The sequence below is a fragment of the Prionailurus viverrinus genome, chromosome C1 (genome assembly GCF_022837055.1).
Source record: "Prionailurus viverrinus isolate Anna chromosome C1, UM_Priviv_1.0, whole genome shotgun sequence".
Classification (NCBI taxonomy): Eukaryota; Metazoa; Chordata; class Mammalia; order Carnivora; family Felidae; genus Prionailurus; species Prionailurus viverrinus.
In genome coordinates, this window is record NC_062568.1 from 80353897 (window position 1) to 80498075 (window position 144179).

A 144179-nucleotide genomic window follows, 5' to 3' on the forward strand; every position below is an offset into this window, starting at 1 on the left:
AATTTATATTTAAAGGATCTGTCACAGCATTGTAATCACATGGGGCAGTCAGATGGCACATTCCAGGTTCCCTGAACACAGTAGCACACTGCCAGGGGAAACCGGAGAGGCTTGACCAGATTCCACCCAACTATACATTATTCACTCATCTTCTAATCACAGTAATGTCTGGTAGTAAAAGTAGTTGTGTTCAAATATTGAAAGTCAAGAAAAGTACTAGACGGGGAAAATTACATTCACTTCTGTTTGTTAATTTTTATTAATTTTGAATATGGTTTTTATTATTAAATCTCTTCTCTTTTAAAAAAAATATGTGATTTCTACATCAAAACACTTCTGCTTCCCAATGGTCAGCATTTTTTTCCTCATCAAAATAACAATTTCTGGAATAGAAAATAGCATGTACTTTCTTCTCAAAGCTTACCTATTTTCCCTTTCCTATACTATAAAGCTGTGAATTGATGTCTTATTATATATATAATGCATACTTTGTTGTTTCTTTTAAACTTGAACTTAGACCAAATATATTTATATATAAAAATATATGTATAATGTCACAAAGTGATCCAATAATATAAAACTTACATGGGTGATTCTTTTTTTACTGTAAATTCAGGAGGAAGGTTTTTTTTTTCCTAAATATTATTCAATGTATTAATTTGAATATTTTGTTGCTTAGAATGTAGAGCAAAACAAACAAAAAAAATCCATATTGTATAATTGTTTCAAAATAAAGTGAATTCAGAGATTCTGGAAGAAGCAAGGTCTTTATTTGTCAAAGTAGAGATGACTTTGCTTAACTTATTCTACAAATGCTGATCATTGTCACTATTTTTTTTGATGAAGAATATAAGTAATTATAATCATAATTGAATAATACTGAGTTACTTTGTAAAGAATGTTTCAACTTCTATTAAAACTTCTTAATGAATGTGTCTACAGATACTCAGGTGACATAAATGGAATGCAGGGATATGGAAGTTTGGGCCCCATCCCCTAGGGAAGCTGTGTGGGACTTGGGTAGGGCCAGATGTCTTGAGCCGCAGGCAGCCTTCGCTTTTACCCTAATCTGCCACACAGATACCATTTTCCATTTTGTTTGGTTTTGTTTATGCTGTGAAAGGGGTTTGAAAATTGTACTTTTTTATTACAAAAAATATCTTCCAGACCAAATCTACCTTAGTGGGAGGAAATTATTACACCTATAAGTATTTAAATGTCTTCATTATCCTAGGTTAGCCATGAGATTGAAACAACTGTGTCTTTAAAACTTCTGAACTTACTTCTCTACTGACTTAACCTCTTTGACAAACTTGCATGATATATCAAATGGTCTCCGGAAATTTTCATGTAGGCACCATCCTACCTGCCGATGTCTTGATCCCTGTTGTTTTTCACACGCACTTACCTACATCAAGTTTTATTCCATCAAATCAGAGTCCTCTGGGTGACTGACTAGTAATTTGACAAACCATTTGTGGTTAAGTGGTTTGATGTGTTAGCTTATTTAGATAACATTTGCATTTTAACAGGGACTATCAATTCTGCTGGATGGTAAGTCTGATGCTTGTTTGTATACCACTGGACAAAATGCCTAGTGCATAGCTAGGACACAATTTTGTTTGTTTGTCTGCTTTTTAATGAATTAGTCAATGCACTCTAGCAGATAAAGATAATTGCAACAAAATTGTAAGACCCTTAGATTCATAATAACTGGTTATGTACCTGTCCCATCCACAGGGTCCTCAGTGTTGGTTTATAATAAGAACATTTTCATGGCGGAAGGAAAGAGAATTTACACATGTTTGGGAAATAAAGATAAGTAGTTCTTAAGCTATCATGTCTAGACTGGACGATGTGAGTGAAATGTTTCTTAGACATTATCCCTAAGTGATTCAGATTCACAAGAATAAAAATTGTGTTGATCTTTTTATTAAGAGTAGCTTTGAAGAGTTTGTACTGTGCATAGAACCAGTAAAAGTAAGACATGTCTATTGGTGATGACATAAGAAATCTTTCCCCTTTTGTTTCTTTGCTATTGTGACACATTTTATTTTGAAATTAAACTTTTCACATTTGGATGGGAACAGAGTTTGTTCTTTAAATTCTGGTAAGGAAAACACGCAGAATGGCTTTGGATTAGAGGACATAAGGTATTTCTCTCAGTAGCAAGCCAGTTTTCGCGAGGGGGCGGTGTGCTCCCAGAGCCCATCTGCATGTCTGTGAACAGACCTTCCACCAGGTGTCCACCCCAAGCACACACAGATGTAGAACAAGGAGAAGGTGTCCCCAGTGGAGAAGAGGAATGGCCCTATGATAAATTACAGAGACATGGTGTTCTAGCTAGAAATTTCCCCAAATTAACAAGAGAGGGAAAGCAAATAACACTATGAGTCATTATACACAAAGCATCTCTTAAGTATAGGTAGAATTTCAAATAAAAATGGATTTATCAAGATTGTAACTATTACGTATCATAGTCATTGTCTTTAGCAAGATGTGATACATCAAGAAGTATATGGTATAATTTCTGCCTTCGAAGACTGAGCAATCTATTTAGGTATAAATATGCTATATCGTGGAAAGAGAGGAAAAAAATTCACTTTAGTAAGCACTTAAGATAGAGTTCAGTAGGTGGTGCCATAGAATTGTGTATAAACATTTCTCCTTAGGTGGCAGGAATTACTAAATGCTCTTGGGAAGTAAAGCAATACATGCATAATAGCAGAATGGACAACTGGGTGATGGTAGGTAGTGGTTAGGAACATAGGACCTGAATTTAGACCTCAGGTACAAGTTCTGATGTCGCCACTTATAGAAGAAGAGAGCATTATAGAGAGATGAAAATTATCAAGGGAAATTAATGCAGGATCTAGGAGTCGTAATAAATGGCCCCAGAGAACTAGGCAATATTTGGGTCATGGCCTTCAATTTGAAGTTAGCCAAATATTTTTTTTCAGAAGACAGTGGGGAGCCAACAATGAGAGAGGTTTTTTGAGGGGGATGGAGTACATAAAGACGAGAGCAGGTGATATCGTTAGACCTGAACATAGGAGGTCCACACTTTAGATGACCTCATATATCAAAAACAGAGAACAAATAGATGCATCAAATTATAGATGAATGCTTCTGATCCTCAGCAGTAGCACAGTAAGACTCATATCCTGAAGGTCCACTGTGTAGCTCAACTGTTCTGGTCTCTTCCATAATTTGGCCTTATGTCCTTGAAATCAAAGCCAATTGCAACTAAATTTCCTAAAAATGCAAGGAGGTTACTCCTGCTGATACCAGAGGACGGTGCTTCAGAGAGTAGAAAGCATGAACAATGGACACTTGGAGAGAGGAAAGACAAACTAATTAACTTGTCAAATTCTTCCTCTCAGAGAGCATATATGTGATAATTTTTTTGTACAAAGTATTGTTTCCCAGGGATGTCATGTCCATTTTTGTGTGTTTCTTCATGTTTTAATTTGAAGTTCTGGAGAGATTCATGAATTACCACAGTATTTGAGACAGTTAGCTCTATAGCTGAGGAATGTTTTTTGATGTTAAACAAATGAAAGTTCACGTTTTTATATGTAGGTCCGGAGGTAATATGGTGATGTATGGTACCACTTCTTTAGGTTGGGGTTAGGTAAGCACAGAATGGAAGAACTGTGATAGTTTAATTTTTATAAATTTTTGTAATTAAACTTTCAAAATTGAAATAAACCATTTTTGCTTTATTTAAATAAGTGAGCTTATATTTAGTAATTACAACCTATATTTGACTTTTAATTTTAATAGAGGACTTTGACTGTTTAAGAATAAAAATATTCTTGGGATGTCTGAGTGGTTCAGTTGGTTGAACGGACAGCTCTTGATCTTGGCTCAGGTCACGATCTCACAGTTTGTGGGTTCGAACCCCATGTCGGGCTTTTGCTCTGACAGCTCTGACAGACTGCTTGGGATTCTCTGTCTCCCTCTCTCTCTGCCTCTTCCCCGCTCCACTTGTGCTCTCTCTCTCAAAATAAATAAACCAACATTTTCAAAAATAGAATAAAAGTATTTTCGAAAAAATAGAAATCTAACTATTTATTTTTGCATTTCCTTTTTAAGAATTTTGTAAAATGATATACAAATTCAGTATACAGTGAATTGATGGCATTTTATTTCTTATCTTTTACATCAATGTTGCCATTAGAATTAAAATTATATAAAAATCATGACTATAATAACTTAGTAATTTAGCTGAAATTAAGAAATAAAAATAAATAATGTTGAATGAATACTTTATTAATTCATATGTCTTTCTTTTATTAACCATATAAAGTTTACCAGTCTATCACGAAACAACCAGAAATTCAATAATTAAATTTTATCTTTGATCTTTTACTTATTTTCAGTCATTAAAAAAATAGAACTTTATAATATTTTAATTTCGTCTTGATGAATGCATGTTTGACAAAGATGGAGACAAATTTTATTTAGCAACTTTTAGCTTGACTTAAATCTTTTAAAGATTTAGACACTGTGAGCCCTCATATACATTTCTGCCTTAGGCTTTGTGAATGTAGACATGAGCTGATAAGAGTAGAAGTAGTTAAGAAATATTTCAATTAAGTACATTTTAGTACCAGTAGTACTACTAATGATAATTCATAATAAATAATCCAAGAGTACCTAATCAAAAATGTAAATGTATTGGTCCTTTTAACTGAAGAATTTAAAGTTATCAAGACACAGTTTCTTCTTTTAGTCTTTCCTTCTCTATGTTGGTCTTGTACTTAGGTTCTTAGTGGCACAGTGGCCTCTATCTTCCAGTCCTATATCATCCTCTTAGATCTAAGTCCAGTAAGAAGAGGAAAACTCATTTTGGGTTGTTTCTGTACGAGTCCAGACATTTCTCTTATTAGACTCTCTTAGTGAAGATATGTCTATTGGCTCAGAACCAAATTTCTAGCTTCATCCCTGAAACCCAGTTGGAACACTAGGCAGGCAACACTGACTAGGGTGGGAAGTGGTAAATCCTTAAATAAAAGTAAAGGACAGCTGTTAGCAAAAGGGAACAGGACTACAGGGGAGGCAAGCAATTATTGCCCACCGATTGCATTGGTTACAGACTGATAAGCAATTATGACAGAAAGAGCAAAGTTGATAAGGGGGAGGTGAGGGGAGAGATTTAAGAAATATTAAGTAAATCTAATGTATTATAATCAATGCAGATATTTTCTAATATTGTAAGGAAAGTCCTCCAAGACCTTCAGATTTCTCTTTTCAGTAATAGTACAGTTTCAGATAGGAAATAAAGAAGTAGTGAGTTTGAAGGGAAAATGATGGGGTCAGCTTTAGATACCTAGAGTGTGGAGCAGTTCCTAAGATTTCCAAGAAGAGATGGGAGATGGACATATTCCTGGGATCAGTTGAAAAGTTTCCCCTGGAGTTATACAAGGCAACTATGCGAATAGATTGTCTAAACAGAGTGTGAAGAGTAGAAAGAAAAAGACCTGCAGGTGGAACACAAAGGACAATCGAGGTCGGAGCAAAGAACGAAAGGAGCCAAAAAAGTATTTTAGGAGAGAATGGAGATGTTAACACGAAGAGTGAGTGTTTTCATAACAGCAGTGGCTGATGTATTCAAAAAGTCCAGGAAGATAAAGAAAGGAATTTTTTGACATTGGCTTTGATGATGCCTACTGTAATGGAGTGGTTTGTATGGAATCATAAGACAGTGGATTGAGGAAAGAAAGGACAGGGAAAGGGGAGCCTGGGTGGCTCAGTCGGTTGAGCATCTGACTTTGGCTCAGGTCATGATCTCATGAGTTCGAGCCCTACATCAGCCTCTGTGCTGACAGCTCTGAGCCTGGAGCCTGCTTCGGATTCTGCGTCTCCCTCTCTCTCTGCAGCCTCCCTGCTTGCCTTCCATCTTGCTCTCTCAAAAATAAAAATAAAAACATTAAAAACATTTTTATTTAAAAAAGTTTTTTTAATGTTTATTTATTTTGGAGACAGAGAGAGACAGAGCATGAGTCCGGGAGGGGCAGAGAGAGAGAGGGAGACACAGAATCAGAAGTAGGCTCCAGGCTCTGAGCTGTCAGCACAGAACCTGACTTGGGGCTTGAACTCACAAACCGTGAGATCATGACTTGAGTCGAAGTTGGTCGCTCAACCGACTGAGCTACCCAGGCACCCCAAAACTTTGAAAAAATTTTAAAAAGAAAGGACAGGGAAATAGTGGAGGAATACAAGAAACTGCTGTTACAAAGCTTAACTGTGAATGAAAATAGAGGTTTATTGATTATGACTTTTGACATCTGAATTATTTAGAGGTACAGGCCCCTGGGTGGCTTAGTTTGTTAAGTGAATTGTTTCGAGGGCTAATGGGCAGCACGAAGAAGAGGAACATGGAGAGAGGAACACACGGTACTCTTATAAACAGGAGACAGCAAACATTTGTTACAGAGGAGAAAGAGAGGGGGATTTCAATAACATTCATGAGACAACAAAGATTGGACCTTGAATGGGAACCCCTGATTTTAACAGCAATCTTCAAAACAGATTTATCCTGCCTTGCATTGTCTTCAAAGCATGTTTGGGAGGGAGAGTGCACAAGAGAAGGTGAGGTGGATCTGGTGACGTTTGAGTGGATCTGGAAAAGGGATATAACAGTTGTAGATAACCTGCTATGTGTCGGGTATTTTACTAGCCACCGTATGTGTACGATCTTGTTAAGCCTACACAAAAACATTCACTGGTACCTCTATGATCTGTATTGAAAAAGAAAGTGAATAATTTAACATAGCTCATGGTAAAAGCAAAAATCAAACTCTAGATCCTGTATGACTATTCCTCTAGTTCTCTGATATGCTTATCAAAGAACTAAATCACTAGTATACTGTTCAAATAGGAACAATAGTTTAACTTCTACTTTATATTGCTTTCACCAAGAGAAACATGAAAGGCAATAATGGAAGAAAATTTTAGCCTGGTGGTAGCCTAGTGGAGAAACCTCTTTAAGTTAATATATAATGACTGAGTTCAGATACTCACCAAGGACATATTAAAAGACAAGTTGTTCACTCAAGTTAAAAGCAATAAAGTCAGCTTCCATGTGTATTCAGGGATCAACAATGAAAAAAATATATTGCTACCTAATTGCTATAGACTGAATGTTTATATTTCCCTAAAATGTATATCTTAAAACCTAATCCCTACTGTGTTGGTATTTAGAGGTGGAGACTTTGGGATGTGATTAGGTCTCAAGAGTGAAGCCCTCTGAATGGGATTAGTGTCCTTATAAAAGAGGCCCCAGATAACTTCTTGCCCTCCCCTTCCACCACGTGCATACACAGCCAGAAGCTGTCTGTGAGCCACAGAATTGGTTATCAGCAGATACCCAGTCTACTGTAGCCCTTATCTTGTGTTCCTTAGCCTCTAGAAAGAAATATCTGTTGTTTATTAGCCATGGTACCCTGCTATAGCAGCCCAAAGGGGTGAAGACAGTAATCAATATTATTATCTGTATTTTATTAATTCTAAGAATAACTTCAAATTTTCTGAATGTCTGAAATTGAGATTTTTACAATTAATGCTAGGTTACAGTCATGGTGTTATTTAGAATTGATAGGTTAAACGGAATGGGAAAAGATATCTGCAAATGACATATCGGACAAAGGGCTAGTATCCAAAATCTATAAAGAGCTCACCAAACTCCACACCCGAGAAACAAATAACCCAGTGAAGAAATGGGCAGAAAACATGAATAGACACTTCTCTAAAGAAGACATCCGGATGGCCAACAGGCACATGAAAAGATGCTCAACGTCGCTCCTCATCAGGGAAATACAAATCAAAACCACACTCAGATATCACCTCACGCCAGTCAGAGTGGCCAAAATGAACAAATCAGGAGACTATAGATGCTGGAGAGGATGTGGAGAAACGGGAACCCTCTTGCACTGTTGGTGGGAATGCAAAGTGGTGCAGCCACTCTGGAAAACAGTGTGGAGGTTCCTCAAAACATTAAAAATAGACCTACCCTATGACCCAGCAATAGCACTGCTAGGAATTGACCCAAGGGATACAGGAGTACTGATGCATAGGGGCACTTGTACCCCAATGTTTATAGCAGCACTCTCAACAATAGCCAAATTATGGAAAGAGCCTAAATGTCCATCAACTGATGAGTGGATAAAGAAATTGTGGTTTATATCCACAATGGAGTACTACGTGGCAATGAGAAAGAATGAAATACGGCCTTTTGTAGCAACATGGATGGAACTGGAGAGTGTGATGCTAAGTGAAATAAGCCATACAGAGAAAGACAGATACCATATGGTTTCACTCTTATGTGGATCCTGAGAAACTTAACAGGAACCCATGGGGGAGGGGAAGGAAAAAAAAAAGAGGTTAGAGTGGGAGAGAGCCAAAGCATAAGAGACTGTTAAAACCTGAGAACAAACTGAGGGTTGATGGGGGGTGGGAGGGAGGGGAGGGTGAGTGATGGGTATTGAGGAGGGCACCTTTTAGGATGAGCACTGGGTGTTGTATGGAAACCAATGTGACAATAAACTTCATATATTGAAAAAAAATAGAATTGATAGGTTAGATTTGGTAATCTTGAAAAAATTAATGTGGTAGGCTACATTTAATGTTTAATTTAAAAACATATATAAAGAGAGATAAGAATATAAAAACTAAGTTTCGGTGGGTCCCTTTTATTCAGTCCCACAAAAGAGAATGTTTTTGGATCTGGGACACATCTTCCAAGTTCACGATTCCTGCCCTTCTGATGCTGCTTTTTCCATGCTCAAGAATAACTTACTGGTAATTAATTTGGTTTCGTGATTACGCTCATAAAGGGACTGTTCCTGGAAGTAAACAACAGTGTTGTAGCCCCAGGAAGGGAACTAGTTCATGTGGTAAATGAATAAATTTGGGGACCGATTTACATACTAGTTAGATAAGGTTAGTTAACCAGCCCAATAAAGTGAATTACATCATTTCTAAGCCTGGCACACCAAGCACGTTGATCCTACCTCTAAGAATTTACCCCAAACTGAGGCACTAGTTATTGGATAGCTCCCTAATGTCTTCCTCAAAGTGTACCCACAGAAGGGTCGAGCAAGTAAGATTCTAAGCTGCCCTCGGACAGCAGCACTTTTATACTATTTCCCATTTTCTTTTTTTCTCTTACAATCAGATAATTCAAAATGTCTTTTGTAACTGAGTCATTTCTAAATAAAACACCAAAAATATATTTTTTAGAAAATCCTCTTAAAAAGAGTCTAAAACACAACTCTCCACAATTCAGAAAAGAATAGTTCTCTGTATGTGGAAAGAAAAGATACATAATTTGTAGACAGTGATTCTTTTGAATTACCAAAATTAGTCAAGGCCAAATTTTCTCAAGAAAATGGCTTTGGGAAGAAAAGAAGAATACCCAATTTGACAATTTGTGGTTCAGAACCTGTTGTAGATTAACAGCCACTTTCAGATTATTTTCTACTTAACTCTTATATAAATAGTACCTAAGAGCTATGAACTGTGGCTCATTAAATAGCTGATAAATCTCAATAAATGTGATTGAAGATTTAATTAACTAATTTCATTTTAGAGAGAAAAAGAGAGAGCACAAACGGGGGAGAACTGCAGAGGAAGAGAGAAGAGAATCTTAAGACGAGAGAGACTGAGCATGGAACCTGACGCAGGGCTCGGTCCCACAACTCTGGGATCATGACTGAGCCGTAATCAAGAGTCGGATGCTCAATCCACTGAACCAACCCAAGAGCTTGAGACTTTACTTTTAATTGAAAAAACAATAAATACATGTTAAAAACAAGGAATCTTCACTTGTGTAAATAATATGAAAATCTTTATCCCTTTTTCGCAGATAAAGAATCAATGCAGAAGCATCAGAAATGCATACACACACATAATTAAAGGTTAATTAGTTACAGATACAATATAATAGAATACTATAGAAAGGTGAGTTAAGGTAGAATTGTCTGTATATAGGAAAAACAGTGCCTTTTTCTCTAAATATATTATTTATTAGATAATTTTGGATAAGTAGATTGTTTTTTCCTTGAGAACATCTAGTTTTAGAAAATGGCATTTCAGATTTTCTCATTGGTTGTGTAAAAGTACGTCTGTTGGCAGTTCTTAGCCTTTTGAGAATAAAATGGACTCGTGTTGAAAGCTTAAATCATAGATCCGTTATCAAAGATAACGAATTGCATTACAACCAAAATTAAATACCAGTTTCCAAATGGTTAAACTATTTGAATATTAAGGAGAAGGAAAATAAGAACTTAAAGTGGAAGCAGAGGTTGGACACGGCACAAAATTTACCATCCAAAATGAACTCAAAATCGCTAACCGATAAATTGTAAAGGAATTGAAGTCAACAATGTGAACAAAAAAAGTGTCACCTCTTTGTGATGTTGTTTTATAGAGATCGATACCAGTCAAGGCCAGGATAGAATTAACCAAACCCTAATAGAATGTTGGACGCACAAAATGAAAGTGAGAATAGAATCAACTGTAAATATTTCCACTTCCCTAAATATCGCTGTCAAAAACTCAAGAAAACTGAAGCCAAATTATTCTAGTTTGCACCCGGAATATCCTTTATGGCACATTCTGTCTGAATCTACATTTCAAGGGACCATGTTTTACATCTGCTTCGATAATCCTAAAACAATGGGAGCAGCATTAATCCAACTCTTCCTACGTGCAGAACACTGTGGTAAACATTGTAGCTGTACCATATTGGCTATTTTCAGGACCACAGTGGAGAAACAGAGGCAAAAAAGAGAGCAAGTGATTTAGTCACCAGTTAGAGAACTTAGTAGGTGGCAGAGCAGCCAATGCCACCACGTCTGGCTGACTCACAGGAGCAACAGCAACGACACACTTCACTACACTAGACACACGTGAAAAGCTGATCCTAAGAAAGATTCTTAAGGAGTAACAGTATGTCGTCTTCCAATCTGCAAGAAAGATTCTTAAGGAGTAACAGTATGTCGTCTTCCAATCTGCAACATTTAGAATTTCCAATGAAAGTAACACATTGAGTTGAAGAGGGCTGAAACTAACATGGGAAATATTAGAGTCCAGCATAAGACATTAAGATAGTTCAGTAATCTTTCATGGTTACCAGAGTTAAGGGCAGCTGAGATATCTAATAAGATGAGTACAGTCAAAGACCCTATTTCAGAGTTAATAGGCAGATCATTACAAGCTTTGACCAAAGCAGTCACCATACTGACCTAATCAAAATCCAGAATGAAAATTATCATAAAGTGCATGATGAACCAATTAGCCTGGAGCTGGGTTGCTTCTATCTGCTCAAGTATCTCAGCTGGGAATGGTAAATTAAAAACTAAAAGGAAATGAAGAGGAAAAGGCACTGGGATACAGGAGTATTAGGTTAAATTCTGGGCCCCTATGCAAAAGTCTCAGAGAGACATCCCTTATGCTTTGTCTCTAGCAAAGCAAATAAACACATACAGAGATCTCTGGCCAAGAGCAGGTACCCCTGTGTGGTCCTCCACCAACATCAGGGGAGCACAGATGGTATATGGACCCCACGTAGACAAGTAATAAAGAAGTGCCTTTATCCACTATCTTAATATACAGTACCACTTATGGAAAATAGTTTTAAAAAATAATGTAGAGATGCCGTTTTAGAGCTTCAAGCTGATGGAAATTGTTAACAGGAGCAACCAGTTCATTTGAACCGAAGATAACAGAAATTTAGCTAGAACCCTGTCCAGAAATGATAGCTTCCCTAACTTCCGGAGTTTTCTGTGTATTCCCAATTTGGTCGCTTTTTATCTATGTCAAATCTGAAGGAAAAACTTAAAAGTAGATTTTGGATGAAAACCAAAAGAATAAAAAAAAATTACAAGGTTGACATGTCACTTTTCTCTGAAGACTTTCTTAGATTGGGAGACATCAAATCTAAGATCTGTTATTAACATTAGAACAATGTTTCCATTTCTCTAAAATTTTTTAAATTGCCTTCATGCAAATTTGGACAGCAGAAAAAAGCAATATTACTTAGAAGTGACAAGTCATTTTCAAAAATACGACTCAATTTGGTCATATTTAATCTCGAATTACATTAGGTTCTTTTAGAAAAATAAAAAGTTAAGTTTCAATGTTGAAAATGGGCTAAAACTATTTAACAGAAAGTACCCAGGCTTAAAATTAAGAGAGAGAAAGAGGGGGGAGAGAGAAAGAGAGGAAGAGAGGGAGAGAGGGAGAGAGGGGGGAGGAGGAGGAGACAAAGAAGGGAGGGAGAGAGAGAGTGTGAGAGAGTGAAAGAGAAGTGGAGGGGGAAGGGAAAGAGGAAGAGGGTGGAGGAAGAGGGCTGGGGGGAGAAAGAGAGAGAGAAAGAGAGGCTCTAAATGATTTGTGACAAACAGTTCTTCCTCCTGAAACATTACTGGCCAGGAAAGAATTGTCCTGCTGCATGAATATTTTAGTTTGTTGAGGACATGCACACACGTGTCTCTGAACCTGGGACTGTTAATCAATATCCCCAGTTTCCCATAGCTGGGTCCTTTAATTTATCTCCAGATGGTAAATTCCAGTTAAAGTTAGTATAATAAAATGGCATGAGCATTAGAGTCAGACACACTTAAGCTGAAAACATAGCTTCACTGCTTGCTAATTATGTGATTTCAGGCCAGTTACTGAGTCTCGGTTTGTCAACTTATAATTATGGGAATATTATCTAATCATGTGGCTATTTTAAGATTCCAAAGGAACTAGTAAAAACTCTTAGCATAATGCTGGAACCCAGTGGCTGATGGAGCGTGGCAAGGAGCTGCATCATGTTTCCTTATCTCCTTCATATGCAGCATAGGGAACTGGTCACATGCATCTCAGTGGAAAGACTCCAGACACTGGAGAGATGGTGACGATTTTCAGTAAACAGATAAAGCTGCAATGTTCAACAGTGAAATAGAAGGACTGATCAGAGAGAAGCCAGGTTAAAAATGGGCAGCTTTGTACCTGATTGGATGGGAAAATGGTAACTCCAAAGAGGCCGGAGTTCTTGCAGATTGGCAGACAGCCCGGAACCAGGACTCCTACAGGAGAGTGAGAAAGGTTTTAATTTAACATTTGATTTAAAGGAGAGACTCCCCACAGCCACTTTTTTTTTATCAGAGTGGCAGCTCATTTGGGACCCATTGGCAGGAATTACAGTACATCTGGCAACTATATACTTCATTTGGGACTGGTGGGTGAGGGCATTCGGGCACTTAAGCTTCACAAACCCAGGGAGCATTACCTTTGCAGACACTGCACCAAAATTGAAGCCAGGGAGGGGATTCTGGTCATGGCATTTCAAGGCATATGACAATACAGCTTTCTTTTGAACATCTTCGTGGATCTGGTTACTCTCAAATAATTCATGTGCACACACACACAGGCTCAAAGATGAAGCCATTCTGGAAGCAAAGTAATTGGCAGATAAATATTATTGATTGCATTTCACCAAGTACCTTGAGAACATGGAGAGTGCTGGTCAGACTGAGAGCACCGATTGCATTGCACGCCTGGCTCTGTGGATGTTGCTGTTCTCCCCTGCTTTGCAGAGTTCTGCATCAAGTTATTTCTCCCTCCCTTCCTCCCTCCCTTCCTTCCTTCCTTCCTTCCTTCCTTCTTTCCTTCCTTCTTTCCTTCCTTCTTTCCTTCCTTCCTTCTTTCTTTTTTTTTTTTTGTCAGGAAAAATTATGAAAGTGTCACTTTCCCTTTGCAGTTAATTCAGGAGAGATCCTCAATTCGAGCAGGGCACATTTTCATGCAAATACAGCAGCACAGTTTTCCAGCCCCCTAATAGCTTCTTACAAATGATGTGCCATTACAACGAGGTTTATTTAAACAAATTTAATACATCTTTAATCAAGCTGGAGAGCATTTTCAAAGGTCACGCTCCAAATCAGGATCACTGTACTGAGCTTATCAAAGTATTAGCTTAAGGGGGAGGGAGAATTATTTCTTGGACAAGTAATTTTAGGCAAATCTTTATTTACATTTTTATTCAGTTATTAAATTTTATTCCTTTCCCTCCTCCTTCTAGTCTCCATTTATGAACCTATAAGAAAGTCTGCAAATGGAGCTATAAGCATATCACTGCAGTCAGTCCTTCTAGAGGCGAGGCCTTTGAAGACAGAGGGTCTAAAAGGCAAGGACAAGAGACCAGGCATTTTCAATGTCAGAGATAATCTTTTAGTGCCTCTAAAGCATCCTTCCCAAAGGTCTCACATTAGGCTCTGTATATATCGCTGAAATTCTAATGCACTGTTTCTTCAGTGGATAAATGAAATAGACTTTGAGAGTTGCCTTAACCTAGACCTTCATTCTTTCCCCTTCTTTGTCTCTCTGTCACTGTCTCTATCTCTCTTTCTTTCACTGTATGTGTGTGTGTGTGTGTGTGTGTGTGTATAAAACATACATGGGAACACATATTTACTGTCCTCCATTAATTATTCCCATAAGAACTAATATGAGTATCCAAAATTCTTCCTGACTCTTGAATCTTTAACATGAATATTTATGGAACAAAAGAGATTTGCGTGGTGCACCTACAAAAAATAAGTTTATCTTTGATACTAAATCTTTGGACAAATGTCAGTAACAGCAACCACCATATGCAGTCATGATGACAGAGGAAATGTCAGTGTTTTCAGAGTGTGAGCTTCCATTCTATAAAATTCAACTCTTTATCCCAGTATAAAAGGAACTAATGAGGCCCCAAGATTAAAGAGGAAGTGAACTCTGCAAAACACACACACACATGCGCGCGTGCATGCATGCATGCACACACACACACACACACACACACACACACACACACAGAAACAGATGATGGGAAGAGAAGAGTTACTCCTGAGGATTTTAATGCTCATTAGACTTGGGAGCTTTCAAACTTCTCAACAACATAGAAATGAAACAGAGCATCTGAAAAGACAACCCTGAGATAATGAAAAGATCATGCAGCACTGCTATTGAATCTATTTTGGGGTCTTAGCTCACCACCATCAGTTGCCTCCAGGGTAAAGAAAACTGGGCACCAGAGCAAAATAAGAAAATCACAGAGATGATTGTTTTTGCAGACCAGCAGGAGACAAAGCACCGCCCCTCTGCATAAATGACACGCAGGTAACACCACACAGAATGTGGCACCTCGTAGCTCAGGGCAAAGGGAACAGTACGTAGGTAGAAAATAAAAAAAAGAAAATAAAATTGTATATGGCTTAGGATACTAGGGAATTCATATATAATCAATACCAGCAGAAGAAGGATCAATAAACAGTGATTTGGGGATTTGGGTTGATTCACAAAGAAATTATTGAATGTCTTATTATTAAGTCTTTGGTGGCTTAAAACACACAAATAAACAAAAACCACACACACACACACACACACACACACACACACACACACAAGCAATAAAATAAATTAAAATAAAATAAACCAGCTAATGCATACAGTGAAAAGTAAGTGTATATTTGGAGATATAATTTCCAACTACAGATCAGTGCCCCCCCTTTATTTTTAAATCTGATTCTCCCACAATTCCAAATGCACAAAAAGTCATTTTCAAGGAATGTGTGGCAAAAGGTAAAACAAAACAAAGATGAGTTTTAGATGATTTTATATCTCTGGTCCATTCACATTGTGTGCCCTTTCAAAAACAGTGATGAATTAGGAGAGTAGGAGAAGTTACCTCAGCTTGAATAAGTGATAGCCACTCTTTTCTGTAATTTCCGGGCAAATTTGTACCTGACTTGGTGATTCTATACCTTACATTAGCAACTTTGCAATAGCCCTATTCACAGTATCCCTAACTTACCTGCAAAGGGTGAGTGACCACACACTGCCTCCCCCAGGAAGCATGGTTTCAGAGTAGCCCTTCTCTTCCTGAACCAGAGTCTGGAATTGTAGGAATATTGGCACAAGACTTCCAGTGTCTGTGGTGCCAGCCAGCAACCCTACCTTTGCACATGGGTGTGGGTGTGATGTGGTGCAATTAAGAGTCGTTCTCAATTTTCCCTGCAGATGCTATTCACCTGCACAGCCTTAGAAATCTGTACATCCTGGTGTCCGAACCCAGAGACTTTGACACATTGGATCTGGTCTAATAAATGGCATCTATAATTTGGAAGTTTCCCAGGTAATCTCTGTAGGAGAAAAATAGTGGAATCCTGCAACTCCCAGCCATCTTCATCATTCATTTTCTACTATGTTATTTAGTCTCTAAGCTTCAGTGTGAAAGATGGAGAACCATTCATTTGTTCCTTCATTCTTCCAGATTTATCATGTATCTACTCTATGCTTTGCATAAATGAACAATTCCTCTAGAAAATTTCAGTCTGGTGAAATAGACTGACTTAAATTTGGTAGATATGTGTAAAGGCCTAGGAAAGCTGCAGCTACTAGTGCTCTCCAGGGATGGCAAAGTTGATAGCATTTCACAGATCAAATAATAGTAGCTAGAATTTAGATCATGAATATACTTTAGCCAGGAGGAAGAAGGGATGTTTTAGCAAGAAGAAAGAGTGTATTTAAGACATGGAAGCATGAAACACATGGTTTTTTAAGACTGGGGTCTGGAAAATAAAGTTTATGGATTAAGAAATGGGGTAGTAGTGGCAAACGTGACTGGAAAGACAGTGAAAACTAAATTTTGAAGATTCTGGAAAATCATGCTGAGGAAATGGATTTTTTTTCTTGTGGAAAATGGGTTACTAGCTTTTTCTTGGTCTATTTTCAACATGGAAATCACACCCACACACACACCCACACACATATACACACACCCTCCCCCTGCCCACCGCCACATACACACACACACACACACACACACACACACACACACAAAACAGGCTTATAATTCCAGAGGTAAATTTGGTATCAGGGTGGAGGAGGTGACAGGGACAGGAAAAGTGATTAAGAAAAGGGTACAAGAAGGAAAATGTTTGGGACTCACTTCTCAGGAAAAATCAGCTGATCATGCTGACTAGGTCTAGGTGATAAGAAAACATCAACGGCTGTTTCTTCGTGACCAGGGTGAAGACAGAATAAAATTATATACAAAAATATTTTGTAAATAGTAAAACACTTTCAGTGAAGAAAGTCATGGTAGACATATCTAAAGAGACAAACATTGATCCAATTACTCAACTTAATAGTTTGAAAGATGGTATCACTGGACGGTAAACAGCATCCATGTCATTTAATAAAATTAAAAGAAGGATGAGTTGGTTCTGTGAAACAGGTTTTTTTTCCCACATTTTTGGGAAGAGGTAGAATTTCAAGGACTCATTTTTTTTTCCAGCTCTAATTTTCCACTTTAGTCTTTACAGGCTTAATTTCTTTTTCTTTTTGTTGCCATAGCTTCTTTAACAGTAAAACAATGGTAAAATTATTTTTCAAGTTCCTATAGACTATGGCCCAATGAATTACTGGATGAAATGTTAATTATGTTACATTATTAATAGAAATAACAAACCCATGATGTTCAACTCTTGAATAAGGGAGTGATGTGGTGGGGGGCAGGGTTTCACTGTGCAAAACAGAAGATACTTTCTCTATAGTGTCTCCATGTATTTGTTATATTTAGGTGTGGATAAGGGTGCAAACAGAACCAAAAATATTGACTACAAATATACCTTATTTTTGTTGTTTACATAGACTTTACCTTTCATGGCAATTTTAGGTTCAGAGCAAAACTGACCAGAATGTGTGTGTGTGTGTATATATATATGTGTGTGTGTGTGTGTGTGTGTGTATGTATTTATATACACATATACATATATATGTGTACATATATACACACACACACACACATATATATATATATATATATATATATATATGTACACCTTTAGCCCACACACACACACACACATGCATAGCCTCCCCTACTATCAATATCATTTTTTACAATGATAAATTAAATTTGTCACAATGACTCCACATTGACACATCATTATTACCCCAAATACACAAATTACATTAGGGTTCACATTCTATGTTGTATATTCTATTGCTTTTGACAACTGTATAATGATCTGTATCCAGAAATGCAGTGTCATAAAAATAGTTCCACTGCTCTAAAAAGATTTTGTACTCCACCTAGTCACCCCTCCCTTCCCTCTAAGCCATGGCAATCACTGATCTTTGTACTGTCTTCATAGTTTCACCTTTTGTAGTATGTTATATAGTAGGAATCATACAGTATGTAGCTTTTTCAGATTGGCTTCTTTCCTTTAAATATGCATTTAAGCCTTTTCCATATCTTTCCAGGGTTCAATAGCTCATTACTTCTTAGCACTGAATAATATTCCATCATTTGGATGGACCACAGATTATCCATTTACCTACTGGACGACATCTTGGCTGCTTCCAATTTTTGACAATTATAAGTAGAGCAGGTATAAAACATCTGTATGCAGGTATTTAAGTCAGTAGAAGTTTTCAGCTCATTTGAGTAAATACCACGGAGAGCACTTGCTGGATTGCAAAGTGAGAGTATGCTGCTTCCCAAGAAACAGCCAAACAGGCTTCTGAAGTGACTGTATCATTTTGTGTTCCCACCAGCCATTAATGTGTTTCTGTTGTTCCATATTTTTCTCAGCATTTGGTGTTATCAGTGATTTGGATTTGGAGCAGTCTAATAGGTGTGTAGTGTAGTTCATTGTTATTTTAATCTGCAATTCCCTAATGACGTATGAGGTTGAGCATTTTTTCATATGCTTACTTGCCATCTGTTTGTCCTCTTTGGTGGGGCGTCTGCCCAGGTTCTTTTGTTCACTTTTAATCAGGCTGTTTGTTTTCTTATTGTTGAATTTTAAGAATTCTTTGTATATTTTGGACAATAGTCCTTTATCAGATGCATCTTTTGCAAATATTTTCTATCAGTCTGTGGCTTTTCTTTTCATTCTCTTGCCAAGGTCTGTTGCAGAGCATGTGTTTTTAATTTTAGTAAAGTACAGCTTATCAATCATTTCTTTCATGGATAGTGCTTTGGTGTTGTGTCTAAAAAGTCATCCTCATACCCAAGTTCATATAGATTTTCTCCTACATTATCTTCCAGGAGTTGTATAGTTTTGCATTTTTTTTGAGCAATTCTGTGAAAGTTGTAATGTCTGTGTCTAGATTCATTTTTTACACATGGATGTCCAGTTGCTCTAATCTACTTTTGCTCAAGGAAATAAAAATAATTTAATCAAGGGTGGGTATTATGTTATTTAAGAAAGCATTATTATGAACCCCGTTTTATGTGTGGAAGGCCCTTGGGCCCAGTCTGGAAACTGGAAGATCAGAAAAGGAAAATTAACAGCATTCTGGGAAAGAGTATAGAGCCATATCTATGAAAGACAAGTAGCCTTGTCAATATCTTGCCTTCAGGAAATTGTTGATCTGTTATAGAGATTTTTATCTTATTATCTGGGAGAATCATTGTTTGCCCTTGGGAAATGTGTGTGTTCTGTTCAAAAAATTACCCATGAGAGTCTAGAAGTTAGCAAATACAAAGAGGGAGCATACTCTGGACTAAATAAATCGGTCACTCAAAAAAATATTGCTGAGAAATGCCATGTACTACATGTCACCCTGGCATAGGAGGGAACAAGTTTCTTTTGGTACACCATCCTTGAGAACAGAGTTGTATTTACCTAAAGAAAATTGAAAAAGGTGCTTTTTAGGAGATATTGAAAGAAGGTAAGGCTCCAGAAGGAAAACAAGGTCAGGAACAAGGATCTGCTAATGAAGAGACTACTCAGTCAGGTTTCTGGTTTATAATTGATGCAGATTTAACAAAACAGTTATTTTTAAGTAGTGGGTGAGTCTAAGGGAACAACAAAAACCTAGAAAAACCTGGGAGGGCAGAACATATGCAGCAGAGCAACCGCCTGTGTTTGAGTGTGAGTGTGTGTGTGTTTGTGAGTGTATGTTCTGTGTGTGTGAGACAGACAGAGAAAGAGTGTTTGAATCTACCAGCAAGTTTTCAATGTTGTCATTTCCTCTATTTTCTCCTAATTTTTCATTAAAGTATATTTCCAGTCCAGTACTTTGGCCAAAATTGAAAGAAGAATTCTGTATGAAAGGGATGGCCTAACCATGAGAAGCTTCTGCTCAGGCAAACCATGAACCAAAATATACTATGAATCCTGAAATTCCAGAGGATGACCTTCCATGAAGTCAATGATGACTTAAGACCAAGGCATGGTAGGTAGGAATAGCCAACGTTGGAAGCAGTGCAAGATAAGTGGACTCAGAAGTGGAGGTGAGACTACCCTCTTCAGCATGTTTTTTCAAAACATAGAGAAAAGATGACTCTTAGGATAAACTTTATGAATATTTTATTATAACAAAATCTTTTGAAAGTATCTATAATCACTAGCTAGTAAAAATAGCCCCTTTTACTTATTTCCAGATTGCCTTGTATGAATCCTTGAGGAAGAAGTTCCAAATTTATTTTGACCTTTTGATTACTTAAGAAACATTCACCAAGAACATTTTGCAGCTTTCAACATTTCTACAAAAACATTCACTTGAATCAGAGGGAATATTCTGCAAATTGACTCCCAGGCTGATTTCCCACTATCATTTAGAATGGATTTGGGCCAACTCCTTCAGCCATTAGCTATGTGATACAAATCGATTTTAATAATGCATTACAAATACAAATAGAAATGATTATTGTGTGGGTATATGTTTTGAACTGTTTGCCATTTTTAAGCCAGGTAAGGGAAAATTCATCCCATTTCTAATTTCTGCTATTTAGTAATTACATCCCTCTGACTTGTTTGGTTCCAGTTAGATAGCAATTAATAAAAAAACGGACTCTTTTTTCTTGGAAGAAAAGTATAGCAAATACCTCTTGAGAAAAATATATCATGCACAGAAAGTCACGAGTTTGTCAGGAAGAGGTAATTTATTTCATATATAATGGGGCATAATATAAAAATGAGTGGAAGCATCTTTTACAAAAATCTTTTGACTTCCTGTGAATATTAAATGGATATACATTTATTTCTAAGACAGTGTTTCCTTTTCCTTTTTTTGTGCATGCTGACACTAAATTTCATTGCAGCCCTAGTAGTCTGTGTAATTGCATTCTAATTCAAAGTTTTTACTACTATTAGTCAAAATTAGCTATATATTCTCCCTATATCATAGGTATATAGGATAATTTCTAGGTCTTATGCTTTAATCATAACTGTTTATATTGGCTGTTTTAGTGGTACCTTTAAGAAAACATCTTATACAAACGCATATGCACACACGCACACACGATATACTTACACTTTCAAATCCATTGTATTGGCAATTAAAAGTCCCAGATTCATATTATAGGTCCTCTAATGTATGGGATTTTGTCTCAGATATCAAGGAGTCTTCACTAACACAGGATCTACATGCTAATATAATTGTACTACAATTTTAAGAATAAACATAACTCTTTCATATAGTCATTCATACTGTTCAAACAGAAAATTGCTAAGGAATTTTCTTAAATAGTTTTTTGATATTAGTTTACAAATATCTTCAAAGCTCAAAATTTTATTTGAATGTACTTACATTAAACCACAGAGAGATGTGTGTATATTAGTTTTTGTTTTAAAATAAAGATATTTTCAATTAGTCAAATATAATACTGTATGATTACTAATTATTGCACTGGTTATTCATATGTAAAATGTAATCAAAACTTTACTGGGAGAACTAATCTGAGTTAAATCACTTTGATGTAGAACATTTAAATAAACAACATTTATTATTCAGTATTATTTATGTTTTATGCAGCAGTCTAAATTTTTCTTAGTTTTTGACTTCGAATATATAATATATTACACACACACACCCCAAAATGATAGTTCTTGCTTGTAGCCATTAGCTATGGTCAATTTTTATTTTGTTAAAATATTCTACTCTCTTTCCAAATTAAATGTACTCTCCTTTGAATGGATATTGTTAGAAGAAATGTTTTCCATTCTCCTACACATGGATGTGAAAAATAAAACTAATTTAGCGAGAACAATTCCACAGCCCAAATCTGAAATAAGCAAGGCAAATGCAAGATCTTAAAGTAAACTGATTTATTTCGTTCAAATCGCTATTTAGTTCAAATCGCTCAGAAATAGTGTATGTGAAGGGACACTGCCATAAATGGGAATGTTGTGAAGACTGTGACAGTTTGTGGCCCAGAGCTCCTGAGCAAAATGATCCACTTTTCAAAATAGAGGAGAATCAGGCCTTTTGGCTTACTTTTCCCTTGAGATAAGTGTTCTATCCTCCTGCTAAAAGATCCTGTGTAAAGAAATATCACAACTTCCTTCAATGTTCTTTTCTTTGCTTAAAAAGTCTCCAAATCAAGAAGGGAAAAGTGACTATTTTTTTTTCTTTATAGCATATTCAATTTCAAAAATTTTGGAACAGGACCCACTATGGAAAATGTTCAAACTTTATCCTCTTGATAGATACTAGATAGATACTTCAGAGTGAGATCAATATGTCCTCACATTTAAATAGAACATCCCATTACATAGAGCCAGGCTGTCAAGATTGGATTGCATGTATAATCTTCTTTAAAAGAACTAATGCTTCCAAATGAATACGATGAAATAGAGTAGAAAATAATATTCTCATTGCCAATCTATCATTTTCAAGTAATACCTAGGCAGTCCATCAGCACCAAGAAGATAGGGACATCTGCTACATTTCTGAGACATTTCTGAGACAGCCTCATTTACATATTTGTAAATATTAAATATAAATTTAGAAATTGATATTTCCTTTCTCTTCATAAATGGTCATAATTCTTTGATGAAATCTGAATATACTTGAGATAAACGGATTCCTCCTCTGGTTCTCTTACACGCATAGCTCCTTTTCGTGTCCATATTGTAACATTCTGTGCTATGACAGAGTATACATGAAAAATAAAGATGTAAATGTTTTTCTTTTATTTTGCCTCCTCTATTTAGTTACTGAATACGTCCACTCTAATGTTTTGTCCAGTGTTTTGCCTAAGTACATTAGTGAGACATTGATTTAGTTTCAGGTACCTAATAGATAGCTATTGGTTATTCCATTTTACTGTATTTTCCCAGCTTCAGGTTTATAGGAGATGTGAACAATGCAATAGAACATATTCATAAATTTAGTTAATTTTCTAAATTCTAAGCTAGGGCTGGCTCTCTCCCCCCAAAAAACATAAACTTTTTTCTGGCCATTGCTCATTGAGAACATTCGTTAACCAATAATTAATCTATCTGAGAAATTATGGTTATAGCACATTCTCTGGTTCCTGTTTTCTTACTTCTTACTGATTCTCTAGCCTATAGATCAATATATATCAATGCTATTTTAAAATTCATTTGTTAAGTAAATACAAAAGGATGTAATTAAATAAGATATAAAATATGAAGGTAATATATATAAAATAAGATATAATAAAATATGAAAGTCAATTTGTAAATGAGTATATTCCACATGTTCACTTGTAGATTGGCTGTTTGTCACTAGCTACATGTTTTTCTATAGAATATAGTTGTTAGGTTCCCAGGCTAGCCCACGTATAAATCATGTTATTTAATCAATGCTAATCATACCAACCTTAGTTCTTGACAGCAGGGGTCCTGCTATTTCAGGGAAGAGGAGAATGAGGAGGATAATGAAGATAATTCCTCCCCCTTCCTCCCTTCTTTCTTGGATTCAAAGCTGTCTTGATTCTTTTTCTGGAATATTTAATTTAAAAAACTATACCTTTACACCTCCCTTTCTGCATCTATCTCTGATTTAAAATAACCCTATCTACTTATTCCTAAACACTTAAATATACTTTCCATAGCTAACATTTTTAAAGCTCTTACTATTTGCCAAGAAGAGTTAAAAATGCTTTATGGATATTGTATTATTTCATTGTAATCACAACTCTGTGAGGTGGGTACTGAACTTACCACCATTTTACAGATGAGAATATGCAAGTAGAGTGGGATTTAACTATTTTTCGCATGATGAGAAAGTGACAGTGTCTGCTCCCAAGCACATTTATTTCATGCCAAACCCCATCCCAGTGTGGCCCCACATCCAGATCTACCCATCACAGTGCTTGCCCCCCACCATCATACTTCCTATTTGTTCACACAACTGATCTAAGCTAGGACTTAGTAAGGAAGCAATATTCATATTTGATAATCATGGTCTCTTCTAAATCTTCTCCGAGGAATTAAAAAAAATACCATTTCTAAATTTAGATAAATATCTCATGGGAATAATTTCCACTGAAAAGAAAAGTGAAGGAAAAGACAGCATCCTCTTTGGGTGAGTGAGGTGTTATTTGTTCTGAACTCAGTTGGCTGCCCTCCTCCTTCTCACTCGAATTCTCTCATTTCTCTTAAAAAATATTTTTTGTTATGGAAATGTAATCTAGCATCTAGTCATCGCACGAAATTTAGAAAATAAAAAACATCAAACGATTTTTTAAAAAGTCATCTTGAATCCTATATAACAGAAATCAAATAAAAATTTCGTGTACATTTTTTCAACACTCATCTCCTATATTCAGTCAATAGATACACAACTGAGAAGTTAATAACAAATTTCTTTCTTTTTAAAACATAACATATAACATTGGTATTTTCCCAAGCCTCGACCATATTTTGTTGCTATAATATAAAATGTAGAATGAATGGGTCATCACTCCTCATATACTCTGAGAGGAGAGCATGGAGCTCAAGCCGACATCTATTGGTCATTTGTACACAGGAATTGGTAATGGAGGGAGTAGCTTGCAAACGGAACATAAGTTGGATTTGTAATGCAATTATATGTATAAAAATGTGTAAGTGACAAAGTTTATGTCTCAAGCTAAACAAAATTTACTCAGTTGTGGTGGGGTTACTGACAGGCAGTGTAAATGGCTTGAATAACTGAAACTCAATTGGATTTCATTCGAACTTGAAAAGTTTAAGCTTTGTGAGTTTTTTCCCTCTTGAACATTTTGAGATCTAAGAGCAGGTTTTGTTGTTGTTGTTTTGTTTTGAAAGCACAATACCTGTATTTTTTAAAATTTATATGTCTGGCAGAAAACCTTTTAGTCCTCGGCATCTTTTATAATTGCCAGTGGGAAGGCAAACCAACGGTGGGTGGATCGTACAAGGAAAGATATGAGAAAAGAACAACTTATTTCCTAGCACTTACCAACCAATTAATTTTCTTTCTTATCAGACTGGAGCTAACGATGTTCATTCAACAATAAAAATTTTTAATGATTATTTTTCCAGAATGATTCAGACTCTGATAATTCAGATGGTTGTGCTCTTTCTATACTTTGATATCTCAACATGTAAGGCTTTGATATCAGAACGAAAACTACTCTGTGTGCACACTGTCACAGATACAACATTTGAGAAGGTTAAGTACAACTCGGGTAACTGAGGTTGACCAAATGTTTTGGTTTCACGTCTGATTCGGTTACAGTAGCCTGTTCAATTACCAGTCCTTGTCTTGATCTGTATGAGCAATGGCAGTATTGAATCCACTATTCAGATGCAGCTTCAGGACTATGACATCTTGACTCTATGGAAAATTACTCTCAGCTTTTAAAAGATAATAGAACTATCAAATTAGCTAGTTCTCAGATCTGCCCATTATCCAGTGTTAGAAATTCTATCCCCAAACATAGGACACGGATCCTTAAAAACCAACTGTAATATAAAAAATGTACAGATAGAAAAGTCCAGAATTAATATTTACTATGTATATACAAGAAAGTCCATAGCAAAGATGAAGAAGACTCCAAATGCTCTCACTCTCTATTCATTTATTTCATAATATTAAAAAGTGGACAGTCACTTTTACAAGACTTTAGCTATAATTTGAACTGACATCCTTATAGGCAAGTGCATTAAAATTTAGAAGAAATTCCCAAGAGGAATACTCACAAGAGGTAATATATATGTATATTTCTGTGTATACATATATGTATAAAGGAAAATGGGTAGGTCAGCAAATACAGGGAAATATATTCATAATAATTAAATGCTCTCTTCTCTCACTAACCATTTTCTTTTACAGCTGAAGTATTTGCTTAAGAAAGCTGATTCAAAAAAGGGGTAAATGAACCCCTTTTGGTAGCTGGACTAGTTTAGCTTATCTCAATTAGAACTAGTAAATAATTCTCCTCAGCAGTATGAAGAAAATCCAGCTCAGTCTCCTGCATTGTAAATCAATCTCAGGTTTAAGAGAAGGTGCAGGCTTAAAAGTTATTACAACTCCACTGTTTTCTCTGATAAATTACATGAATAACATTTGAGACAATGCATTGTTAAATATTTATGTCTAGTACTATAGAACCAAGAAAAGCACAAGAACCCCTAGAAGAATAAATATATTTACCTAAATAAATTACTAAGACAAATATACTCCTATGTGCTCTGTACCAATAAACAGTAGGTATTCACTAAATTGTAGAATATAAATGGTTCATTTCCTCTAAATGTACACTGAAAGATCTATAACATGTTACACATTTCCTGTGCTTTGCATATATATTTCAATATTCATCATGAAAAGCCTTGCTTATGTGTCAATATACATTACTTTGCATACATTAAGAAAGGCTTTTTTTTTTTTAATTTTAACATTACGGATGCTTTTTATATGGGGGAAAGCTTAGGTCTTATTTCATGATTAACCCTTTCACGGCTCATCCTTTTTTCTCTACATGACATTTGCACAAAATGAATTGCTTGCTTAGACACAGCTAACTAAATAAAAGCAGGCCAGAGCTGATAGTATGAAAAATGGATTTTCATTACTGTTTCATTGATTCTTGTAAATAAGGGCCTGAGGCCTGCTCCGAAAAGGCTGCAAACAGTAATAATTTAATCTGAGGTGACATAGACCAAAATGTATGTGGACAAAAATCATCCTTGAATATTAAACAACAGCCTCAAGACAGAGAAAAGTGTTGCAGGCGAATTTAAATGTATGCAGATCGGTGGGTAACATATTTAAAAACAGAAATTAAAGATTCCTGTCATAAATCACATTTGCTGCCATGGATATGCCTTGTTATGCTGGCGTTTAAGAAAACCTGAAAGGTTAAGGCAGTTGGTGCATTAAATCGTACAAGGATAATTAATACTTTTCTTGTGGCTATTTATAAGAAATGGAAAATATAGTCAGATCAGCTGTGGCACTGTAGTAATTTGAGGGGGAAGCAATGAAAGCATGAGTCAATAGTTTTAACTGGACAAATGTCAAATGCTTAATGATGCAGGATCCCAATTTGGAAGCTGTTTGAAAGTTGTATATTTTTAAAAATGAGATAAAATAGTTCATTCTCATGCTACAAATATAATTTGTTTGCCTCTCATCCTCTTCATACTGACCAAGAAAAAAAATAAAGCAATTTTTCAAATGGAATTCTTTTGGGGGTAGTTATTATGCCTTAGTCACCTGTACTGTAGATGCTATATGAAAACAAATACCATTTCTGGCATCAAGCATCATAAATTCAGCCTTTCGCCATGTCTTAAAAAATAGCAATGACATGAGTTTTCAAATGACTAATTTACTTGTCTCATCAGGAATTAGATTAGTAATAGCAGAGGACCTGCCCACTACTTTCTCAGAGAAAAATGTACCTTTGTCACTCAATGAACTTGTGTGTATGATCACTCTATTATTTAAAAATCTTCCTATCATTATCTTGTAGGTTTTCTATACTCTAAACTAAAATCAGTGCTTTCTATTACTATCAGTGCATTATGAAAATGTCCCCTCACAGAAAGAAGGCATATCGCACCAAATTCTCAGGATGTGAAAGGGCCATTGATCTTTCAGTGCGCTGCTACCTGTATAATATTCCTTTGAGCTAAGAGAAAGTACAGGCTGGCCTTTAGAAATGAAACTATTCTCATTATGGATAAAATAGTTTTATAATTATAGGTGCATTATTTGTGCATAATATAATCGAATTTATAGGGTGTTTTATACTTTAGTTGGTTTTAAATTAACAGTGGGGTTTGGATATATCGCAAGGATAGGCCCATCATATTTTAGTACAAAATTAGTATGAGATAAATAAGGATAATTCTTAGAAATCACTGATATTAATTATATGCAGATTCTTCTCTAAAAAAATCTATTAGTTTTTTTTTTGTTTGTGTTTTAATGATTGAATTCAGTCTAGGTATCCTTAACTGCAAAAGATCAAATAAGCATTTAATACAATGGCCTTTTAAATATCTTTTATATAAACAAGTAGCATGAAGTTAGTTCTGGGGTTTTGCTAGACTGTGCCATCACTGAATGTTCTCTGTTGGCCTGGAAAACCAAACAATCGGTCAAGACCTTTATTATTCTTTAAATAGGGGGAGTTAGGAAATGTTCATTCACCATTGTTAGTTAACACTGAAGCAAGGTGACAAAACCATTTTCACATTAACACTTTGACTCAGTATTGAGGTCACTGCATAGGGCAATAGTTATGTACACCATCTTTCAATACACTTACACAAGGCAGGACTCACCCATCCTTTTATTCTTATTGATATTCAGCCTCGGAACAAAACACTCTATGATGATTTTGAGTGAATGAGACCTCTCTTGCTAACATCTGCAGGTCTGTAATTCCTTGAGTCGTTTACTCCTCCCGGTGACTCAGTATCCAGAGACATTGCCTCATAGGTAGAGGGTGAACATCAATACATCTGGCCTGACAAGTATCTGTGAGTAATGTCCCCATTGGCCAATAGTCCTCCCAATTTGAGCAAAAATGGTGTGGCTTCTGGGGAAAGAGACTGGTTTAATATCACGACAGCCTTCCTGACTAATCATGTGAATTCAGAGCACGTGATCTGGCAGCCTCTGGAAGGGATCCAAAGCCCTTCCAGCAGACTGAAACTGACAACGTCATAAGAAGAATGACCTCACACACTGGCCTCAGAAACCATGAAATAAATACAATTTCTTTTTTCTTTTTTTTTTTAAGATTTATCTATTTATTTTTGAGAGAGAACGAGCATATGCCAGCTTCAGTGGGGAAGGGGCAGATAGATGGAGAGAAAGAGAATCCCAAGCAGACTCAGTGCCATCAGCTCAGAGCCCAACTTGGGGCTCGAGCTCAAGAACCATGAGATCACGACCTGAGCCAAAATCAAGAGTCAGATGCTTAAGAGACTGAGCCACCCAGGCACCCTTAAATATAATTTCTACTTATAGCCAGTTGGTGCTGGGCCAGATTCTTATTGATGCAAAGAAAAGAATGCTATGGGTTAAGTTATGATTGAAATAAAAATGATTATCTTTGGTCATCTTTTCTGTATTTCTATAGCCTGGGCCTTAGTCATTAATAATCTTTGTTAATAATTAAAATCATGATCACCACTTTGGTGATCAATTTAAAAATTATTTGGCAGATTGCTTTAAACCTAAATGTAAGGCTATTTTCAGTTTGCAAAGTTCTTTTTAGCTATTGGTATTAAACATACATAACACATTTCCCTGGAAGCAGATACATCCCAGCTGTTAGGGATAAGATAGGAAAAACAGACTAAACATGAATTGCAAGTGAGAATTTTCCTTGAAGAGAAAGCTTCTGTAAGTTATGCTGCAGGGTGTTGGATCTAGGGAATAACATTTTATGCCTTGCTATCACTATTGCAGAACAACCAAAACCTTTGCAAGATGTGAAACATTTCCTATGTAATAGTAGACTATTATCTAGATTATTATCAAGGGTGGATTGGCAGGATAGGAACACAACTTCAAAGTCAAAGAACAAGCACTTGCAGTTCTAGAAATAGTTTTGATTTATATGCCAATAAAATATTCTAAAGTCTACAGGTACAATACTTATGTTACCATTATAATCTACCAAAATAGTTTCAGTATGAGCAGAGAATTAAAAAAAATAAAACAAGCTCACCCGCTAAATAAAGTAAGAAGAAGAGAGAATAAAATGGGAGTGATCATAGACACTAATCTCTTAAGAGCTGTAATGGCTCCTGTGGGTCTGTTATTGCCTGCGTAATAAATATATCTACTGTGCAGGAGCATTAACCTCTGCAAAAATACCATGAGGATATGTGTAGCACATGGACTTGTAAACATTAGTGGCAGCTGCAGTGATATATAAGTGTACAATGAAATGACTCCAAAGTAGCTATAATGTCCTATCATGGCAGGCTTGGTGAACGCCAGTGCATTTACATGATCAAAGAGACAAATGAATTGGCTTTAAATGTATCATTAGTTGTGAGCTTCACAATTCGTCATAATTGACACTGCCTTTCAATGTCATGCAGAAAAGCACATTAAAGCTATGGAGAAAGCTATGGCTTTAAGGTTTCCATGTTGATCTGAGCATTGGGTAGGAATAAATAGTGCCATTTTAGAAAATTACAAACATGCTTTACAACTGCACTCAATGCAAACTTTAGGGGAAATGTATCATTTAACCAACATAAAAAAAAACCCATTATATCTATCTTAAACAATCATTGGTTATAAGGCACACTTAATAAACAGAAAATGACACTACGAGAGAGGGAGGTAGTAGAAATGTTCCATTTTGCTTAGGTTCTGGAATGTGATTTCCCATAGTGACCCTAATAAATAACCAAGTGATCTTAAACATCCCTTAGGCATGCTTTTTAATCAAGTAATTCCACTACTAAGAACACATGATTCCTATATCTCGTGTAAAGATCATCTGAGTTATATGTAATGAAAAAAACTTAGAACACATATTATGTCCATTTAAATACTTTAATGTTTAAAGTATTATCAGCTCTAATACTTTGAATTTTCAAAGAATATTTAATGACTTAGGGGTGTACTTTAAAATAACAAATAAATAAGGACAAGATACAAGGACAGAGTTGTATTGCTAATTTTGTAGAAAATATATGTATCTGTATTAAAAATGTTATAAGGAAATACAAAAATATATTAACAATGGCTTCATTTATGTATTTGGGATTTTTTTCTATTAAATTTTCCTTATTTTAAAATTTTATCAAAAAATTCCTTGCATAATAAGGACAAAATTTTAATTTATCATATTTTCTAAATAAAAAAAAGTTGAAGGACTCATTCAATAAAGTAGTGATCAAAAGCCATTTCAAGGTAACTAGGATCTCTTTTCAATCTATCTTCAGATCAGTTACATTGATTTTCTTTCTTTTAAAGCAGGGTTTCATTAAGGAGTCCTCTTGGAGCTTCCTATTTCTATGCGGTGAAAATGAGAGGTAAGGAGAGATTTTCCAATATAGAATTATCACTAAAATGCATTTTAGAATGCAGGAATATTTCTTTTATTAAATCATCCCAGTAAATATTCATTCAAGTCTCAGTTACTTCACATCACTCTGTCAGCTAGATAAACATATAAACATTACATTAGTCATATTTCTTGACTTTAAATTTGCCTCAGGTCAACTCAAGACTATTGAGTTAGACCAAGAACAGGCTCCTTTTTCCTTTTTACACCATTCTTCCACGCATATTGGTGGATAATAAATGCAGACTCGACTTCTGAACATTAGTACTCAAGTGTCTACTCATCAGCCACATTTTGAAATCCACTACATGCTGCAAAGTTAAAATCGACCAAACTCTCTTTAGGAGTCCCTCCAAAAGCTGCCAGCAATTCAGTAGCCTAACTATAAACTGGAATATTATTTGTGACTCCTCCTCTTTATCCTCACAAATGACAATCTCTCAGTCCTGTAGGTTTACCACCTACTAGGTCTTTCATACATTCGCTGCTCCCCATCATTTCTACGGCTGTCCTAGCTCTGGCCACCACCATCTGTCCCCAGCCTTGTAATCGTTCTCTCAGCACTCAGGGTGAAGAGACTTGTTTCTGTCAATCCATTTTCCCATTGCAGACAGAGTCACATTTCTAAAACTCTAATCTTGTCATGTCATCCTCCCACCACATCAAACCCACAGTCTTTAAGATAAACCCAAAGGTCTTAGCACAGCATCGAAGTTGCTTTGTGACCTTTTTCCACTCCTCTCTCTCAGCTTATCCTTCTTCATACCCCTTTGTTCCTTCTTGGGCTCACATTGATTCCTAATGTATGGAGAACTAATATAACATAGTATGTCAAATATACTTGAATGAAACTTTAAAAAAAACTGAAGAAGAAGAAGAAGAAGAAGAAGAAGAAGAAGAAGAAGAAGGAGAAAAGAAGAAAGAGAAGGAAAAGAAGAAAAAGAAAAAAGGGAAGGAGAAGGAAGGAAAAGCAGGGAGAAGGAGGGAGAAGGAGAAGAAGGGATGAGGAGGGAAAGGAGGAGGAGAGGAAGAGGGAGGAGGAGGGGGAGGAGATGGAGGAGGAGGAGGAAGAGTGGGAAAAGGAGAAAATTCTACCATGCTTTTTCTTACTTCCTAGCTTTGGCACATGCTTTTCCTTTGGTAGGAACTCTCTTCTCTCTGTCCAATCCCCAAATTCATTCCTTCAATTAGGTAAGCCCCAGGTAAAATCTAGATTTCTTTAGATTTTGTTAGATCCCTCATTTACTTGCTGCTATTACATCGTTTTCCACCTCGAATATGAGACTTAACCCATGTATTGAAATTGTGGAATAATTTGTTTTCTCCATTAAACAATATGCTCTGTGAGGGTTGTAAAGGCATCTGCCATAATCAATGTTATGTCTGCAGTTCTTAGCCACATTTCATAAACATAAGCATTTCATCTTTTCAACAACTCCATAAGGAGGTGTTAATATGGCCATTTTACACACGAGGATGCTGAGGCACTGAATGTTTAGTTTTTCTCAAGGTCAGATAGCTAGTACGTGCTTATATTAGGGTTCAGTAGCTACAGTAATATACAAACCCAACATTTTGAAAGGCTTTCTATACAAGACATGTATTTTAAATTTTGAAATATCTCACCGCAGTTCCAGGTCAGTGGTGAGTTGAGGATGGAAGAACTGTCTTCATGAAATGAGGCTGATCAAAGTTCTGCTAAACTTAAACATGTTTTCCATGATGATTTTAAAAGATGACATCCAGACAATGAAAGGATAAACCTGTATCGGATAGATGTAGATGTCAAGAACTCAGGTATGTGGTCATCCTAATAGCAAAGGACACTGAGAAATATGCTCAAGATAAAAAACAAAAAAGCACATGGTGCTTGGTGAGTGGTTTGCACTCTCTGCAATGGGTGCTGAGGCTAGGTTTGAACCCAGACAGCCTGACTCCAGAGTCCAACCCTTAAGACTCTATCAAACATTTTCTGGAATGTGTGATGCCTACTTAATTCATATTCTAATTAGATGTATTTAGTATGTCTTTTTTTTTTAAGTTTATTTATTTTTTTTGAGAGAGAGAGAGCATAAGCAGGGGAAGGGGCAGAAAGAGAGGGAGAGAGAATCCCAAGTAGGCTCTGTACTAACTAATGTGGGGGTTGAATTCACAAAACCCATGAGATCATGACCTCAGCCGAAATCAAGAATCAGGTTCTTGATTGACTGAACTACCTAGGCCCCCACTTTCAGTATGCTATATACTGCTATATGTTTGCTGCTAAAATAAATACACATTGTATTTTTTAATGTTTGGATTCAATTTGACCAGCTTTTTGTTCCTCATGTATTTACACAGCAAATATCTGGCATAAATTGTTCTGAATGTCTAATGGAAAGAATTGGTGATGCCTTTGTCAAAACTCTATCTGCACCCTGAATAACTATTTGTGACTGTATAATAATAATTATATATTTAACTACGGACAAGGTATTTTTTCCAGTCTTCCAAGGATATTTGACTAAATCCATGAAGAAAACCAGTTGACCAGATTTAATAACAGTATTTAACACCCATAGATGGTGGTTTAAGGGACAAACCCATGGGAAAATTTTGTTAGTGACATAAATTTAATCATTATTAGTTAAATAAAATCTGAGGGAGATTTTCCCTGGGATACCACAAGTACCAAAGATTATCAAAAAGACAGGGGAAGGGAAAGCAAAAATGACAGATATTTGACCTATAAAGTAGAATATCAAAGAGCTTATCTGAAAATGAGAATTTACCTAACTTCAAGGCAATTACAAGCAACTTAAAAATTAAAAAAAAAAGTCAGGTTAAAATGTTCCTCTGAGAACAATAAATATTTGCTGGTGGGTATAAAAAGACAATTTAGGGGGCGCCTGGGTGGCGCAGTCGGTTAAGCGTCCGACTTCAGCCGGGTCACGATCTCGCGGTCCGTGAGTTCGAGCCCCGCGTCAGGCTCTGGGCTGATGGCTCAGAGCCTGGAGCCTGTTTCCGATTCTGTGTCTCCCTCTCTCTCTGCCCCTCCCCCGTTCATGCTCTGTCTCTCTCTGTCCCAAAAATAAATAAAAAACGTTGAAAAAAAATTAAAAAAAAAATAAAAAGACAATTTAGGAAATGAATTGTTCATGGTATAGTTTTTGATCAGATAGTTTTGATCATATAGAGATATGGCTTCTAATCTGTACTAGTTAATATACCTGTGAAATTAATGATGTCAATTCTTAGTTGCTTAAAAAATGATTTTACTTTTGGTCATAATTTCATAGATGGTGGTCAGACAATTCAGATGTACTCACCGGACAGTTCTTGCATGGGTCACTTGTATAATTATTGGGAATGCAGTTATTTGAAGGCTCAGCTGGGTGGAACATCTAAGATGGCTCACTCATGTGGCTGGCATTTGGTGCTGACATCGGCTGGGAGCTCAGCTGAGGTATAATTTGGAGCACTTATATGGGGCTTCTTTAGCATGGCAGTGATAGAGTGGTCAGGTTTCTTATATAAAGGCTGGCCTTCCCCGATCAAACATCTCAAGACAGAGTCACATAGGATCTCATCTGTTGTGTTTTATTTGTCACAAGTAAGTCACTAAGGTGGATCCTTATTAAAGAGAAGGGGGCATAAAACCTCCCTCTCAATGGGAGGTCAAACAAGTTGTGGACATCGTTTAAAACTACCACAAATTTTGATTCTAACACTAAATCTCTCATCTTCCACCACCTTCTCCTCCTCCTCCTCCTCCTCTTCCCCAACTTTTCCTCCTCCTCCTTCTTCTCCTTCTTCTTCTTCTCCTTATTATTATTATAGCAGTAATTTTAGGGAAGGTGGTAGATGACTGAGTAGATAAAGATAGATCTTTTGACAATAACTCTATAATTAGGAAATTTTTCCTTAATTCTGAAGATCCACATACTTGGCAGTTTTCTTTGATAAAAAATTTCCTATTTTTTGATCCATATCATGTAAAATATGGGTAAATATGATACACTGATCAAATTAAATATTTTTTCTCATGGTGAGCCCCATTCTTTGCCAAATTAACTTACACTATTTCCTCAGAGATGGCTCCCTCTGTATGGATTCAAAGCGGAGCTTATACAATTTTTTTTTTAGATTTTTTTTACTGTCTCAAGATTTCCCATCACTTTGCAGTCTTTTTTATTACAATGAAGTGTAAACCATTATTTGTTCTTAATAAGTTATAGATTTGGGTCTCTGGGTTCAATATTTTACAGAAGAAACTAGTAAATTTGAGGTTTTCCTATTGAATATGATTCTATGACATTTACATAAAATGGACACTTGCAGCTTACCGTAGTCAGAGATTTACTTAGACTCCTTAGGAGGGTAGGAACCAACTTTAGCAGCACAAGCTATGGCACATACATTTGACTGTGTATTTATCAGTATAACTGGAACCATAGGACATTAAATTGGCTCAGAAACCTGATCTACCACTGGTGCTAGACGTCTTGATGCCAAGACCCTCTGGCTTCAGGGAATAAGTGACTTGTGCAGAACACCTGAACCCTGTCCTTGTTCTGACCAGTTCCCCCATGCTTGAGAGGGTGACGGCACCACACACAATGTTCAGTTAAAATCTCAGACCCCTAGCAAAAATGACTCACTCTTCTTTCTGAGTCTCCCAGATATTCTGTCTGTACCTGCACTCTGTCTATACTTTTAGTAAACTTTGCTCTCACTTCAAAAGAAAATCAATAAATGATCATATCATTTGATTATCAAGAACTTTGAGTAGTTTTGAGATAATGGTTCTGATAACTACTAACCAATAAAAAGAAGCAGAGCTTATTATAAAACCCAGCAATAACATTCTTTGTCCTTCAGAGTGTGTTTTGTATGGCGACAGATAATTTTCAACAGATATTTGATCGAGACAAAATTTTTTCATCCAATTTGTTCATTTTTAAATATTTAATAAATATTAGCTACAAAATTAACCATGAAGATTCTTATGAATATAGTTAAGTCAACCGGAGGTTTGGGTGGAAGTCTATTAGCAGATGGAAGTCTATTAGGAGAAGATGATGAAGCATTAAATGAAAATGTTCTTTGGGGCGCCTGGGTGGCTCATTCTGTTGAGCGTCTGACTTTGGCTCAGGTCATGATCTAATGGTTCCTGAGTTCTAGCACCTCATGGGGCTCACTGCTGTCAGCGTGGAGGCTGCTTTGGATCCTCTGTCTCCCTCTCTCTGCCCCTCCCCGTTTTCACTCTCTCTTGCAAAAAGATATAAAACATTTAAAAGTAATAAATAAATGGAAATGTTCTTTAGAAACATTACCGTGGCACCTGGGTGGCTCAGTCAGTTAAGCGTCTGACTTGGGTTCAGGTCATGATCTCATGGTTCATGGGTTTGAGCCCGGTATTGGGCTCTGCTGTCGTCATGGAATCGCTTCTGATCCTCTGTCCCCTCTCTCTATGCCCCTCCCCCACTCGTGTGAAGCCTGTTTTGGATTCTGTATCTCCCTCTCTCTTTGTCTCTCCCCTGCTCACATTCTGTCTCTGCCCTTCCCCCACTAGCACAAGTGTGCTCGCTCTCTCTCAAAAAAGAAACTTTTTTGTTTTGTGTGCTTAACCCCTCCACTGCCCCCCCAGTTTAGCAAGCTCTAGTGAGGGTTTGAAATGCCTAGGACATACTTATCCTAAAAACTATTCATTATCTATCTGAAATTCACATTTAACTCAGTATCCTGCATTTACTAAACCTGACAACTCTAGCTGGGAGGGAAGAGAGAAGAAATTGAAGAGAGAACTCTAAAATATGAAAAATAATAATATTAGGCCCGCCCTTGCTTGTCAAAAGTTTATATCTATCTAATTGGTGGTTAAATTTTTTGTTGTTGTTAGATTTGGTTAATTACATTCATCTCATAACATTACTGATGGTCTAATCATTTATTAACACCTTCTCTATTAATAACATTTAGGTTAAATGCTATGAAGATTTTCTATAGACTAAGAAGTAGCTTTTCAATGGAAAAGTAGATCAGTTCTTGGAGTAGATTTAAATTTATTCTTTGTGAGAACTCCAGCTTTGTAACACTGTCAATGAGTGTTAATTGACTGCATTCTATAAACCAGAAACTGTCGTAGAATGGAGCTACATCAGTGCACACACACACACACACACAATTACATGTGTAATGAGTCAAGTGGTCCTGTGAAGAAAAATAAAAGAACACAAAGTACAGGGGAGTGGACAGAAGGGATGAAGTATATAGATAGAATGATCAGGGAGTGCCTCTCTGGTAAGAGATACTTTTAGTAGAGATGAAAAACAGTGAAAAAGACATAAGGGTCATCTCAAAGAGAACTCAAGGCCAAGGGTCTTGTCCTGTTGTGGCAGAATTTTCAGTTTCCTGCAAAGCTTGCTAGTTTCAGAATCCCACCTGTTCTTCTTGTCCCCTTCTCCCAGAGTAAATAAATGCTCCATCCTTCACATGAAGCATCTTTTCTTATCTACTGTATGAAAAGATGTTGGGCCCTGTCATTGGTATGAACAGAAGGAATTATCTCAAGACAGCTGTCTTCTTCGACACAAAAGACTCATTTGAAGGACCAGACTATTTTGTAAAATATCTTAATGTTTCAGGCTTCTATTTTTTATTGACAGATGTTTCCCCCCTCCCGGCCCCGATAGCAAATGAACTAGGTTTGTGTTTTACTGTAATTCAACTTTGCACCAATACACAATGTTTTTACATAAATATACTTTCTTTATGTCCAATAAATTAATTTCATCCCATGGTTCTCTACCTTACAGCTTCTAAAATTTTGATGGCCAGGCCTTATTTTAAAACCATTTATATTAGAATCTGGGGATAAGAAACAGGCCTTGGTGTTAAAACACAATAGGGCGAAACAAAACACAACGAAACTAAAATTTGCCGCATTACTCCAGTATTAGTCGAGGTTGAGAGTCACTGCTATATTACATAAACCACCTGCAAGTTAGAAATACAGAGAATACTATGTGGCAATGAGAAAGAATGAAATACGACCTTCTGTAACAATGTGGATGGAACTGGAGAGTGTGATGCTAAGTGAAATAAGCCATACAGAGAAAGACAGATACCATATGTTTTCACTCTTATGTGGATCCTGAGAAACTTAACAGAGAACCATGGGGGAGGGTAAGGGGAAAAAAAAAGTTAGAGAGGGAGGGAGCCAAACCATAAGAGACTCTTAAAAACTGAGAACAGGGGTTGCGGCAAGATGGCGGCTTAGGAGGACGCTGGGCTCACCGCACGTCCTGCTGATCACTTAGATTCCATCTACACCTGCCTAAATAACCCAGAAAACCGCCAGAGGATTAGCAGAACAGAGTCGCCGGAGCCAAACGCAGACGAGAGGCCCACGGAAGAGGGTAGGAAGGGCGGCGAGGCGGTGCCCGCTCCACGGACTGGCGGGAGGGAGCCGGGGCGGAGGGGCGGCTCGCCGGCCAAGCAGAGCCCCCGAGTCGGGCTTGCAAAAGCGGAGGGGCCGGGCGGACTGTGTTCTGACAGCAAGCGCGACTTAGCGTCTGGGAGGTCAGAAATTAACAGCTCTGCTCGGAAAGCGGGAAGGCTGGAGGACAAAGGGAGGGAGAGCTGCTGAGCCCCCTGACAACAGAGCTCAGTTTGGTGGGGAACAAAGGCGCTCGCCAGCGCCATTTCCCCCGCCCATCCCCCAGCCGAAATCCCAAAGGGAACCGGTTCCTGCCAGGGAACTTGCTCGCTCCGCGCAAACACCCAACTCTGCGCTTCTGCGGAGCCAAACCTCCGGCAGCGGATCTGACTCCCTCCCGCTGCCACAGGGCCCCTCCTGAAGTGGATCACCTAAGGAGAAGCGATCTAAGCCTGCCCCTCCTGCCCCCGAGCACCTTGCCTACCCACCCCAGCTAATACGCCAGATCCCCAGCATCACAAGCCTGGCAGGGTGCAAGTAGCCCAGACGAGCCACACCACCCCACAGTGAATCCCGCCCCTAGGAGAGGGGAAGAGAAGGCACACACCAGTCTGACTGTGGCCCCAGCGGTGGGCTGGGGGCAGACATCAGGTCTGACTGCGGCCCCGCCCACCAACTCCAGGTATACACCACAGCACAGGGGAAGTGCCCTGCAGGTCCTCACCACGCCAGGGACTATCCAAAATGACCAAGCGGAAGAACTCCCCTCAGAAGAATCTCCAGGAAATAACAACAGCTAATGAGCTGATCAAAAAGGATTTAAATAAGATAACAGAAAGTGAATTTAGAATAATAGTCATAAAATTAATCGCTGGGCTTGAAAACAGTATACAGGACAGCAGAGAATCTCTTGCTACAGAGATCAAGGGACTAAGGAACAGTCACGAGGAGCTGAAAAACGCTTTAAACGAAATGCATAACAAAATGGAAACCACCACAGCTCGGCTTGAAGAGGCAGAAGAGAGAATAGGTGAACTAGAAGATAAAGTTATGGAAAAAGAGGAAGCTGAGAAAAAGAGAGATAAAAAAATCCAGGAGTATGAGGGGAAAATTAGAGAATTAAGTGATACACTAAAAAGAAATAATATACGCATAATTGGTATCCCAGAGGAGGAAGAGAGAGGGAAAGGTGCTGAAGGGGTACTTGAAGAAATCATAGCTGAGAACTTCCCTGAACTGGGGAAGGAAAAAGGCATTGAAATCCAAGAGGCACAGAGAACTCCCTTCAGACGTAACTTGAATCGATCTTCTGCACGACATATCATAGTGAAACTGGCAAAATACAAGGATAAAGAGAAAATTCTGAAAGCAGCAAGGGGTAAACGTGCCCTCACATATAAAGGGAGACCTATAAGACTCGTGACTGATCTCTCTTTTGAAACTTGGCAGGCCAGAAAGAATTGGCAAGAGATTTTCAGGGTGCTAGACAGAAAAAATATGCAGCCAAGAATCCTTTATCCAGCAAGTCTGTCATTTAGAATAGAAGGAGAGATAAAGGTCTTCCCAAACAAACAAAAACTGAAGGGATTTGTCACCACTAAACCAGCCCTACAAGAGATCCTAAGGGGGACCCTGTGAGACAAAGTCCCAGAGACATCACTATAAGCATAAAACATACAGACATCACAATGACTCTAAACCCGTATCTTTCTATAATAACACTGAATGTAAATGGATTAAATGCGCCAACCAAAAGACATAGGGTATCAGAATGGATAAAAAAACAAGACCCATCTATTTGCTGTCTACAAGAGACTCATTTTAGACCTGAGGACACCTTTAGATTGAGAGTGAGGGGATGGAGAACTATTTATCATGCGACTGGAAGCCAAAAGAAAGCTGGAGTAGCCATACTTATATCAGACAAACTAGACTTTAAATTAAAGGCTGTAACAAGAGATGAAGAAGGACATTATATAATAGTTACAGGGTCTATCCATCAGGAAGAGCTAACAATTATCAATGTCTATGCACCGAATACCGGAGCCCCCAAATATATAAAACAATTACTCATAAACATAAGCAACCTTATTGATAAGAATGTGGTAATTGCAGGGGACTTTAATACACCACTTACAGAAATGGATAGATCAACTAGACACACGGTCAATAAAGAAACAAGGGCCCTGAATGAGACATTGGATGAGATGGACTTGACAGATATATTTAGAACTCTGCATCCCAAAGCAACAGAATATACTTTCTTCTCGAGTGCACATGGAACATTCTCCAAGATAGATCATATACTGGGTCACAAAACAGCCCTTCATAAGTTTACAAGAATTGAAATTATACCATGCTTACTTTCAGACCACAATGCCATGAAGCTTGAAATCAACCACAGGAAAAAGTCTGGAAAACCTCCAAAAGCATGGAGGTTAAAGAACACCCTACTAACGAATGAGTGGGTCAACCAGGCAATTAGAGAAGAAATTAAAAAATATATGGAAACAAACGAAAATGAAAATACAACAATCCAAACGCTTTGGGACGCAGCAAAGGCAGTCCTGAGAGGAAAATACATTGCAATCCAGGCCTATCTCAAGAAACAAGAAAAATCCCAAATACAAAATCTAACAGCACACCTAAAGGAACTAGAAGCAGAACAGCAAAGGCAGCCTAAGCCCAGCAGAAGAAGAGAAATAATAAAGATCAGAGCAGAAATAAACAATATAGAATCTAAAAAAACTGTAGAGCAGATCAACGAAACCAAGAGTTGGTTTTTTGAAAAAATAAACAAAATTGACAAACCTCTAGCCAGGCTTCTCAAAAAGAAAAGGGAGATGACCCAAATAGATAAAATCATGAATGAAAATGGAACTATTACAACCAATCCCTCAGAGATACAAACAATTATCAGGGAATACTATGAAAACTTATATGCCAACAAATTGGACAACCTGGAAGAAATGGACGAATTCCTGAACACCCACACGCTTCCAAAACTCAATCAGGAGGAAATAGAAAGCTTGAACAGACCCATAACCAGCGAAGAAATTGAATCGGTTATCAAAAATCTCCCAACAAATAAGAGTCCAGGACCAGATGGCTTCCCAGGGGAGTTCTACCAGACGTTTAAAGCAGAGATAATACCTATCCTTCTCAAGCTATTCCAAGAAATAGAAAGGGAAGGAAAACTTCCAGACTCATTCTATGAAGCCAGTATTACTTTGATTCCTAAACCAGACAGAGACCCAGTAAAAAAAGAGAACTACAGGCCAATATCCCTGATGAATATGGATGCAAAAATTCTCAATAAGCTACTAGCAAATCGAATTCAACGGCATATAAAAAGAATTATTCACCATGATCAAGTGGGATTCATTCCTGGGATGCAGGGCTGGTTCAACATTCGCAAATCAATCAACGTGATACATCACATTAACAAAAAAAGAGAGAAGAACCATATGATCCTGTCAATCGATGCAGAAAAGGCCTTCGACAAAATCCAGCACCCTTTCTTAATAAAAACCCTTGAGAAAGTCGGGATAGAAGGAACATACTTAAAGATCATAAAAGCCATTTATGAAAAGCCCACAGCTAACATCATCCTCAACGGGGAAAAACTGAAAGCTTTTTCCCTGAGATCAGGAACACGACAAGGATGCCCACTCTCACCGCTGCTGTTTAACATAGTGCTGGAAGTTCTAGCATCAGCAATCAGACAACAAAAGGAAATCAAAGGCATCCAAATTGGCAAAGATGAAGTCAAGCTTTCGCTTTTTGCAGATGACATGATATTATACATGGAAAATCCGATAGACTCCACCAAAAGTCTGCTAGAACTGATACAGGAATTCAGCAAAGTTGCAGGCTACAAAATCAATGTACAGAAATCAGTTGCATTCTTATACACTAACAATGAAGCAACAGAAAGACAAATAAAGAAACTGATCCCATTCACAATTGCACCAAGAAGCATAAAATATCTAGGAATAAATCTAACCAAAGATGCAAAGGATCTGTATGCTGAAAACTATAGAAAGCTTCTGAAGGAAATTGAAGAAGATTTAAAGAAATGGAAAGACATTCCCTGCTCATGGATTGGAAAAATAAATATTGTCAAAATGTCAATACTACCCAAAGCTATCTACACATTCAATGCAATCCCAATCAAAATTGCACCAGCATTCTTCTCGAAACTAGAACAAGGAATCCTAAAATTCATATGGAACCACAAAAGGCCCCGAATAGCCAAAGGAATTTTGAAGAAGAAGACCAAAGCAGGAGGCATCACAATCCCAGACTTTAGCCTCTACTACAAAGCTGTCATCATCAAGACAGCATGGTATTGGCACCAAAACAGACACATAGACCAATGGAATAGAATAGAAACCCCAGAACTAGACCCACAAACGTATGGCCAACTCATCTTTGACAAAGCAGGAAAGAACATCCAATGGAAAAAAGACAGCCTCTTTAACAAATGGTGCTGGGAGAACTGGACAGCAACATGCAGAAGGTTGAAACTAGACCACTTTCTCACACCATTCACAAAAATAAACTCAAAATGGATAAAGGACCTAAATGTGAGACAGGAAACCATCAAAACCTTAGAGGAGAAAGCAGGAAAAGACCTCTCTGACCTCAGCCGTAGCAATCTCTTACTCGACACATCCCCAAAGGCAAGGGAATTAAAAGCAAAAGTGAATTACTGGGACCTTATGAAGATAAAAAGCTTCTGCACAGCAAAGGAAATAACCAACAAAACTAAAAGGCAACCAACGGAATGGGAAAAGATATTTGCAAATGACATATCGGACAAAGGGCTAGTATCCAAAATCTATAAAGAGCTCACCAAACTCCACACCCGAAAAACAAATAACCCAGTGAAGAAATGGGCAGAAAACATGAATAGACACTTCTCTAAAGAAGACATCCGGATGGCCAACAGACACATGAAAAGATGTTCAGCGTCGCTCCTTATCAGGGAAATACAAATCAAAACCACACTCAGGTATCACCTCACGCCAGTCAGAGTGGCCAAAATGAACAAATCAGGAGACTATAGATGCTGGAGAGGATGTGGAGAAACGGGAACCCTCTTGCACTGTTGGTGGGAATGCAAATTGGTGCAGCCGCTCTGGAAAGCAGTGTGGAGGTTCCTCAGAAAATTAAAAATAGACCTACCCTATGACCCAGCAATAGCACTGCTAGGAATTTATCCAAGGGATACAGGAGCACTGATACATAGGGCCACTTGTACCCCAATGTTCATAGCAGCACTCTCAACAATAGCCAAATTATGGAAAGAGCCTAAATGTCCATCAACTGATGAATGGATAAAGAAATTGTGGTTTATATACACAATGGAATATTACATGGCAATGAGAAAAAATGAAATATGGCCTTTTGTAGCAACGTGGATGGAACTGGAGAGTGTGATGCTAAGTGAAATAAGCCATACCGAGAAAGACAGATACCATATGGTCTCACTCTTATGTGGATCCTGAGAAACTTAACAGGAACCCATGGGGGAGGGGAAGGGAAAAAAAAAAAAAAAAGAGGTTAGAAAGGGAGAGAGCCAAAGCATAAGAGACTGTTAAAAACTGAGAACAAACTGAGGGTTGATGGGGGGTGGGAGGGAGGAGAGGGTGGGTGATGTGTATTGAGGAGGGCACCTTTTGGGACGAGCACTGGGTGTTGTATGGAAACCAATTTGTCAATAAATTTCAGAAAAAAAAAAAAAAAAATAAAAAAATAAAAAAATAAAAAAAAAAATAAAAACTGAGAACAAACTGAAGGTTGAAGGGGGGTGGGAGGGAGGGGAGGGTGGGTGATGGGTATTGAGAAGGGCAGCTGTTGGGATGAGCACTGGGTGTTGTATGGAAACCAATATGACAATAAATTTCATATTAAAAAAAAAGAAATACAGAGAATATTATCGCACCTTCTCCAGTTCCAACTATTGCTCAGGGGAGAAAACTGGAGCCCAGAGGAAGGAAATGGTTTGCCCAAGGATACAGAGTAAACAACCACAGCAGACTTTTCTGAGAGGAAGTAAGAGCTGATGAGTACCCATGCGCTCTTCAGAATGGTGGTGGTGTGAAAAAGTGGTACAGAGCGGGAAGAGACTATGTGAGGAGGTTTCAAAGGTTTTGAATGGTATCATTGCTGTGAGCCCTTTCCCCTGGTCTCCATGCCCTTGTGAGATGGCTGGTGAAGATGAGAAAGTCTTGCCTTTGGAATTCATATGATCTAGCTCCATAAAGAGAGGAGCTTAACTCATAGGAATATGAGCGAAGTTCTTAAATTGCCCTTGTCTTGTCTCTCCTTCTCTCCCTTTACTTTCTTCGGCATTTTCTTTTCACTTTTATTTTCTTCTTGTAAAATTTTTATGTGAAGGTTTGGGAAATATTGTAAAATTTGTAAGAAGCAAATTACTAATAAATCCATCTCAGTACATAATGCTTGCCATTTATGTTCAACATTCAACCTATAATGGCTGAATGAAAAAATAATGCAACCATCTTGAGTAACAAGAGAAATTCACCATAAATTCCCCCCCCCATCTCTTGGCTCAAATGATGCCAATATTTGATGATAAAATCTGTTTTTGATCCATGTGACAATTATTACATTATTATTTCCAGCATTTGTTTAATTTGCTATAACTAAACTACTGCTGGCTGCTTATACACTTTTTTTACCTTTAGGATTAAACATTTCTTCAAAACAGAGTTTCTTTGATTTTCTTGATCTTAATATTTGTTGAGATGTATCAGTCTGTAACCCTGAATTTTTTATCATTCCAATAAAGTTTGTTCTTAAAAAATAATTTGGTCATTGCTCCTGATTTTTGTTCATATCTGGGCTTTTGTTTTATATTTTATTACCTCTATCGGTATTTGATTTTTCTATTTTTTTTTCTCTTTCTGTTTTGGTTTTCCTCTGAGTCTTGGTCAAATTCCTTGAATTTGACTTCTATACATCAGTTTTCTGTCATATCTTTTGAAACCCATTATAGTTTCAATTAAGCTATCATATTTCTCTTTCTCATGCAATGTTTTTTGATTTTAAATTGTTTCTTTCACATTTCCCTCCTCCATGTAAATAAATAAAATATTCTCTCAAATCTTAATGAGGTCATAAATCAGAAAGCTCCTAATATAGTGCTTTTTAAAACATTCTATTGTGTGGTTTTTAGATTGCTTTGTTGTGTTTTTACAGTATATCTATTTCGTTGAATCGATTCCTCTAAGTATTCAGGAATGTCCTCTTGTTTTGACATAATGCGTCTTTTTATAGAACTGGTAGTATTTTTTCTCTGATACTCAGTTAGAAACTTTCTGTTTGTTCTGGCTGCTAGAGAAGGAAGAAATCCTGCCATATTGGGTTTCTAAAATGTTCATTGAGACCACATCCTGTCCTTTTCCCTCACTGAGACTGTGAACGGAGTTCTCTCAGCATTTTCTCCACTCAGATCCTGGCCGCATTGCTCTTTTGGGAAAACTTTGTTGGTGGGAGAGGGTCAGAATCTGACCTCTATTCCCTGATGTGTAATGAGGGTGAGGAAGGTGGGGCAGATGAGTTTGCTAAGTAACACTTTTTTGATAGCTTACCATAGACGAAGGACCAGGCTGATCATTTCTTTGTCATTTCAATCTCACAAGTCTGTGAGGCAGATGTAAATATAATCCCTTCCGATTTTGTATATGAAAAAATGAGGGATAGGGATTTTTAATATTTCCTCCTAAACCATGAAGCTATTGAGCGAAGAGTCTGGATGGAACTGACATTCTTACTCAATTCGTAATTTCCTCATTAATTATTTAATTAAAGTCCTTTGAACTTGAAGGTATGAGACTATTATCCTTTCTATTTTGTCACCACTGAACAGTTCCCTCCATTTTATGTTCTACTAACCATTCTCACTGATCTCTTTGAAGTGTAAAGGTAGAGGACCAAGTACACAAAAATCATCTTTCCCAGAATGTACAAAAGAATAGGCACTCAATTACCAGTTTCTCTGACGTCATATATCTCTTTCCTTTTTAACAGTGTAGGAAAACTTGAAACCATTACATTCTAAAAGGCATGACCTCCAAATTGTTTGATATCCAAGTCCTTTCAAAAACCTTGATGAGAAAAAGAATATTAGAGAGATACAACTTAAAGACTGATTTTATAAAATCTCAAGGCTTCTTAGCTCTTTATTTCAATGGCTTCAAAAACTTGGCTACGAAGCATTATTTCACAGGATTAACTGTCATTAGGTGACATTAATACCATTTTCAAAGGATTTTGAGCACTTGCTTATTGACCACCATGTAACGAATATGGCCTCAACCCGTCTCAGGAGAATTGGATCATTGTAAAATTTACAAAGCAGCAGATCATAAAAGCTTTTGTTACTCAGCATACTAAAGCACAGTGGCTTCATCAAGGTTTTTAAAATTGTTAAAAACAGCTAATTCATAACAAAGTGAACATAACACAAATACATTAAAAAGCTGGAAATTGTAATGATATGGAATGTAGCAGGCAAGTATAGTAGTAAGTTTATTTGAGAAAAGAGTGATTCTGGGATGTTGGAGCCAGAATACTCATTTTATATGGCCATCAACACCTACCTGAGTGCTTTGCCCATAGGAAATGCTCAGTAAACACTTTCCCAACAGGTGATGAAGTAGTACTATAATCAGTGTCCGGAGGAAGATAATTAAAACGGAATGCTGCATTGATTTTTCAGTTCCTGTCTGGGGAAATGCAAGTCAGAATGTCACCAAAATTGTATGCTGGCATTTGAACTTCCCATGACACCTAGAGATTTTGCTTAAGTAAAACCTAAGCACCCTTTTCATATGTATTAAGTTCATGTCCTTCAAAAAATTAGAGTTGAAAGAGTTTTGGGAATAAAAATGGTAAACAAGTATAATGGATTACTATTATTCACAGACACATCGTAATTTGGGTACTTGAGTGTGAATTTTTAGGTGTTTATTTTAAACTCTGCACTTAATTTTTTTTAATTTAGCATTGTCATTATAACATTTTATTTTTTAAAGTGTTTCTACATCTTTCGTCCTACAAAGACATGCACATTTCATTCAGGTCACATATTTTCAGCAGTCCATGTGTAAGAAACAGTAATTATCATGGAGCAAAATCAGGGCTTTTTGATATAAGTCTAGTGGGATATTTTTTGTGAAATAAGAAATATGCATTAGAGGAACAATAAACCCTTGGGCAGGGGCAGGAAATATTGCACGTATGGGTGAGTGGATGTAGGTGTGCATGTATTGATGAGATAACATATTTTCAGTTGACAACTTTTAAATATTTCTGTACAGCTTCCTGGTTTATTTTCACCATATCTAGCGAGTGAGTGACCAAATGGCAGTTTTACTATGGCTGTGTCTCTGTCATCAGTCATTTCTTTTCAAGGCTTTCTTTCCTTTTTGTGTATGTACACACACACACACACACGCATATACACAAATATATTTTATATACATATATATTTTATCATACATATATGCATATATATATGTAAAATAACCTCCTATTGGGGAGTTTTATACTATTAACCTTTCTTAATCTCATAATAATATCAAAAATATTTAACAAGTCAGAAGTACCAATTTCATTTTCTGACTTTATTCCATCTACAAAATAACTTCTGAACTTCTTTTCCAAAATTCACAACTTCTTCAAATATGACCTCAACCTTTTTCAATTGCAGAACCATCAAAATTCAAGTGAAAACATAAGAATGAAAACATATAATTTTGAGCTTTAAGTAATATATTTTTACTAAAAAATTTATACCTGAAAGTATATAGAAAACCCAATATTATAGTTACATTGAAGATGTCCATTGAATTTTCCATATGCTATATATCAATATATGTTCCATTGATTAAATGGTAGAAGTGAAATTAGTGAATAATTATTAAGTACCTTTTATTGAACATATATATCTTGTTAGAAAATAATTTCATAGATACAGTAGTCTCCCCTTAACTGTGGGTGATATGTTCCAAGAACCCTGGTGGATTCCTGAAACTGCAGATAGTACCAAACCCTGTATGTATTATGTTTTTCCTATACATACATATCTATGATAAAATTTAATTTATAAATGTATATATTTTGATATTTGTATAGTTTTATATAAACAATAATAATAAACAAATAGAACAGTTATAACAATAAATGATACAAAAAGTTATGTGACTGTGGTATCTTTCTCTCTCTCTCTCTCTCTCTCTCTCTCTCTCTAAATGTCTTATTGTACTGTACTCATAGTTCTTCTTGAGATGATGCAAGATAATAAAATGCCCACATGAGGAAATAGAGTGAGGTGAATGATGCAGGCACTGTGATGTAGCCTTAGGCTTTACTGATCTTCTGACCATATGTCAGAAGGAGGGTCATCTGCTTCTGGACCACATTGACTGTGGGTAACCGAAATCACAGAGAACAAAACTGTGGATAAGGGGGACTACTGTATATTAATTCCAAAATTAGGGCTTTCTTCTCTCACACAAGGGACAAACACATATTGTGACTGTCCCCTCCCCAATGAAATACCTCAATTACCACCAGCGGAGTGTCACTGATGCTGCAGGAGGATTCAGTGAATGCATTTTTTTTCTTTTGCTATTTTTTAATAACCTTAATGTTTAATATTAGACAAAGGGTTTTAGAGTTTGATGGCCTGGTTTCAGTTCTCTGGCTTCCATCTGGCAGTGTGATCTTAGGGAAGTCATCCAAGTTCTCTAACTCTGAATTTTCTCTTCTCTAATCTGGGGATAATAGTAATGTCTACCTCCCACTTTCATTGTGAGGATCAAATGAAATAATGTGTAGAACAGGCAAAACAAAAAGAGCCACTCAAGTGTCTGATGAAAGTGCATCTTTAGCAGTTACTTTCAGAATTGTTAGATATTAAAAATCTCTCATATTATATTTGTTATGGCAAAGTACAGAAGTAAAATTGAATGAGATTATAGGCCTCTTGTCCATCTCTATCTCCTCCTACACCCAAAAATTCATCCCAGTTCAACACATTCAGTTGTTGAATGCATTTTATATGCCAAGCATAATAATAATAATAATAATAAGCAGTGTTTTCCTTCGGATGCATATAGTCTAGTAGAAGAGGGGCACATGAGAAGTTAATCAAAATAAAATAAGGGCAAAAATAGTTTGATGCACAGTGTGTTAGATGTGTAGAGCAGGGCAGGGTCGCATTTCACTTATCTTATGATTAGAGGAGTTTCCTAAAAATGACAACTGTGTTGAATTGTTGACTAATAGAGTTATGATGGAGATTAGTAGGAAGTATTTTCCAGGCAGCAGGTGCATAAGAGCACAGGCAGAGAAGTGTGGCTAAGTACAGAGTGTAAGTGAATCTACAAGCAATCCTTTATTATGTGAAAACAAATGAGAAATGGACACTAGCCAAAAATAAGTATGCAAAAGAGGAAGTGTACTAAGCTACGGAGGCCCTATGAGCTTACCTTTTGTCCTCTGCAAGTAAGAGCATAATCTGTTGGTACTAGTGGTGGTTAGATCCTTGAAGAAGCTGGTGAGGAACACACATGAATAGAGCTTATAGTGAAGAATTGGGCTGTCATGACTGTAAGTGTGGTTTCTGTGTTGATCACCTGAGTTCAAACTCTGACTCCCACTCTTTCTAGCCAGGAAATTTGAAAAGCAATTTAGTTAATCCCTAGGGGCACTAGTTCTATTATTTGGAAACTGTAAGTAATAGTTAATATTATCTATCTCTAACTGGGATCCTGCAAAGAGTTAATAAGCTGATATACTAAAGCATCCCATAGTAAGCACTCAGTAAATGCTATTATTATTGATATTGTCTTTAAACCAAAAGAGTTCACTTAGGAGATGATGCCACAAGTTCATATGAGAGATGAAGGCCTAAATTAGTGCAAGGATGGAGAGAAATGTCTGGCATTTGGGTCAGGCAAACAATCGGATTTCAATGCATGTTACATAATGCATAATATAGATATAATATTAGATATGTGGTAATCATATAACATACTTATATAATTAAAGTGCTTCTTTTTTAATAAAAGTAAGTACACAATTAGCCCATAGCTAGACAAAAAGAAAAAAAAAAAAGATCAACTTTGATTTTTTTGCTTTCTCCATGAGATTGATTGGTATGTTAGCATCTGAAAGCTTTGGTACAACTATGTTTATTGCAATTAGCCTAAGATTTAAGAGGTGCAGAAAGTAGAGGTTGATTCGAAAGGGCACATGCACCCAAATATTTATAGCAGCGTTATCAACAATAGCCAAATTAAGGGAAGAGGCCAAATGTCCATCTACTGATGAAAGGATAGAGAAGAATGAAGAAGATGTGGTATATGTACATAGGAATATTATTCAGCAATCAAAAAAGAATGAAATCGTGCTATTTGCAGCTATGTAGATAGAGCTAGAGAGTATAGTGCTGAGCAAAAGAAGTCAGCCAGAGAAAGATAAATATCTATGACTTCATGTGTATATGTGGAATTTAAGAAACAAAACAGATGAACGGGGGAGGGAAGAAAACAAGAGAGGAAAGCAAACCATGAGAGACTCTTAACTATAGAGAACAAACAGGGCTGATGGAGGGAGGTGGGTGGGGGAAGGGTTAAATGGATGATGGGTACTGAGGAGGCCCTTGGGATGAGCACCGGGTGTTTTATGTAAGTGATGAATCACTAAATCTTACTCCTGAAACAATGTTACACTGTATGTTAACTAACTAGAATTTAAGTAAAAATTTGAAAAAGAAAAAGAATAGAGTTTAAAAAGATATTTAAACTTTATACAGTACATTTAAGATGTGCTGTGAATCAATAGGAGTAGAAAATGTATAAATAAGTGGTCAAATCCTTTCATCTCCTCTGTAAACGACAAAGTAAGTCGGGATAGGAAACTATTGCTGAAGCACTGACAAGGTGAGGGAGAAGTTCCCCAAACACACCAGCAGGGTATTTTACTCTGTAAATTCACTGTACTTTCAGTTGGGAAGCAGATAATTGTGCTTTTAAAAACTACATCGGTATGAATAATTCTCATAATCTGGGTTCTTTATGCCCTCACTTTTCCATAAGTCAAATTTGAAACAAATTGCCTGTGTGTATTCCTCCCATAGTGACACATTGCAATTCACTGAAAAAATATCGTAAGGATTTGCCATTTTAAAGCACTTGGAAATGATAAAGAAATATTCTGCCCTGTAAGTTGTTTATATACCTGGACTGGGACAATGTTCCACGTGGTGAACTCTTAAAAATCAAGAACTATGTTTAATAACCTTTTTATTTATCAGACGTTGGCAATAAGAGATACTTAATGAAATTTGACAAATTTTAAATGATTATGAGGTATTGAGGAAAGTAGTTGTCTTTGGGGTAGAGGTACAAAGATAGGAAAGAGTTCCAAATAAGGACACTGTGAAAGTTTTAGGGAAGAAGGGGCATATAAGCTGCCTTGACTGGGGAGGAATCCAGCAGGGAAACTGCATGAGGAGAGGACGTGTCAGACTAGCACATGCAAAGACACCTATGTGGGATTACACATGTCGTAATGTTCAGGTGTTGGTACCCTAAAAAACAGATGGAAGAGAGATATGAAAATGGACTTGGTAATGTAGTCAGAGATCAAAATGCAGTTGAAAGGATACTGAATTTAAAAGCTGAATCAGAACACCTGGGTTTAGTATTCTTGCCCGCTGGGTGTATTTGGATTACTCCCTAAAGTAATCAGTTACTCCCTAAAGACTTACTGCTCTGCCCACTTTGTAGAGCAATTTAAAGATTCTAGACAAATGTTAAAGGAGCATAGCTTTTAGAAACAGACTGCTTCAAATCCTGGCTTCATGCTTAACTAACTTGGGCAGACTTTCCTCTCTTATTTGCAAAGTGGGAGCAATGGCAGTAGCCGCTTCACCGAAGTGTTATGAGGATTAAATAATATTATCTAAGTAAAGCACTCAGGACAGTGCATGGAACATGGTGAGTAGTGCAGTAAGTATTGGCTGCTACTACTACCAAATGAGACAATACAGGCAAAAACTCTCTCTGATCTATCAAGTAAGGCATTCTTAGTTCCAACCAAATACTTAGAGGAATGGTAAGTTGCATTAACAGAAGATTTCTTACTTAAAAATTGACTTTTTTTTTACATAGAAAGCCTTTTGGTATGTTTAGGGTTTGACATCTGAAATATTGATCCACACATAACTGAATAACAAGTTGTAAAATGTGAGACATTCCTACATTAGGTAAGAAGGTAACTATAAATCAGACAGGTTGCTGCAGTTTAGTGCTTTCTGTTTGATATTTTCAACTTCTGACACCAAAATAAAAACATTAAGAATCTTGAAAACAAAACAAAAAAACCCCAAACAAACAAACAAAAAAAACAAGCAAAAGAGATTGGACTTTTGAAGAAAAGTTTTTTTTTTTTTGAAGAAAAACAGGACCTAATCTGTTCTGTACTTTAAGATGACTTTCCTCAAAATAGCTTACAGATCCTGTATAGAAGCCAGGATTCAAGCAGATGGATGTGCAATGGAAAGTTCTCCATCATAAAACACACACACACACACGCACACACCCCACAACACATACCTACATTACTGGATAAAATAAAGTGTTTCACAGTAAATCAACTGAATAACATAGAAGAGGATTTGTAAGTTTGAAAACTCACACCAGCATTGGTTAAATGACCTGCTTTCTCTCTATAACATGAAGGCAATGCTCAACCTTTCTTTGTGTTTTTGTTTTTGTTTTGTTTTGTTTTGTTTTGACCATAGGGCAAAAGGCTGTGACTGGTGTCCTAAGAAAGATTCTCTCCTGAGTGGGTTATGCACAATTTTTCAATGCACTTATTGTCATAATGGTACAACTGTCATTCCCATTCCATAGACTATATTAGAATGTTGTGTTGTTTTTGTTGTTAATGTAAACAAATGCTTGTGTCAATATTATTAAAAAAGATATTCTCTGCACTTCATAGCTGATTGGGAAACACCGATGTCCCTTGCCTGTGGATCATTGCCTTACAGTACTAAAATGAAAAAAAGTCTTTTAAGGGAAACTCAACCTCTGTTTTTATTTGACTACTGGGAAAAATGTTATTTCCTTAAAGTACTAGACAACATCATTTTAGGAACAATCCCTCTGATCAGAATGGAATTGGGAATCCCATTAACATTAACAGGCCACAATAAGAGTTTAGTGCCATTTTCAGGGTCCCTGTATAAACTCATGGATTCTTGGAAGCAAGTACAGTCATGTTGAATGAATATTTTTCATCTAAGTGGGTAGATATCAAAATTAAATACCTAGAATAAGTATGATATTATCAGAAATTTTGCCTCATGTGTTTGTCTGGTTTTCTGAAAATAGGGAGAGTGATTTTTTTCCAAGGGGGGAGAAGACAAAAAAATGTGTATTGGAGCCCAAAGCCTTATTTGCTGTGAAAATTGCAAATGTTTGCCTGGAGCAAATATGTGAAAATTTGCAATTTGTTGTAGGTGTGGAATTTTGCTATTTTTCACAGTGGAAGAACTGTTCTGTGTAGTTTGCTTTTTTTTTTCCTCCTAGATGTGTGAATTCTTGGAGAAATTCTGAGATCTACGCATTTCGATGCCAAAGATGGCAAGGTGAACAATTACTCTCAATAATAACTCAAAATTTTGCCATGTGATTCAATGAAATTTTTTTTCAAAGTTGAATGGTAGCACTTCTTAAGAGAAAGAGCACTCAATCATGTATTGAGCTTCCATATAGCACGAAATTCTCTATTATTACCCTTACATAGGAGTACATTAATGTGTAAAATAAGAGATGGAGTGTCAGTGGATTAAAAGTCAGTCAGGCTTTTATGACTTATAAATGAGGGGCCTCCAATTCTAATGCCAATCTTATGTATACAAAATTGGGTTCAGATACCACGTAGATATGAATCAATTTGCTAAACACAGATATTTAACAATTCCAAACTTATGTAATAAATAAAACTCCTAGTTATATAAATATATAATGTATGTTTCACTTAGAATTGAAGATACATGAGAGAAAATTGTGAAATATCTGCATTGTCTTTGCAGCCAGTTCCTAGATATTGCCTGCCCAGACTAGCCACTGGGAAGGCATGTTGAAGGGCCCATCCGTCCCATCCTTCACACATGAAATGTTCTGTCCCGTTTCTCTTGCCATCAGGGACACCTGTTCCTTTCACATTCTAAAATTATAATTAGCTTCTTTCATTAGGTAGCCTGTGTTTTAACAGATTTCCCAGAGCTCTCTTTTTCTTCCTAGGTAACATGTGCCTTTTAGAGTTCTTCCAAAGGAAATGGAGGACATTATATTTCTCTGGGTTAATGGAATTCTCTAATACGTAGGAAGCAAGGCTAGATGGTTTGCTTTACAGTTACCTGATTAATCTACTCAATCAAAGCATGTCTTAATTAACAATATAGTATGTGCATAAGATTCTGAAAGGCTAGCTTACCATTTGAATTAGGGCTTAGGTTGCTTTTCATTTTTCAAGTAGCAAAATCACTAGGAGCTGAAAACCTTTGCAGACTATTTCCCTAATCTTCCCTGGACTGCTGCAGGAAGTTATTTTTGCTTTGTTTGTTTCCTTTGGTTTGAGTAAGATTCAGTACTTTCAAAGCTTTTCTTAATATCTTGTAACTTTAACACAGGCACCTTGTTTCCTTCATGAATTTCTGAAACTTGCAATATGTATTTCTATTTCCATGGGACTAAAGAGAAAACTCGCCATAAAATAATTCTCAGCATATGTGCATAGGGTAAAAATGGTGGAGAAGTAGAGGAATCATCTATTTAGAGACATGCTACAGTTTTCTTTCCTTTAAAATAGTAGCCTAATTGAACATACTACTTAAAAATAAATTCAGTCAAACTGAACTATAAAAAGATTACAAAAGTAAATATCAATTACGATGTAAGTTAATGCTAATGAAATTAAAAGAATTCAAAATTAACATATACTAAAAATAAAATAATTAAAAATTAATATACACTAAAAATAATCTCCCCATTAAAATGAAACAAAAATCAAAATTGCAAGGCTTATTGCCATGTATTTCACTGTGGAGAATGCTTCCGAAAGTTTAATTCTTTAGTGAATTTCATTTATAGATGACCATTCTAGCGAAGTTTTCTACTTGCCAATAAACACCAAGGAATGTCTCCTCTCTATGTCCAGAACAGATTGCTACCCCTTTCTTATCTGCCCAATTAGCTTTATAGGCCTCAGCTATCAGCAGCCTAACTACCTTGGAGCTCCTAGATGAAAGTTTCTTATCCTAGGCAGTTCTATTCATCAGGAATCTAGCAAAATGTAGGTTTGAATAGTTTCCTATGAAACACCTCCCACTCAACTGATTTGTGGTCCCTAATGAACCATAAGCTGATGGACAATTATTCATTTGGCTGAGGCCCATGGAACATTTAAAGGGTACTCGGGATCTCATAAGGCTGCATATGTGACTTCCATTTAAGTTTAGATACAACATTTTTGACACAAGCAAGAAATATAACAAGACTTTGACTGGAATCACTGTGAGAGAACAACTTTGACTTGAAATCCAACTTCTCTGTGATTGGTGTCTAGATAAACCAAAAAAATAATAAGGGTAAATATTTCCTACATTTAGAAAAGCAACACTGAGTTACATTAAATAGAAATTCTTCAGCTCTAAACCATAACCACAGTGTATTATCACTAGGAGGGCACTGCATTTTGTAAGACCTTAACATATTTTTTAATTTTTGCAAACCTTTGAACTATTTTTATAATTTATTTAAAATCAAAATACGGGGGCGCCTGGGCGGCGCAGTCGGTTAAGCGTCCGACTTCAGCCAGGTCACGATCTCGCGGTCCGTGAGTTCGAGCCCCGCGTCAGGCTCTGGGCTGATGGCTCAGAGCCTGGAGCCTGTTTCCGATTCTGTGTCTCCCTCTCTCTCTGCCCCTCCCCCGTTCATGCTCTGTCTCTCTCTGTCCCAAAAATAAATAAACGTTGAAAAAAAAAAAAAAAATAAATAAATAAAATCAAAATACGTAGAAAGAAAAAGTAACAGTGAAAATTTCTTTCTCAACACAAAATAGAACAAGAATATAGTTTGCTAAATCTTGCGATTAAAAAATATGCTATTTAGGGTTAATAAAGTCATCGAAGCACACTTTCTGGTGATCACAAGTATCTCTGGCACAATCCATTTTCAGGCAACTAAATGACCAGAAATCTTTCTAAGGACACCTGGGTGGCTCAGTTGGTTAACTGTCCGACTCTTGATTTTGGCTCAGGTCATAACCTCACGGTCCATGAGATCTAGCCCCGCGTCAGGCTCTGTGCTGATTCTCTGTCTCCCTCTCTCTCTGCCCCTCCGTCGCTCATGCTCTCCCTCTTTCTCAAAATAAATAAACTTTAAGAAAGTCTTCCTAAAATGGGAGGATGCATGTTTAGTAATGGAAGACATCACTTAAAATTTGTATTGCATGGGGTTACTTTTAGTTTCATCTGATGCAGCATCCCTGGTTAAAGCGTGAAGCACAAAGATGAACAACAGAGCAGAATGAGAACATCATCTCTTAAAAAGTTAGGGGATTTCTTCCAAAGCATCCCTTCTATGGGAGCAGGCCACGGACCTGAAGAGTTTCCCGGTGCAGCTCTACACTTGGGTCTAAACACAGATGCTTGATCGTATCAGTTGAGAAAAAGGATTGTTGTTGTTGTTGTTGTTGTTGTTGTTTTCTTTTCTGTAGTTTGCGAGTGAAGACACTTTGTTTTAAGGCTATGTGGCCGGGTCACTATCATAAATTTAGTCTTGCTGCCAGTGAAACTTACTTACTAAAATAACATTTGTTATTGATTGATAAATTGAAAAATATAAGGCTTACTTCAGTAAGATCTCCCTCTCCCTCACCCCCACAGGCTACCAACATTAAATGACAGAAATAATAGTGTGTGTCCCAGGGAACATCAACTTTGTAAAAGCTGAAGAACAGAAGGAAGAAAGAAAGTGGGAAGCAAGAGAATGAAAAGGGCTATAATTTTTTTATTCTTATTCAGACATGTATTTTGACATGCTTTAGGGCTTAATTTGTGAAATAAAATCTACCTTTACATGGAAATGTTATGTAGGCAGATATTCTGCTTTAAGATGATTCACGCAATGAAACAGTTTCACTAGTAAGGAGGTTTAAAGAATGAAAATATCTGGATCATCTCTAAAACCTAAAAGCTTGACTACCCATTTCCTCCCACCCAATTTTTGAATTACTAACTGATAGATAGGCTGCTTCAGAGAATGATTATAACATCCATAATATTAACTTGACTATCTGCTGTTACATCCAGCAATATTAACTTGACTATCTGCTGTTACATAACTGGCTTAATGTTTAATGAGATCATAATAAATTGCCATTTTTGCAGATGAAACACGATAAGGTATTGTCAGTTTCATATAGATCAACATATGTGGGTTGTGTGGTTTTCTGTTAACAGGGAAACACACGGATACTGAGCAAAATGGAATCTGGCTGATAATTTTCTTGAGTTGTTATAGGACCTTCGTTTTTTCAATGTTTGTTTGTTTGATTTTACTTTTGAGAGAGCACAAGAGGGAAAGGGACCGAGAGAGAGGGAGACAGAGGATCCAAAGCGGGCTCTGTGCAGACAGCAGTGAGCACAGCCTGAGGTGGGGCTTGAGCTCACCAACAGTGAGATCATGACCTGAGCCAAAGTCAGGTGCTCAACCAACTGAGCCACTCAGGAACCCTGTTATAGTACCTTCTAATATGATTTCCAGGTTTTTTTCAGAGGTAATTGTTAACATGGTTTGGTTAAAGGTAATTCTTTTATTTTCTTTTAGCACACATATTTCATTTAACATAGTAGAAATGCATAAAAAGTGAAATAAAATAGAAGTTATAAAAATCATTCTCTTTGGTTTACCTTCTAATAACAAAGTTGTGATTTCAACGAGTCTATTTAGATACAAGTTAAAATTGTTTCTGCCATTGGACAAAATAGAGAAAATAATTTTGGTTTTAAAATATTATAGTGATTTAGGTTTTTTCATTTTATGTGAAAAAATTGCACTTTGATGAATTCTTACACTATTATATGAAACAGAGATTTGGCACTTAGAAATTGGAAAATATTTAAAACACAAAGAGAAAGTTATCTTCTTTTTAAAATTTTTTAAATGCTTATTTTTGAGAGAAAGGGAGACAGAGTGTGAGTAGGGATGGGGCACAGAGAGAGGGAGACACATTATCTGAAATAGGTTCCAGGCTCCTAGCTGTCAGCACAGAGCCTGATGCGGTGCTTGAACTTCCGGACCATGAAGTTATGACCTGAGCTGAAGTCGGATGCTTAACCTACTAAGCTACCCAGGCACACCAAATGATATCTTCTAAAATAGATCAATGAATGTGAGTCATCATAAGCTAGCCACTTAATGGGATATAAATGATTTCGGGTTTCTAGGTTTGAATCAAGTCAACAGGCCCAGGAAATCAACCAATCAAAACAAAATTAAGAGGGGTCCCTGGGTGTCACAGTCGGTTAAGTACCTGACTCTTGATCTCAGCTCAGGCCACGATCTCACAGTTCCTGAGTTTGAGACTCGCATGGAGCTCTGTGATGAAGGCACAGAGCTTGCTTGGGATTCTGTCTCTCCTCATCTCTGCCCCTCTCCCGCTTGTGCTCTCTTTCTCTCCCTATTTCTCAAAATAAATAAATAAATTCAAAACAATTAAAAAAACAAGTCCAGTCTTTATATTACATTATACTGTAATCCAGTCTATACTACATTATGCTCATTCAATTAATAATCAGTCAATTAAAAAAATCGCTACTTGTATATTCAAATATGGTTATTCACTTTTGAGACATTTTTAGTATTAAAAAGAATTTGCCTTAAGAAAGTCTTTCTTATGACCACTCTCTAAATATTTGAAATAGTTCATATGAACCCCTTTCTTTTTCAAACTCACATTCTGCAGTGAATATACTCAAATATCAGGTATAACCAAGAATGTAGATGCACCATTGAGCGTGGTCTGGTTGGCTTTGCAGACTCAGCCTTATTTTAAGTGGCACTGGCTACCGATAGGAAATGCTCAAAAGCTGAATCTGATCCAGAATCTGTCATGAAGAGAAAAACACCTGGAGCTAAAATGTTTCTCTAGTCCTGTTCTGATGGAAAACAACCAGAGAATTCCAAATATGGAAATGGCAAAGGACAAAGTCCAAGAGGCTCCTGTTACTAGCTTTGCCTCTTTCCCCTTTGTATCTGCCCGTCCCCTTGCGCACTCCTCCTACCGTGGAACCAACTAGTGTCTTAACACCTCCATGTGCCACCATGCATGGAATTGTACTCTCGAGAAAGAAGCTGAAACAAGTATACAGCCTGCAGATAGCTCTCTGTATCGCCTGTATATTTTAATAATAGTAATGGCATTTTGAGGAATATTAATATCCCCATCACCAAATGAGGATGTTGAAGTCAAGAGTGATGATTTACTTCATCCAAAGTCTCATAGAGATTAAGTGATGAGACTTAGATCTCAGTTCAAGTCTTGTGGCTCCAAATTTATCATTTTTCTATTCAATAGTCATGTCTCTCTAAGTAATCCATTTATACCGAGAGGGGAACAGATTGATAAAGATTTAAACAGTGATTACTAAAATTACCTAGAGAACTTAAAAAAAATTAATAAAGATTCCTGAACTCTGGTTTTAGATGCTGTATTTTAAAAGGTCTACGGGTTTGTAAAGTGTCTGGGTTTTTTTTTTTTTTACATTTATTCATTTATGAGAGACAGAGTGTGAGCAGGGTAGGGGCAGAGAGAGAGGCACACAGAATTCGAAGCAGGGTCCAGGCTCTGAGCTGTCAGCATAGAGCCTGATGCGGGGCTCGAGCTCACTAGTGGTAAGATCATGACCTGAGCTGAATTCGAACGCTTAACTGACTGAGCCACCCAGGAGCCCCTGTCTTTGTTTTTAGTTGTCTCTAGGTTCTTCTGTTGAGTCAGATCTGGGAACACCTTGAAGGTATTAAGACATCTTTAAAGGATATGCAAGAATATTTTTAATTTTCAAGGGAGAAAATAAATCTAAGCAAAGTGTTTGTATTCAGAATTTTTGTATTATCTAGATATCTTGACAAGGAATTTGAAGAAAGGGAACTTCCCGGCATCTCTGAAATTATGACATGAAGGGAGGTACTTACTCTGCTTTCTAAAAATTGTGTTCTTGCTTTCACATAGCATGCCTGGACCCTCATTAAATCTTGGATTCAAAAAATGTCAGTGAGCTGCTTATCATCTCTGGTAGAGCATAGGCTATAAGAAAAACAAAGCTGTTTGAAATGTTAACTGCATCTCTTCTGTTAGCTGCATGAACTGGGGAAAAGTTTTACACCCCTCTGGATCTTTGTTTAGCCACTAAATGTGGCATCCCATGACATTGTCCCAAGAACAAAACAAGCTGTTGTAGAATGCTTGGCTTGGTAGGTATACCAAAGATGTAACCAGTACTCATTTTTAAAGCTTGTAGTCTTTGAGCAGTAATCTTTTGAATCAGAGTATCTTCCTCTTTGTTAGTGTTCCCCATCTTGTATTACATTACTCTTCAAAGATTCTGTGAAAAATAAGATTTTATGGACAACGTTGTTTGTCAAATACTGAAGAGCTCATTCTCATTTAAAGATTCATAATAAACAGGTTACAAATCTTGAGAAGAACATTTTTCATGAAAAAAGACTTTATTTAACCTATCATTTCTTAAACATATGGGGGCCTTCATCCACATGGGGATATTATTCTTTTAATATTCTGAAAATAATTTCCCTAAAAATAGAGAAAAGATCTTCCTTTCATTACTAATGTCTCAACAAAACATATGATTTTGCTTTTAGGTTAATTGAGATAGAGTAGGATGAAACTTCAGAGTGTAAAATGTAATTTTACATTCTATATAATTGGAATTATATGTAGATATTATTTGTACCCACATTGTGATATTTCTAGGATGCAGATCGCATGTATGGCTGTGGTACAGCCTCTTTTTTGCCTGTTTGCATGTAAGAGTGAATAAATATGTATGTGTGTTTGCATGAGAATGTGTTTATATGTGTGTGTGAGTTCGTATGTGTGTAAGTATAAAATTAGGTATTTCTTTGTGTAACTACTATACCAAATTGCGAATGATATATGAAGTATAATTTCCTCTTCAATATAAAAGGTGTTATAATTACTGCTAGGTGTTTTAATCTTTATCCCATGTGATAAATATAGACCTAGGCAATCTTAGGGAGCCTATTAATTTAAACATCAGATCCAAGTAAACATCGAAAATAAAGTCTTTTAAATTCTATTCTTTTAAATTCATTTTCCCACATTCACTTCTGCTCCTCAGAGTTTACCTCCATTGGCTGGTATTTTCTCAGATAACCAGTTTATTTATAAAACCCAAAGAACTGAAAATTATGTTGCTCACAAAGCAATATTTAGGTTCTTTCAACATTTCAGGCAAAGCAACAAGAGGTTTGACTTCCTCCAAGACCAACTTAGGGTCACTGCTTGTTTGTTTTCCTTTACAAGGGCACTCTAGCCTTCCTTAACGTCCAATTTGCCTTCAATCAGTAGGTATTTAAACTACAGGGAGAGTCCAGCCAAAATAAGCCATCCTCTTGCCAGCTTCAAAGTCTCCTTTCCTCCTACCCTCTCTGGGTTTCCTCTTATAACTTTACCCTTCACTTAGTCCATGGAACTTGCCTGGGCTCTCTGAGGGACATTTAACTTTAGCAAGTTATTACTCATTTTAAAAAAAGTGGCAGAATCACTGTTCCTAGAGAAGGCAGTTGTTGGAAGCAAAGCAAGAAACAAACTGAAGAAGAACAAGCCTTCTTACCTTGTCCTTGCTCATAATGGCTTTCTACCGATTCTGAAAACCTGAATTTCTAGGGAAAGGAGAATCCCTTACCCACTTCCCTTTTGATATAAAGATATATAGATAGATAGATAGATAGATAGACAGATAAGTGTGTATGTGTGTATTTTATTTTATTTTTATTACTTTATATTTTTGAGTGTGTATTTTAAAGTATGAATACATACAATACAGAGAAGGTCAAATTCATAGTCTCAAAAAATTATTTGGCATCGTTGTTCCTGTCTAAAGCTGTAGAAAGTGCGTCTACCATTTTAGGAAGCACTGCTTCATGCCCTTGCCTTTCATTCCCCTTGCTAAGCAATATGTCCAGATTTATCCATACTCCAATCTGTCTCCAAAACTCAGGTCTTGCACATTTACTTGTCGGAAAGCAAACTTTAATAAAAAGGATTGTTACACACACTATCTATTGAGTCAGACCAATGACACTGAAACTCACTTGAATTTAAGAACCTAACTGAAGGTAGGTACCTTGGTTTTCCTTTTTGATTTCTGCCCCCTGACATCCCTTTCGTTTACCAACTCACCCATAGCAATCATGAACTACAGCATTTAGGAGTGAGAAACTTCCCTAAAGACACATCCAAAAATGATTTTTTCTCATATCAAGAGCCCTTTAAAATTCTTTTTTAAAATAACACTTTGAAAAAAATAACATCTGTTTAAATCCTTTTATCATGATTTAAACACATTTTCAGTTATCACATTTTTCCTTTTTTTTTCCTTTTTTTTTTAAAGTTCTTTTTATACCTGTTACCATGGACACAATGTTGCTTGCCTCAGATTCTAATTAAAATGGTTACTTGTTCAGCCAGGGAATTAGAGAATTGTCACGTGGTGGGGGAGTGGTTTCAAAATCTGAGGAAACTATTGTTTAGCTTCTCTTGGTAGAAATGCTTCTCCTCTACCAAAATCGTTGCATTTTACAAGGAGTGTTTTGACTTATAAATCCCTAAACAGATCCAACATATGCTATTTAGAAGCTGAAGGCTAGATTTTAATCTTATATACCTCTGGCCTTTGGGCAGATTCCCATGGGTTACAAAGCAAGGATCTGGTATTTGTGTACATTAGTGTGTGTGGGGGAGGGGGGAGAAGGGAAAACCCTTATCTTGCTAAATTATTGAATACATAATATCTGATCTACTGTAAAATTCAGAAAAAAATTTTGATGGATAAATTTCCTAGGTTTCAATCCATCTTCCAATAAAACCACTCTTCTCCTTTGATATAGTGATTTCCTCATACCGGACTACATGCCTTTATTGTTGTTGTTAAGAGAAAAATCAAATACTTGTAAATAGCCAAAACCTTTGCTTAAATTTAATTATGATAATGGGTTTTTCTAATACATCATCAGGCAAGTATGCATTTAAAACTGAGTGAGAAAGAATTTCTTTTTCTTCAATAACAGCACTTCTAAGAGCACAGCTTTGACAGTGCTGACTAGCAGGTATGTAGAATAGACAGTAATAATGCAGAAGAAATTTGCCATGGCTTTCCAACAGGGATATAAATCCAGTATTGAAAATTTCCAGAGGTGGAGAGACTTTCCTATTTTTTATTTATTTTCCACAGTCCACTCACTTTTGCAAATTTTATCACGTACCATCTCAGTGTAGCCTCTATATTGCTTAGCATCTTCTTAGAGATAGTTGAAAGGTGTTCAGAGGATTATGTAGTATGTACTCCCATCTTTTAAATCAGTCACGAACTTCACCCACTAAAATGCTTTGATTTATATATTATGATGTTATTAAATGAAGTGCATAAAAATATGAGATTCTGTTGAACAACAATGCAGTAACGGTAGTGGCAAAGCAGCGTCGGGCTAAGTGGGAAGTTGACCAGATGGCGTGACAGGAAGTTAGAATTCAAGGGTGATCTCTGATTCCCATAAATGATTAGGCCATGTGCTGAAATATCATTTACCCTCCCTAAAACAAAAGGGGTGGATCCATAGTCTCCAAGTTTCCTTCTATGTCCAACATTCTGTGATAATTCAAGTTTTCCATCAACATTTAAATCATACCTCTTAAACTGCCAATGCTGTAGACTGGCATTGAAGTATCACATTTTCCTGAAATGTAGTCTTACTCATAGATTTTGGAAATTAGCTACTGAGAATCCAGAAGGGAATTTTCTGTTTGACAAAGCAGAATCTCCATTAATTTTATGATAAACTATGAGATTTCATAAGACTTGTGTGATTATGGTAGGTGGTTTGGGGTTCTAACCCCCAAATCTTTGAATGTCTAATTCCTTCGTCATTAAGATAATTTAGGCAGAAAATGTTAAGATTTTTCTGGAACTAAGTCTGTTTCTTAAGAAAAAAAAAAACATTCTAATCACCCATGGTTGTCAGTTATATTCTACAAAATTTTAGTTGATAAATATTTTTTGGTTAGCTTTATTTAAGTTGTTTAACTCATTTCAATTTCCCACAAAATTACTGGCTTTCCATTAAAACCCAGAGCCTATGTTTTTAGAGAGATTCTTACTGCTAATGAAAAGAAGAAACTTGTTAATTTAATGTTTTCCTCAATCGGTCAAAACCACAGTTTTTGCACTGAGCCCATAGGAAGAAAGAGGGGACTAAAGAATGAAATTCATCTGTCATTTAACCACAAGTTGTTTTTCTTTGACCATTCTGCTAATCATTTCATCAAACAATATACCAATGCCTGAATGCAAAGTTTCTGGTCTCTTCCGCCACATGCTAGAACTGACCATCAGAAAAAGGTCTTATAAGGATGCTCAATGACTCTGGCTTGATCAAGGGACAAAAAAAAAAAAAAAAAACACAAATATTTCCAGAAAATTAAGTTTGACCTTAACCTTGGTACACTGAGAATCAGTTTTAAGATATGAACAGAAATTCAATTCAGTTTTTTAAAAAATCTATTCTTTTATGATTGAGAGGAACACAAGAATGAGGAAAAGTAACACATGGCCTATATTGTCTTAGTTATATTAAATATATGTGGTCTTCTTATTTGGTTAATCATTTTGGAATGTTTCAGCTTCAAATTTAAATTAAGATGAATTTTAATTTTTTAAAATTAAATTTGGTATAATTCCCAAGCAAAGGCCACACCAAATTTAAAAGATACTATAATGCACATATGGATTCATTGTGCATTCATTGAAGGAGTATTTAGCAAGCTCTTTCTATGTGTTGGGTCCTGTTGTAGGTAGTTTAGATACAGTGAGAAACAAAATAAACGATTATATTCTTTCATGGAGTTTGTATTCTTTTTGAGAGAGACAGATGGTAAACAACAACAACAAAAAAGTAATTTCAGAAAACAATATTTGTAAAAACAAATGAAAATAAGTTGGAAAAAGCTCTATTTCTTTAACTTTTAACTTTGTGAAGGTGATATTTAAGTCAGTAATGGAATGACAAAGGGAAACAAAGCTTGTAAAAAGGTGAGAGGGAGAGTTCCCAGAAAGGAGCCTTGAAGGCTGCAATCAGAAGTTTAGATTTCTGTTTGTGAGGTGGGAAGCTGCTGGAGGAATTTAGGCAGAAGAGTGACATGTGTGATCAGATATCCTAACGAATCTCTACTCGTCAATCAGATCTTACATTCAAATCTCAGTTCTTCTAGGGAGCCTTCTTCGGTCAACTAGGATCCTCTGTTAGACTTATTCATAGCACTGTGATAATTTCCTCAATTGCATTGGGCATGCCAGAGCATTTGATGTATTTATCTGCTTATTTGTTTAAATCTCTCTTCCCTAGTAGACTTTGAGTTTGGTGAAGCTAGGAACTTTTTTCTTTTTCATCTTGTATAATGCTATTCTTATCACAATGCTCTCAGTAAGGATCTGTTCAGTATATGCATGACTATATGAGCTACAAATTAATAAATGAATAAGTATTCAAATAAAAGAATTAAATAATTTAGAATTATAGGAATTACAAATATTGAATATTGCATAGACATTGAAAATAACAAGAAATGTAGATAAATTCATTCCTTCTTCTTCCATCTGAGTTATCATCAGGAAGGATAGTCATCTTAGAGGAAAAAGCAAATCAACACTGGTCTGGAGGTCAAGGATACGGATATAGATGGCACTGATCTTCTGATTTTCTTCTTCCCATTTGTTGCTAGATGGCCAGATTCATCAGGCAGTGATTTTCATAGAACATATATTTAGCTACAAACTCAGTGTGTCCATGTTTGCCTAGAGTGATTCTACTCTTTGTTTGGATTACAAATATTCTTGATATTTCTCAGTAGATCTGGGGAAAATGGGACAACATATTACACTTGCTTTTGCTTTTCTCATAGCTGGTGAGTATATATCTTCTAGGAGCTGGCCCACTTATTTAGTGGACAAAGAATCTTCTCTTAGTTGCACTCTTATAACTAGAAAAAATGTTTTAAAGACTTTAGCCAGACTTACAGAGAAGCAAATAGTCACAGAGTAATGGGGCATATTATAAGAACCAGAACGTATGGTTGAGGCATAAAGAGGGAAATGGAGAGTTTGAGATGACACAGATTTTAGACCATGTAAAATCTTGTAGACAAGACTTGGTCTGTACCCTAAGAACAATGGGTTTTTCCTAGAGGAAGAGAATGGGAAAGGCAATGGCATTGTCAACTTTGTAGTTTGAAAATATGACTGATGCAGGTACAATAACAGGTGGGTACCCAGTGACCCAAGGTCTAGGAAAGTGGCAGTGATGAAAGAGAAAGGTAAATACATTGAAGAAATATTTAGGATGTAAAAGCTTTTGGTCTTAGTAATATTTTGTGTGGGAGTGATGGTAGTAATAACCATGACTCCTAGATTTCTTCCGAATCATATTGGATGGTGGTGTTATTCACTAGGATAAGGACACTGGGAGAAAAACAAGTTTGATGAAGAGATCATGGTTTGGCTTTGGACATGATGAAACTGAATCCAGGGGGACCCTAAATGGGAAATTTGAATAGACAATTAGATATAAAGATCTCAAAAGCAGAAGAAAGTTCTAGAGATACACATCTGACAGTTATTAGCTTATGGGTAATAAATGAAATACCCTGTCCTTAATGATATTTTATTTTCCAGGAAGAAAGAATATAGTGAAAAGAGGGTCTGGTACTAAGCCTTGAGAGACTGCAGACAAATGAGATAAGCTGCAGAGGAGACCAAGAAAAGTGTGGTGTAATACAGTTAAGTGGAGAAAATGAGCCAGTTGTGGTACAGCTTGAAATTGTATTCATCTACTCAGTAAATATATAAATTAGGTGCTATACTATAATATGATATTACAAGCAGTGCTAGAGATTCAAAGAAAAGTAAAACAGTCTGTGATGACACAGCTTTAATAAAAACGAAGCAGTTCTCATAAGAGAATCAAATTTAAAAATAAAAAAGTTGATATCAACTTAATCATATGAAAATATTCATAACATGTTTTATTCTCAGACATATTAACTTCACAGAATTTCTCTATTTTTATGGGAATTCATTATTTGACCAGTAAAGAGAAGACTGTAGTTTAAGAAAACATTATACTACTTTGACCTTTTTGATATTCTACATTTTGATTGGCTGGGTTGGAATATCTCATCATGTCCATCCAAGTAAGGGCAAGACTGTAAACACTATGAAGTTGACTAGTCAGCCAATCAAATTATAGAGTGTTGTAAAGGTCAAAGCAATACAATATGCAACTATAATTTACATAACATATGTGCAGCATTACAAGTCCAATATTTCATCCTTCAGACAAGGAATGAACAAGAACATAAAAAAGCATAACATGAATGCATTTTCCTGACAATGCAACCAGAAAAACGTTCTTGAGATTTCCAAGACAGCTACAGAAAGAAAGAATGAATGAAAGAAAGAAAGAAAGAAAGAAGAAAGAAAAAGAGAGAGAGAGGAAGAGAAAATATATTCACTGTTAAAGTTAGTTCAAGGCAATTGGTGGTATATAGGAAGTTCTTCGAGAAGTTCAAAGAAAGTGGGAGAGAAGCAAGAGATACATTGTTCTGAAAGTTAAGACCTGAATTCTATGCTCTACTCCGCTACTAACTAGTTGCAAGACTTTGAAAGATTATTGAATTTTTTTGGCACTTAGGTTTTTATCCTTTGAAGGAAGGGGTACACTCAATATTGATTTCAATAATATTAGGTGACAGGATTTTTAAAGTCAGCAGCAGTGATTATAAAATTATCCCTATCTCCAAAGTGAATGGGATCTTGTGGGACATAGGACAAGTAAACAGTGAGTTAGGTAGTGATACAATAAATATGTTAGCATAGATCTGCCCACAGTCTGTTATTGTTCTACACTGCCCCTATCAGTGTGGAAAGATCTTCATTTATATATAAGATGTAGAGTATCAATAGAGTCAACTCCCATAAACCTTATGGTTGTGGAACCTTAAATTCTAGGCCAAAGAAATAGTTCGGGATTCAACAATGAGGCAATAGGAGACACACTTGATTCAAAAAATGACATGATTCATAGGGGCACCTGGGTGGTTCAGTCAGTGAAGCAGCCTTCAGATTCTTGGTTTCGGTTCAGGTCATGATCTCATGGTTTCATGAATTCCAGCCCAGCATCGGGCTCTGCGCTGACAGTGTGGAGCCTGCTTGGAATTCTCTGCCTCTCTCTCTCTCTCTCTCTCTCTCTCTCTCTCTCTGTCTCTCTCTCCCCTTCCCTTACTCACACTGTCTCTGTCTCTCTCAAAATAAATAAACTTAGAATAAATAAAAATGACATGATTCATGTTATAAATTTCTAAAATCAGTCCATAAAACCTGCTTATCATTATAGAAACAAAAAGTAGCTGCTACTATTCCTTTCCTCTTTTGTTAACATTTTCTATGTGGAATGTGATCTGTTGTGATTTTCCCCCTCTTTAAATACCACTACGGATGTTGAAATAAGCATTCATTAAAATGTTGAGAAATAGGGAACGGCAATGGACTGAGTATGGGGTTTTTAAAAACATGCACGTTCTAGGTCAATCATAGAAATATTAAAGACTAATAAATCAAAAATAATTTGTTGCAAATAATAAATCAAGTAAGTTATGAGAATGTTAAGTGAATGTTCAGAGGAATAATACATTTTATTTTAAAAGTAGCTTAATTTTGTGAATTCATAATTTCACAATCCAAATCAAGAGCAAAATTAACTGAGCAATAAACGAGAGAATCCTTAGCTAAATTTGATCAATCAAAATGATGGAAAAAGGACATTTGAAATGGAACAACTATTTCCAATTGCTGAAAATGACTATCTGGTGGATAAGAAATACATTACGCATGTTCAATACACAGAAAAGTTTTGCAAAAGTATATTCAGAATCTCTTTTGGTCTTTTTACCTTGTATTAATTACTTTAAATATGTATTAAAAGTGTATAAGTAAATATGATCCTTTTAAAGTTGGTGGTTACTTATTGTTCGCCCAAATCAAATCTGTACTTAGGGAATAATCTTGGTATTTCCATCTTCATAACTTCAATCATTTCTTTAGAAAATTATAGCAAGTATCCAGAATTCCTAAAATATAAAAACTAAAATTTACACTGAAACACATGGAATTTACATATAGTGAGATGTATGTATCTATGGAAATCTACTTAAAATGGTATTGAAAATAATCTCCAGGGGATGAATTTTTAATAATTGCTTAAGATGTAGGATTTTTTTGTGATGTGAGCAAAGGTAGTTCCCTGGACCCACATCCTTAACTCACCCAGTTAATAAAGAATCAGATTAACCAGTGTAAAGATTACTAATACATTAAATACTTTTCAAAATATAAAGGACCTTTGAAGTGATTCAATAGAGCAATTATCTTATTTTACAGTTGAATACATTGAAGTGGGGAGAGGCCATGTGAGTTGTTCAAAGTCACACATCTAATTAGTTGCAGAGCTCAAAATATTCCAAAAACTTTCTATCTCAATTTTCCCCTGGGTAAAACCAAATGCCTTACAATGGCTTCCAAAGCACTGTTAGTCGTGTTCCTTGCAGAACTTGATGAAACACACAAGGGTTTAATTGAAGAGTGTATATAATAATGGGACTATTTTCAGAGGCATTGAGTAGGGTTTAGGAAACCAATGGTGTAAGTAAAGCATCCAGGAAATAACAATAGTGAGAAGCCATTATCACTCTTAGATTTAAAGGGGGAGATGAGAGGACGCCTGGGTGGCTCACTCAGGTAAGCTTTGGACTCTTGCTTTGGCTCAGGTTATGATCTCACAGTTCGTGAGATTGGGCCCCGTATCGAGCTCTGTGCTAACAGCAAGGAGCCTGCTTGTAATTCTCTCTCTCTCTCTCTCTCTCTCTCTCTCTCTCTCTCCCTCTCTCTCTGCTCCTCCCCTGCTCACTCTCTTTCTCTCTCTCTCAATAAATAAACTTCAAAAATATAAAATAAAATAAAGGGAAATGGGAATAAAACACTTGCCAGAGACCAGAGAACTCGGGGCTACGGTTGAAGGACCCTCTGACAGAAGATACAAGTGGAATGCAGCCACTGACAGAATCAAGGCAGTGCAAGGAAGGAGTGAGGAGGGAAACACTCTGTCTTCTCTTTCCTCCCATCTCCCATAGTGCTTATTTCTGATAAACTTAAGTCAAGCCTGCTTTGAGCCTGGATAAGGCAGTCCATAGAGGTCAGCCTCTGGGGGCTGAGAGCATTGCAGAGAAGGCAGAAAAAGGACCTGGGATGGGTAAATGACCTGGGATGAAAAATGAGCTGCGATCATCAGCTCAATAATTCTTATGCCAAATATATTTTGTCACTTTATAATCTAGTAAACCTGTGTAGAAAAACGTCAACACTATTTCAACCAAATTGATTGATTACTCATAACTTAGGTATGTGTTGCTTATCACTGAAATAAACTCACAGTTGAGCATGTTAGTATTTTTATAAAATCTTAATCTCCAATCCCACCTGGGTATTTGATACTATCTGGAACTCTAGTCAAAACTCTTTCTCAAACTCTTCAGTGACTATTTTCATTCTTTCTCACTTTCATAAGATCTCTGGCCAAAGGGTTCCCTATCTCTTCAACAACTGACTTTACCATCTTGTTTCTAGAGAAAATAGAAATTATCAGATGGAATAGGTGATTTCTAAATATCATATCATCAGAGCTTTAAAACTTACCCTCATTCACATTCTACTTTTCTTTGCTTCCTTCCCTCCCCCACCAAGTTTAGTCCCATTACTTATAATTTACATCCTAGCTCTACTGCTTTATTGCCTTCTCTCTCTTTCTCCACTTTCTCCTCCCTATGTCACCTTGCCACTTGCTTCTTCTCATGAGCATCGACATACATTCAATCTCAACAATCATTTAAAAAAGAAAACTAATAACAAATCTGTTGTTCAGAAGAAGTGATGATAGTTATTACAGAAATCCCCCCAAATCTCACTACATGGGTGCTTTACACAATAAAGTTTGCTTTCTTATCATGACAGGGTTCAGTGCAATGAAGTTCCACATGGGGACTTTCCATTCTGTGTTTATTTTACTTAGTAGGGCCAGGAAGAACCCCATTCTATCTTTTGCAACTGGACAGCAGAGAAGAAAATGATTGTAAAGAATCTCATGGGAGTATTTAGGAGATAGGCCTCAGATACTGATGTAATTTTCATATACAACCCACTGTATAGTGACTGTATAGTGACTGTATAGTCACATGGAACCACCTAAACACAGAGGAGGCTATGAGCCAAGATGGGTTTGTACTGGATTTCTATGATGGCCACAACTAATTGCCACCAACTTTGTTCCTTTAAACAGCATAAATGTATTATCTTACCACCCTATAGGTCAGAAATCCAACATGGGTTTCATTAGTCTGAATTCAAGATGACAGCAGGTCTGTGTTCCTTTCTGAAGTCTCTAGGTATGAATCTATTACTTTGACTTTTCCAGTTTCTAGAGGTGACATATTCCTTAGCTTGTGACCCCTTTCTCCTTTTTCACAAGTGAGAAACTTTGCATCTCTCTGACTCTTTTCTCACTGACCACAGCCAGGAAAGTTGTCTGCTTTTAAGGAGTCATATAATTAGATCGGGCCCATCTGGATAATCCAGGATAATCTCCAATTTCAAGATTTATAACCTTCATCATGTCTGCTAGCTTGCTTTTGTCATGTTCAGATGACATATTTACAGGTTCCAGGGATTAAGGTGTGGACCTCTTTGGAAAACAACTATGCTGTCTACTACACATTTAGAGAACACATTCCATTGCAACTGTCATGATTTGTTTCATATTTCCCTCCAAACATTTCCTATCTTTCTCATTTCCTTAATAGCCAAATGTCTGAAGTGTTGTCTATATTCAGTGCATTCTGTCCTATTCACTTACAAAACCTAAGTGGTGCACACTATCAGCTCCCCACTCCAACTGCAATAGTTTCTTTCAGTGTTACCAACAACTCCTTGCTGATTAATCAGAGTCATCTTTTAGTTCTTACATAATGGCATTGGGTATTATTAATCCACCTTGCGTGCAATACCCTTTTCTCTTGATTTTTCTATTTTCTTTGAGCTCCGTCTCTGTCTCCATTATGGATATTGCTTCCTCTATTTTTGTTTTAAATGTTTCTGGCTTCCCTGATTCTTTCTTAGGCTCCCTTATATGATATGGCATATTCCCCAAACTTTGCAGACAAAAAATACACATTTTAATTTTCTACTTAAGACCCATCCACCCAACCCAGCAAGCTGTTTGACGCCACCCTAGGCACTCCCTGCACTCCCATGACATGCTCAATCCAGACTTGTCTAGGGACAAATATCCATTGAATATTTTTAGGGTATAAGCTTTTTATACAAATAATCTCATTTAATATTCTTAACAATCCTATGAGGTAGGTACTTCTATTATCCTTATTTCAGAGCTGAATAAATTGAGATCTAGCAAGATTAATTAATTTGCTTAAGGTCAAATAGCAAAAGAATAATTTGGTAAAGAGGAAGTACATAATGTTCCTAAAGAGAGGGGAGATGATTTATTCTTTGTCAAACTACATTATACATTTTAAAACAGGTCTTTTTAACTGATTAATTATTAATTTTTTGGAAGGGGAGAGGGGAAAGAAGAGAAATCAAAATGAGACTTCAGGTAAAATCTTAACCCACCTTCCTGCTTCAGTTGATGTTGTCTTAGAAATGCAGTGGATGTAGAGGTAAATATAGTAACTAATTCTAACCCCACCTTCAGTTTAGGCACTAACTCAAAAGTGTGGATTGAACATACATTCCAGGAAGAACATTGCGACTTTAGTCTGCTCTTGAGTATGGCTTGGTGGTAAAAGTCCCCAGCCTGAGTTCTAAATAAACATGAAAGAATTTTTTTTTCCCGCTTTGCATGGAGTGCAGTGATCGAAGTAGAGAGTAAGGTCCTGAAACCTTTGGGCAATCATGTGGAGAGGAAGCACCTGCCAGCCCACCAAGGGCAGTAGCCCGGCACAGCAGGTGTCTGTCTACCTTCTAGGCTGCTCTCTCATTTGCTCGCGCTCGCTCTCTCTCTCTGTCTCTCTCTGTTTTCCTCATTTCCCCTCTCCTTGCCTCCTGCTTTTCCTCTGTCTCTTTTCTCTCCTTTTCTCCTTCTCCTCTCCCTTTTTCCGTTTCTGAGAGGAGTTTCATTTTCGGTTAGTATTCACAATGAATCTTCCTTGCTCTGATCTGGTTAATCCATTCTGACTGTGAGGTTCATTCGGCAGTGGTATATCTCTTCAGAAAGATTGCAGGATAATGAGGACCAAGTGACCCTGAAAGTTGCACTGTCAGGGGCTGATGAGCTAACTTGATAACCTAACTTAAATTTAACATTTCAAAAATATGTGCTCCTCATCTGGAAAACATATTACATTTCAAGTAGGGAGTTTTAATATTTTGGGGTTATATGTTAGAAGATTTAATACTTCTTACATATTCTGCTTGGCTAGCATGAAAACTGAAACCAAATAAAAAGAATTAAAAATCGCCTGTTGAACTGTTGAAATGAATGTCTATGACTATGTTCTTTCAACAGAGGCATTTGAAGAAGGTATTTCCACACTGCACTTCTTATTTGACTCTGACCATTATAATTAAGGAAGCCATCCCCAAAGCAATAATCCCCCATTTTTATCATATTTTAATATCTTCTTAACATCTTTCACTCTTAGAAAGCATCTTCTTTGTTATTAACTTGTTTAATATCTGTCTCCTTCATCTTTATAAGCTCCATGAAAGGAGAGAAATTGTTACTTTTCCTCTGATATCCCTAGCACATAACACAGGACTTAACCTACACAGTTAAGTGAGCCTCCAATACTCAATCTGGAAGCTTCTGTCAGAAAACTAAATTGGATGAAAGTTTGATATCACCCTGTTGAGGTCCACATGCATGAATACAGTGAATGGGAGTGAATGAATGGAAACAACTTATTGAGTTTAGAGAGTTTATCAGGAAAACATAATTGGTTCAGCACAAGTCAAGAAAAAATTTCTGATTATCGATTTCCTGATACACGTTTCAGGATTTAAGAAACTCTGCAAAAGGCAAATGTGTCTTTTACACTACTGAAAGACACTCAGCTTATCATAGAGAGAAAAGAAAAAAAAAGCACATATGAATCTCCATTTTTCTATGTTCTGCAACTTTGTAATTTTATTTCTTCATTCTTACATATGAAAACATGGTTTTTATGTGCAAGGTGAAATATTAGACTGGGAGATACTCGTAACTTCACTCTTGAGAGGGTGTGATATTTTGGAAACACTATTCTATATATGATCCCTTTGTTTCTAGAGTCCCAAAGACATAATATGGTCCTAAAGACCTTGATTAGGCCACTCTCCACCTCTGCACCTCATTTCACTTTTGTCAGCTTCTCAAACTCCAAATGCTCATCAGCATGCTGGTGCTCCCAATAGCCTTCCAATCTCCGCTGATTCTTGCTATTTCTTCATGTCTTAAATACACATAAGTGCTGGAGGAAAATTTTACTTGTCTTCCTTATCCAGGCCAAAAATGTGATGATATACTCCCACTTTTCTACACAAATTCTTATTCTATACACAACAGCTCTTTTCATTTACTTCTGTGATAATTGCTGGTCTGAAAGCTCCATGCAGGAAATGAGAGCAACTTAACATGTGTATTGAAAGAACATGTAAGTGAAGCACCTGTGTGGCTCAGTCAGTTGAGCGTCAGACTTCGGCTCAGGTCACGATCTCACTGTCTGTGAGTTCGAGCCCAGCATCAGGCTCTGTGCTGACAGCTTGGAGCCTGAAGCCTGCTTCGGATTCTGTGTCTCCCTCTCTTTCTGACCCTCCCCCCGTTCATGCTCTGTCTCTCTCTGTCTCAAAAATAAACATTAAAAAATAAAATAATAAAAAACAAAGAACGTGTAAGTGCAAGACCAACAGGTGATACCTCCTTACAGCATGTCTTTTGGATGCTATGGGTTTTAAAATGTAGACTTAGTCTAGTTAACAGCAATAGTTTAAAGTCAAGCAAACAAAAACTGTGACCAAATGGATCTTGTATAATAAACACTTCAAGTCAACATGCAGAGACTGGACTGCATTTTTTATTTATTCATGAATATTTGGTACTATACAAATATGACAATGATCCATCTATATGTCTGTTATTCAGTTTACCTCCTTTTTAAAACTTTGTTTCTAAAATTGTCCCATTCTTTTCCTTAACCTCATCCTAACACCTAAAGATTGGAACTGTGGATATCAATAACAAGCCATCATTCAGTTCAATAAGGCATAATTCAGTTCTAATATTCATTTGAACTTCTGAGTTCATTCATTCATTCATTTATTCATATACTAACACATTCAAAAATCAAATATTTAGCACCTAGAATACAAGATACCATATGGATAAGAAGAATGTCTTGATACACTAAACCTATAAAAAGTTCTTATTCTCCAGTATTCCTTGATTAAATTTAGAAGTTAATTGCGTAAATAGCTGCAACAAAGCCAATGTGATGAGTCATGCTAGCTGCTTAAACTAAGCATGAGAGAATTTCAGAAGGGATCATTGCTTGTAGGGATTTTGGGAAAAGAGATGTCAATAAGGTCGGATTTACATTGTACATTAAGGAACTGGAGAGATTTTGTTGGATTAAAAAAAAATTCAAGCAGCGAGTATGACATTAATAAAAGTGAAGAGATAAGAAGTCCCCATGGACAGCATGAGGAATCCAGATTAACTGATGTGTAAGAATCCAGAACAATGGAAAGTAAAACTGGAGAGGAAGATTGAGCTCATCTGTCAAAGGTCTTGCATTAAGGTGACTAGATAGTCTGTGTTGCCCAATATTGTACCATTTTATACCTCTTACATCTTATCTTGTTTAGTATTTGAAAATGTTATTTCCTAAATAGTTATAAATAGAACTCTTTCATAAGTCTACCAAATATTAGAACCAATTTATTAGTCAATCAATAAATACTTTATTTTTTTATGTTTATTTATTTATTTTGAGAGAGAAAGTGAACACGAGCAGGGGAGGGGTAGAGGGGGAGAGAGAGAGAGAATCCCAAGCAGGCTCCTCACTGTCAGGCAGAGCCCCACATGGGGCTCGAACTCACAAAGCATGTGATCATGACCTGAGTTGAAATCAAGAGTCAGATGCTCAACCAACTAAGCTATCCAGGTGCCCCAATCAATTAATATTTTAAAACCTATGTACTTTATAGCTTTCTTACCTCATTTAGCTCACAACTAGGTCTCTTCTTGGAAAATAAATCATATAACTCTACTAGCAAAGGTGTTTCTACAGTTGCTAATTAGAAGTGAGATGGTGAGAAAATAGTCTCTCTAAGCCTGTTTCCTCTGAGATAATACTGAGGTATTAGTAGTCATGAATGCAAGTGAGTAGTGTTTTATTTGTCTGTATTTTACGGAGTTGAGTTGGTTTTGTGGGGTATGGTAGATGGGTATTTCACCTCTAGACTTCAGGAAACATAACACAACGAAGCTGAAGTACTTTCCTAGTTTAGCATACCCCTTGCTGTCAGGGAAGTGAATATGTAAAATTCCTCCAGAACTGATAGCTCTTTTCTTTTCTTCCAGCTATTTAAAGAAATACAATTTCCAATTGCCCATTGCAGCCCATTCTGGTGGTATCTCTTTCCGGAGCAGTCCTCAATTGAGATGTTTTTGCTAAAGGTTCAACTCAACTCTACTGCTTTTATTCGAGTGCATTCCTTTGTGTTTGGTCTGCCACAGACACCCAGAACAACTGCTGAGCATCTTTCTCATAAATGTTTCATATACTTGACGACAGTATTTATCCCTTAGTTTCTGCATGTTTGGATTTTATTCAATATCTTTTTGGTTGATGTGGAGGAAAGGGAGATGGTACTTATGTTTCATACTCCACATTGCTGCCAGCTCTATTGAAAACACAAATTGATCATGTCAGTCCATGCTTAAAATCCTCTAGTGATTTCCCACTGACTCCAAAGTTAAACCCAACCTTCATAACATAGGCCAAAGACCTTTCATCTTGCTTCTGCCTGACATTCTGTCTGAATTCTTAATAATAATCTACTTCCACTCCAATCCCAGCCACACCAGAATTATTTGTGTAATAGGCCATGCTGTTTACATCTTTATCCTTTGGTGTTATGCTGTTTTCCCTACCTAGAATGTTCTTTCCTGCCTTCTTTAGTTTAATGACTACCCATGCTGTAAGACTTGGCTTAAATTTATCTAAATTAAACGTTTCTTGTGCCCACCAGGCAGTGTTGTTCACTCCTCCTATGCTGTCCCATGTCTGTGCTGATTTCTTTTGTTGATATTATAACCTTGAAGTATAATTATGCATTCGCGTGCATTTTTCCTCTACTGCACAATGACAATGTTGACAAAAGGGTGTACTTAACCCATACATTAAGAAATGATAGTTGATGAAGGTAAAGGGATTATTTTTCTGCTGAAACCAGAATTCCAGGGATAGGTAGTCCAGAGTGAGTACTGTAGCTCAATGACACCAGCAGGGAGTGGACCTATTCAACCAGCCTTCAGGCCTCCATCATTATCCTAATGGCCTAGTGGTGACAAGATGGTTTTTTCACCTCCACTTATCATATCTACAGAAGACTTGGTAAGAAGATGGAAGGGAAGAAAAGGAAGAAGGTCTTGGATTTTGCAACAAATTTTCCTAGAAACTTACAAGACGTCCGTTTACATCTCATTGCCACGATCGCATCACATATCTACCCCTTTTCTGTCCCAAGAGAATTTGGGACAGTGTGTATTTTGGACTGGACATACTTTTCTCTTAAGAAAGTAAAGACTTGTGTAGCAAAGAAGAAAGGCTGATGATGTAGGTCTCTAGCAGGGTTTGCTACAGAGACTCTTTCTTCAGTGCCCTGATTATACTTATCACATACTAGGTGCTCAATAATTATTAGAAAAATGAGAGTCAAAATTTCTCTAGTTTTTAGAATTATATACTTCCTAATTTAATATTCCCTAAAGCATAACTGCTTTCTATGAAGGATTTATAGTTTTGAAGTAATAGTTTCTGGCTTTTCATTTTCCTTTTTATAGAATTTTAGTAAGATAAAAGGTATTTTCCTTGTTTTAGATTTGCCTTGTCTTAACCTTGCATAGTAAAGCCTTTGAGCAAAAAAATTGCATGTACAACCACAATTAAAAATATTGATTTTAAACTTTTTATTGAAGGGATCCATTTTTATCACTTAATGAAATGTCACTGACATTGTCACCTGCCAAAAAAATAAAAATACATAAAAGTCCTCAAGAATTTTGTGTAGTAATATTAATTTCTGGGATCTAAGCCATTTTATGCAACATTTTTTTTCTTTTTTGTTTAATATCACTGTTTGTAATTAAAATGAAAAGGAGAGTACAAATATACTTTAAAATATATCCATTTAGTTAAAACCAATAACTGGGTAGGCCAAAAAACACAGGTGAAGTTCATTTTACTTTGTTCCCCATCTCCATTTTTTGTCTAGTAACTCTCCCAAATCCCATTTTTAATTTTTTTTTTCTAAAAAATGTAAACAAACTCTTTCTAGGTCATTCTGACCTTCCTTATTACTTAACCCAATGATTGATTATCTGTCTTCATGTCATTTGAAGTGTCAGGAATATTTTGACACATGTTTGATCACCACTGCCATATTAAAACGTCCTCTGCATGTAGGTTCCAGGACACTACTTCCCTTGAAGTCATCCTGCCTCGCTGTTTACACGTTCTCACCATACAAGACTCAAGCCTAAGATCTCTTTGTTCCCCCCACCTCTACTCACTTTTTTTCCAGGTGATTTTATCTAATATGATGGCTTTAAATAGTTTCTACATACTAACAGTTTCACAAATTATATTTTTCTCAACTCTGATTTTATATATCCAACTCTCTACCTAACATGTCTCCTTGGATGCTGACGAGACATCTCAAATCTAACATGTAAAATCAGAGTCCTGATCCCTGTTTGCCTCTCCCAAACCTACTTTTTCCATAGGGGTTCTCATCTTGGGAAAAAGCAATTCAGTTTTTCCAGTTGGGTAGGCCTAAATGTATATACTCTTCTTTAATCCTTTCTTTCTCTCATGCTAACTTTCACCCATCAGCAAATCCTATCTGCTTAAACTTTAAATATTCAACCATTTCTCATTGTGTCTTCTACTACCACCTGGTCTAACCCATCAATATCATTTGCTTGCATATTTGCAAAAGTTTCCTTTTTTTTTTTAAAAGTTTATTTATTTATTTTGAGAGAGAGAGAGAGAGCACACGCATACTCTCCCGTGCTTGTGCTGGGGAGGGACAGAGAGAGATGGAGACATAATCCCATGCAGGCTTCCTGTCAGTGTGGAACTCTTATGGGGCTTGATCTCAGGATCAAAGCCAAACCCAAGAGTTGGTCGTTTAACTGACTGAGCCACACAGGTGCCCTGCAAATGTTTTCTAGTTGGTCATCCTGATGCAAACTTTGCCAAGAACAGCCTCAGCTCAACATGGCAGAGTAATCCTAACAAAAGGACAAATGTTACTCATTGCTTTTAAACTCTTCAATAACTTTCTTCTCACTCATAGGAAAATACAAAGCCCTTATAATGTCCTATGTGTTTTTATCCTGTTATATTTCTAACTTTGCCTGCAATGATGACTCTCATCTTGCTGCAGGGACACTGGCCTCTTTCTTGTGTCCTGGCCCTTGGGAGTCACTTCAAAACCCTTTTACTTTCTGTTCCTTCTCCTGAAATATGTAAATATCTAGATGGTTCCCTTCTTCACTTTCTGCAGTTCTTTGTTCAAATGTCACCTTCTCAGTGATAACCCTTCTCTGATAACCCTTATGAAATTACCTATGACCATACCACCCTGAACTTGACATTCTTCGTACTTATTTTGGTTTATTTTTCCCTATTACATTTATTAAAACCCAACCAACAAGCCAAACATATATTTATGGTTGCTCTTACTTCTTGTCTGTCTAGCCAATCTAGATGTAAATTTCGTGATGGCAGTAACTGTGTCTATTTTGTTCATCGCTATATCCTAGCAGCTACAATGGTGCTCCGCATATCATAGAACTCAGCAAATATTCTCATTTAATAAGAATAGATGAATAAAAAAAGCAAAATATATGGATACAATTATAATATTTCCTTAACAGAAATAACAAGCAGTCTTCTACACTATGAGTAGGAGATTTTTGCCCATAAATGATTCAAATAAAAAGACATCAAGAAGTCCTTAAATTCAGATGTTTCTTAAAGCTTATAGTCTATCTTTCTCTTTTATTAGTTGACTAGGACTCAGGTACACAACAGCACACAAAAATAGAAACTGTATCAATAATCAAAAGAGGACAATCAAAGAAACATGTGCTGACTAAATATGTCTTTCTCCTTATAGTGTCTATCACAGCTTAAATACTACCTTAGTTTCTATGGTCTCATACATTATAATTTTCTTTTATCAGAATAAGAATGTTTTAAATGGCTCCTTTTATGTGATGAGGAGGTATTTGCTGATCATTTAAAATAGCTTACAAAGATAAATATATGTTAAATGGTTTTCTATTTAAAACTTACATAGAAATAACCCTCAAAGACCAGACACTAATTACTTTTAATAACAAATTAAACTATTACCTGCTCATATATTCCATTTTTTAGTTTGAAGATGGTTAGAATGGAAAAAAAAATAGAAAAAGCAGTATCTTCAAAACTGCCAATTTTCATGTTTTGGTAAAGAAATTTCTTTTTTAACATGTAGGAATCAGTCAAAATTGCATTAGATGAAATGGGGTGAAAACCACTTAGGTTTCTAGTCATTCTATTTAAAGTGTACTAATGGTGGACACATGCCAGTGGTTATATCTTTCTCACAGAAAACTTGGTCAGAAGAATTGTATGTGAGGAACTTCGCAGTGACCTTTTTTTTCTTTCTTCTCAAATGTGCTCCCCCTCAGACAATTCAACCTACACAGAATTGTGAAAATAAGCTTCCAATCCTTCCACTTGGTTCGTTTTTGTAAATTGTATGCATTTTTGTAAATGTCTTTGCATATGCTTTATTTTTAAATTCCCTTCAGGTTTTCCTCATTCCATTTGTTAGTAACACTAACGAGTGGTGGAACAAATGTGACAAGGAAAAAACAATTGGTCAGTACAACCTTACAACTTCCATTTGTGAATGGAGTTGAGTCTGCTGGTGATGTGGGGTTACAACATGCTCTCTGAACTGTTCTGAGACATTTTCTTCCCCGTGAAACTAGCAATCATAGTAACAGGAAAACAGACAGAGAAAGAGGAGATTCCAAAAGTTAGTTTACCCTGGATGCAAAGTTTCAAAAAGTGTTTCTTTTTTATTGCTTTTAACTCTTTCTGAAATATCTTGAACTTATACATCTATAAGTTAAAAAAAAGAATGATCAACTTCAATGTAACATGAAATGATTGTAGGATATCTTACATCTGGCTGAGAGATTATTTTACACAAAAATATGGAGAGTCTCGTCGTGATCAGTGATTTCCTTGACATAAGGCCCCAGTGGGGTATGTGGTGAAAGCCAAGAGGAGGAGCAGAGAGGTTTATTGACATGGTGAGTGAGGAATACATCTAGACCAATAAAGAGGAAGGTTTAGACCAGTGAAGGTCTAAAGAGAATGACCAGCTGCCTGCCATGTGATATCATACTGCATTATCAAAAGATGCACAGACCTACCCAGGTAGGAATGACCTCTCCTCTTCTGAGTGTCAGAAACAAGTAAAACTTCTGCAGCTTTGAGATTTTCAGCAGAATCAAGCAACAAAAGGACAAATATCTACTGGGGCCAGGAATTTGACAGAGAGGAGAAAATGTTATGTACTTCTATATGAATTAGTCCAAATTATTTGTTCTGAAGATGCTACTCGTTGTCACACTGGTCCCACTGTCAGAGTCCTTGATGGGTTTCTTATTTCCTTCTGGAAGGTATAAAGCCAAATATTCTCCTGATACCATTTTAAGGCCCTTTCTTCTGTAATGTAGCCTGTCTTACTGCTGTGTCCTCCTCACAAACAACATCTCATTTTAAAATAAAGTGAGAATTTAGTTAAAACAAAATTTACTTATTGAGGCACTTAAAGTCCTGGGAAGTATAACCTTTCCCCAGGTGATAACCAAGCCAAAAAAACAATTAAACTGTCGACTTTCTGAGAGTAAAGACTATGTCTTCTAGTGTATAATCAGCCCACAAAGTCTACAATGTGACACACTAATTCTTGAAAATTGTGGTTGGGACCTAATTGATTCCAGGATAGACACATAAAATAAACTTCTTCTAGGACGTCGAGATTACAGGATCTGATTTCCAACATACTGAAAACTTTGATACCCTGGCACAAATGGAATAAAGCAGAATCTCTTTTACAATAAGATCAACACCTGAAGAGCTAGATTCAAAGTTTGCAAGTTGTTGGAATAGATGCAGGAAGGCCCTTTTCTTGCTCAAATCTCTTGGATTTGTATTCTCAAGGTTGCCTACAGAATTGATGCTGAACTTTATATGATTTCAGGAAGTCAAGAAGACTTCCCCGATATTCTTTCTCTTATAGCCCTCCCTTTAACCATTCTCTTACACCTAAAGTTATGTAATAAGGCAGCACTCTGAGTCATTAGAGGTAAGGCTTAAAGGAAAATGCAACCGGGAGAGCCTATTGACATAAGACCACCTTACTCTACAAAAGATATATTAGGCATTTCCTAGGAAAACATTCGAATGGCAGACAGGGTGAGTCAGTATGTGGATTTCTTACAGAAGGCATGGCATGTTATGTATGGTGTTTTACATTTTTTCTTTGACTCAACTCTTGTTGCCTTGAATCCCCACTGTAGCCTAGCAGTCTACATGAAATCGGTTTGAATAACCTACCACAAGAAGAGAGTCCCAGTCTTTAAGAGATTTTGTCTCTGAATGGGAATACAAATTTCAAAAAAGGAACAATTTGAATCACAGAATAAGCATCACCTCAATTGTATTTAATTTGATTTTACCTGTTTACAAATGTGGAAACTGAGGCTTAGAAAGTTAAGTGACTTCCTCAAGAAGCTACATAAAGATAAACCTAGTTCTCATATTCAGGCAGACTAGGGAGAAAAATACATTATAGTGAATAGAAAATTATTTTACTTACTGTCAGTTTTGAAAATATATTTATACACATGCATACACATATTTTCCCTTAATGATAGTGTCTTGGTGCAGTAATTATTTGGCCACTAAAACATAATTAATATTTTACAAAATATTTTCCACGTTGTATATGCCTTATGAATATGTGTTGAATAAATGAGTGAATGAATAAGTCAATGAACTTGGGGAATAAAATATTTTTTTCCAAATAACAGGCCAAATAATTATTTTAAACTTTGAGCTGTATAAAATGTATTTTGATGGCTAACAAGATTGGACAACAGGACTTGCATTCTTATCATTGTATACAATTTGCTTTGCACATATAATTAAGTTTCTGTGGCCTTATTATAAAATGCGTGTGAACTTCACCTATCTGTACCCTGTCATATTATATGTGTTTATACAAAAAATGGAGAGAGATAGAAATATAATGTCTTTTGGCAAATGACAAAATGTTGCAAATAACATAAAGAGGCCAAGGGACTTTTCAGCTTTCTAAAACTATATGTGACCCTGAAATGCATGTCAGTTTAACTCTTATTGTTTTGTACTTTCTTTTCTTTAGCTTTGACCATCCACCTTGTTGCTCATAAGGTTGTTTTTGAGTGGAAAAGGAAAAGCTCTCTTCCTAATTTTGAAAGGAAAATAGATGGGAAATAACAGAAGGGCATTTGTCTTCAGTGACTAGACATTCAGCGAGTAAGCAGGTTGTTTTGACAGATGAGCTAAAGGTCTGTCCATCATAGACGTGGGAGGTCCTCACTCCTCTGACTGCTGAAGGGAAAATGCTGAAAACAGCCAGTGTGGAGATTGATCAAGAGAAAACATAGGGAAAACTGCTCAAGAAAATAAAACCTAGGAAAGAGACTGCTGGTGATAAAATAAATGATAGTTTATGTGAATAAATGTGTGCTTACATAATTCTATTATTTATGTTCCTTCTTTGGAGAATACTTACCAAGTTTCAGACTGCTTGTTCTCACATAAAACATGCACCTGGTTATAAACTTGGCCTGAGTCATAATGATATCCTAAACCCTTGGGGTTGTTCAGACCCTTCCTCTCACCATGCCTTTGACTATAGTCATATCCTACTCAGTTCTCCTGATATCCCTTCTCTCACATCCTCTTTGCTCTAAGTCCTCAGTGCAATGTTGAATAGAACTCCTTAGCCATTTGATCTTGAGAAAATAATTGAACACCATTTGTGTGTGTGTGTGAGTGTGTGTGTGTGTGAGTGTGTATAAAATGAATCTAGTAAAAAACTTCTCTACTGACTTTGGAGGCTATTTATTTTTTTATTTCCCAGATTTCCTGAGGTATATTTAACAAATAAAATTATAAGATATTTTGAGTTTACAATGCTATGATTTGGTATTCATACACAAGGATATGAAAAGATGTGAAAAAATTTCCCCCCATTGAGTTAAATAACAGATCTATCACTTCATACATTTACCTTTTTTTGTGAGAACATTTAAGTTACGGTCTCTTAGCAAATTTCAATTATACAAAAAGTGTTAACTCTAATCACTACCATGTTATACATCAGATCCTCAGAACTTACCTTATAACTGAAAATGTGTATCCTTTTACTAACCTCTCCTTATTTTCCTCACCACTTAATCCTCCATTCCACAACCACTTTTCTACTGTTTCTAGAAGTTTGACTTTTGGTTTTTTAGATTTCACATCCGATACCATCCAGTATTGGTCTTTCTCTATCTGACTTATCTCACATAGCATAGTGTCCTCCAGGTTCATCCATGTTGTTGTAAATGGCAGGATTTCCTTCTTGTTAATGGCTGAATAATCCATTTTTTATATATACACCACATTTTCTTGGTCTATTCGTCTGTTGACAGAAACTTAGGTTGTTTCCATAACTTAGCTATTGTGAATAATACTGCTGTGAACCTGAGAGTACAGATATGTTTTTGAGATAATGATTTCAGTTCCTTTGTATATATGTCCAGAAGTAGGGTTGCTAGATAATATGGTAGTTCTACCTTTAATTTCTTGAGGAACCTACATGCTGTTTTTCATGGTACCTGTACCAGTGTGTATTCCCACCAACGGTTGTCCCTTTTCCTTCATATCCTTGCCAGTATTTCTTTTTCTTGTCTTTTTGATAATAGACATCCCAGCAAGTGTGTTTCTATAGACAAATGGAATATTGGAAAGAGAAATTAAGAAAACAATCCTATTTATAAGTGCACAAAAAGAAGATAATAATTAGGAATAAACTTAACCAAGGAAATAAAAGATTGGCACACTGAAAACCGTAAGGCATTGATAAAAGAAACTGAAAACACAAATAAATGGGAAAGTATTCTTTGTTTATGGATTGCAATAACTAATGTTGTCCATACTACCTAAAGCAATCTAGAGAGTCAGTGCAGTCCCTATCAAAAGTCCAGTGTCATTTTTCACAAAAATAGAACAAACATTCCTAAAATTTGTGTGGAACCACAAAAGAGCCCAAATAGCCAAAGCAATCTTGAGAAAGAAGAACAAAGCTGGAAGTATTCTGATTTCAAAATATATTACAAAGCTGTAGTAATCAAGAGTAAGATATTGGCATAAAAACAGATATATGGACCAGCAGAACAGAATAGAGAGCGTAGAAATAAACCCATGCATATATGGCCAATGAATGTATGACAAAGGAGAAAGGAATATACAGTGGGGAAAAAGGATAGTGTCTTCAACAAATGGTGCTGGGAAAACTGGACACCTACATACCAAAGAATGAAACTGAACCACTATCTTACATCATATACAAAAAAATCAACTCAAACTGGATTAAAGACTTGAATTTAAGACCTGAAACCATAAACTACTCAAGAAAAACATAGGTGTTAAGTTCTTTTTTTTTTTCTTTCAACGTTTATTTATTTTTGGGACAGAGAGAGACAGCATGAATGGGGGAGGGGCAGAGAGAGAGGGAGACACAGAATCAGAAGCAGGCTCCAGGCTCTGAGCCATCAGCCCAGAGCCCAACGCGGGGCTCGAACTCCCGGACCGCGAGATCGTGACCTGGCTGAAGTCGGACGCTTAACCGACTGCGCCACCCAGGCGCCCCTTGGTGTTAAGTTCTTTGACATGAGTTTTAGCAATGATGTTTTGGATTTGTTAACAAAAGCAAAAACAACAAAACCAAAAAATAAACTAGTGGGACTACATCAAAATAAAAAGTTTCTGCATAGCAAAGAAACCATCAACAAAATAAAAAATCAACTTCTAGGATAGGAAAAACATATTTGCAAGCTCCATATCCAATAAGGGGTTAATATCCAAAATACACAAGGAATTCATACACCTCAATAAGAACAACAATAATAAATTTAAAAATGGGCAAAGGACCTGGATGGACATTTTTTTCCAAAGAAGATATGCAAATGGCAACAGATACATGAAACAGTGCTCAGCATCGCTAATCTCAGGGAAAAGCAAATCAAAACCACAATGAGATATCACCTCTCACCTAAGATATCCATTATCAAAGTGCTGAGAGGCTATTGTAAGAAATATTTCACAGGACTGGAGATGCCTATAGAAGAGTAAAATACTGCATATAAGAAATACTTATTCTTTTAGCTTGTTACTTGGTAATAGGACAAAATTGTATTGAATCACCAAAGGAGATATTTCCAGGCTTGTTAAAAGTGAGCGCTTGTCTTATCCAAAATGAAGAATCAGAATTGGAGGTGTAGTTAGTGGCTGGAGGAGACAGACGTTTACAAGGTTGCACTTGGGTTAAGTCTAGAGTTTGTACTAACCAAAGTCTCTAACCAAGTGAGTGAATATGCAGCAAAATAAAAACATCCTTACCATCCGTATTTTAAGTATAAGGTACCAAGAACAGAGAGGTGTGGTGACTTGTTCAGAGTTACACAGCCATTTATAAGAGAACCATGATTGTTAAATAAATACACAATGGAGTGAAGTGAGTAGATCTTTCAAAAATATTTGAATATGATAGAGGGTTTTCGGGTCTCTTTCCTGTTGTCCTTATTGGAAGTCCAGTTAAATTGCCTTTTTTTTTTTTTAAGAAATTAGTTGGTTTTTCGAAATGAGTGGTCCCAAAGTGATTTCATTGTTAAGCATAGCCAGATCCAGGGTCCAAATTAATCCTTAAGATATATGTAGTCACTCTTAGAAAGGTTTTACCTAGGTCACTTTTTGTTCAAGACTTATGTGTTTTCTTACAGGTAACAAAACCTACAAAGTTTAAGAGCTATGGCTTTTCCCAGATATTTTAGGCTTGATTCTCAGTGATGACTCCACTGGCTGATTTGGGTTATGTGCCCAGTTTTGAGCAAATTATGGTGACCAGGTTATTCATATACCTTGATAGGATGAGCCAGATTTAAATGCCTATTACTGGAGCCAAGCAGTGAAGCTATCCCACAGTAAATAAAGCCACAAGATAGGGAGACTGGTGGTTGCCAGAAATCTGCCTGTCCCTTGTTAATTGCAAAACTGATGATTTCCCAAACCTAACCACCACCAGCATCCCTAAATTCAGGGGACACTTAAGTGGAATTTTCATCCTAAGGACAGGAAAAGAATATTTCACTTAGTGGATTTCTACCTTGCATAAAAATATATTTTTTTAAATATTCCCTAAATAGGTCAACTCTAGATGAATAATTAACCCTAAAAATACTGCATAATTGATTGCGATTCTTTAAATATAAGTTTAAATAATTTAAATGTAATGAATGTTGTTAGCTACAATTTTTGAGTTAGGCTCAGGTATCTTTAAAACACTCATCCTAGGTTAATAGGCATAGTAGTTAATCAATGGATGTTAAATCTGATGGTCATTTTCTTCAGCCACATGTCTATTGGGGATGGATTTTTTTGAGAGACAGAGAGCACACACAAACAGGGGACAGGGGCAGAGGGACTGAGAGAGAGAGAACCCCAACTCCATAGTCACTAGGGAGCTCAACACCCCACTACCCTGGAATCATGACCTGAGAGGAAATCAATAGTCTGACATTGAATGGACTGAGTCACCCAGGTGCCCCTCTGTTGCGGATTATTAAAGCAATAGCTATGTGTCTATATGTAACTCAAAAAGAACAGAAAACAAAAGGAAGAAAAGGGAAGGGGAGGAGAAGAAAAGAAAAATGAAATGAAAAGGAAAGAAAAGAAAAGAAAAGAAAAGAAAAGAAAAGAAAGAAAAAAAGGAAGAAGAAGAAGCCATATCCACTATAAAACCTATTAAGAAATAAAAGAAAGTTCTACAGGATGAGAATCCTAACAATTGCATGACTCATTAACAGATTACAATCAATCTCAGTGGTCATAACAACAGCCTAAAAATCTTTACCCTATGAATAGAATACAACATAATGAAATAGAAAGAAAATAAAACTGAGTGCGTCATTCATAGTAGGGATACGTATTGTTTCATGCAATCTTATTTCATTTGTTGTTCGTATGTATTAGGCCGCACTGCAAAATGTATTTCTTTCATTCCATTCCAAAAAAGTTTGAAAAACGGCCCCCCACCCCTCAGAGTGATGGTATGTGTTTGCTTTGTCAGTGTCCATGGTTTATGTCGTCAGCTGGTAGCACAATCAGAGAGTAACATTGACACCTAACATATAACCATATTTGGCAGATGAAAACCTTGGAGAGCATGTGCCACATATGAATCCAGCCTAGGCAGGTTTTCAATCTGTCCATAATGTGCTCATTGGTTTGGAACTCTGTGTATGTACGTGTCCTTTGGTATGGATGGATTTGTGTGATTTCTTGTCAAATCAATGTTTATTGACTAAAATCTATTTTGTTGTTTTGTCCCAGAAATCTATATTGGCACCGTTCCCTGTGGATATTTGGCTAGTCAGTGGCAACCAGAGATGCCAGCTAGAGTTTTTACTGTTTTTATGGTGCCAGCTGCTTTCTTGGCTTGGGTTTCTTTTGTTCAGATTGTAAATGAGGGCAAGACACCCAAATCCACCCTAGTGTGCTCAGCGGGAAATGACAGGAGCCCAGTAGCTCAAGGCTAAGCAGCAGGAGCCTTCATGAATGAGGGGTCAGATATAGTGGTGGCTGTAAATGTGGAACTGTGCTACTGGATGTCACGCATAAACGTACTGGAGAAGTGCGTATTTGAATGTGTGTGTGTGTGCATGTGTGTGTGTGTGTATTTGGGAGACTTTTTTATTGGAATGTCACTATTTCTAATTAAATGAAACAATTGGCTTTGTTTAAATATGTAAGAAAGTAGTAGAAAATACAGGAAAAAAATCTCTTTTCAGTTAGGGCTATAAATATGTGATTTTTCGAAAAAGTATTCATAAATAGGTTACTCATCAATAGATTATCCAGGATTCTGCTCTTTTCCTTCTATTCCTGGTGTATGCATTTTGGCCATTTTAAGATTCTTTAGGACTTTTGCCAAATGCACAGTGAGGGAAAGAGAAAAATGTGGAATTTAAATCTGTCAGATGATATGATTTGTGTGCAGCTCTTATAAAATTTTGGGGATGGAGATTGAAGATTATGCCTATAATGAAGAGATTAAATTATCTGTGTGCTTAATTATCTGGGCTTTCAGATTCAGATGATCACAAGTAATTGAGATATACATGAAGTACACAGGATGTCCCTCAGACGCGCAATGGCACAGGAAAGCTTTGGGCCAAGGCTGAGAGATGGCTCCAGAGAAAGGGCAAAGCCCCAGTGTGCCAGAGTGGAGAGCCAAGGAGAGCCTGCATCTTCTGGAATGACCAGTTTTAATTTGGGGAGGCCAGTGTTTCAGTTCCACTTCCTAGGATCCATTGAAAAGAAAGTAGATTCAGGTTGAAGGGTCATCACAGAAGCCTGTTTAAGGCCGGATCTCCCAATGAGATGGATTCAATTGTACCACCTCTTGGGGAGAGAATAAAAGGAAGAAAACAAACAAACAGCAAACAAACAGAAAGAAACCATGGTGGTAGTAATTAAACAAGGCCAGTGTCTTCTTTGGACATCACTTGACTCCCAAATAAAGTTTTGGATCCCTGGCGTAGATAAGTTTTCAATTTCACAACTTTTGATAGTGTTGCACATTTTTTATATGTGTGAATGGTTCTAAATACTTTCAAAAAAAATAAGATAATAATAAATTTCTTTCAATGTATTCCTCTACAGTAGTAATTGTGGAAATGTGAGAAATGATGCATTATTTCTAAAAGTTACGTTGCTAGTTAAGAGGGATTAAAAACAAAACGTACCAGCTTCTGTTCTGATTTCTAAGCCACATTTCTTCTGTCAATGACTGACTAATATCTTGAGCCCAACACCAGAACTTTCACATTGATTTGCTTTTCAAGCCCCAATTACTTTGGTTCTTGCTTATTCTGGCCACCCAGGTAGTCTCTGCAAGAAATAGGCTGAAAGGTTAATGGAATTTAATGGGGGTCCCCTGAAGCCATAGTTCTAAGTGTAGACACAGTTGTTAATCTACCAGCAGCCAGATTCCTACCACCTTACCCCCACCGACCTCCAGAACCCTATCATCTATTACCTTCACTGTTAATTTTGTAAAAGTTCTGAAAACGTTCATTTCCTGACTCTGACTCTAGAGTAAAATTGAATTTATGATTGCTCCCCAAAAAGTTTATGACGCACAATCTCCCGGATACTTTTCTCCTTGTCTATATCGAACAAATGGACTTCCTCTGAAATAATTAACTCCACCAAAAACCAGAAGAGACAGAAGGGACACACCCTGCGCTCCACCCAACTCTCAGATCAGATGAGAACTTTCTATTTTTTTTAAAAAGAAATACCACAATAATTGCTTTTCTGCTGCCTTGCATGAAATCATGAGACATGGAACATCTGGCAAATAGTTCTAAGCCTCTTAACGTGATCAACTACATGTGAGTAATGAAAAGGGATTCAGGAGGATTCTTTCAGTATTGAGATCATGAATAAAAAAAAAAAAAAGAAAGAAAGTAAGAAAGAAAGAAAAGAAAAGAAAAAAAAAACTAAGAAATCATCCCCATACCTTTAACGAAAACATTTATAAGAAAATTGTGAAGAGTAAGAACATGAATTCTTTTCACTTATTTAGGAAAATTTACTTTTATGACGACAGAAACTTCTGTAAAAGCGTGAGTGATGTCACATTTAAATAGTAACTAGGACAGGGACACTTGTACCTTATTTTCTTTAGCCTAATAAATGTCCTGTTTAGCTCACATATGCATTGAGCAAATCACTCAGAAAAATCTCAAAATACGTAGTTAGGAAGGAATCTATATCCAAAGTGTCAGAAAGAGAAGAAAAACCAAGCAGTCACATTACTTAACCTGGATATGGGTCTCAATCTGCTGAAAAAAGATTGTGATCATTATTTCAGCGTACAATACACTTCCAATTCATTTACAGGCTACATCCAAAGCAATGCTTAGGATATATAAACATACACTTGCTTTCTGTGTGAGAGACTAAGGACAGAGAAAAGTGGATCTAGTACTCGTTCACAGTTCACTCTTCAGCGTTAACTCAATATCCTCCTCATTTGCTAAGAAACAGAAACAGGGCTCATGTCACCATGAGATCATATATTGCAATCTATGGCCTCCAGGCTCCTGGGTATAGGCCCTGTAACATGTGAAGTCCCAAAGTATTATCACCTAGAGGGCAAAACGCTGACTGTATTGCTCTATTATGGCAAGCAAGTCTGTAGCTGTTCCCAGGGGGCCTCCCAGGCTCTTGTAAGACAAGAAGTCTGCATAACCTTTCTGGGTCATTCAAATGAGCCAGACGATCCTGGGGGTCTCGGCTCTCTGGAGTGCTCAATGCTTCTGTTTGTTTATTTGGAAAATGTGCTTCTTTAAGCTAGGGCTAAGGATCTCTGATTTATCCTTGTTCTGGATCATTAATAGAGAGAAAATGCATGCCGATATGGAAGGAAGAGTCGTCCTGCAAGCATCAAACCAATGCATTGTAGTGCTGTTTTCTAGCAAGTTAGAGGACTCTAGTAAACCCCCAAATCAGAGCAAAGCTTGTTAGCTATAAATATCCTGAAGAAAAGACCTGGGAGATTTGAGTGCATTTCTCCTTTTGTGAGTGTGAATTTAATATTAATGGAGACAACGGAGCTCAGTTCAGGAAATAGTGCCATTGAGTTTGTCTAAGAAGAAACAGAACTACCAGGGTTACATAAATATACATAGATCCCAGTGATACAGCATTTGTAAGAGGGAATTTCCTCCAGCAAGGGGATGTGAGTAATGTAATATAAGAAAATGACTGGACAAGCAATTCAGAATGTGTAAAAAAATACTTCCCTGGAAACTGTGTTTAAGGCAACCACAACTTTCTGGAAGAAAAAAAAAAAACGAACTCAGAGGTGGTATTGGTGTATTTAAATTGTTTCCAATCATAAAACATTCGGGTCAGGTGCCTGATTTCCTTGTTCTTCTGATAAAAAGAAGAACTCAAAAAAATACATATTTTTCTGAGTACTAGCAGAAACACACACAGTTTGCCTGGATTTCAGGCCTAATCTAACTCTAATTTGCACAATCAATTTATGTAATTGTCCTTTAGACTTGCATTGAGAGATTATTGCTTCATTGTTAAATATCAACATTTCCCTATTTTTTTTTCTTCTTCGAGAAAACTGGCACCATATTAAATACAAGTGCTTTTGTATTCTACTATCCTCTTTGAGTTGAGGGTGATTGCATAATTGAACCTGGCCTAAAATCAACCATATAAGAGTTGAATGAATACCAAATCCAACTGGGGAGGATTTACCATATGAATGTTCCTTTCCTAAGACTAAAACACAGGTTAGATTTCCAAGTTTCAGAATGTTGCTCAATGAAAGAAATATGTTGCCCATGAGAAAAAAATAAATCAAATGGTGGCGTAATCTATAATCAAAGGCACTAATGGTCACAAAGCATTCAGAACAAAGGTTTGCTGAGCTAGCAAAGACATGAAAAAAGTTTAATACATAATTCATTCTAAGTAAAAGGTCTTTATTACCTAAAAGAATAGGAATGCATGGTGGTTTAAAGTAATTTTTTTGTTGTTATTTTTGTTTTATATTTAAATATCTCTAAGACTAGCATGAGTAGATTCACTCTTTCTCTAAAAGAAAAGGCTTTAAAAAATATGAACTCTGGGATAGAATAACATCCCATACTCTTGTTTTCCACTCTAATTTCACAACCTGAAATGCATTTTAAAAAGACAAATTTTCTTTTCTTGATTTATCTGTTTTTGAGACAGTTGCAGATTTTTGCCTGCTGGGGTGCCTTTGCAAGAAGAACCAGAGCCTCATCTCTGCTTATGAGGTACATGGAATCGCCCTACAAAAAAAAAATATCTGACAGACAACACCAGTGTGACTAAGGAATGCAATGTCAATATATGCTCATCTGGGACTTCATCCAATAGGAAACAATGGTCTCCGTGTGGAGGAAGAAAAAAGGAGTGTTATAGTTGTACTTTGATTCACAGGTAGGAGACAAATGATATTTATGTGAAAGCAGCTACCCTTGTTTTCATTCCATTGCAAAAACCTTATTTGTTACTCAGTCCTAACATGTTAAAAAAAAATGTGTATGCACATGTGGCCTGCATACCAGCATCTGAGTGGGTGGTGAACAATAAATCTGTGGTATTAGCAGACGGAAGAAAATGGCCAGCATGCGGATTTAAGGAGGCATCTAAGAAAAGGACAGATAAATTACTAATTGTTTTTGACCATGACAAGATAATACATGTCATTTGTAAAAATTCCATTCTCTAAGCAACAGAAATAATTAAGTTCCTTCAGAAGGAAAGCGACAATATGTTAATATTATAAACATTTTAATATTACAGCCAAACGAACCATACTTAATCTTCTACGTTGGGTACTTCAACAACAATCATATATTTGTTCATTCTGGTGTGCAGATCTTGCTCCTGCTCACATGTTCTACCATGACAGATAGAGCCTAATACTCTTGAGGGTAAGGTGTGCTTTGCTATTTTTTATCTAAAAGTTTGTCACTCCTTAAATGTGACTGATGCTAAAATGATGATTAGGGCTCGGGTAAGGGTCCGATTCTTAATTTCAGCTCAGGTCATGATCTCACAGTTGGTGAGTTCAAGCCCTGCATTGGACTCTGAGCTGATGGTGGAGAGCCTGCTTGGAATCTCTGTCTCTCCCTCTCTCTCTGCCGCCACCTATTCTCTCACTCGCTCAAAATAAATAAATAAACTTAAAAAAATGATGATTAATTGCAATGTTCAGAGAATAAAGGGAGTCTAGATTATTTGAATTTCTGCTGTTAACCCTTAACCATTTTTCTTTCAATTCTTCTTTAAAATTTACTGAAGAGCATTTTTCACTTCGCAGTTAGGTAGGAATCTGTGTTCTAATTCATGTGTGTTTCTAGCCAGCATAGTAATGTAAGCTTCTTCTGTAAAGCATAGGATGATGACTCCTTGAGCTATTATTTTGGTCAGCTTTCAGAACAGTCTATGGTGTGCTGCCTCATTATGGAAAGTCTTATGGAGAAAATGTAGCCCTTCTCCAGCAAGTTTGCACATTGACCATTGTATGTGCCATTATCATGAGTATCAATTTCCTTGTGGTGTTGGTATGACAGTATAGGGTCGGATCCTGGTGCATTTTCAAATAGAGACATATCTACAGTAAATGAGGGGGCACTTTGCAACTGTAAACGCAATCGCTCAAAATAAAACAAATAGTAGGTATGGGAACACCAACCAGAATTTTAGAAAACTGAAATAATGGCATGACAAGTATTTTTACAATATAAAGTGAAAATGTCAGTATGGCCAACATATAAGCACAATTGGGAACGATTGGGAAAAATCTGAATTTTGGTGGATTTAGTTCTGCTTATATAATACAAGTAAAACCCTTAAGTCTCTGTCCAGAAGCCCATTCACCATTGCTTAACCAGGCATCTGTAAGGCCTGCTGGGAAGGGTGCCATGGAGCCGGGAGGCTCACTTAAAAACAGTATTTGTGTTGTGCAAGGATACTTGTTTTAAGTTTATTTATTTATTTTGAGAGAGAGATAGAGAATGAACGGGGGAGGGGAGAGAAAAAGGGGGACAGAGGATCCAAAGCAGTTTCTGTGCTGACAGCAGAGAGCTCGACGTGGGACTTGAACTCATGAACTGTGAGATCATAACCTCAGCCAAAGTCCGATGCTTAACCAACTGGGCCAGCCACGTGCCCCATGATTTTTTTTTTAAATTAGTATTATGATAAATGAACAGTATAGATAGTATAATAGGAAGAGCACTGTCTTAAGACTCAAGAAATCAAAGTCTTATCTTTGTCCAGTCTGTAAATTGCTTTATGGTCTTGGACAATTTAATTTCAAATGTGGGAGTTTCAGTATCATTGACTAGAAAGAAGAATTCATAAGATCTAAGATCCTATGCCTGTGGCCTATATTTGTACATATCTAGGGTTCATTCATCAGCCATTATAAATCCTTAATAATATTAGCTTGTCTTCTTGGTATTTGCCTTTTCTCAAGCAGATTGCAGTAGGGGAAGGAAATGGTTTGTGTGATCGTTCCAGGGTCCTGGCACAGTGATTTCCAGGTATCGGGGGTTTCATGCTCTGTGCTCTCTCAGGCTCACGCTGGATACTCTACTCATGATGTTGAGTCATTCTTGAAGATGAGAAGAAGAAAACAGTGAATGAAGGGTAAAGATATTAGATGGGGAAGGCAGAGACCAGGCCCTCTGGTTACTATGGCAATAAGACTCAAAGCAATAAAACCAGGCATTAGAAAAGGGGCAGATAACACTCCTGGTGGTCAGAGCTTGGTGGATTAAACCCAGGAACTGAAGTAAGGCAGAATGGAGCCAGGAGTTGCCTCAAGTCACAACAAAGAAAGTAAAAGGGTTATGATGGACCACTGCGAACTTAGCCCTAACTAGATGCTAAGCTGAACTTGTCTCAGATTCTAGACTTTAATATATTTTCTGTAGCCATCGAAGTTTGAACTAAATGTTTAAATCTCTTATACAAGTAATTTAAACGAGTAAATGAGGTTGAAGACAGTGTGCATCAGGACAAGCAGCAGATTTTACCAGGCTGGCCCGACAAACCGATGAATTTTACTGTATGGTCTCAGCCATGCTTTGAGCCAAGCAGGCATTGTACTAGGCAGAGAAAGTGGCAGGTTGCATGCATACAGGTTGTTGCAAAGACCCATAAACACCAATAAACTTATCCCCAAAATACATAAAATTCCTTCATTTGCAAAAATTCCTTTTGGCTGTGCAATTATTCTTTTTTTTTAATGTTTAAAAAATATTTATTTATTTTTGAAAAAGAGAGAGAGAGAGAGAGAGAGAGAGAGAGAGAGAGAGAGAATGAGCACAAGTGGTGGAGGAGGCAGAAAGAGGCGGAGACACAGAATCCAAAGCTGGCTCCAGGCTCTGAGCTGTCAGCCCAGAGCCTGACACGGGGCTTGAACCCACAAATTGTGAGACCATGACCTGGGCCCAAGTTAGACACTCAACCGGCTGAGCCACACAGGTGCCCCAGGCTGTGCAATCATTCTTTAAAGTACAGCCTTTTTTTAAAAAAAAAAGAATACGTGGATATACATGAGATGTGCAGTACCCATCATGAACTCTTTAACATAAACGATCTGATTGGATTACTCTCCTGGGAGAAAGACAGCAGGAGAGCATTTGATATTTGGGGGGAAAGTATGACAAATGAGAAGAAATGAACCAGAAATGGGGGGCCAGGGAATATATTTCCAAAGGCAAAAACTTCTCACCTCATACTTTTCCCCCTAAGAGTAAAATAATAATAATAATAATAATAATAATAATAATAATCAGGGGTGATTTGGACTTTCTAAAATGGAAAAATGAACACCTAAAGGCTTAAGATTTAATTTGATTGCTTGCTATATACATAGCCTGCCTGTGTGGCCTTAAACTCTAGAGGGCCTAGTAGTTCCTTTTACTAGTCTAGAAGGAAACTCCAACACATCCTTTCCTTGGTCTAATTCTTTTGTGCTGGAGCCACTCTCTGGGATCCTTGGAAGAAAGGTACTATGTAAACCATGAGGGTGTGGACTTGGAGAGCCGGGGTGGGGAGCCTGTGCGGTCTTGGATGGAGACTTGGTTTCTCCATGTGCATTCAATTTATAATTTTTTTTTTTTCTGGAACTCACTCAGGAGGCTGATGGTGTATGTTATGAGTCTGGAAAAGCACATGCACGAAACAAATAAATAAATAAATAGCTGCCCTCTGCCACAGAAGTGTGTGGCTTCCTCTGAAATGAGTCAGTGCAAGGCAGGCCTGTGCAGATAGATGATTTGCCCCCACCTTTCTCACATGATTCATCTCCCTCAGATTTGCTGGCAGAGGAGCAAGCAGGAGAGTCTGAGGGAAGGAAATAAAAGAACACTTCACCCTTTTGGGTGGGGTTCGTGGTGTGTTGAAATCTCGCCTAGCAGAAGAGGGACAGGCAGGTCCTTCGCTTTGCCTCAGGCTCATTGACCCCAAGACTGGACAGTTTTGGGTCACTCTTATTTACTTGGGATTCTGTTGAACCAAATAATGCTCAAATCCTGGCTAGAGATTCTTATCTAGACCTAAAAATATTTACTCAATTGTCCTATGCAATTGTTTCTGTGATTTGGGCAAAAAGAAATCAATTAGTGTGTGTTTTTACTGTGATGATCATTAAAAAGTTCATTCAATGATAAAAACTGAAGAAACAGATTGTCACTTGAAAGTATTAAATAATCCTCACAAGGGGAGAGAAAACTCTTAAGGATGACATTTCTTTTCCAAAATTGAATGCTGTACAATCAGATACATGATGTATACAAATATGTAATGGCAGGCTTTTTACTAAAAGGTATCTTGAAAAGTTTGAGTCATATTACTAATATTTGCAGAAAGGCAAGTATAATTAGAAATATAGAGAAGTGAGAAAAGATAAGTATTTTAAGGCCTATGCTTCTTTTTTGTGTATCATACTTTGTTAATTTGCAATTTTCACTCTTCATGTGAAAGGCCTCAGGCAGAAAGTACACAAAAAGTCCCTGTCCTACCAAATTTAGAGAAATGAGGTATGAAATAGAAAGGAGTTGATAGTGAGAAGAGAGTCACGTACGGTCCACTGAATAGACTTCAGTCAAATCATAGGCAATACTATAAACAACGTAGCTAATTATTTTCTCCTATAAAGAAACCTTAAATGAATTAAGTGAAGTATTGAAGATGACAACACTACAAAGACATCTGAGGTCAACTAAAATATAATAAAAATAAGAAGATATATACAGCGGGGAAGGGGGGGCACTTGCCTGGCTCAGTTGTGACTCTTGATCTCAGGGTCATGGGTTCAAGCCCCACACGTTGGATGTGGAGCCTACTTAAAAACAAACAAACAAACAAAAAAAGATATACTGAGCTGACTTCAGGAAAACACCCCCAGCTAGTGTAGTTTCAGATTCCTGAAAATCTAGCCTGCTTTGGATCACCTTGTAATCCAGTTAAGTTTTCACATATTCACACTTTTAGAAAAGTTTTTTTTTTTTTCATTTTTCTTTCTCACTCCAAACCCCATGCCTCAGCCTAAAAGTCAGTTATCTTTCTTCAGCAACAAAGAAGATCTCTTACAGAATTTAATTATTTTCAATGGTTTTCAAAAGTATGTCCTTCAGATTACCAGAGTCAGAATCACCTGGGGTGCTTGTGAATTCCAAGTGCCCAACCCAGAATTCTTGATGCAGACCTTCTGGATTTCACCTCAAGAACCTACGCGTTTGTCAAGCTCTGTAAGGCAATTTTATGCACAGCAGAGTTTGAGAAGCTCTACCAAGCCAGCAGTAAGATATTTCCAGAAAATATGTCCAACTATGCTTCGAATCTTAGCCAAGTGACTATCATGATTACATCTAAGGTAGAGAAATCCCTTTGTTATGACATTTTCCTCGCTAGGAAGTAACCTTGATGAGCCAGCCTTTGGGGGATAAAAGGAGTCTGACAGAGGAAATGCCATTGGATTTCCAGACCTGTGGAATGAGCCATCAGAAGTAGAAGAGGCCAAAAATAAAAGCACATTTTTAGTGCTTATCACCAACACATAAAGTCATTCCTAGGAAGCTTATGACCTAGAGCTTATGACTAGATAGTAAATATTTTAGGCTTTGTGGGCCAGTCATGGCCACAATTACTCAGTTCTGTAAAAGTAGCAATGAACAATACGTGGTGAACACATAGGTGTAGCGGGGTCCTAATAAAACTTTGTTTATGGACACTGGAATTTGAATTTCATATAATTTTCCTGTGATGTTCAAAAAAATCATTTAAAAATGCAAAAAGCAATCTTAGCTCCCAGGGCTGTACCAAAATAAACAGTGGGCAGGATTTCGCCCAAGGGCTGTGGCTTGCCAACTCCTGTCCTAAAACAGTTCTCAAAATTCAAAATCACCTGGAGGGCATGTTTAAACACTGATTACTGGAGCTCATTTGCAAAATTTCTGATACCGGAAGTCTAGGGTGAGACCTGATAATTTGCATCTCTAAGAAGCTGCTAGGTGGATTCCATCCATTCCAAGCGCCAGGCAAAATATGGTGATAGTTTCAGACATCCACTTCATTTTTATCAAAAGTATTTTATTCTTTAAATGAAGTCCTATGTTTGGAAAGAACGAGGATAACTCAAATCAAATAAAGTTTAAGAGAATATTTTTGCTCAGAAGTTATTGAGAGGCGGGTTTTAGACTTATCAAAGGCAGAGGTGGAGATGTGGAAGATTTCTTGGCAAAAGAGACCTGGGAGGAGAAGAAAATAACAGGCAAACAGGGTGGAGAATCCTAGTTAGCCTTACATTAAGAACAGGTTTGGCTGATTCATGCTGACCTTCAAGTAATCTAATAAGAGAGGCTGAAACTGTTCCATGTGAATCATTTTTCCTGAATTCCAAGCCATTATTGTTATTTTGATTATTGAGGAAACAAAAATTATTGTGTGGTCAAGTAATTGGTTGACAATTCAAAGCAACTACAAAACATTAAAAGGCCAGGCTCTGATTTTCAGTTTATGTGCTTCCCTGTGCCGGATGGAATGAAGAAGGTGCTTTGCTCCAGGGGATTCAGTCTGTGTCTAGAGGTTAAAGAATGAGGGTGAGGAAGTAAAAGATGTCTCTTCATCCTCTTTGTGTTCTAGGGGTTCCTATCCCCACTTATCTCACAATTTCCTTTGGGACTGACCCTGTCAAGTATTTTCTGTCTCTCTTTCTCTCTCTCCTAATCTCTCTCTCCTTCTGTCCCTGTCCACAGTACCGTCAATCTTTTTTTTTTTTTCCCACTTACGTCTGCATTTTTTCTCCCAAACACAGAGTCTTAAAATTTGACCGTTTACCCAAATATGCTCACTTCTTGGGTTTACACACTAATTAATTTATCTCTTTCAATAAAAGCCAGCATTTGCAAATGTGGGAAGAAATGAATGTCCACCAAATGAGGAAAGCAACACAAAGGCTATTTGTTCTGAGCTCACTGTAGCAAGGGAGTCAGCCACCATCACTTGTGTTTTGACAGAGACTAAAAAGCAGACACAAGAGTGGCAAAGGTTTCTACTAAGAAAACAAGGAAAGCTCTTGGTATGCCTTGATGAGAGGCTGTTGGCACAAGAAAGCTGTAGGTTGGCTAAGTAGAAGGACATTCTATGTGATTGATTAAGGGTGTGATTTGACTTTCTGTAGTTGGTCCCAAGTTGGAAGCAAGGACAAAAATTAGGGAGGCTGCCAATTGTTAACCAAGTCCTGGCCATTTGGGGCTGATTGTTACAGAAGTTACAGTTTAGCTTTCTGGATTGTTACCAGAGATAACAATCAGGCAAACTGCAAGCCTGGAAAACCAATTGGGTTTAGTAGCCTAGTTATTGTCAATAAAGGGGTTATAGTTACCTGGGCAGGCTCCAATCTGTCAGCTCAGAGCCTGACTTGGGGCTTGAGCTCACAAACTGTGAGATCATGACCTGAGCTGAAATCAAGAGTCAGTGGCTTAACGGACTGAGCCACAAGGTGCCCCTAAAATGGTAAGATCTTAAAGTTGTTTTTAATAGCTTCCTTTTCCCCCTCTCTGTCTTGAATACTCAGATTGACTCTGCCTTTGGCATTGTGGCAGAACCCTTTTATAATCTTTGTTTTTGCCTCCTTTTTCCTTTACCTGGGACAGTTTACCTTGGTATTATAGTAAGATTAGAAGTTTTAATTTGGAAGCCTAAGAAATGGAATAATTAGACTCTCTGGATCCAATTAGCTCTGTTAGCAATGAATGTCCATATTTGGTGAGTTTAGGGTAACAAGAAGGAACAGGGAAAAGGCTAAGTAAGGATTAACTTAGGTAAAGTAAAGATCAGATAAAGATTAGCTTGTGCTCACTTTGGCAGCACATACACTAAAAAAGATTAGCTTAACTAAAGGTATCTTTTATGGATTCCAATCTAGCTTCCACATTAGGGTTTGGATTGCAAGTTCCTGTTACTAAGAAAATGCTGTTTTACTTTCCTCACCAGTAATACATCTATATACCTTGGAGACCTTAGAGGGAAGAGGAGTGAACCAAGCTAGGAGATTAGTCCCTGGCCTAATTACATCAGCACCCTATTCCCACTGTCATCTCCAGGGATATTTCTTCTTCTTCCCCAGACTGAACACCATCTCCAACTGACAGTATGCTTTCAAGTCTATCTTATCAAACTTGCTTACACTCAATATAGCATCTTTTCTCTCAAACTGGCTTCCATGCTTAATATTTTTACCTATTTCTGCCAATGATGATATTTTTCCTAGCCAACATATTTCAGATCTCCATATTAGTATGGTTCCTTTGTCTTGCTTCCCTTGCTTCCCCTATATTTGCCAATGACCTTCATTCAGCTAGCTAACAAAGCATACCGATTCTTCTTCAGTAAGGTTACTAACATCTATTCTCTAGTCTCCATGTAAGCTATCGTCAACCCAGTCCAGAGCTCACTCTTGAATTTGCATCATTAGAGAAGACTCATAGTCAGCTCTTTGCCTCCATTTGGCTTACGTGAAGGTACATAATTTCATAATGGGACTCCTCTCTCTTGTGCCCAAATACATCACAAATTAATCATGACTTTATTTATCACAGAAAGCAGCTGAAGAATATGTTTTCAATATGCTGCTCTAATGAGGCAACCAGCACAAATACAATGGTCCACAGAATCTGAAAAAGCCAGGAGCCCTTAGCACTGAAGTATGCAGAAACTGAGGAGAGGTCTCATGGAAATGGTAAAAGAAAATCAAGAATATCCATGTAGGATACACGGTGTTCGCTACAAAGGACTATTTTTACCCCAGTATTACAGATGAGGTAAAGGAGACTTAGGGAAATAATTCTTTAAAAGTCAGTCCACAAGTATTGCTCCTCCCCATGGGCAAGCATGCTATCTATGACTGCTATGACTCCATCTTCTAAAGCATTATAAGCATTCAAAAGTATTTGTTGAATTTCTGAATGAAGGATGCCCCTTCTTCATCATGAGATTGACTTAGTCTCTATGGATCTATCTGCATCCAATCTGTGATTTTCATGAAAGTTCAAGTCTAGCCAACTCCATTAGGGCTTTCTTGACCATTCCAGAATCCCATGATTTCTCATTCTATCAAATTTTATCAGTGATACACTACCTTATAATATCGTTTTCAATTTTCACATGTCTATATTTTAGCTCATTCAGATCGGGGGTTCTTCAGAGAAGATTTTACTTCTTTTGTTATGTCACAGCACTTGATTATCCTCTAATTAAAAATATATTTATTAATTATCTATTACATACCAAAGACTACATTAGCCTCTGAGTGCAGAGTAGCTGATAAAATAGACCTCATCCTTTTAGACCTTACAGGTTAGTGAGAGAAAATGACATTAATCAAACAGGTGAACAAATAAATATCAACTATATACTGTGATCAGTAATCTGAAGGCAATAGAACAAGATGATATCAGAGATAGGAACCATTTTAGATTGAGTTGTCAGAAAAAGTCTCAGAGGAGGTGACATTTAACTTCAATGGAGTTAAAAAGAAGCTAGCCCGAGAATGAGCTTTCCAGGCTGAAGAAATGTCCTGGATAAAGGTCCTGAGGTGGGACAAAGTTCAATGTATTTGAGGAAATAAAAGAAGGCCAGTGTTTCTGAAGTACCGTCCAGAATAGAATAAACAGTGGGAGATGAGGAGTTCACTGAATATATTTAAATGATTGATGCTTTATAAGAAAGATCACAAATCAACCACACAACATGGACATTGACCATTTTGGCAATAAAAATCTGTGGAATGGTATCATTTTTCTCTTCTTTATTTTAAATTCTCTACTTTGTGTCTCTTTTTCTAAAGATGTGTTAATGATTAGAATTTGGGCTTTTAGCCTACATTTTCGGATACTCCTTTGGAAGTCTCAAGCTTTGAGATAGACAAAATTGGATTGGAAATTATGGCAGCATAAACTTTAAAAATGATTTCACATTTTTCCTGTTTCAAAAGGAAGAAAATAAAAATACGGATGAAGGACATAATGAAAGAAAGACAGTCAAGATGAATTGTTTTTTCAATTTTGTGCAAAATGGCTCAAATTCTTTTTGCAATAGGTAGGGATATAATTTTAAAAAGCTAAATTGTGTGAATTAAAATCGCAAGTTAGATTATTTGTGTCATCCAAAGCAGGATATCAGATCTCATCTTTCTTTAGTTTTAGCTTAGAAGTGATTTAGATTAGAACTTCAAACGTGATATCCCTAAACACCCAGGGGATATTAGAATTATGCCCTATTATACAGAGGGTCAAAAATCTGCAAATTTACATGAAATTAAGTTAAACTCATAATAGAAAAAAACTTTTTTTTTTCTGAACATTTATTTCCATGATAGTATACTCAAACTATTATGATCACATAGCATAAGTTAATCCTTATAGAAAAATATTCCTATAAAAAATGAATGCTGAATTCTCTCCTGCACACTTCCTACTCTTTACAATTAATCTGCAAGTACTGTCAGGTATCACAAAACGTAAATAAGTTAAATCAAACCCTAAAAGTCTCACACACACACACACACACACACACACACACATTAGAATAAAAGTGCTTATCAGCAATGAATACAAAACTGCTCTGTTTCAGAAATGAAAATCACTTAAACAGCTCCTTTAAAAATTTTTTTTAATGTTCATTTATTTTTGAGAGAGCAAGAGAGAGAGAGAGCACAGCGAGAGAGGGGCAGAAAGGGAGGGGGACACAGAATCCGAAGCAGGCTCCAGGCTCTGACCTGCCTGCACAGGGCCCGACGTGGGGCTCGAACTCATGAACCGTGAGATCATGACCTGAGCTGAAGTGGGATGCTCAATCCACTGAGCCACCCAGGCACCCCTAAACAGCTCCTTTAAAAACATCAGTACAGGTGCTAAAATTCTTGATTTCCCTCTTTTTGACCTCATATACTTCTAAGCCTCATTTTAAAAAATATATTAAATATCTAGAATTTCTATAATAATTTTTGCTGAACACATTCATGAGTACTTAAGGAAAAGTGATAGGCCTAAAGAAGACAGGCCATCAAATAGTTAAATGTATGGGCCTTCATGTTTTCCTAAAGTAGATGGGTGGATATGAATAAAAGAGAGCACCTTCAGGTGAATATAGTCACTAGGTTGGGATTAGTTAATTGCACTATAAAATTATTATGATCTACAGGATAAGAGACGTGATATACATTGTAATTTCTAAACCAACACATTAATTCTGTGAGGCAGAGTCTCACCTATATGTATAGTAATTTAGATACACTGCTCCATTGTTATAAGTGAGATTTATATACAAACTGTTTTTAGTAGTTAGAGAGAAACCTAACTCAATAAAACCATTTCAAGGGGCACCTGGGTGGCTCAGTCGGTTGGGCGTCCAACTTCGGCTCAGGTCATGATCTCACGGTTCGTGAGTTTGCATCCTGCGTCGGGCTCTGTGCTGACAGCTCAGAGCCTGGAGCTTGCCTCAGATTCTGTGTGTGTGTGTCTCTCTCTCTGCCTCTCTCCCAGTCATGCTCTGTGTGTCTCTCTCACTCAAAAGTAAATAAATATTAAATTTTTTAAAAAAAATAAATAAAGGGGCGCCTGGGTGGCGCAGTCGGTTAAGCGTCCGACTTCAGCCAGGTCACGATCTCGCGGTCCAGGAGTTCGAGCCCCGCGTCGGGCTCTGGGCTGATGGCTCAGAGCCTGGAGCCTGCTTCCGATTCTGTGTCTCCCTCTCTCTCTGCCCCTCCCCCGTTCATGCTCTGTCTCTCTCTGTCCCAAAAATAAATAAACGTTGAAAAAAATTTTTTTTTAAAAAAATAAAAAAATAAATAAAAAATAGAACCATTTCAAGTTTTTAGGCAGAAATCAGGGATTAGACTACCATAAGCTAGAGAATGTCAATATTTCACATGTCAAAAGATAATGGATATAGAACATGTTTATACCGTGATTTCTTCTGTTAATAATGAGACAAAATAAAGAAGAAAAATGAAATATCTTTATTGAAAACACTTTCAGAAGTCTCTAGTGATCTTCGTCTCACCTTAGGTAGAGTTTTCCTCACGGTTCACAAGTGATATGCTCAGCCCAAACTTCAGCCAAGGTCATTATTGTTACAGTTTCTATTCAAACACATTTTTAGTCTTTTTACTTAGGAAAAAGACAGAAGGGATTTCTTAGAGGGAAACAATTTGGAAAATGAAGAGAGATCTATAATTTTAGTTTATACAGCTTACAGTAAAGCTGAAGGTTAAAGCAACAAAACAGCAAAACCCAACTCATATCAACAGAGGCAATTGCTTTAAGGTTTTATAAATGAAGAAAAAGAAGTAACAGATCTAGTTTTTAAAGTGATCCCAGAATATGACTGAGTCTGTTTGTTGGTAGACTACAAAAAAGAAATGTATTTAAAAGAAAGATTTATTAAAACATTATTTTCTCAAAATGTCTGCGAGTCATCTATGCTAGGAACATCACATTTCACCCTACCATTGGCATCTGTACAGATCCGTAAGTAGGCTCTAGTCGGACACACAGACTCATTAATTCTCTCTTTATCACAATCCCAGAACATCTGGGTATTGCCCTTTAAAACAACATCAGGTTAAGAAAACAAACCATTTCTCAGACCTGACAAAAGGTTTTGAGTTACAGGATAGACAGTCTTAGGGTGAATACATTAATATATTTGAGTATCTTATGCAGGCTATTTAGAAATTGATTCACAACTTTATAAAATTCTTTATACCATGCTCTGCACTTCTCTTTTTCCATCCTTGTCCCCAGATTTTGGCTAAAACTGAAGACAATTATTGTGTTTCAGGGAACAAACACATTTGAACAAATTAAACCCAATCTCAGAATATTTGGGTAAGAGTTAAAGATCTCAATGCCCCATGCCAACTCATTCTTGGGACAACCTAATTGGAAGGAAGACTTAGTTTGTTCTCTCAGACCCTGGATATCCTAGGAAACTTTTAATTTTTTAACTATTATATCTTCAATGATTCACCCAGAAGGTTTTTTATTCCTTTTCTTCTTCAAAGATACATCATGCCTCTCCTGATGCATCATAACTACTAAAGAGCCAATAGGATGATTTGGCTGTCATACATAGGAACAAATTTGCTTCCAGCATTTTGTATAGGAAAGAGAGTGTTTTTTATTTAATGTTTTGGGTAAAACAAACATCAGAGACAGCTAGTAGATTCACAGCCTTAATGGAGATGCCAGACCCCTTTGGATTTTGTATATAAGTGATATCACCACCCATAAGACAGAAAAAAAAAATGGGTATTACCAGATCTGAATTGACCAGACTTTTGGAGTGTATATGTGTGTGTATGTGTGTTGTTCACTCCACAGATGTGAGTTTAAATCAGCTTTCTAAAAGTGTAACACTTTTTATTTTTTTTTTTTATAAACAGAACTTCACACACTACTTTGACAAGATTACAAATGAAAGCTTCCCTTCAGATTGTTAATACAACAGCAAAAATAATTTCACTGGATGTTTTTAGATTAGATTGGTACATCAAGTCAATCAAAATAAAAGTTCCTTGATTTGCCAAATGTAAATTATATGTAACAGGCCTCTTTAAAGCATCTATGATCAAAAGCTTCATTGTATAAGGACCATGAGCAAAAGCAAAAACAAAAACAAAAACAAAAAACAAAAACAAAACAAAAACAAAATGCAACTTTTGAATATGTAAAATGAAATCCCAGAGTTGTTTTATTTGAAATGTGCTGTTGTTAGCATTTTCAAATGCAAACGGGACATTAAAACACACACATATACCCACAAGTTTAATGCTTCCATTTCACCTCTTCCCGTCTTATTCTTTTAATAGCAACGCACCAAGAGGAACTTTAGATAACTTTTCCCTGCAAAGCCCAGTGTAGCGGTACGACTAACTACCCCCGAGCTTCCACTTAAGGTTACCTGACATCACAAGTTCTGCCAGATGTAGTTTTGCTATTGGATAATTTGATTTGCTGACAATGTGCACTGCCTTAAAATAGGAAGTGCCTAGGTGACTGGTGTCCAAATCACACATATTCTTTTGGTTAAAAGGAAATGTGAGTCTGAATTTAGCCTTTAATTACATTTCCTTCCCTACCTCCAACAAACAAATTTTTATAACCTCCCCAATGAAAAAAAAAAAAAAAAAAAAAAAAGGACATGTTTTGTGAATTACTACTTTGGAGGCAGCCCAGGACCAAACATCATTGAGAAAATTTCCTATTATTTGCATTAATCAAAGATGTACATCCTCTTGTGTTTTTGGTAGTTTTATCAAATAGCTAATGCCTGCCTTGGAGGCCTGGTTGGCCACAGGATTTGAGGCTTTTATCTAAACTAACTGGTAAATTGAAATTACTCTTGTAAGAACCTAATGAATAAAACAAGCTATATAGTATATGCAAAATAATATAGGACAGCTTCTGTGTTATCTCAGGCACTTGGATTGCCTCAAAAGCATCTTAATTTCAGGGCTAAGAATACACCCAGGTCCTGTAAAAAATTAAAGTTACCATGGGTGAAAAAGAGGACTCCATGTCAAAAAAGAAACAAAATAATAAAATCACTTAAGAGAAGCCTTAGAACTAAGCATTTCTTAAATTGTCTCCCCTAATAAGTTGTGTCTGTCTTTTTTGTTGTTTCACATTAGCCCTGTGGAGGCTGCACTGTTCCATCAGGATTGTTCTGTCAAATGAAAAACCTGTCTACATTTTTACCATGTGCTTAAACAAGCAAGACTAAGTATTAAATCTGAAGGCTCTGTACTTTAAGAAACGTTTTTACAAGTGGAAAGTTATTCAGCTTAGATAGTTCATCCATTTTCCAGAGCCTTTTAAACCTGCATAATATATTGAATGTCAAAAAGCTATAAAATCTCTTTAACTATTGATATCTATTTGTAGATAGCAATATAAATCCTGCCATAAATTTGAATAAGTAAATGACTTTATCTAAACAAAGATTTGGAACATCGCTCTACTGTTACAGAGACCTAGTCTTCTTGTTATATTGTACACCAGCGAGCTTGGATTTTTTTTTTTTTGACACAGTTTCTAAGTAATTGCCATACAAAGTCAATATTGGACACTTTTAAACAAAAGTTGGGTTAACTATAATAGAAATGTAACTTCTTCCTTTTTTTTTAAATGAGTTTTTTTATAATTTTAATTTAATTTTTTTTAATTTGCATCCAAATTCGTTAGCACATAGTGCAACAATGATTTCAGGAGTAGATTCCTTAATGCCCCTTACCCATTTAGCCATCCCCCCTCCCACAACCCCTCCAGTAACCCTCTGTTCTCCATATTTGAGTCTCTCATGTTTTGTCCCCTTCCCTGCTTTTATATTGTATTTTCTTCTCTTCCCTCGTGTTCATCTGTTCTGTGTCTTAAAGTCCTCATGAGTGAAGTCATATGATATTTGTCTTTCTCGGACTAATTTCACTTAGCATAATACCCTCTAGTTCCATCTACATAGTTGCAAATCCAAGATTTCATTCTTTTTGATTGCCGGAAATGTAACTTCTTTCTACTGTGTTTCTGTACTGTAGATACAGGTGCTTATAGCTACAGAAATGTTCCCCTAAGTATGAAAGGAAAAACACTGTAATATCATGGTGAACTTTCTTCAGATAGGGCTTTATATTAGTTAAGGTATTGTTAGCTGGCCAAACCAACTAACCCAAAAGTTTATGCTTCGCTGATATAAAGTCAAAATTAAACATGCCTAATCTGAGGCAGTTTTTTTTTTCCAAGTGATACTTGAGGGACATAGTCTTTGTACATCTTGCATTCAGTAGATGGCTTCCAGTGTAACCACGATAGCCTCTGTCTGCTTTGTGATAGGGGAATCAACGTGGAAGATCACAGGGGCCTGGTCTGGAAGGGACATATGTATTCTTCGATTCCATTGGCTAGCACTCAGTCACAAGGCCACCAAAAACTGGAAGGGAGACTGCAAAATTCAATCTAGGTCTAAGTAGTCTTGTGTGTAGGAAGGGAGGAGATAGGTTTTGTGATCAGATAGTAAGTCTCTGCGACAGTGCTATTTCACATGCCGCAACAGTTGCAAAGCACATTGATCTTCATGGTTCCATTTTATTCATCAGACCCACTCATGATCATGCGACCATTCCAATTCTCATTGCTTTTGTTCATGCCCTTTTCCTTTCTTGTTCGAGCTTTTACAACAGCCTCCTAGCTAGTTGGCCTGCATCTGATCTTCCTCCATTTGAAATTTAGGCACTGCATAAGGGCTAACATTCTAAAACACAAATATCATAAAATCATTCCTTGCTGCAACAGCACTCGATTGCCCACAGGGTATAAAGCCTTGAATCCTTCCATTGGCATTTGATGCCCATCACGATCTGGCTTTCTTAACTTTTCCATATTCATCTTCTGTGAGTCTCCATATTTAATTTCAGTGACACCAGACTACTTGAACTTCCTGAAGCAGGGTGCATATTTACCTATCTGCATATATATGCATATGTATCTATTCCATCAAAAGCCTTTTCCTTATTGTTCTGTATGGATAAATTGCACTTATCCTTTAATTTAATATCTTCACTTTTTACAAAATTTTTATGGACTTTTCAAGAAATCTTGATTTTTTTTCCTTATAAATAAATATTCCACTATCCGTAGTACTTGCATATACCCATATCTATCAGTTTATTCTTCTATCTCCTTCTTAGGATTGGGAGATTCTCAGTCTTATGATGTGATATTCTTCTTGATCCAATTATTTCAGCATAAAATCTAGCACATACTGGGCTAAAAGATGAATAGAATCCAATCTTTGCCTTGAGCTGGCTAAATTATTTTGAATGAATGAATGATAGTCAAAAGTATAAGATAAGCTTCCATATTAATGTGACCATACCATGATGTGGGAATTTAAATGTAAACTCCATGGTTCAGGATTTGAGCTATTTGGTCAAACGGTATCATGTTAAAGAAGCTCTATCAGCTTCATCAGCTAATCTCAAATTATTATACAGATAGTCCCTGTTCTTTTTTTTGCCTTAAAGTTTATTTATTTATTGTGACAGAGAGAGAGCAAAAGAGCAAGGGCAGGGGAGGAGCAGAGACCGAGGCGGAGAGGGAGAATCTCAACCAGGCTCTACACTGAGCCAAAATCAAGAGTTGGACGCTTAACCGACTGAGCACCCAGGCGCCCCCATCCCTATTATTTTCAGTCTTATACTGTTGTTTACCCTGATCTTCTGCCACAAACTATTTTCCAATCAACAGCCATGACATTTTTTTCAGACCCAACATTTCTAAGGGGTAGTCTCTAATTAATCTGCCCTTGTTTTTCATTCTCATTTTGATATTTATTAAAACTATGTTTTCACGTTTAATCAACATTATTCCAGTAGACTGTACTCCAGTAGAGTCACATAGAAGTGGTCATGAAAGGGGAAGAAGAAATACTTTACAAATAGATACAGTCTAAGTAACAGAAAAAAAAAACTCAAAACTATTTTGATTGTTATATTGGTAACATTACAGCAAATCTGATTCCCACATACCAGCAAATCACCATCCAAATAATACCTATGTAGATATTTCGGGGCCATCACTGCCCAATTCAAAGACATTATTAACTATTTGAAAAAATGGAACTTATTTTCTACCCTCCAAAGAGCTTAGAACAATGCAATGAAAGCAGCAGGTAATTCATCATCATCATCATCATCATCATCATCATCATCTTCATCATTATCACAACTCATTGATTGATTTTTGAATGACTATAGCATGTATCTTGATACTACACATGGTAACAGTTTATACTGACAATAGTTATAATATCATCTTATAAACTTGAAGCATTTCAAATGTGAGAAAATAACAGAACAAATCTTGCAAATTAACTGATTGATATTGTATACCAAAAGGAAAAAGTTTTGCTTAAGTGAACAATTCACATTTTAACCACTTTGTGATTGATAGAGATTCTCAACCCAGGATGACTTTACACCCTATGGGATGTTTGACAATATCTAAGACATCTAAATATCTAAGACATTTTTGAATGTCACAACTTGAAGGGGCTTCCAGTGAGTGGAGGCCAGGGATACTTCTTTTTTTTTTTTTAATTTTTTTTTCAACGTTTATTTATTTTTGGGACAGAGAGAGACAAAGCATGAACGGGGAAGGGACAGAGAGAGAGGGAGACACAGAATCGGAAACAGGCTCCAGTCTCTGAGCCATCAGCCCAGAGCCTGACGCGGGGCTCGAACTCATGGACCGTGAGATCGTGACCTGGCTGAAGTTGGCCGCTTAACCGACTGCGCCACCCAGGCGCCCCTATACTTCTAAACATCCTACAATGCTCAGCAGTTAATTCCCTCACAACAAAGAATTATCTGTTCCAAAATGTTAATAGTGCCAGCATCGAGAAACCCTGGGTAAACTTACACTTAATTTGAAAGACATTGTTTACCTCTGCCTTTTTTTTCCCCTCTGAGCACAGAATGGTACTAAAAAACCTAGACTATGATATACTTACTTATATGCTCACACTAGAACTAAATTACTTGTAGCTTGTCAAAAGGAATAATGTAGGCACTCCCCAAAGTATCTCTAACAGTTTCGGAAAGAGTCTTCCAAGTTATCTATGAGGAAAAAAGAAGCTATTTGTTTATTTCCTTTTCATAGATTTTTTTTTTATGGACTATAATCTTTATGCTGGCTTTCCCAATGTAGGCTTACTGAAACTATTCACAAAGTGTCTCTGTAGCATTTCAATATGTAAATAAGAAGTCATCCTTAATATTCCTTGCTTGCCCAAACACGAAATCCAACTAGCAAACCAGTACTATGATTTCCATCCTTTTAAATGTCTACCGTATGGTTCTTCCACATAATCCCCATGATCACTACCTTTGTTAAAGCTCTCAGCACATTCCACCTGACCAGCTTTCCCTCTTTTGGCCTTCAGGTACTATCTTATGTCCATCACTTCCATAAAATTCTTTACCTGTATTGTTGTCATGGTGACTTTTTAATCTACAAAAGTCATCATATATCTCTCTGAACTGGTTGCAATTTAATCTCCACCACAGGTCATCACTGAATATGTGTGTGTGTGTGTGTGTGTGTGTGTGTGTGTGTGTGTGTGTGTGAGTGTTCACATTTAGGCCTAGAAACCTACATAGATCTATATACCTGTGTCTGATTTATGCTGCTTGCATTTATTTGGATTTGAACTCATAGACTAGGTGGATCTGAATCTCCAAGTTGGAATTTTTATCATGAAATTTCTCCTTTGGGTGAAATCCAAGGTTTTTCAACCATAAGGTCCTTTGTGATCAAGTTCCTCTGTAAATTTCTAGTATCTATCTACCTTTCCCTTATACTTGCCCTTTGGTGCTATTGTGCCAGATAATACAGGTCCCCAAGAGTAGCATTTTCTCATGCCTTCTCATATTCATTCATACTCTTTTTGTTTCTTCTTCAATTTATGAACACCCACATCAAGAATTCATCTAGAATGTGTAATTATGATATGACCTATCAATTCCATTCCTTAGTTTATACCCCAAAGAATTGAAAACAGGTATTTAAACAAATCCTGATATGTGAAAGTTCATAGCTGCACTATCCATGATAGCCAAAACATAGAAACAACTCAATACCCAGGAGTAGAGGAATGGATTTTAAAAAAATGCTAGAGGGACACCTGGGTGGCTAGGTTGGTTAAGGGTCTGACTTCAGTTCAGGTCATGATCTCACAGTTCATGGGTTTGAAGCATGCATCCCGCTCTGTGCTGACAGCTGGAAGCCTGGAGCCTGCTTCGGATTCTATGTCTCCCTCTTCTCTCTGCCCCTCCCCAACTCACACTCTGTCTCTCTTTCTCTCAAAAATAAATAAACATTAATGTTTTTTTACACAAAAGGTCATATATTGTATTATCTCATTTACACAAAATATCCAAAATTGGTAAATCCATAGGGGCAGAGAACAGATTAATGGTTATCAGAGGCCAGGGGTGTGGAAGGGATGGCATTTGTCCAACAAATGGGTACTAGGTTTCAATGGGGATGGTGAAAATATTTTGGAACTAAAAAGCAGTTACTCTTGTACTACATGGTGAATGTACTAACTGCCACTAAATTTCACACTTTAAATGATTAATTTTATGTTATGTGAATTTTACCTCCTTTACAGAAAAAGAAAAAAAAAAAGTTCAGCTCAGCCTTCACATTGGACAGAAAGCCTTACTGACCTTAACTGTGTTGGAACTACCCTTCTTCTTGACTCCAAAAACCATGTCTTTCTCTCTAAAGAGACCATACATATTTTAATTGCTTTACTTGTGTCTTTCTCTCAACTCCAGACAAATTGCAAATTTTGTTCTCGTATTTCTTATCTTTGTCTTTCAAAATTTTATTTGGTTTTGTTTACATTCTAAAAACTAAATAGGCTTCCTAATCTGAAGTAACTTAATGATAGATATGTATCTGTTTTCTTAATGAATGATAAAATCTGTTTAATCATATTTAATTCACATGTTTAAAAATGAGTTATTTTTGAAGATGTGTAGCATATCAGTAGATGTTTAAATGTATATTACTTTTGATTTCTGAGTGCAGACAGTGGATATATTTGGCATGGTAATTCAAAAACCCAAGGAATAGGTTAATCAAACCTATATATTGGTAGAGTATTTATAGAGTGCTCATTATTGATCTGACCACTTAATATAGGTTATCTACTCCCCATTGCTAATGACTCCACATAATTCACATTCCTGCTCAGATATCAAACTCAGAGAGGCTATCCGTAGAAACCTTGTCTGAAAGGTCCCCCAGCTCCATGGTGTAAAATTGTATCTGGACCATTTTTCCTATTTAAATTTGTATTATTTACTTGTTTAGTTATTAAATGTTGTTTGTATCTTCCCAATATCTGCTACCGGTTGCTGTGTCACAAATAATTCTAAAATTTAGTGCCTTAAAACAACACCTATTTATTTAACTTACAATTCCACAAGTCTATAGGTGAGACTGGACATAGCAGGTCAATCGTTCTGGTCTCTGCTGGCTCTCTCAGTTATGTTTAGCTAATGGCTCTATCTGGGGTTGACTGGGTGCCACAGTTTGCCTCCATTTATTTCTCATCCTTGAGCAGATTAGCCTAGGCTTACACACGACATGTTAGCAGAGGTCTGAGACAGAGCACGGAAGTGTGCATTCCATCAGCCAAAACAAGTTACTAGGCCAATCCAGTTACAAAGGATGGAACAACAGAATCTACTTGCTCAATGAGAAAAGTTGCGAAGTCATAAGGATGTGGATACAAGGTAAGGTGAAGAATTGAGGACATATTTGTAATTGATCTATCACAGTGTTTAGCTATTCAGAACCTATACCCACACCCCCTCGCCCACGTCCTTTTTTCTTTATATTCCTAGTCACTAATGCAAACTGGGCAGACTAAATGTATAGTGTAACAACTGCTTGAAGACCTTGGTTGTCCTACCTCCCTTTAAAATTGTACTGCCTTCTATTGCCTTGGTATTGACCAACCTTGGATTTATCCTTCTTTTTAAGACAGTCAAACCTGGGTTGTATGCATTTCAGGAGAGAGAGGTCAAATCATCAGCCAAGTCCCCATATCCCTGGATTCTTCCACTTCTGTCTTCCTCTTTTACTCCTTAGGCCTCTTGCCTGGAAAGCCTTATAGTTAAACTCACTCAAGTTAGTACAAGCAAAACTATATTTAAGTCATTAAAAAATAATAATGATGAAATAAGATTGGTGAAAATGCCTTGAAAATGCAAGATTAATAATGTTAAACTGCAGTGGTAAGGATTTCAAGTAGACATTTAGAATACTTCCTGATTATTACAGTTTGAGATATTGGCAAGTGATTTAAAGGAAAACAATATTCTCTTTAAAGATTGATCACACACACAAAAATAGACCACTTTATGGGTGGAATGCCTTCAAAGAAATATTGTCAAGATATATTGGAAATACTGGAACAGGTGAAGGTTTGACAACCTGTAGTTCAAAGAGAGAAAAGAAATTTGCTACTTAAAATATTTCTACCTTGAGTAAGGAGACTGTATGTAAAATAATTTATGCCACAGAGCAAAAATACTTGTCATTATTCCTGCTCCAGTGGGAGATAATGGAACATCTTTAAATTTGCAATCTGGACCAACATTTATTAAGACAGCCTCCTGACACCTCTATAGGAATACTTCAAATAATCAGCCCCAGTTTATCCAGGTAGAGGAATTTCAGCTCGAACATAAATAAAATTTTCTTGGCTTACGATTTTGTCAGGTATTAGGTGAGGCTAAAACTTAAATCCCCAAATCTTTTTCTAACCTTACTTGTTTACTTGGCGACTCAAGTTTCCTTTTCTTTCCTCTGTCCCTCATCTCATCTCCTTCCCTCTTTTCCTGCTGAGAATTGCAATGAACTCACTTACAAAAATAAATGCAAAGCTAAAGGAATGCATGCCATAATCCACTGGTCCAAACCGAATGACCAAGAAAATATGACTTCATTATTTTAAATAAGCAAAAGGAGAATTACCTGTGGAATTTCTGTATTTCCTCCCTCTGAGAACATAAAGGTTTATGAAGGGTTAAAATAACATAAACTCTGCTTTTATTTTTAATGTTGTTGTTGTTGTTGTTGCTTTTGTTGTTGTTAATGTAATGTTAAACAGATCAAGAAGCGGGCTCAATGTATCCATAACGCAGACTTAACAATTACCAGCTCAGGACAACCTTCCTTCTCTGTAATAGTTTGAAGCAAATCACAGTCATCACATTATTTAATTTTTTATTACTAATGGCAAATGTTATTTTATAATAAGGAAAAAATCAGCATGACTGTGCCAGGCCCAATGGATTTCCCTTTGCCAGTTAAAATTCGAGGCTGGATGACTGCATTTTGTTACCTGCAAAGCACTCGGTACATAACATTCTGTCATTCTTTGAAATAGCAAATGGAAATCATTTAAACCAGATGAGCGACAGGATGGGGAATTGGCATACCTACAGCACAGGATTCACGGCACCATTCACCTATTTCAAGGGAATGGAGAGTGGGTGGCCGGAAGAAGGAAACCCCTTTCACCCATTTAACCTGTAATTTGACAACATCTGTGAAGAATTATTCCCAGCATTGGCATCATAATTGTTGTATCTAACATCAATCACCAAGGAAGGGAGATTGCTTGAAATAGATGGGAGATTGCTTGAAATAGATGTTAACGGCATTATAGTTTAACAACATGAAAGTCAAAAATGAGAGGAATGAGATCTGTAAGACGGTTGCCCAAATTAATCAAGGGGCTAGAAGACGCTACATTGTTTAATACAAAGTGAGTATTATATTTGCTTATAGAAGAAGAAGGGCTTAAGTTCTAAAGACCACCCTCTATCCTGTATTCTAGGTGTTAGAAAGTTGAGTATTTCTAAAATTTGTATCATGATGACCGTGTGTGTGTGTGTGTGTGTGTGTGTGTGTAAGTTGCTTCATTGTTAAGAATGCAATAGCAATATGAAAGTTTTACACGGAATTTGAAAAAAGCAATGTAAATACTGATGCTCCTTTAAATAAATACTATTGATAAAATAATATACTCACACTCCTATGGGAACCTGAACTTTCAACAAGGCCGAATGCACAGAACTATCTCTCGTTGGCTGCTGTTGAATGAATGACCTGCACCTAATATATTAAGAAAATATTTATGGGCTTATTGGATTACGGCCTTGGAGCCAAATACTTCTTCAAAATTGGTTGCTCATATTTATAGTTTAAAGGATGTTCTGCATGTTACAGTCTAAAAAACTCTTCAAAACATTTTCTCAACTGCCTGCCAAGACATAACCCTCTCCTGGTTTTTCTCCTACCTCTGAGCCTACCCCCTTTTTCAGTTCTTTTTCTTGTTCATCTGCATTCCCATTCATGTAGTCAAGCCACAAATGTTTATTTTCAGGTTAGATAATATGTCCCCTGAACTCCACGCTCGCATATTCGGTTGTCGATGTGTTGCCTCCACTTGGGTATCTCTACGAGCAATGCCCAAACCGAGTTCCGCGTCTTTTCTCAACACCTGCTTCTCCCTTCCACTGACTTTCTGCTTTCAGAAATGGCATCGCCATCCCTCCAATTCAATCCAAAAAATCTGAGTCACCTCTAACTCCTTTTCACTCACAATCTACAAAATGTGCTGACAACTCTACCTTCAGAATACAACCAGAATCTGACTACTTTTGAAACATTCTACAGCTACTGTCATATCCCACCCACCATGATCTCTATCCTGAATTATGACACTAGCCTCCAAACTGATTTTTCCACTTTTGCCCTTGCTTTCCTAAGTCTATTCTCAGCACAGCAATAAGTGTGATCCTTTAAAAACAAAATCATATCTTGCTACTCTTCTACTCCAATGGCTTCTCCTTTCACTAAGAATAAAAGCTGAAGTCTTTACAACTGACTTAAAACTATTTCCCATACTCACACCATCTCTCCTCTCTTCCCTACTACTCCTTGAACACACAGGCATGTACCCCCACCTAGGTCTTTTGCACTTGATCTTCTCTCTTCCTGGGGCAATCTTACTCTTGATATCTGTAAAGACTACTTTCTCATCTCCTTCAGGCCTATACTAAAATGGTACATTATTGGGGAATGATCCTTACTATCTATAATTCTACCATGCCAATAACCCTTTTGTCTTTTCTCTACCTAATTTTTTTATTGCAGAACTCATAACCAGCAGTCATCACCATATAATCACTGTGCAATTGTGTTTTATATTCATTTATTTTATTTACTCTCTGTTTCTCTTCATTTGGCTGTAACATGTTTTATTTTATAGTTACACGGTTGAGAAAGGCATAGAGAATTTGGTTGGAAAAGATTCAAGGTGGATTATCATGTGATTTTCCATAGTGAAAACAGTGGATGCTATTACTTTATACTATTTTGAAAAATGTTTAAGAGAAAGGAGGATCCCTAGGCCCTCAAGTACATGCAACATGTAATCTTGCAATTACCATCTCTTAGGTACAGATGGGAGTTGATGGAGATAGATGGAATAATCCCTTCTTTCTATCTCATATTTATCTCATTCTATCTGTGTGCATATGTTTTCTTGGTGGAACAAACAACCAAACAACAAATAATTATCCTATTAACCTTTTAGCCAACATTTCTTAAGGCAAGAACAATTATCCAAACTATTTTATAGTGACTTGGTACAATTCAAGAAATAATTTATGTAGGCTATTTTTAGTAGATAAAATGTTTTAGGCTATTGAATTTTGGGGTTCACTATCAATATCTCCCTCCTCACTTCAAGACTGAGCATTCATTTCCCAAGCTGCCAGCCACAAGTGTTGGCTGATGATGGCACAAAGCTGACTCCCTCCCTGGGAGTTATCCTTAGGTGAGAAGCCTGTTCTGTCCAAGTTTATGCCTTATCCTCAAGTGCAGTTCACGTTCAATGACTAGGCAATGGGGAGCTACAAAAGTTCACAACAGTCCCTCCTATTTGGGACAACTCTACAGGAATATCCTGATTCTGATACCCCTCCTAAGATTGGGCAAGGACTTTATCCCCAACAGAACCCTCTCAGTATAGCCAGGATGATTCCTATTTCAAAAACCATGACATTATTATTACCTTAAATGGTATTAGCTAGCGTTTATTGTTTGTTTATTATATATCAGGCAGTATATTGATCAATGGCGATGGCAGTAAAGAAGGACAGAACTTGAGCAAATCCCTGGTCATAAGAGACCGTTTTAAGAGAAAACATGGTTCTGACAACAACAAAATATAACTGTAGTTCAGAAAACATACATAAACCCTGGGGTCCTATTGCAATTGAATAGCTTTAGAGTAAAACAAATTCAAATTTGATACTATTGATTTAATATCTAAAGTGTGTTTATGCTTGAAAAATATAACAAATATAAAATTCAAGCTTTATATAAAACCATTTACTTGTAAGCTAATCAATTGCACCAAGAAATACTAAGTCTTAAAAACATGAAATCTATAAGCCAAAATATTAATTGACCAGGTAAAAAGATTTTGATGTACAGATACAATATTATCAAGAAAACCAATAGTCCATTCCACAAGCCTAGAAAGGAAGGTGAAGACAAATACTGAAGGTCCCCCAAAAAAGATCTGAGGAGCCCTTCTCTGTTAGCAACTGTGGAAGTGAGAAGTGGTTGTGTTGCATAGGTGGTCTCTAGAACAAGTTTTAATTACACTGAGTAATAAAAGAGCACTGCCCTTTATGGTGAGAGAGAACTCATAAAATTTTTGTACAAATGCCAGGTAATGTTTGCATTAGTGTCCATGAGGGGTTTCGTTTTTGCTGTTTTCAGCTATAAAAGTTCCACCTAAGAAAATAATGAAGATCCTAGTATTCCTTAATGTTTTCTGAATCAAAGCTACTTCACAAGTCTGTCCATGGCAACTTTGGTAATCTGACTGTCTATCACATACTAAAAAAACAAAACAAAACAAAACAAAATGAAAACTTAACAGAATGTGAGGTGACTTCCCCAAATTCCTACTATCGTGTTATTTCTTTCCTGAAATGAACCACATTAAAAATTTAGTTGACTAGGGAAATTCTCATTAACTTTCTGTTTTACAAATGATATATCCTAAGAAAATTTACCCCCCAGAAATGTGCTTGTTTTATCTGTTCCTCAAAATTCTGTCATCTCTCCAGTCTAACTTGTCCTTCACTAGATATCCAAGTTATTTCTTTGTATATATTTGTACAGTGTGACAGAGAGTCAAGGGCACAGGTTTTGGATTCAGAAAGATGTGGCTTGAAGTCCTTAGTTTGATAGAAATGTGACCTTGAGGAGAAAATATTAATCTATCCTAGTTTTACTATTTATATTGATAAAATGATGATAAAAAATACCTTACATGGTTTTGGTGATTGATAAGTAAAAGTATTTAATACATAAAGATTTCCTGTTGTGGTTTTTTTTTGTTTGTTTTTTTTTTTAATTTTTTAACGTTTATTTATTTTTGAGACAGAGAGAGACAGATCATGAATGGGGGAGGGGCAGAGAGAGAGGGAGACACAGAACCGGAAGCAGGCTCCAGGCTCTGAGCCATTAGCCCAGAGCCCGACGCGGGGCTCGAACTCACGGACGGTGAGATCGTGACCTGAGCTGAAGTCGGACGCTTAACCGACTGAGCCACCCAGGCGCCCCTCCTGTCGTGTTTTAAACACAATAAGTGCTCAGTAAATGTTAGCTGTTATTATTTTATCATAAAAATGAGTCTCTCTGTAAATACTTCCCTGATTCACCCATGCAAAGTTAAATACTCCCACTAGCATCTCAGAGTTTCATTCGCACTCTATATAAATTGTTAACATGAAACTTATAATATTATCACTTTTGCATGCTATACTTTCTCTTTGTAGCATCTTTGAGTTTACCATTAGCTGAACTCTTTAAATAATTTCTTTCTTCCTGCTTTTGCTCTACCTTTGATATAACCCCATTAATTAAATCATTACAGAATAAGATCATGATCTTTTTACATGTTTGCCTCATATGGTTAATGACTTTGAAGGCAAATTATAGCAGAGGCTGGTGGCTGATTGCTAAAGCCTTTCCCTCTCTTCCTTGTCAGAATTCCTGTCTCATTTATAGTTAAGTATGGCTATAGGGCTGCATTCCAGCTACACTATTGTGAGCTGAATCAATGTGTATCATATAGCCAGGCCTCATTAAAAAAAATCTGCTCCTACATTATCCACTATGTGTTTGTCCTTCCAGCTTACTGCAAATAAGCACAGCCACTATGGGACACCATGTTAAAGATGGCTCCCAGACACCAGAAATGGAGGCACTCTGGGTTCCTGCATCACTACTTTGAGGAGGGACACTTACAGATCAGAAACAACCACTTTATAAATAGGAAATAAACTTTGATTATGTTAGACTAGGGATCCACTGATGTAAACTTTTTTTGTAAAGGGCGAGATAGTAAATATTTTCAGCTTTGTGGGCCCTGTGAACCTTTGTTGCAACTCCTCAACTCTGACATTGTACGACAAAAACAGCTAAAGACAATAGTAAATGAATGGGTGTGGCCATGTTTCATTAAAACTTTGTGGCACTGAAATTTGAATTGCATATAATTTTCACATATCATGAAATAGTATTCTCGTTTTGATGTTTTCTTTTTTTTCTTTTTTTTTTTTTAATTTTTTTTTTTCAACATTTATTTATTTTTGGGACAGAGAGAGACAGAGCATGAACGGGCGAGGGGCAGAGAGAGAGGGAGACATGGAATCGGAAACAGGCTCCAGGCTCCGGGCCATCAGCCCAGAGCCCGACGCGGGGCTCGAACTCACGGACCGCGAGATCGTGACCTGGCTGAAGCCGGACGCTTAACCGACTGCGCCACCCAGGCACCCCTAGTTTTGATGTTTTCTAACCATTTAGAAAAGAAACGACCATTCTTAGCTCAAGGGGTATAAAGACCCAGGCAGGGACCCTTGGACTATAATGTGCACCCTTCTGTTAGGCCACTGAAACTTCAGAATTTATTAGTCACAGAAGTAATTGTTAGCTTACAAATACAAGAGCTGTAATTTATTCATTCTTTTTTATTCCCAGGAACAAATAGGGTGCATAGTAGGTGGTCAATAAGCTGTGCGATGAATGAATAAATAAGTGAAGGGATGAATTTAATCTGACTGTATCTTTGTCACAGGATATCATTCAAAGCAGAAGACACAGCTAAACAAAATGGATTAAATTCCATCATTCCTCAGGGTGCATGGGTGGCTCAGTCGGTTAAGCACTTGACTCTTGATTTGGACTCAGGTTTGAGACTTGGTCAGGCTCTGAGCTGACAGCATGGAGCCTGCTTGGGATTCTCTCTCTCCCCTTCTCTCTGCCCTTCCCCTGCTCTTTCTCTCTCTCTCTCAAAATAAATAAGTAAACATAAAAAATACATAGTTCCTCAATGCTGTGTGTCATCCATTGAATATTCTACATAAGTATTTGAGGATGATAAAAAGGTGCTTAAATTTTAATGTATTTATGAAAATGGAGATTCAAAAACATACAAGAACAAAAGTATTGCATGAGTCAACATGAAAAACATAATGATAAAAATGACTTTCTTGTAATAACTAATGGACTAAGATAATACTATAATAAAAAGTCATTATCAGTGTTCGTTTTAATATGATCTTAAAATTGAAGGCTTCAGAGAAAGTGAGATAGTTACCACCAAGGATTATTTGCTCTCATTCCATCCTGGCCATTCCTTTGTGGCACTTATCTTGACTGTAAAATACTCATTATTTGTTTTGTTCTTTCTTCAACACATGCTTTCCCATTTAGATTTTAAGCCGTGTCATGGAAGGACCTTGTCGATTTCACTTGTATATTCTCAGCAATTAACCTAATTTTTGGCATCTATCAGACACTAAATTCATATTTGTGAATAGATAAACCACACCTATGAGTCTGTTTAATTAAATACAGGAGAATAGTTGGAAGCATATTTATCATGAGTCCTACAAAAATTTTATAAAAGGCAAGTATACTTTCCTTGGCATGGTCCAAGTGACTCCAAAAGAAAATAGCCATTTTAAAAATTCAGAAATAAAACCTCTAAATTAAAGAAAAGAGAGAGAAAGAGAGAGAGAGAGAGAGAGAGAGAAAGAGAGAGAGAGAGAGAGAGAGAGAGAGAAAGAGAGAGAGAGAGAGAGAGAGAGAGAAAGAGAGAGAGAGAGAGAGAGAGAGAGAGAGATTGTCATTCTGAACAAAAATGATGGTCCTTACATCTCTTTAGCAAGAAGTAATGGGATTCGTTGTGCAAAGCAACTATGTCCTGGTCATATAGAATAGGAAGAAAAACAGCTGCTGTTGAAATAGGTTGAAGGAAGCCTGGGCCTTATAACAAATGTAGTGGTCACATTTAAGTTTGCTCTGAGTTAAGCATGCCAGACCAATAGAAGACATCAGAGGAACTTCAAAAGCCTGAATCACCTAAGCAGCCTGGCAAAGAATGCCATTTTTAATCACCTTAGGTCGATTTATGAGCCTGGAACTCTCTCAAACACCCAGCAATTCCCTGAGCTTAATTCAGGTACATATAGTTCCAAGCTCATAAGATTTTACCCTTGGTGTCAGAGGATCAGAACAGAAAATGAAAATACTGCCATATAAACAAAGCGTAGTGTTTCAGCCACACATCTCCCTTTTAAGAGAGTATATGGGGACTTAGAGAGGGAGAACAATTCTCAGATATATAGCCCACCTAGGTAAAGCACTTTCAAATGTACTTCATTTATTTATTTTAGGCCATTTTTGGCTCGAAATCATGCAAAATTACTGTCTCTAGTTTCATTCTGCTCTTTTGAAATAGTCCAGATTTTGCGCTAAGAGTTTAAAGCCACAGCAAAGAGTGAGGCCAAGAGGGAAAGCTTTTGAAGAGTTCTCACAGCTGTGAAAACACGGGCCTCAGGCTGTGTGTAGAGTTACTTCAAACAGCTGTTTCAGGTGACTAAACACCTTGAGTCTCATTCATCAAGTGTTGTTTATCCTGGCTGACAGACCAGACTTGGAGAATTAACTCAGAGAAAAAAGATGTACTACATACCAAGTATGGGAAAGGACCTAGTTCTTTACGTGGGAAGTGAAGAAAAAAAAATAACAATAATAATAGCCTGAGTACATTTAAAATAAAGCAGGACAGAAATAATTTTGTTTTATGTTAACACTTCTTGTGATACCCTTTGAATCTTTACACCCAACTACAGATGAAACAATATTAATGATTGGCCACTTTTTGATCCGCAAACAGAATTGAGATATACAGTGCCTACCTTCAGAGAAATACCTCGAATAAATGCTCAAAAAACTTCTCATCAATTATCAGAGAGCACAATATTAGGAAAGTAGGTATAAATAATGCATTTTCATTATTTTTAAAAAAGGGAAAAATGGCTTTCCTCTTGTCTAGATTCACTGCTTTATTGCAAACATTGTCTCATCAAGTCTTGGCCATAGGGTTCATCACCCAGTATTAAAAAATTCTTTCATCTAATCTATTCAAAAAGGTGACATGATAATATATTTTAAACCATGTAACTATTTGCATGGATCAAAAGAAGAATGAAATAAAATGACATGAGTCAGTGTCAGGCGAAGTGTTACTAGTTAAGTAAGCTTTAAATATTGAAAGCCAGTTTTAATATTTCCTTTTAATCTAGAAATATGTCACTTGGTAATTTTTTTCTTTATAACATCACTGTGGTTACGAACAACATTTTCCATGGCTTCATACAGCACTAAGCAGAAAAACCTGCCCTACCCTCTCCCTTGTCATGACTGACGTTGTCGGCTGTCACTTCTCCTGGCAATTAATTTGCCATTTATATTACGGCAGGCTTAAAAAGACATTTTTGGGGGCGCCTGGGTGGCCCAGTCGGTTAAGTGTTCAACTTTGGCTCTGATCATGATCTTGTGGTTAGTGGGTTCGAGCCCTGCATCAGGCTCTGTGCTGACAGCTCAGAACCTGGAGTCTTCTTCCAATTCTGTCTCTGTCTCCCTTTCCCTCTGTCCCTCCCACTCTCGCATTCTGTCTCTCTCGCTCTCTCAAAAATAGATAAACATTAAACATTTTTTTTAAAAGTAAGACCTTTTTTCAGCTTCCCATTTGCTAGTTTATGGATGATATTTCAATATTGCCTCTATTTGTCTGATCTTTTTTTCCAGGTGAAAATGGCTTTCAATTTTTTCTTTTTAATCAATAAGTTTAAAAGGAGTTCTCCAGCTCTACTCTGCATAGCGATGATTTGGGGGTGTTGAGGAAATGCAGATTCTGTTTTATCAGATCTAGGCAGGGCCTAAGTTTCTTCATTTCTAACAGACTCTCCTGTGAATACTCAGGCTAATGATCCAAGGACCATACGTTGAATAGCAAGGCACTAAAGAAAGAATACTAGTTTTGAAGAGCAAAGAGGGAAGACAGTTTTTTTTTCTTTCTACTTCACTTTAAAAGCTAAAAATTTTCTTTCTCATCTATGTAAGAATAGAGACAAACATGAAGCATTTGTTGCCCAGCCATTAGGCAAAATCATGATGGAAAACAAGGTCATAGAGTCAGGCCATTGTACTTAAAGTAGAGGACTATAGTATAGAACGTGTGTATTTCTGTACATTCGATGCCAAGTCATCTAAAGAGGTCGGGGATGTTAACCCAAATAGAACACAAATGTGATAAGTCACTTTACATCTTCCAATAATATAGCCCGTGATAAGGACTCGTGAGGTGCTTTAGGGGGAAACATGCCTGAAAGGGGGATGCTTGTCACCTCTGGGCAATAATGCTGGTGGGGTCAAGGGCAAAGAAACATAATTTTCTTTCACAAAGAAATAAAAGATGCAAGCAAGCAAACCACAAAGTCCTGAACTAGGGAGGCAAAAGAAATTAAGGAAAGTATAAAGAAGGAAAATTAATTGAAAGCTATTATTCTACAGTATAGAATCCTATAACACATCCATTGCACCACTTTATAGATGAGGATGGTGAGTCCCCACAGGATTAGTCACCTCATTTATGTAAATGCAGGTAATAACTGGTAGAGATTCAAACCCAATTCCTTCTGACCTTAAAGTCACTTTGTCTACCCTAGTTGTCTCAAAAATAGGATAGGGGTGCCTGGATGGCTCAGTCGGGTGAACCTCCAACTGCAGCTCAGGTCATGATCTCACAGTTGGTGGGTTTGAACCCCGCATCGGGCTTTGTGCTAAAAATTCAGAGCTCCGATTGGGATCCTCTGTCCCCCTCTCTTTGCCCCTCCCCCGCTCATGCTCTCTCCCTCTCTGTCTCTCAAAAATAAGCATTCTAAAAAATAGGACAGATAAAAGGACCATGTAGGAGTTAAGGAAGCAGCTGATAGCAACAGTGTTTAAGAAAAAACTGAGAACTCAAGCCACATACAAATTTTGAGCAGTGTTACAGAAAGCCCACTTGAGAATGGTGGTGGGAAAGAAAGGTGACCATGAAATAAGTCATAAGTAGTAGGAAATGGGTGTGGTATAGTAAATGTTCTGTAAAATGGATAACACACAGTAGTTACTGAGAGTTAATTATACAAGTTTTAGCACTAACTTTTCAGATGTGGGCCATTAGGTATGTTGCCATTCAATCTCAGCAGCTTTATATAAAATATCAGACCAATCCATTCACATTATTGAGGAATTACTATCTACCAGTTACTGTATCAGGGACTGAATTAATGAGACTTTATAAGGGTCATCAAAATATATTTGTGGGAAAAAATGGTTAGCACAGAGGTTTTTGGTGAGATTAAAATAGCTTCACAATGAATGCTTAACAGTAAAGTAATCGAATCATTCAGATCCGTTTATGGATGAAGGATGTTTCTGGATCACAAAAATATCAATATTTCTCTTGTCCCTGACTTATGAGACAAAGACATAAGTTTTATGTACAATACAGCAATATGATTTGGAGAATTAAATTGTAAAGAGAAAGCAACATAAATTTAAGAACGACCAAGGTATCTTACATGAAATTTGTCCCCAGGGACAAATATCTTTCTGCCTCGTTACAGAAATAAGTAAGGCAATAAGCGCTACAATAATGAGAGTTAATCAGCTATGATGACTCCAGCATGTAAAGGTGGGCATAGGGGATGACGCCAAAACTAACTTAACACATAAACCGTTCCTAACTATGGCGCTTCAGGAAATATCCGGTGTATTTTTGTTGCATTTGCCTGATGGCAGAAAAAGAAAACGAAAACTTGAATTTTACCTTACCTAATTTATTCCTCTAAGGTTTTCACACACACAAAAAGAGAATGTTTCTACCAAAATGAGATGCTTTAAAAGTAAAAAAACGTAAGCTGGGGAAGGAGGGCATTTGCAAAAATCCTCCTAGGGTAGAATCCCTGAGGGCCAGGCGGTGCTCAGCTGTCACCCACTCTAATGTGCTCCCGTCTCAGTTCAACAAAGGGTTTTCTTTCTGCTCTCCTAACCTCTATGTGTGTCAGGAGGCAAATTTCAGCCTTATATTCTCCTTCTCTGCTATTTAAATTCTTACCAAAAGTTAATTTGCTTTGAGAACTAATACTCCACAGGAGAGTTTATCTCACAAGGAGCTATTACACTCACCTGCCACTGGAATTTTCAGGAATTAGAGAACAAATACAACTTAGGGATGAATATTTGTGAGGGCAAAGGGTTATTTCCATAATTCTTCCATCTAAAAAAAACAACGGACTTTATGAAAAGTTGGATGCAGTATGTTTGCAAACTTTCACATACTGTATGGTATTTCTTCCTTTCTCTTTCTATTTTTTCCTCTGCCATGTACCTAAAATACCCCCAGAGTACCACTGAGTAAACCCTCTAAGACTGCTGTGTGTATCCCATAGTCCCTGATTCGCAAACAGATTGGCAGCCAGTAGCTTACATGTGCTTCTGATTATGTTAATGAATTAGGGGTCAGGCCCTTTGACTCTTCAGTTAAGGCAATCTGAATCCAGTTAAAGGTAAAATTAAACTAAAAAGAGTTTTGGTTACCTCATAATCTCACCCAAAATAGCTCGTTTAATATACAGTGAAATCTGGCATAAATGAGAGTCTCTTCTTTGATCTACGTACAACAAAGCTAGAAAACATAATTTCCTCAACTCGAAGAATGATAATAAAATATATATTTTACTCACTGAAGCAAATGCAATTACTCACATTTTCCACCTAATGCATGGTGGTAAATTCCATTCACAACTTCACAAGGTGAAAATGGTCAAATGCGGACAAACTTGGCTCTGTGTTTCAGTCTGCTCCTTTGAAAGCTCAGAAAGACAGCTGCCTAGTGTTCTACCACCTTATGTTAACACATAACCGTAAGGTGTGGGGCAGGGTACTACTCCCTAAAATAGGTTTCCAGGATAAGCAGGATCCACTTACACATCAAGAGATCAACACTTTGGGGCTATTGGTGGTTCCCAGATTCAATGCAAATGCTTTCTGGGTCAATAGGTTTGAGTGAGCATAAGTGAAAACAGAAACATAAAAGGAAATATAATCTCTAAAAGCTTTGAGTAGTTGATGATATATGCATTGTTCTCTCTCATATTTTTCAAGTCCAAGCCTACCTGTCCAAATCTGTGAGATGAGGGAAGAGAAGGGAATTATGAACACCTTAATTTAGGTCATGAGCATTCAGGTTAAAGCAGATGGCAAGGCCAAGTTCTTTAATAGAATGGGTTCAGGAAAGGGGTGCCTGGGTGGCTCAGTCGGTTGAGTAACTGACTTCAGCTCATGATCTCATGATCTGTGAGTTCGAGCCAAGTGTTGGGCTCTGTGCTGACAGCTCAGGGTCTGGAGCCTGCTTCCAGTTCTGTGTCTCCCTCTCTCTCTGCTCCTCCCCTGCTTGCACTCTGTCTCTGTCTCTCTCTCTCTCAAAAAATAAATAAACATTTAAAAAATTTAAAAAAAAAATTGGTTCAGGAAAGAATTCTCCTATAGGAACATAAGTGACAAGGTATAGAATCAAAATAGAGATCCATATTCAACATAGCATTTTCTTTTGAAGGTTAGACTATCTTTAAAAAGGTAAAGCAGATTCATTTTTCTAATCATGAGGAGTTTGAAATGCTGTACAACAAATTATTATTAAAGTGGATTTCCAGTATAAGTCTACTGGTCAAGATTTATTAAGCACAGCAGTGATCAAAGCATTTTATATGTTTGAAATGTTTAATGCCCACACCAGAGGAGGCCATTGCTATTATTATCCCCATTTCACAGATGAGAAAGCTAGAACAGATTGCCCCAGGGCATATAACTGGTAGGAGGAAGAGCCATGGTTTAAACCTAGGCCCATCTGAGAGTCAACATTGGTAACTGTCGATGACACTCTGCTTTCTGAGCATAACAACCTAAATAATTTCTTTACAAGTAGAGGTAGATGAGGTCTTGAAATTAGGTGGTGGTCTTGTCCTAACATCACTCAATTTTGCCATAATGTAGTTCTCAAACAATGTGCAGGTCACCAAGATTAGTTGCAGAAGACGCCATTGGAGCAGAGTGTCCTACGACTGGGGAATAAGAATAGTTTCAGAACTGTGACTAGCTAAGCACTTCTCAATTTACATTTTGCCATGAGAAACTTATTGACACCCGTTGTGGTATCTTTATCCCGTGTCAGCTTAGCTAGAACTACATTTCCCAGAATTCCTTTTCCTATAGCTAGGTTCCTGTGGCCATCAGAGAAATTTGTGTGAGATTTGCAAGGCAGAAGTGAAGAAGCAGATACTTTCGTGGTCTAAGTCACCCTAGGGTGGGTGCTATTGCCACTCACTTATGTGATTGCTGATATTGTCACTCATCTTCAGGGTATAGACAGCAGCCAGACTTAAGGGACTTCTTCCTCAACTGCACAGAACGCTGAGCTACACACACATGCACAAGGGGGGCCAGGTGACACTGCAGATCACCTGCATCGTTGGTACTGTAGGCAGTGAGAGAGAGGCGTGATCCCAGTTTGCCCTCACAGACTCCTGCTATTATTGCTTGGGCCCCCCTACTCTATATCTATCTATCCTCCCAGCTGATGTCCTTGATGACATTAGACTTATCACCAGATGCAGGTATGGCACGTTTATATAGACTGCTCAACCAGAATTGTGTAAAGTTTAATCATTCTCCCAAATTCCTTATTCTATATCTGCTCTTCTGAGTGAACCCTGAACAGTATACCATGTATACCTTGTGGATTACTCTTAGAGAGCTTTTGGAATTTGAAGCTATAGATGCTGTCAGTGATAGCCTAATCATGGTGGAAAAGGCAAAGGTGAGAAAACATATTACTTCCTTAAAATTGGAGTGGGGAAAAAGAGTGCAACCAAAGCAAAGGGCATGCAATATAAGCAATTCAATCAAATATATTATTCGCCATTTATAAAGTGGGTTTACTTCCCCCATTGTATCCCTATTCCACATGTTATATGGATTAAGCATGCCATAGTTTTGTTACAGCAGCATGGAATTCCTGAGGTGGAAATTGTCTTGCTCATAGAAAAAAAGAGATAACTATAAATATCATTTATTCAGTGATTTGAACTTGGCTGGCAGACCAGCCTCCATGTGGGTATAACCTACATATTGAATAATAGCAGGAAGGCATTGAATCTGATGCCATAAAGCTAGCTAAATTCCATCTGCAGGGACCCTCAGGAAAAATTAAATTTTATCTAACACCACCTACCCACAAGGAATGAATAGAGCCTGCCTAAGGCAGTTGTGTCCATCCTAGCTGCCAGAATCAAACTATATGTGATGACTAACTAGTTGTGAAGAAAAAAAAAAAAAAAAAAAACAAAGAAAACACTTCAGAAAGTTAAGAAACTTAATGTATTAAGCACTTTCAACTCTGAAAGGAAATCCACAGCAAATTTCAGTACAGCTCGGCTAACCATATGGCCTGGTTTTCCCTGGACACTGGTCTATGTTTGCTTTACCAGAGTAAACATTCACAAACCCCTTTCATTCTCAAGTATGTCCCAGTTTTGCAAAATTATCTTTTACCCTACTAATAAGCCAATCACATGGAGATTGAGGACCAGATGAAATAATAAAAAAGGCTAATTTGTAAGGAATATTTGTGCATTCCAGGCATTGTCCTATAAGATTTAATGTGTTACTTTATTTGCTTCCAGCAAACACCCTCCCATCATAAGGAAAGTATCACTAGCACCCTCTCTGCTAAGGAATCTGAGGAGCAACATAGGAATCAGCAGGTTGCCAAAGCCCATAACGTTATAGTTGGAGAGGGGAGCACTTGAAAAGCAGAGGTCTCAATGGCCATGACAATCCATAGCAAGAATCTAAGGCAGTGTGAATCAAGACCCTCCCCAGGCTTACAAAGAATGATCTCCAGTCTCTGTCCCTCCAAAGTGCTTCAGTTTCCCATCACACAAACTGGTATTCTACACCAAAACATGTGATGGTTAATTTTATGTCAGCTTAGCCAGGCTCTGGTGTCCAGTGGTTGGGGGTAAACCCTATTTTACACATTGTGGTGAAGGTATTTTGTAGATGTAATTAACATTTATAATCACCTGACTTTAAGTGAATGGAATTACCCTCCATAATGTGGGTGGGCCTTATCCAATCATTTGAAGGCCTTAAGAGCAAAGCTGTGATTTCCCAGGTAAGAAAGAATTCTGCCTCAGGATGGTACCATACACATCCTCCCTGGGTTTCCAATTTGTTGGCCTACCCTATTGATATGGGGCTCAAGACTGTGACTTCAATCCTTTCCTGAGATTACTGCCAGTTGAGTCTGCCCTATAGATTTTAAACTTACCAGCTCCCACAATTATGTAAGCCAATTTCTTTTTTTTTTTTATAATTTTTTTTTCAACGTTTATTTATTTTTGGGACAGAGAGAGACAGAGCATGAACAGGGGAGGGGCAGAGAGAGAGGGAGACACAGAACCGGAAACAGGCTCCAGGCTCCGAGCCATCAGCCCAGAGCCTGACGCGGGGCTCGAACTCCTGGACCGCGAGATCGTGACCTGGCTGAAGTCGGACGCCTAACCGACTGCGCCACCCAGGCGCCCCGCCAATTTCTTAACATAAATCTCTTTCTTTCTCAATCTTATATAGACAGACTACATACTATTATTTTCCCCACTTTACAGATGAGAAACGGAGATGTTAGTTGTTACAATGTTAAACAATTACATGGTGAGGGAAATGAAATGTTAATTGAAACCTCACAGACTCACTGCTTAGTTACTCAACTATATTGCAACTTAGTGGCACAAAAGCCCCAAAGTCAACAAAGTAGGGTAAAAAAAAGTTAAGGATTTGATGTCAAGACTCTTATTTCAGGTTTTAAAAGCTATGAATTGGGGCACCTGGGTGGGTCAGTCAGTTAAGAGTTCAACTCTTGATTTCTGCTCAGGTCACGATCTCATGGTTCATAGGATGAAGCCCTGCATGAGGCTCTGTGCTGACAGCAAGGAGCCTGCTTGGAATTCCCGCTCTCTCTCTGTCCCTCCCCCACTCATGCACATGCTCTGTGCTCTCTCTCTTTCTCTCTCTCAAAATAAATAAATAAACTTAAAAAAAAGCTACAAGCCTAATGCCCTTGAGCACTTCCCTCTTTTAGTTCCAGATTCTTTACCTATTCAGAAAAGAGATGTCAATGATCTTGATATAAAGATAAAAATATGTCAACATATGAAAATTAAGGCATCATTTTTATTTTGTTATTTTCCAGATGAGAAGTCATATCTTGGGCTTTCTTCCAATAACTACAGCATATCCTGAGATATTGAACATTAAATAGCTCCTGTATCAGAGGAACTTAGCTATAGTACTCAGTTTCCCATCACACAAAAAGGGTTCTCATGGCCCTTTTTCATTTACGAATATTAACACAGGGAACTCTGGAACATTTTATCAGCATAGCAGCTTTGAGATAGCACCAATGCTTCTCTTAATCCTTCAGATTAGTTTGTGTGTGTGTATGTACGTACATACCCATTTAACATGTTAAAAATTGAGGCTCTGAGAAGTTATGAAGAAAAAAAAAATAAGTAAGGAAAGGAAGAACAGGACCAAATGGGTAAAACAAAGTACAAAAAACCAAACCCAAACAAACAAACAAAAAGCCTTCAAAAAGCAATAAATATAAAACGAATAAAATGTGAATGTTTAGTAAAACAACAAGCCAGTGAAAAACCAAACTATGTCAGACACAGTGATAGAGCTGGGAAATGAGGAATCTTACCAAACTAAGGAATACCAGTGTCCTTAAAGGGAAAAATTTCCAAGTATTGTTTTTAAAAAATCTTTCACAACATACTGACTGACCGTTCAGAGTATTTTGAATGCATATGAAAGTATATGGTCACAACACCATTCTTGGAGTAAAGATGCAATATAGCTTCCTTACCTAAATAGCTCTGCTTTTTCTTTCTTTCTTTAATTGATTAGCAGTACTGCCTTAAGGTGTATTTACACTCAGCAGGAGGCAAGGTAAGAATCCAGAAGCAAGAATGAGAATAGGAGAAATGAACAGAAAAATCAAAACACAGGGGAAGCCAAAACAAAGAAACAGAGAAGGCAATTTATTTTAGCAATATGGTGAACTGTGGGGGGAAAAAAGAAAAAAAGAAGAAAAAAAAAAAACAACAGAATGAAACAAAAACCAACATGAATATGGCAACTTGCAGGGACAGAGCCAAGAGAGCTTACTGAGTCACTTTGTGTGAAAGTCGAATCATGACTTTAATAAATTTAAAGCACCAAAGTCCATTTGGCATATCAGCTGTGTATGGCAAATGAAAGTGTCCATTTTGCTTCCATAGGGTCAAGATACCTGGGGGAGAAGATTAGGTAAATGGCTCCAAATGCCAAGGGGGTTGTTAATTTTTTTATTGGTACATTGAGCTAATGCAGTTAACTATATAGATTCAGACTATAGACTCCTATATACCCTCATATCATTGACATTAATAGGGAAAGGGTACATAAAAGATAGATGAGAGTTGAGCTGTGAAAGAAAATTAAGCTTTGTGTCTTTGTTCTCAGGACAGGAGAGAATGATATACTAACTAGTTTCTTCAGTTCATTCTGTAGTAATGTTTTTCAGACCTTAGCTCTTCCCTCCCTTCTCTACTACAAAGGGAGCATATGGCGCCACAGCCTTGCACAAAGAAAAGAAAACATGGTAGTAAATTATCTTAAATACACCTGAACTTATGATATCCAGAGTCAAGCTTTCCCTACATTTTCTTTTTCACATAATTCTAGATTTATTTTGCCATTTAAAAGTTTATTTTGGCCAGATCAAAATTTAATTTGTTCTTCAAAGAAACGTAACAATGGAAATACAAAGAGGAAGCTTTTGTTCACTCCCTGGGAGTTCTGAAAAGTAATAATTATAAAATGATAAGATTCTAAATGAAAATGTCACTTCGAAAGGTTGAGGTTGACAGCAGCACAGACCTATGTGAAGGGAAAAAAGTCACATTATATTCATGAACATAAATATAACCAGATGATGTAATTCTACATCTTTTGGTGATTTATTATACAAATGTTTCATAAGTTTGAAATAAAATCCTTTCTAAAAATAAATGTTCATTAGAAGTCCTAGAAAATAACACTTCTTTTGAAGAACAGTACTTAGAAGTATTATTATTAAAAGAATGAATAGTAGATCGATAAAATAGTATAAACTAAGAAAATTGATACACACATGTTGAATCAGAGAACAACAATTATTTCAGATATTTTCATTTATTTCAAGTCATGTCATTTGTTTAATAATTTTTTTAAGCTTCTTTATTTTTGAGAGAGACAGAGACAGCGTGAGCTGGGGAGGAGTAGAGAGGAAGAGAGAGAATCCCAAGCAGGCTCCTAGCTGTCAGCACATAGCCCAATGCAGGGCTCGATTTCATGAACCATGAGATCATGACCTAGCTGAAACCAAGAAGTTGGATGCTTAATGGACTGAGCCACCCAGGCACCCCTCCAGTCATGTCATTTGATCTGTATGGCACAAGTTGATCTGATTCCAGCCACCATACTGTGATTCCATGTATCCCTTGGAAATATACACACAAACACACATGCATACACCACCCATGCCACACAAACATATACAATCACCATCATAATAGAAACAATTTTTTAGTAATTATACAGTTAATTAGAGAGAAGGAACCAGCTTTTGTCAAAGACTATGGCCAGTGGATTTTTTCTTTTCTTACTAGGATTTCTATGATGTTTTCTGTGTGGTGAAGTTAAGCAGGGCTCAGGAGAATATCTAACTCACACAGACATTTTCCAGCTTTACCTTTATAGATTTCTGAAACACCTGTCTCTAAAGTCTTGCATGCCAGAAAAATTGATGGCACAGTCACCTATATGTGTATGCACATGTACAATGCACGCAGGCACACATACACACAAAAGTTTATGCCTTAGTAACTAAATGTGTCAAGGTGCCTGGGTAGCTCAGTCGGTTAAACGTCCAACTCTTGCTTTCTGCTCAGGTGATAATCTCATTGTTCATGAGATCAAGCCCCACATCAGGCTCTGTGCTGACAGCATGGACCCTGCTTGGGATTCTCTCTCTCCCTTTCCCGTGCTTGCACTGTCACTATCTCCCAATAGTTAAATAAACATTAAAAAAAAAGAAGAAGAAGAAGAAGAAAATAAAATGCGTCCTATCTGTGCACATATGAACTGTAACCAAATGCCACTGAAGGAGCTCCACAAGCGTCACTGAGTACCAGTTCGAAGTATAAGCTGCAGGAGGGCTGCTTCCCTAACACTATCACTGAAACAGCAATGTTTCTTCCAGTGTGGTTAGCTGATAGATTTTCTTTTGTCACGGAAAGACTCATGTTTCTATACATCTCTGTGGTTCTTCTCATCTGTGTACATAACCTTTGATAAATTAAGACGAATACATACATCAAGTTCCTCCCATTTGTCTGCGGTCCTCAGCATATCGGTTACTCTCTACCCTGACAAATGGACTCAACATTTGTTGCAATTGACTATAGAGTACGAGAAATTTTAAGAAGCAATGTGAATGTTGTAGGGGCAAACTTCTTGCTCCTCAAAAGAAAAGACTAGATTACATTGTATGAGGAGTTTGCTCTTCTATAGTTGCACAGTATTCCCTGAAATTCAGGGAGCTACACCAGAGAAGTTTACATGCTCGATGATGTCTGCAGGAATTACACGCCATTATTTTAAGAAGGAATTTCATTCTGTAATTTAACCTTGTAGACAATTAACTGAATTTTTCAGGTTATGTGATTTTAAAATGTAAACAAATATCCATGATCAAATATAGAGTCCAATGATGATAGAGGAGTACAAGTGGAAAGAATTATTTTTATTAAATATTTGCCCTTTATTGACCCTAGTTTTGCCCCCAAATCAATTGCTCAAACCTGTTTTATGTCTACTTACCAACTAATGAATATCCATAACAGAGCCAGTTAAATTTTAGTTAATATTCTTCCTTGGGATGTAATTCTTTCTTTCTTTTTTTTTTTTAAAGATTATTTATTTGTTTGTTTATTCATTTTGATAAAGAGAGAGAGAGAGAGAGAGAGAGCACAAGCTGGGAAGGTGCAGATAGAAGGAGAGACAGAATCCAAAGCAGGCTCTACACCATCAACGCAGAGCCCAATGCGGGGCTCAAAAATTCACGAACCATGAAATCCTGACCTGAGCCGGGATCAAAAGTTGGATGCTTAACCAACTGTGCCACCCAGGCACCCCATTATTTCTTTCATACGGTATTTTCTGAGCTAATTTTGTTTAGGTTGTATTAAATCTACTTTATTCTGGAGAGATAAGAGATTTTTTTTTCCCTTTTGATAGTTTAATATCTTAGATGTTTAGAACTGAAAGGGGCCTCAGTGGTCACCTTATACTGCCTCCTTTCACTGAGGGAAAAGCTGATGACAGGAAATTTGAAGTGATTTCTTTATCCTTAGAGCTAATGAATGGCAAAACCGAGCCTAGAGCCTCAATTCAAAAGCTCTTCACATTACTCAACTCTTCCTAAGTTCATTATCTTATTCCTGCACCTAGTAGAAATTAGAAAACTTTCAGAATGTGAAGAATTAGCAGTTAGGTGAATTGTTTAAAAAAAAAAAAAAAACCAGTTTCCAGTCGGCTCCCTGTGCATGCTGATTAGCTGACATTGGACTACATATTTATCTATTTCTGGTTTTTCTTTTTTTCCATCTCTAGAATGATTATGGTAAGGTTTTATCTCAGTGTCTGGTAAAGAGCAAGTGCCTAATAAATGTAAGCCGTTAGTATAGACAGGTGTTGGAAAACTTTTTCTATAAAAAGCAGGAGTGTAGATATTTTAGACTTTTCAAGCCATTGTAGGGTGAAATCAGCTGTAGACAATAAACAAATGAATGGGCTACGTTTCAATAAAACCTTGTTTACAAAAATAAGCAGTGGGTTAGAGTTGATCCGTGGACCGTTGTTTGTCAATTTGTAGTGCAGTCCGCACCTATCATGTCAGACTTACTAGAATTAACCAAGTGTACAATGGCAAATACGATATAACCCCTTTATTTGTGTTTTCTGCAGAAACCCATATGGAAAGAGATGGATACCTTGACAGGATACATGCAAAATGTAATGTCACTACTTCTCAAGGATGTATTCAATTGTGTTTTATGGTTGTCTATTCAACCTGTCAAGACAAATAAACAAGGAACAGAAGTTCATATATTTAACCAACTACAGATGCAAATATGGACCTCACTGAAAATTCTATGCATGTGGTTAGTCATAGACTTAGCATAGATAGCTGTAATAATTGACACATGTTCTGTAGACTGGGTTATTTCGTCTCTGTTTCTGTTGACAGAAGTGTGGTTCAAATGAGTGATCCTCTGGTGCATGTCATGGTATGAAAGAGAGTTAAAATGAAGTTGGGTCAAAAATGCCGCCTTGCAACTCGAAGCCACATGCAATAATTAACACTTTTACCATTATACCAAATCATCACATGGATAAGTATGTAAAGAATTCTAAGGAAAGTATACTCAACTGTCCACAATCCATCCATCTTTCCTTTAGAAAAGACAACACTGACTACCCTTTGGGAAGATTCCTTTTGTCTACTGTTACTACTGTGGTATGGATACAGTTAGCATATATCCCGATTGGCTTAAGCCAATCACTGAGGTGCATTCCCCAGCCACAGGCATTGGTTCAAATATCTGTAGGTTCAAAGTCAGAGGGATTATGACAGTGGGGAGTTTTCTGAGATGCCTGAGAGGGAAGCAGGTGTCTTTCTTCTTGAAAGAATATAAGGGATGGAATTGCTGCCATCCATAATCTTCCTTCTGCATGATGTGGGAATAATGAGGGCTGTAGATGTCACCCCTGTATTTAGGCAATAGGGTATGCATTGTATGTAGAAACTTAAAATTAATACTGAAAGCTACTAAAAGAGTGATTTTTATTTTCACAATTTGCAGCAATTCTGAACAGTGGCAATGAGGGTACCTTCCCATTGATGGTAGACAGGTTCGCTTGTGATCCCTTCTCCCCACCCCACTTTCTTGGCACCCACTGCTTCTTCCATACAGAGCCTGAGACTTCTACACCAAGGCCAACAATAAAAGAACTCTACCTGATATCCCAAAGTTCCTATTCTGGCCATGCCAAAAATCAGCCTTGCCTATGGATGTTCTGTTGCATGAGAACCAAAATTTCTTTTCTACTAAAGCCAGTCCGGGTCCTATTTCAAATACATGAATCCAAATGGTTTTTGTTTCTTATTTTAAATCAAAAATTTCAGGTATCAAATGTATTGATATGTGATATGATTTAATGATCATTAATTAACCACTCATAACCTCATTTTCTGGTGTTTATATATAGTGATTACTAGAAAACCAGAATTTCAGGTATAAAACACATGATTATGACTTTCATTAGGAATGTCTTATTGTTATTTCCTGGAATATTGTTCTTATATGTTAAGGTTCCTTTAATCTTAAGAAACTACATACCTAAATAGTTATTTTTAATCCATTGCATCTCATTGGACAACAAACTGCTCCAAAACAAACATATGCACATACATTCAACTAATAATGCTTATATATACGCATATATGCATATGTACACATACACACATTGATACATAGAGGGTCCTGACTTTTAATCAGAATCTATAAACTTTTCTAAGACCACTATAAACTTTCCTTTATGCTAGATACAAAATATCCTTCAAATGAAATTATGTTATTATCTTGTTTTGTCCAGGTATCAAATACAGAAGTGTGTTCCGTTTTGATTTTAAGCTTAAATTGCTGTGGGTATTATTGGGGAAAAAATCTGGTAATAATTCTCTGTAACCTGTAAAACTTGTTCTTAATGACCTAACTAACCTCAGTAGAGGGGGAAGAGTGAGAGATGGTCTTCCCCACCCCCCTGCCCCATCACATTAGAGCATCAGTCATCTGATTGTTATCTTCATCCTGATGAAGCTTGATTTTTAAGTTTCCCTTTAATTCCTGCCTGATGCATGACTATCAGCACATGCCTTTTGCCCAATATTTGACTTTCTCCAAAATATATATATCAACAATTAATAGTCCTCTCAAAGCACTATGAAATTAGCTTGCTGATTATGTGATTTAATTGCTACAGTGGTCAGACCAGGTCATGAACACTGCATCTTCATAGGACAATCTGATAAAAAGTACTGAAAGAAAAAGTGCAGAAAAAAGGGAAAGTGGCAATCAAAACTAGAAAGAGAGGATCTACATTTTTAGAAAGTCTGAAATGAACAAGTAACTTCACATATATCCTAATATTTCTACTATTGATTAGTAGTATTGAGATTGTATAACAAAGATGGTACATCAAAAACTGTATTTTATTATTTTTCAATGTTTATTTATTTTGGGGGGGGGGGAAGCACATGGATGGGGAGGGGCAGATAGAAGGAGAGAGAGAGAATCATAAGAGAGAGAGAGATTCCACACTGTCTGCTCAAGCCCAATGCAGGGCTTGATCTCATGAAGCTTGAGATCATGACCTGAGCTGAAATCACTAGTCAGACCCTTAACCAACTAAACCACCCAGGTTCCCTTAAAAACTGTATTGTAATTCAAAACTATAACAGCAAAGCTTCTATGAAGCTCTTCATGTGCCAAGAACTCTTCTAAGCACTCACATATATTAACTAAATAATTTACTGAAAGGGAAATACCATTATCATCCTTGTTGCCTTTAAAAAGATGAGAACACAGGCATAAAGAGTTCAAATAATCTGTACAAACTTCAGAGCTAGTAAGTGGCAGAGTTAGCATTTGAACTAAGGCAATCTGGCTAGATACTAAAGTACATAAAAATCATGTTGTTTCTGAGTAAATATCTCAGGATTATACACAGATACAATTGCATTCAAGCAGAGTCTATTGGGGTTCTTGTTTTAGGTAAAGTGGTGTAGATACCCTGACTATGACATAGACTGGAACTATAAAACCTAAACAGAATGTATGGAACTACTATTTGGTAATTCTATAAAGTAAAGAGTACTGGGAACTTTAGGGGGACAATTGAAATATCAAAGAATGGACAGTGAGTTTGCCATTTCATTTTTCCCTCTGGTATCCCCCAACCTGATCTCAACGCAGTCCAAAAACAGAAGTGAGCACTAGGCTGTAAACAGGGAGAGTTCCTGGAGAAGGCTTCTGGTTCTAGTTTGAAAAGTAGGAAAGGAAGGGCAGCCTAACACTCAGAAGAGTGTACATATCCCTCGATTTTGTTTTGTTTTGTCTTTTCTTTCCTCCATTTAAAAGAAAAATCATCATTTTATTGTGTACTAGCCCCAAGATATCCAGTGATGACAGTAACAGTGGCAGTGAGGGAGACCAGTGGGGCTGCAAGTCAGAAGGAGGCCAATCTTCCTCTCTGTTTAAAGTACCTGTGATTCCAAGGAGGTAGCAAACCTCTGATGCTTTCAGTTCCTCTCTCTTTCTCTCTCTTTCTTTCTCTCTCTCTCCTCTTGCTTCTTGGTCCCAGATGTGGACATGGCCCTGAATTAGCACAGTAGAACAGGACAAGCAAATCCCCAGATCACTGGTCAGAGGATCAAACAGAGGACCCCAAACACCTAGAGAGTACTGGGGAGATCAGCATGAGGGAGAATTTCAGAAAAGCAACCCTGTAAAGTTCTTTATAAACCCGCGGGCTCATCTCCAAAGTATACACAAATGGACTGAATTCTAGTTAGCATTAAAAAAAAATATCTGAGAAGTCAGTTAACAGCCAGAGATCATGCCCAGACTGGCCAATGGGTGGCAAACACTTGAGACAAATTCAAACAGAATTTGAAAAGATTTGAAAACTATACTGGAATTGGCCCATAGTAGGGAGTTTGGAACTTGTAGCCTTAAACTAACCATATCAACTTCTTTTTTAAAAAAAAAATAAGTATTGTCCATAAGATTTAAATAAGGCCCAGAGATTTGTAACATAATAGTTGAAGGATCCAGTTACAATCCATAATCACTCGGCATGCAGAAGACACAGGACACTCTCTGTTCATATAGGAAAAGATAATAATGTTGAGATGAAACAAATTTTGGAATTAAGCTACAAAAGTTAAAAAAAAAGAAAAAAACCTACTATAAGGGCACCTGGGTGGCTCAGTTGGTTAAGCATCTGACTTTGGCTCAAGTCATGATCTCATGGTTCCTGAGTTAGAGCCCTGCATCAGGCTCTCTGCTGTCATCACAAGGCCTGCTTCAGATCCTCTGTCTCCCTCTCTCTGCCCCTGCTCTCTCTCTTGAAAATAAATAAACATTAAAAATATATTAAAAGAACTACTATAAAAGTACTCTGATAAACTCCCATTGCAGATATTTTGAAGTCAATGGGACAATAGAAAACCTCAGAAATAAGTACCTATCTATCTATTTATCAATCTATCTATCTATACATAAATAAAAGGTATAAATCTCTGAATTAATTAGAGATAAGTCAGTGAACTTGATATATCAGTAGCAATTATCCAGTATGAACAAATGGGAAATAAAACATGGAAAAAAGTTGAATAATTCCTGAAAAAAAGTCATTCATGTCATCAGAATCCCAGAAAAAAGGGAAAAAAAGAATGTGATGCTAAAAAATTATTTAAAGAAATAATGGTTAAATATTTCAAAGTTTAGTATAAGACTTTACTTTCAAAGTTTAGTATAGATACCAGAAGCTAACAAAAGCCTAAACATGACAGAGACAAGGAAATATATTCCCAGAACCATAATAAAACTGCTAAAACTGAAGACTAACAAAAAATATTGAAAATAGAGAAAAATGACATTATCCATAGAGGGAACAACAATACAAATAATTATGGGTTTCTCATTGGAAACCATGAAAGCCAGAAAGAAATGAAACAATCTTTTTAAAGTGCAAAAAACAAAGGACAACTGTCAACTGAGAATTCTGTAGCCAGCAAAATACCATTCATGAAGGAAGATAAAATAAGTCCTTC